This window comes from Urocitellus parryii, unplaced genomic scaffold (assembly GCF_045843805.1).
Source record: "Urocitellus parryii isolate mUroPar1 unplaced genomic scaffold, mUroPar1.hap1 Scaffold_62, whole genome shotgun sequence".
In the NCBI taxonomy this organism is placed as follows: Eukaryota; Metazoa; Chordata; class Mammalia; order Rodentia; family Sciuridae; genus Urocitellus; species Urocitellus parryii.
This window is the reverse complement of record NW_027554113.1, coordinates 931,850-1,076,028: the sequence shown is the minus strand read 5'-3', so window position 1 is coordinate 1,076,028 and position 144,179 is coordinate 931,850. Positions and strand designations below refer to the sequence as shown.

The following is a 144,179-nucleotide window of genomic DNA, read 5'->3' as shown; positions in this document are numbered from 1 at the left end:
GCATCCCAAATGACTCCCTCTTCAGAATAAACAGATTCAGACTTTCCTTTGCAGCTCCTGCAACTTCTAATAAATGTTTTAAAGCACTTGGTTTTTTTCAGTAACTAATTAAAGGTTATGTTTTAGAATATGGTTTGAAAATCTGGATGGATAATATTATCCAGAATATTTAGAGAAACTTTGCAGAATCCTTTCTTGTATTCACCACTCTTATCTTTCAAGTTGCTTTATTCTCTCTCTCTCTCTCTCTCTCTCTCTCTCTCTCTCTCTGGTATGTGTGTGTGTGTGGGGGGTTCTTTCTTTCTTTGGCAGAAAATATACTTTTCAAAACTTCCTGATCAAAGAAGTAATATTTCCTGTAATTTTAAGGCATTAAGAATGGCCCCTCCCCCTTTATTTTGTTTCCTCTTCTCCTTTCTTTTCTGGTAGGCTTATCCCTTCTTTCTGCTTCAACATCACAACTTCACAGAGTTGTCAACATCTAAATAAGTTAATAAAATGGGTCAAGTACAAGATTAACATTAACTTGTTGAGTCCCATCCCCAGTACCACAAAAACAAAACAAACTGCTGTGCCGCAGCGCTAAAATCCAGTTTGGTTGTTTGTTTTGGGATTCCTCTTGGCATTGACCTGTTCTTTTATAATACAAGGTAGGGCATCTCTAGTCTGGAGTTGGCCTGACATCGAAAAGGTCAGGCAGCCCTTGGGAGCCCCCTCTTTTTCTTTCTGAGCTGTACAGTGGGAGACTTCACCAGTGTCCATGTGTGTAATTGGATGTAAATTTTATTAAGGGAAAAATTAGCTTAAGTAACCAAACTAAAATTTATTATGAATAAAGAAAACAAACAAAAAAAACTAGTAACTTGAAAAATAATCTTCCTAGTCTAAGATATTTTTAAGTAATGGACAGGGAATGAATATTGTGTATACATGTAGGTATATGTATGTATAGAAATTTTAGTATGTAAATTTGTATATAGAAATTTCTGTGTGAATCTACTTATAACTTCAAATACTCCGCCAGATTGGAGATATTTTTGACATATATTAATTTATTGACTTCTTTTTTAAAAATTATTTTTAAAGTAAGAGCATCATTTTGATCTGATTATGTGTAGATCTGTATTATAAATTTATTCCATTATTTTTGCTTAGATTTTAACCAATATTTTCACATAATGAATAGTCCAGTTAATCATCACAATTTGATTTAAATAAACCAACTGTTCATTTCTATAAAGGCTTATGTAGACACTCCATAAAACAAATTAAAGATTAGGTAGTCAAGGATATCAGAGAACAATTATTGTTTTTCCTCTATTAATACTTTAATTCAATGATAGAATATTGATAATAGCCACTGGGGTATGGACAAAGTAAATAAAACAGAAACATTCTTGATGAAAAAATAGAAACATATCATTTACTTCTTATTTCACATAGACTAATTATAGTTCATGAAAAATAAATTATGAATCCACAAACATATAGATAGTTAAAAACAGAACCAGGGTTAAAGTCAGTTCTTTGCCTTCATATCTCATGTACTACTTCAATTTTAATAATTCTGTACTTCAGTCTTTTGAATCTCTTGTGTCATAATCCCAAAGATCCCAATTCAATATTCATGATACATGTTTGTACTCTTTAGGCTTTTTTGGTGCCAAAAATAAATATTGGTTTTGTTCCTGCTTAAAACATCCTGAAATATGTCCTACTCATAAAAATTAAGTACACAATTACTTTGGAGTTATTTTAACAAATGCAAGTGTGTATTTAAAAATATTAATTTAAAACTCATTTGTTTTCATTCAAATCATTATTTAAAAATTATCATTTCTGTAGTTCCTAGTTTCCTGAAACTTCAAGCCACAGATATAAGTTCCATTTTTTTTTTCAATTTTCATGATAGTCAAAAATGCTCATTTTTACTTCCTATTGGAAATCTTGTTTTATGATATAAAAATATTTTTACAAGTATTAATTTTGTAAAAATTAAAATGTAAAAATTAAAATGGATTTGTGGCTCAGTAGTAGGGCATTGTACCACATATAAATAAATAAATAAAGGTTCATCAACATCTAAAAAATAGTTTTAAAAAATTGTAGGCTAATCAAAGGACTACTTTATTGTACATATTTGGTAAATATCTACTAAAATATCTCTTATGTAGACAAATATTTATCATAATAAACTCTGTTATTGAGAGTATAACAAAGTTAAATACATGTGAGATGTAATGGAAATTCCATTGTATCCCAAACAATATAAGCATGCATTGCTGCTATCATTCAACTATTTGGAGTGAATTTAGATAATGTATAATACAGCAGAAAACATGAGAGTTAACTATTAAGAAAGAGAGGAAAAATATTAATTATTTGTAAGTGATATGATAACCTCAAAATTCAAAGAAAGTCAATGAACAAAGGATTCAAATTAATAGAATAATTCATCAAAGTACATAGATTCAAGCTCAATATACCCATGAATACTTTTACTTCATACCAACAATAGCCAGCTAAAAATAATAGAAAAATAATCTCACCTAAAATAGCAATATTAAAATACTTCTAGGGGCTGGGGTTGTGGCTCAGTGGTAGAGTTCTCACCCAGCACGTGTGAAGCACTGCGTCCAATCCTCAGCACCACATAAAAATAAATAAATAAAGGTATTTTGTCCAACTACAACTAAAAAAAAAATTAAAAAACCCAAACACTTCTAATGAGAAATGCACAAAAAAACAGTTTCTAAACCAGGAATAGTACTGGAAAACTATTATTTATCTGTAATAACAACATAGACTAACTGCCAATAAATGATGGATACTTGTTCCAAAAATATTGCTTTAAAATGCAAATTTCAAAATTAAATCATATTTTCCCTTTGACTTTAGGTGAAATATGTGATGAGGTTTCTGTATTAAAATATTCTTTTCCAGCATATTTGCTATTAAAATATTTCTCCCAATTAAAAGAAAACCCTGACAATAAAAATTGCAATGTTCCTTGTTAGTCTTGGACCATCCCAAGGTTTATTTACAAGAAGTGATTACAGCACAATCTATGTATGTTAGGTATGCATACAAATGACCTGTTTGTGTCTATATATGTATGTGTGCATATCACAATATTGTGTGTATTTCAACCAAAGAGAGAAAACTCGTATCAATATTAACTCATTATATCAGATGTGTTGTAAAGGTAAAATTTCTAAGCTGATTCTAAGCTGCAGAGCCTGAGTTAAAGTGTAAAAGACCAGGCATCCTAAAGTTTCCAAAGTGCAGAGATTGGGTTAAAAAGTAAAAGACTAGGTATTGTTAGAGTCCCTCTGCTACCCCCAAAACCTGTAATCCCTGTAGCTTTTAGGACAATGCTGGAACTGCCCGGTAAATATTTCCACTGACTTTCTGGTTGTTTAATAGCTAAGGGTTCTGAGTTGCTTGGCAAGTAGGCATTGCAGGACCTAAACCAATCAGTTTGAATGTGTACCCCACTTAGGAGCACCAATCACCCCTGTCCAATCTGTTCCCGCCAATGTATGAACTAATCCTAACTCAGGGTTGTTGTTCAATTTTCCCGCGCCTCATGATGATTTGTTCTGATGTATGCAAAGCCCCCCCCCTCTCCAAAAATGTGTATTTAAGCTCCGCTTGAACTCTGCTCTGGGCTCTGGGCTGCTCTCCCTTCTTGAGTGAGCACAGAGTCCCAGCGCGCTGGAATGGATCCTCAATAAATCCCCTTTTGCCAATTGCATGGAGTCAGTCTCTTGGGCGGTCTCTCCCTCCGACGTTTCGCCAGACCCCCCCTTTACAGTGTCACCAATATTTACTTAAATTAAATAGGAGCTAGGCATTCAATACATAGTGAATATTTGATCAGTACAACATTTGGTCAAAAATTATGACCTTGACACTGAAGGCTAAGCAGGAAAGATATTGTACCACCTTTGGAGAATTCCTAACTGTCCAGTTTCTTTTGGATCTTTCTGAGGAAGCATGTGAAGAGGGGTAATTTATAGCCTTTGAATAAGTCACAGTTGACAGTCATGGTCAATTTGAATGTTACTATGGAGGCTTTTATTCACTACTTTATTTATCCAATCTAAATGTAAGTACTTCCTTCCATATTTTGGTGCATTGATGAAGTTGTGAGTAATACAGCCCAATGTAAAACTGAAAAAATGCAGTTTATTTGCATGTGGTATTGAAATGTAGTAAGACTTTTTGTTGTATTTTTATTGCTTCTTTGTTGATTTGCTTAAGTGTGAACTTTCGTTTCTTCAGAATCATACAGTACAAACGACAGAAATAAAAATCTTCTTGTAGAACATTTTGATTTTTTAGAACACAATTTAAAGGTTAAAAACAAAAAGAAAGAAACAGGATAACAGACAGGTGGACCTCTCTCTCTCTCTCTCTCTCTCTCTCTCTCTCTCTCTCTCTCTCTCACACACACACACACACACACACACACACACACACACACACAAACACACACACACTACATATCTGGATAGCTGTTCCCAATGCAAAACTTGTTTCCATATTTCTAGTCTATTGCAATGGCAAATAATTTCTAATTTTTAAAACCAAAATAAATCTTGGACAATCAATATCATCATTTAATATCCTGATGTTGAGGGCCACAGCCTAGTCGGAATGACACCTGGCATTTTGCCAGAGGGAATGGTTGAAAGGTGCTGCCAGTGAGCCATTGAGATGATGATGGTTAGTTAAGCTGTGTATTCAGTTGTATATTAGACCTTTGCTGTCCGGCAATAGGGCAGCTCTTGCTGCCTCAGGCACCCACTACTTTGGAGTTGAGTTGTCATGGGGTTCCCAGAGAGTTGGGGCAGAGCCCGGTGGAGAGCTGGAAGAGTAAGCGGGGAGTGTGCCTGGAGTGCTGGTGGTGTTTGGGCAATAAAGCTTCCTCTTTGATATACAAGTGCTTTGTGGCAGCTCGGTGATTTGTGCCCAGCCAGACTGGGGCATCCTGACTTCACATTTTTTTGGGAAAAAGTTCACTCATATATGCTTTTTTTGCTAGAGTATGATAGACTTGAAAAAGAAAGAAAACTAAATGAAAAATAGTGTAACATTTTCCATCATTCTTTTTTTGCCATTATTAATAGCACCAGTAACTAAGCATATGTGATTCTTAAAATCATTTTGCATATATTCTTTTATTCTAATTTTCAATTACGGTGGAAATATCCCATTTAAGACAAACTGGAAATACTTAAAAGACACAGCCTTTTAAATAATTGGGTTTATTAAAAATCTAATTATTTAAAAAAACTAATGAGTTATATGATTCTATAAATAACTTGATTATGAAATTATTCTAAAATTAAATCTCAAATGGATGAACGACATTAGAAATTCACAGGTAGTATTTAAGTATAATATTCACTTTTCTTTGGTATAAATTGATTATGTTATGGCCTATTCATTTAAATTGAGGCATCACTTAGGAATTGAACAGTATAAATATTCAACATTTTAAATTTTCTGAAAAGTAAGAAAAAGTTGTACAGAATATTTGAGAACATACTACTAACAAAATATTTAGTATTCTTTTATTGTCTGATTTAAATTCTATGTGTATTTAGAAACACATACTGTGGTTTACTTAATCTGTACTATTAAATAAGGCCTTTCAATTTTCTTATATATCTGCAATGTTAATTGAAGAAAAGAAACTTTAAAATGTTTGTTTTTTATCTTCCAAAGTAAAGCTAATTTAACTCTGAATCATGGAGAATACATATAATATTTCTATCAAACTTCAATAAGCTTTTGATGGAAATTTAATTATATTGAATCTTCTTAACTAATAACTTAAATTATTTTAGTTGCTTGGATTTAAACTAATTCCCTCTAAATTGGGATATATGCTTTCTGAATTTAATCTCCAATAATTCAAAGCAAGAAAAAATGGTTTTTAAAAAGTCTTAAGTGTGATAGTCAGCAAACAGAGCAGATTTTAGAAATAGCTAATATTACGTACTAAATGTCATAGACAAAGGCACATATTAGATGACATAAGACTTATCATCAAACTTGTATAATTTGAAACATCCAAGAATTTAGATCATAGAACAAGATAAAGTTATACATTTAAGTCATAAGTTAGGACAAAAGTAAAGAATGAATAACAGTACAATCCTTCAGGGGGCTCTCTTATTTTAGTTGGCTTTTTAAAGAAATCAATGAGGTGCCTTCAGGATAAAGGGAATTATACTGAGGTGGACTATTCTATTAATATTTTAGAATGGAGTAAAGATTTTTTAAAAATAGTCAATTATCTGAAGATTAGTACAAGAGTTCCACCTTGACAAACAGAATGTCTTAAAATCAATACTGGGGGTGTAGTAAAACTCATTAGAAAATGCATGGAAAAAAATTTCCTGTTTCACTTGACAGCTCACTCTAATGCATTAGCAGCGTCCTCCTGGGTGTTGGAATTAATTCTGCCACAAATATATTTAGTATGTTTCAGGTCCCCTCCCCAGTAGGTTCCATGCTTCATTCTTCAAGATATTGCTGCTATTCTGCATCTCATGCTGTAGAGAGAACTGACAAGATATTGAAGGAAAACGGATTACTTTGGATAGTAGACATAATCTGTTCAATTGTTTTTGGTACAGTTGCTTCTTTTCCCCAAGGAATTTTTCAGAGAGTTTCTTGCCTTTGTTAACCTTGCTCTAGGAAGCAAATTTGTATAAACTCTTATGCATTCTGTTTCCAGTGTGAAATGCAGTAGGACTAATATTGTTGTTGCCACTCATGTTCCAAAGAGTATTTATTTCATACAAATAAGAATTATATTTCTAAAATGTTCTTTAATGATCAATATTGGAACAAAAACCATTTTTAAAATGTGTGAATTACATGATTTTCACATAGACCTGTTTTTTACAATTTTGGTCAAGAATGTTCCAGGGTTCTATTTTCCCTTCTGTGGTTATGTAATTTTTTCCTTGATAGGATTTTTAACTTATGCTTAATGAAGACAAAATGTTATGTATACAAAATAACAAAGTAGGCTTTCAGATGTTTTATCTTGAACTATAATTTGTAGAGGCTAAAGAGACTTATTTATTTCAGTTGGTGATCATGCCATTTTTTCTTAATATTCCCTCCTTTTTGTCTATTTTTTTAATAAAGTGAAAAATATCTGTTTTTTTTTTTTTTGAGAATGCCTTTCTTTCCATTTTAAACACTTTGGAGAAATAATAATTTTTAGGGAGTATTTAGAAAATGACTGTGATATATTCAATTACTTGTTGCTTATACTAGACCACATTGAAACAGCTGTATCATTTCTCTCTGCTGGATGACTGAATAATGGATTGCTGCTTTCCTAGCAAAATGGAATGCAAGTTCTGCTCATTTAATTAAGATGATCTTTCGGGGATGCAGTTATGGCTCAGTATTAGAGTACTTACATAGCATGTGTGAGGCGCTGGGTTTGATTCTCAGCACAACATATAAATAAATTAATAAAATAAAGGTCCATCATATCTAAAAAAGTATTTTTTAAAAAAGATTGTCTTTAAAAAATTTAACAGGATGTGTACAGAACATTTTCTTTTTGCCAGTGTGCCTCCCGTGTTGCACATTACTAACCAAATACATCTTCAGCAGTGTAATCTTCTGTGCACAGTATCTTACACAAGACATATGGAACACATTAAAAATGAGATTTGGAAATTATCCTTATCACTACATAAAACAAGCTTTTTAATTAAATTGCATCACACAACATAAGTTGCCAAATTCCTTTTTTTTTTATAAACAATACTAAATTTTTCATTGCTTCATGAATTAGTAAACTTTTATTTATCATAAAAATAAAGAGGACAATGCAAGTTCTAATTTCAAGTAACTTTCTCTGATATTTTCTTAATATGATTAGTGTCTAATTTAGATATTTTAAATTTATTTCATAAAGATCTATTGAACAGAATCAAGTTGACTCCATGTTAAATTTCAAAAAATACTATAATGCTAGCCTACAATGAGTTATTCTGCTTCATTTTAAAATTTAGTTAGTTGATATTTTACTTTCAACTTAAAATTACTTTAATTGGATCTTGATAATCAATGTCTAACTCCTATTAATTAACTGTTTCTCTCTTTTGTAATAATTTTTCTTTCTGCTGCCTAGATTTCTTATTTATAAAATAAATATATTAAATAGAATATCTTAAATGCACCTTCATACTATAAACTTTGATTTATAACTGAGATTATAAACTGTACTAAGCTCATAATTAGCATTTATTCTCTTTGCTCTCTCAAAGATGATTTCAAAATTTTTGAAGATTTATACAAGACTATTTCTTTTCTAGTCTGCAGAATCCAAAATTTCTAAATGCTGATTGACTTAAAAACTAATTTTGTATACATAAAATCACACACTAATATTAGTTGTTGATAGACCCTTTTATTTATTTATATATATTCAGTGCTGTGAATTGAATCCAGTGCCTCACATATGCCAGGCAAATGCTTTACCATTGAGCAACAGCCCTAAAAGTTGATTTTGAAGCTGTTCTGTCACTCATCCCTTCATACAGCAGATATGTATAATAAATTCTGGCCATCTTCATAAAGGAATTTTTGCAGAGAAATCAACTTTAGTTGTGTGCTCTACAGGATGGGACCCAGAACTTTGGCATATACACACACACACACACACACACACACACACAATTGACATATCATCCTTTTACTTAAACTATAGCAACACTTTTTCAGTACCCATTCCAGTGCCATGCAGTGTTCTGGGGGTAGGTAAATAAGCATTGAAAGGTCAGCCATGTTTTACTCTCTTTCAGATTTCTTGGAAGTATGTATACGTGGATGAAGGTGGGAGTGGGACTAGACACTCAACAAGTAATTGAGCAACTAAGCAGGGGAAATGCAACAATTAAGGGGGGGTGAACAACTTAAGAGACAGGGTAATTGTCAGAGTACTTTGCATCTGGTAGTCTGTGTAGGAAACTCTGAAAATGTGGTCTTGATCATACTTGTTGAAAACTGGAAATGTCACTGCTCCTGAAACACAGATGGTACAGTTATCAAGAAAAGACCATATCAGAAACATCTTGGCTTTCTATTGCTGTTGACTTGCATAAGTTCCTCCCCAATGTGACTAACCTTAGAAATCATAGGTGGGTCAGAACCACAGGTAGGGATGATGGAACAATGGACTATGTACTTTAAAAAATTTCAGAAAATGACTTGATAGGCAATCATATTTGGACATCCCATCAGTTGTTGAATGATGTTTGACTTTGTAACATGGCACTACCTGTCATCCTAATCTACTGTGTACAGTAATCCTACATGTGCTCCTGCACAAAAACACACACTAGTGATGCAAACATACACTACCCACATATCTCACAGGCAGTAGAATGCTCTTTTGACTGTCATCTCAACAAAAATATTCTTCTCATTTTTCTTTTCTTCCCCTGTTGTTCGCTCTCCCTTCTACTACCTCACTATTACCCTGGTTGAATCTCATTGTCTGTTCCAAGTTCAGATAACTTTAATCCTCTTGTCATATCTTACATAGTGACACAGGAGTTCAAATTCCTTTATGCTCCTGTAGCATTATTTGTATGTTTTAATTGCAATATTTCTCTTCTATTATTTTAATTCTAGCTTTTGTTTAAAATAAGATTTAGTAACTCTAATTAAACAGTCAAGTTAATGAAATTAGAGAACATAGAAGTGGATCACAGATATTTTCGCCGGGTATGCAGTGAGAATACCAAACTGAAAGATTGAAAATAATTGAAAAAAATTCTAGAATAACATGATTATTTATTATACTCACTTAAACTTATGTTAGACCTCAGTCATAACTACATTTAATGTTTTCTAAATTGTTTTCACCCATCAGTTTTATTAATGGCCCTGAGTAAACAACAATAGCACTACTACTAAATGTTCTAAAAAGGAAAATGGTGAATATAAATATGATGTATTTGTTGATTTGTTTTAATTCACTTTTTCATATCATCTTTTTTTTAATTGAACAGAGTGTCTCCTTGATATTTTATTTAAATCTAAGAAGCTTCATGGGATCCCTAAAGTCACTTATTCACCCTACATTAAATTGCAGAATATTGTTCACAACTATAATAGTAGCTACTTTCTATTATTTATCTTCAGGGTAACAGGCCTATAATTTACACAGTCCTATCACTAGAATTTTGCTGCAATAGTTCATCGTAAAGTTGTTGCAGTGCCTTCAGAAAACCAACCTCTCAAAAAGTTCAATGTTACATCTAGGTTTTTTATCACAACCCAGTTAAGCTGAATTGCCTATATTGGTTTATTGATTATTAAAGCTATTGATACTGTTTTTAAGGTAAGTAAGCAAATACTCTGGAAATTTCTTTAATTAGTTTGACCTAGTGATATATTTTTGCATAATATGTCGTTCATCCTATGACATCAAATACTTGTCTCTTCTGTGTCATGTTTTCTCTCATTTCTTTGAGATATTGCAGTATTATAGGAAAATATTATTTCTTTCTCATAGGTTTTCATTAGTACTATTTGTATATTTAAGATGAAGTATTAACCATTTGATATAATTAGTATGTAAGAAAGCTCAAGAACCATTTTTTAGATGTTGTTTACATCTTTTAATTAGAATGCAAGGTTACATATATTCTTAAATTTTGTTCTCTGATGGCATTTATGTGGTTGAATTTTCTCCTAAGAGCAGTGTATACCTGAATGTTTAGTGTAGTAATTTAAAAAAATTTTTAGTTGTAGATGGACACAATACCTTTATTTTTTTTATTTTTATGTGGTGCCAGGGATCAAACCCAATGCCTCATGCATGCTAGGCAAGCACTCTACCACTGAGCCATAACCCCAGTCCACTATAATAAATATTTTTTAAAAGTGCCACAGCTTTTAGGAAAGTGGAAAGTTTTACTGGTGTTAACTGAAACTGTTTAGAATTAATGTCTATCTAATTTAATGTGTGAATGTGTATGTATTCGTTAGTTTTCTGAGAGATGTGTTCTAAAGTCACACTTTCCAATCATTGGCTTTGATTTTAATGTGAATTATTAGAATCCTACTTCAGTTTTATTATGCTAGCTTTGATAGGAACTTTTATTTCATGTCTTCTTGGAAGTTTGTAGAATACATTCATAAGTTTCTGCTTTCATGAAGAACATGTAAAGAGAAGGAGTCCCTGAATGGTTTTTCTCAGAGAAATGGTAATAGTGTGACATCTTGCAGCAGGAGGGGCCATTTTAATTTCTTTTAGGAAGCTATTGTTACCTATACAGAAGCAACATTACTACCTAATCACCAGAGAATCTTTCTTTTGTTTTCCTTCTGCAAATATGTCAATCAATCTCCTTTTGAATTTTCTATCACTTTCAGGTGTTTGTATCAATAGATTATTTTTTACCTAGGGAAACCATCTTCTCTCTTGTGGACTGCATTATTCTCCATTGCCTTTTATTTTTGAAGTATGTATTTACATGATTTCTTTCTAAAAAAATTAGTTACTATAATTTTCATTAAAGTTAGAAGTAAATAAGGTATACATGGGCCATCTCTGGGCATAAATCAATGTAATATTCATGATCAGGGACTATTTATTTAGTCATTTTACCACTAAATATTTTCTTGAGGATTATATATATTCTTTTTCTTTTCATTTTTCATTTTCCTTTCCTTTTTTTCTTTTTCTGAGGAGTGGAATTGGAAGTGGGAGAGTTAATTCAGATTGGTGTGTTTCCAAAGTAAATCACTGAAGCTCAAGGAAAAATGACATTTTATTTGCTTTTAAAAATAAAATTTTAATTAGATTTTTTTAAAGAGAGAGAGAGAGAGAGAGAGATTTTTTAATATTTATTTTTTTAGTTTTCAGTGGATACAACATCTTTGTTTGTATGTGGTGCTGAGGATCGAACCCTGGCCGCACGCATGCCACGCGGTCGAGCTACCACTTGAGCCACATCCCCAGCCCCTTAATTAGATTTTTAAGAATTATATTAATGGCTATATATTGAGTGTGTGTGTGTGTGTGTGTGTGTGTGTGTGTGTTATGGTTTGAATCTGGGGCACTTAACCACTGAACCACATCCCAGCCCTATTTTGTATTTTATTTAGAAACACGGTTTCACTTAATTGCTTTGTGCCTCACTGTTGCTGAGGCTGGCTTTGAACTCACTATCTTCCTGCCTCAGCTTCCCAAAAAGGGATTACAGGCTTGTGCCACTGTTCCCAACTCAATTATAATATTGTTTTTTATTTCAGTTTAACTGGTGAAATCTTAGTAAAATATCTACTTATACATTGACTGAAATAAGTCTACTTATACACTGACTACCTAAAAATAGGTTAATATTTATTAACCTGTCCATTAATCCCAACTTTCATCTATTTATTCTGTCTCCATCCAAGGCTCAGGAAATGCACACAACTGAAGTTGGAGGCACTGGGAGAGGACCACAAAATGGTATCCTCCAGAACACAAACCTGGGACATTATAAGGTATAGGAACTGTCCATGTCACTTGGAGGGTTCCATATGTTGGGTTAGACCTGGAGGCTGAATTTTAACAGGGAAAGAAAAGTAAGAATTCAGAACTCTAAGGAAATACAATATAATTCCAATGGAACATTTAGTCAAAAAACACATTGACAATAATATTCCTCAAATGTTTCTAAAGATACTGAATGATCTCTTCATCTTATTTATAATCTCTTGTACACACATCCTGATATAATGGTTCAGGAACCATTTGTTCAAAATCTCATTTTATAATTACAAGTATTTAAAATGTTTGGCCAACACCTAGAAGTTACAGGATACATACTTCAAATAAGTGGTGTTTTTTTGTTTGTTTGTTTGTTTGTTTTGTTTTTGAGTTTCTTTGGTTAGCTGGACTTATTTTTTTTTGTAACCAGCATTTGTTGAAAGATCTCTTCATATGGAGACAGACATTAACTTAGAATACCATATCATTTTCTGAAAATTTTTCTATGGTAATAAATTAGTCACTTTCATGTAAGCTGGACTCAAGCCAGTGATTTGGAGTAATAGAATCTTTGTCTCATCAGTCTCATCAACCATTTAGTCCTCATTCCAAGAGCAGTTTTAAGTCTATTTCTAAATGTGTATTCTATTTTTATATTATACCAATCAAATATGCTCTCAATAAAAAGCTGAGTGAAGGGTTCAATTATGGCCATTGATGTCTTTCCCCTCTATTTCAGGACCAGTGCTTCTAAATTACTGTGGGCAAAACCTGAATATTCCCTGGGGTGGGGGGAGAAATAATGGAAGAGGGAAAAAAAGAGATTTGATACTCTAGATTTAGAGTTCAGTATTTTAGTTTTAATCCTTATTCCCTTGACTACATATATGGAATCATTGTATTATTTATTCATGACTTACCTACAATTTTAGGACAATGTAATTTTTTGTGCATCAAAAAATTTGTTTCTTCTAAAAACGTAACTTTTTTTGTTAAAAATCTCACACACTTTTGCAGAATATACATCATGTAATTATAAAAAACAATACATTAAATAACAATAATCAACATGAAATTTTTGTGCAAGAGATGGCAACCTTTTAAGCATGAGTTAAATATAAGGTGTTTTCTCTTTTTGCTGTTTTAAGCTTTCTACTAAGCATAAAATATTTCCTTTGATAATAATTTTTATGAAAGAACTAGAAAATAAATCCTGAATTAAAATGTCTAATTGTCATAGCTATTTACAATTTTCACTCTGTATGTTTCATCTACAGATAGGAGCTATACAAAGGAAGTAGATATCAATGATACTTCTCACAAAATCCTCCTCTGTAAAAGCCAGGAAGTAAAACTGTACATGAGTGTGTGACCTACATACCATTTTTTCTTAATGATCAGACATGACACAACCATTAGCACTGTTTTATGTTTTTGACTGTGAGCACGTGCAAATCAGTTGATGTGATTCTTCTGAACCTGATGATGGCTGCTGTAACCTGAGCTGTGGGTTGCTATTTCTTCCCAGGAGTTTGGTTTTATCATATGTATTTTCCACAAATTTAACAGTTTCATACTTTTTGAAAACAGTATTGTCATGCCTTCACATTCCAGTGTTTTCCCTTTAAACTTCTAAAAATTATTGCATTTCCATTTTTGCAATAAACAATTTTTCTAAAAGTATTTTATAGACATAAATGTTCACAAAATATTAAATAGTGACATTTTAGCTATCTTTTAAATTATGCATCCTATATTATTTCATCAACTGGTTCTCTTTTCCCTCCTCTCCCCACTAAACAATGCATTTATTTAGAAATGTGGTGATTATGTGATCTAAAATGATTGATTTTTCAACATAAGCGTAAAAGCTTGAATTTGAAATGTGAACAAACTAGAGAAAATCAGTGTGAAATTCTCTTGGATTCATTCAACACAACTTCCAAAATGTGTAGCATGGCTGTACTTCAAATCAAATTGTTCTCATGGAAATATCAAATTCAATTCCTCTAGGTTGTCTAGGACCTTTCCTTAAAATATCATTAAATGGAAAATTTAGTTTTATTTCTTATCTTCTAAACACTCTACCATAAGAAAAAGCAAAGTTTAGATTACTATTTTAAGAGCATCAGTTTTCAAATAAAAAGTTACTTCTATGCCACCAAAAAAAAAAAATCTTTACTTTTTCTCATTCTATTTTGAGCTATAAAATGAAGCAAAATTAAGGGGAAAAAATACAGGAAGTATACTGTTCCCTCTAATGGATACTAAATGCCCAAGATAAATATTCCCAAAGTGTGGTTTATAAAGAAAATATAATTTAATTCATAAAGTTTTAAATAGGTTTATAAATCACAGCATGAGATATGGTTTTAAAAACAGATTGTATTAGATTGTTCTCAGATTCCTAGATGGAATGAGCATGAACCTGACTTAATATAAAAATCTTACTTACTAATTAACACTTTCATATTTTTTTCATTATCAGTTTTCAGGAGAAAAAGTTTTTTTTTTTGTTTTGTTTTTGGATGCCTTTTACAATTTGTGATAGAATCGTAGCATGATAATTACATGGATTGGAGTCATGGTATATTGGGGTCTAATCTTCACCCTCTGCTTAACAAGTTACTTAAGATCTCTGTGTCTCAGTGATGAGTGTAAAATAGAGACAATGTTAGTATCATCCTCATAAAGTTTTTATTTAAAAAAAATATTTTAAGGCACTTAAAATGTATTGAAGGGTCAGTAGCATAAACTCCCTAAAAGAAATGTTATATAATTAACACTTAAAAAATACTTTTTAAAAGCTTTTGGTGATGAAAATTATTCATTATGTATTAATATAATTTAAAAAAATAAAATATTATATCAGAATGAGAAAAGAAGAAGGAAAGGAAGGGATGGAGGTAAGAAATAAGAGAAATAAAATTGGAAAGAGAAAAATTCAGAAAAGATATTTGTATTAGGACAAGGTCTTATAAAATGTAGTTATAGGCATGTGATTTTGTTTGTGTCAAAAAATTCTTTTAAATTAATTTTATATATGATAAAAGGATAGAAAACTCTAATAATAAATTACCTACCAGTAGTGCCCTCAATCTTTATCCTTCAATATTGGGAAATCTGTGCTCCATTCTTTTGTCTTAATAACTATGACCTCAAGGATCCATCATAATATTTTCCATGAATTATCTTATAGATAGTTCTGAGTTTATTTCTTTGTGGTAAATCCAAAATCATGGACTCATGAGATTTTGAGGTCTTTGAATAATGGTGTTATGTACTATAAGAAGGAAGAGTGATTAATTTTTCCCAAACAAATAACAGAAATTTTGAAGCAAAGCACTTAGAATATCATAAGTTTAACTGAAAATAAAAGCAATAGAATTGAACTTGCTTTGTTAGGTGCTGTGTATGATTGTTGTGAAAGCTGTTAATATCTAATCATTTTTGTGGGTAAGGCATTTTTAATTAGAAACCATTGACCTGTCAGTAAGATTACTATTTGTTTTTTTAAAATCATTATATCAAAGAACAATGAATTATATTTTCTTTTATATAATAACATGCATATAAATTAAATGAAATAATATGATAGTAATAAAGTTAAATTTCTTAGCATCAACTTCAAAGAAAAACATGTCAGAATTTATAAGAAGTAAACTTTACCCAAATTTGGTAATCTTTTAATTTTTGGTGATGATTTTTGAATAGTCAAATTAATGATTATGAAAAATATCTGTTCTTAAAAATTATGAAAAAATGGTGTAAATGTAAATCTACCTTTATACAACTATAATATTTTCCCTAGAGCACTGAACAATTTATAACTCCAAAATGACATATCTTTGAAAGATTAATCTATTTTGTGTCCTTTAGTGGGCTAATAGCTTCCACTTATTAAATATTCCCTGATGAGAAGTTACTGCTTTTACCATCCCATCTCGTATTTTAAAAACCCTACTTCACAGGTATTAGGAGAGATCTAAGTGAAAAATAAGCTCAGTGAATGGCTGTTCAATTAGGGTGTAAAACCTTTTTAAGTACCATTTCAAAAAGTCAGACTATGTACTTGATATAACTTAGAGGAGGTCATGTGCCAAAGAATTACTCATAATTATTTAATTCATTCATTATATAGTTTATAGTTTCTGCTCTTCTATTGATGCACTGTGAATTTATGTGTTTAACTCCCATTAATGCTAATGGTAGCTTTGCACATAAAGCAGAAATATCTTTAAAAGAAATAGTGTCTTTTCCAATCTGTTAATTATCTACTCCCTTTACTTTCCATACCTATGTACAATTTTGGATTGAAATAAAAAATTTAAAAATTGTACAATAAGGACATTTGAATTAATGATAGATTTACTTTAGAGGGATATCTTTAACATTTAAAATCTTCTAAGTGTGATTGACTTACAAACTCAGAAAAGTATTTCTTTTCTGAATGTCATTATTTAGAATCAATTTTACATGTTTCTTAATGAATCAGCATAGAACATTCATACAAATCCTATTTGTATAAATAGTGTTAAGCTTAATATCTTGACAGCCCCTCTCAATGTACATGCTGAATTTTACCCAAAGATACTTGATACATATTTAGATTTCCTAAAATTCATACTTGAAAAAGTTTCACATGTCCAATGTATCGCAAACTTTAGTTTTAAAATTTTTGGAATAACTGAATTTACTACTAAAATAATGCCCTCTAGTACCTGTATCCAAAATGACAAAAGTGTTCTGTTAAAAAATTAAAATTTCTTTAACAATCAATTTTTTGAATTCTTATCCAGTATTTCCTCCACTTCACTGAATTTATGAGTTGTGAGAGTTTTGAACTTTTGGAGGCATTTTATTGTGTTGCTATTTTCCTATTGTTTTCCGTGTTGAAATTTGCCCTTCTATTGTGAAGGATATCTCTATCACAGTTAAGTGAATGCCTTTTTGGTGAACTACTTTCTCTTTATTATGTGTCATGAGCTAGGAGTGCATCTCAGCATCAAATACCAGCTCAACATAATGACAATGCTATGATCAGTCTGTAACCCTCTTAGAAGGAGATAGTAATTGGCAACTTCAGAAAAAAGTCATAAAACTATACAGCTATACAAACCATAAAATTTTATATAAAATATTCTTCATGAATCCACTAGTCTAAAAATGGAAAAGGAGAGCAATAATCTGGAATAGTCTGACAAAAAAGATATTAAAGAGTGTCAATTTATATTGAAAGCTTATAGGACATAGAAATAAACAAACTAAAAACTAACCAACCAATAAACAAATAAATCAAAGAAGGGGAAAGACTGAGGTAGGTAATACAAGGAAAGAGGGGGGAAAAAGACAAAAGTGTAGAAAGTATAAAAAGAAGCATGAATAAAAAAGTTAGAAAATATAAATCTGTTAACCCATTCAAAATCAAAAGAAATACATAAAATTGGATGAAAGTATACATTATCAAATAATAGTGGGGATGTATCAAATCAACAAAAAAGAATACCAATGAAATTTAAAAAAATAACAACTAAAAGTAGAGAGAATTATATTATTCCTTGCTAAACTCTATGATGTGGAGAAATTCTTTTCTTTTGGGGGCTTCCAGATTTGGATTCCATCAGGATTTTGGAGGCATTAGTTTTTGGGAGATAAATGCACATGTCTCCAACCCAGCCCCACATGACTACAACTATCATCCAGTTTGTTCATCAACATAGGATTGACTTCTTAGGTTATATCTCTTATAACATTATTAGATTTTAACCTTGTTAGGTTATAGCTCTAATCATTTCACCTCCAGCTTTAACACAGGAGCCTTGGGGGAACACCTCATATGCAAATTATAATATTCTATCCCTGTTCCCCAAAACCCCATTGCTGTCTCATAATGAGAAATGCATTCAGTCTATCTCCAAGAGTCCCCCTAGTCTTAAAACAGTATTGCCCCAAAATCCAAGTCCACCATCTCCTTTGAGAATTAAAGTAAATTCTTTATTTTAATTAATAGCAGGCTACATATATTCAATATGTAGTAGCACAGGATAAAATTTTCCTTTTCAAAATGGAGAGATAGAGTCAAAGAAAGAAGGGATAGGCCCAAAGAAAGATATGAACCTAACCAGGCAAAAATTTCCTATACCTCCACTCCCAGCATCTGGGCACAGGGTAATGAGATGTTCTCTCCAAAGGGCTTGGACAGTCCCATTCTTTGGACCTACTGGAGAGATTATTCATGGCCTCTTTCTTGTTAGCATATCTGTCTCCACAGCCAGCGGCTTACATGGGCAGATAGTACACATTAGTGGCATCTCTTAATTCCCAGTGTCTCCACTCCAGGTTTAGTTCCACCTTCACATCTTCACACATCAGCAATTCAGGGAAAGCCCACAGGGATTCTGACCTTGCTACTCTTCACTTAGCCCTCCAGACCTTCCTTTAAATCTTGGTGGAAGCCTCCATGACCCTGTATCACCAGCATCTTGCATTACTAAAGAACAAGCACCTTGTGCACAATGTCAGGGTCTTCTGCCAGCTTAAGCAGTAGCTACTTACCCTGGTACCAGAGCTGCAGTGGCCTCTGATCTGCCTGGGTGACTGCATATGGTGAACCAACTTCTGGGCAAACAACTTCTGGAGCATGGTTTCTTCTAAAAGGAACTGTTACTATTACATCCTTGAACCTGAGATGAATTCTTTAGTGGATGTAATCTTTTCAACAACCACACCTTCCTTGGCTATATTTTCATATGCACTTTTCTAGCCAAACTGCAAATTTTTAAAATCCTTTAACTTTTTTTTCCTGCTCCCAATTATCACAGCAAATATGGCTAAAACCTAATAGCAATATCCATGCTACAGCCTGAATGCTGAGTTATCTTGAAATTTCCTCTTCCAGATTAATTATTCCATCACCTGTTTTCATGTAAAGTCTCAAGTGGTGGGTGAATATATATACACATTTTTTCCAGAATATATAACACAAATGTCCTTTAGTCCAATTCCCAACATAATTCTCATTTCCTGATATAACCTCATGAGCACAGTCTTTGGTATCTGTAATCCTATCACCATCCTGCTCTTCTGAGTTCCCACAGAATCACCTATTTCTCTCCGCTTACAATATATTCTCATGTTTCTCCAGTCTGCATCTCCAAACTTTTGCAAAGTGCTCCCACAAACCACTTTTGAATGTATCTGACGTTATGGTTAGATTAATCACAGTGACAACCCCACTTCTCAGTACCAAAGCTGTATTAGCCAGCTTTTCATTGTTGTGATCAAAAGACTTGACAAAAACCACCTAGAGAATGAAATTTTTATTTTGGCACACAGTTTTGGAGGTTCAGTTCATGGGTTGTGTCCACCGCACAAGAGCAGAGCAAGAATGCTACTGTCTGCAAGCTAGGAAGAGATTCATCACCAGAATCCAACCATACTAGCACCTTGGTCTTGGACTTTCACCTCCAGATTATGAGAAAATCAATTTCTGTTGTTTAAGCTACCTAGTATATGATATTTTGTTATGGCTTCCTGAATTGAATTGATATTTTGATACTAAGAAATATGGTACTACTGTAACAAATTCCTCAATATGTATAAGTGACTTTAGAACTGGGTAATGGGCAGAGGCTAGAAGGGTTTTTAGGTGAAAGTCCAGAAATATGGACATTCAAAGCAATTCTGGTGATATCTTAGAAGAAATTAAGGAACATGTTATTGGAAACCAGAAGAAAACTGATTCTTGTTATAGAGTAGAAAAGAATTTGACTGAACTGTGTTTAGCATTTTATGAAAGGTAAAATTTGACACTGTGAAATTGGACATTTAGCTGAGAATATTTCTAAACAAGGTATTGATGGAGTAGCTCATTTCCTCCTGCTTTATAGTGAAACGTAAAAGAGAAGAGATGAATTCAAGAAGGATTTCCTAAGCAAAAACTGAAGCAGAACCAGAATTTGAAGATTTGGAAAATTCTCAGCCTATCTGTATTGTCAAAAATGAGAAAACTTATTCTGAAAAGAACTCCAAAGACGTGACTGAACAGCCTTTTGAGATAATATGTCCAACTCATGGACTTGACTTGATCAACTATCAGCAGAATTCAGGAATAGAAGTGGATTTATTCCACAAAGGCATTGCCAGTTTGTACTAATGGAGGCAAAACAAAACAAAATGAAGGAGGATGTTAGACTGCTTGGATTCTGCAGGACTGTACCATAAAACTACATAGCTGCAAGATACTGCCTTCAAAAAAAAAAGATCAACCCCTCAAGTGGGTTTATTTTCATATGTTTCTGCACTGTCTGTTGTGATGTTTTAATTAAAGCATATGAGGAAAATCTAGGCTTGATCAGGTATGGAGTTGAAAAGGGGGAGAATATTTTAATACATGTTTCAGAAAATTGTGGATATTCTTTTTTTAGGTACTACATTAAAACTCGCTTAAGGGTGCTTTCTGAAATTGTAGTTTAATATGGAATTTGAACATTGTATTCTCTGTTAAAATCTGTTCATTTTTTTTTTTAAAGAGAGAGTGAGAGAGGAGAGAGAAAGAGAGAGAGAGAGAGAATTTTATTTATTTTTTAGTTCTCGGCGGACACAACATCTTCGTTGGTATGTGGTGCTGAGGATCGAACCCCGGGTCGCACGCATGCCAGGCGAGCACGCTACCACTTGAGCCACATCCCCAGCCCATTTTGAATGGATCTTTTTCCCATAGTTTTAAAATATTACATGTGTTATTTGGAAAATCCTTGTTCTCTGTGTTATGCTTATTTTAAATGTTAAAACATTTTATTGCATAACATAAGAAAAATCACATTTGTTAATATCACTACTAAATCTTACAAAATAGTCTTTAGTATTATGAAATTACCAAACTCACATTTGGAGATACAGATTTCTCAAGATTTTAACGTTACTTGAAAAATTTTATCTTTTGCAGCCAATACTGTTAGTTTTCTTCCTTGAGGTTGACATCCTCACTTTTTCATTTTTAAGAAAATGTCTTTTAGGTACCAATTTGAATAATCACCAATTTGTCTTCTTGTGGATTTTTCAAGTAAAAGTATTATATGACAAAAGTGACCAGTTCAACTTACAAAATAATTGATTTTATTGGAGCTAACAGTCATAGCTGATATAATGATTAAAACGTTGCCTTGGGTCTCCAGCACTGAAAAGAGAAGGTTGGGGAGGGGAAGGAAGGAAATAAATTTGCCAGTGGGAATGCTTCTCAGTGTTAAGAGTACTTGTGTAGCAGGCATGAGGCCCTGGGTTCATAGCAATGTGGAGGTCACCCTGCCTGGCAGGGAAAGGCACCATTTGATTTCTGATTCCCTATGTCATTTTGGCCAGGATATAGAGGTATGGGTAGCAAGGAAAGGAGATCAGTTAGAAGAAAATTATAATGATCCTGGGGAGGGATAATAAGTCTATGATGAAGTCAGTGACATCAGCAATGAAGAAGTCTTCAACAGCAGAAAATAAAATGGGCAGGAATTTCTGGCTACCCAAAGGAGAAAAATTATATTTTATAGTATCACACAGGCCTAAATTTGAGCACTAGTCATGTCACTTACTAAGCTTGGACACATGGTCCTTTGGTGGTCTCCCATCTATAGAATGGAGAAAATAATATAAGAGATGGTCCTGCTAGGCTATGTAATGCTCCATCATAATGTTCCAATGACTGTGAGCTTCTTGAAGGCAGGCACTGGGCTTGACTATTCCTTGTATTGCCAGAACCCAGCACTGAGCCTGGAGCACATATGTGCTCAATGCTGTGCCTTTGAATGAACACTAGATGGTTAAGGTTGAGGAAGGGGAAGAATCGAGGATGAGCTCAGGCTCTGTCTTTGGCTGACTGATTTACTATTCACCAAAACCACAAGTATGGGAGGAAGGGGGCACATTTGAGGGGGCAAGATCTGCAGCTTTGTTTTAAACAGAGATAAATAACAGCAATCACTGGATGAGAGAGTTCAGGGAATTGCTGTAGGAGTGAGTGGGTGATTGTGGGTGATTAAGGAAGTGAGGGAAACTTTGACATGTTGGAAAAGTTGTCCACACAAATGTTAAACAGACTTTTTTTTTTTTACTACTGAGTTACATCCCCAATCCAGTTTAATTTTTATTTTGAGAATGGATCACAGTTGTTTAGGGTATTGCTAACTGGTTGAGGCTGGCCTCAAACTTGTGATCTTCTTGGGTCAGTCTTCCTGTCCCTGGGATTAGAGGTGGGCATCACTGTGCCTGGCTAGAAGCTGAACTTTTTGAAATCAGACATTCCTTTCTCACCTGGACCTGTGATTTTCTTTCTAATAACCTCTTTGACTTGCTGCCTCCAATTCAGCCTCTATACTGCTGCCCAATAGATCCTGAAAAACAGAAGTCAGATCATGCCAGATTCATGTGGACTCTACAAGGCACTGAAGAGCAAGAAAAATACAATACTATTTTGTATAAAAACGGCAGTGTGTGTTGTGGATTGAATTGTGTCCCTCAAAAAAGATACGTTCAAGTCCTTATTTGGAGATAGAGTTCTTGTAGATATAATAAAGTTAAGATGAGGTCATGCTGGACTAGAATGGGCCCTGAATCCAATTATTTATAATTCCTTATAAGAAGAGGAAAATTTAGACACAGAAACTATGTCAAAGCCATGGAATGATGGAGGCAGAGATTGGGATAATTGAGTTACACCAAGATGGTTTCCAGCAACCACCAGAAACTAGGAAAAGGCAAGCAACGATTCTTCCTGGAGCCTTCATAGAGAATGTGGTGTGTCAACACCTACCAATTCTGGACTTCAAGCCTCCAGAACAGTGAAAGAATAAATTTCTGTTTTTTCAAGCCAATTTGTTTGTGATACTTCATTACCACTACCCTAGGAATATAATAGACAGGGAAATAGGAATACATACATAGGATTGCTTATGTTCTAAATACTAACAACAGAAGGAACAACTAGATGATGGGTGATCTCGGTTAGTCTTGCTGGAATGACTGGCGGGGGTTACTCAGCTCTGTTCCACATCAATCTATTGAAGATTAGGTTTGCTCAGGTGTTTTCTCAGGTATAAGTGAATACATAGAAGTGGCCAAGAAACTTGGATGTCTGAACTTGGAGCAGGCACATTATCAATTTTGTTTCATTATATTAACCAAAGCTCTGCACAAGCCCAGCCCAGACTCAAGAGGTGGTAAAACAAAATGAACTTTTTAAGTGAGAGACTGAAAAAGACATATGGAATACAGTTGTAGAAAAGAGTGAAGAATTAAAGCCACTAATGCAGTCTCCCACACTAATGTGTGTATCTATGTATACATGTGTAGGTGTGCACATATACAAACACATACACACGTGTGTACACACATGTATATTTAATAGAATAAAGCACACAAGTCATTATATTCATGTTTCTAAGATCTAAAATTTTCAGGATAAGAGACAAGACATGGGAATCAAACAAGATACAAATATTAAAACCAAAGGAGTAAAAATTATTTTTTTCCTTTTTGGTATTCCTGGGAAAAAAACCCAGGACCTCACTTGTGCTATGCAAGTACTCTATCACTGAGCTACACCCCAATTCCAAAATGCAAACTCTGTCCTATTTATTTGGAGTTGGAAATAACAGTATGAACTCAGAATCTATATTTTTCTTTCTAAGAAATATGTATTCCTCATTTCTGATTACTGAAAGATCCAGAAGTGGTGACGAGTTGGTAGCTACAAAAACTGCTACTGTTAACATTGTATTTTCAAACACCCAGGGCTGTTCCTAGAAATGGTTTATTCCAGGTGGAACTGGAAATGTTCCAGAAAATCTGGGTCTTCTTTTCCTGTCTAAAATCAAGCTCTTGAAGCCTTTGAGGTAATGTCAAAAGCACACAGCAAGCTGGGCAAGGTGGTGCATGCTTCAAATCCCAGAGGCTCAGGAGGCTGAGACAGGAGTATCCTGAGTTCAGCGCCAGCCTCAGCAACTGGGCAAGACCCTAAGGAACACAGGAAGGCCCTGTCTCTAAATAAAATATTAAAAAGGGCTAGGGATGTGGCTGAGTGGTTAAGTGCCCCCGGATTCAACCCCTAGTACCAAAAAACAAAAAAAAAAAATGACATAGCAATCAACTTGGTGGGGCTCCAACAAACCAAAGATGGGAAATAGGAGCATAAAAAACAATGACAGCAATGAAGTAAAATGTCAAAAATATAAACTCTAAGAGTACAATAGATTCTATTTATGAAAAGCTATAATTTGTTACTTTTGGAGGTTACTGGGATACCAACTCACTTTTGAATAAAAATAAAATTCAATGAAGTTTTTATCTTGTTCCCAATGATATTCCTTTTCCTTCCTTCCTGACTTACCCCGAGTACAGGTAAGTGGGCTTCACATTGAGGAAATGGACCTTTGGCAGCATGATGCTAACCTTTGACCTGTAGAAATGAATGCCCAGAGGAATGGAGACACATCAGCAGTGTGTACTACATAAACCAGCATTCCAGGTCTAATGGCTGGTTTACAGTACCATGAGAATACAATTAGACAAATTCATAATGTGAGAAATAATATAGGATAAAGGACTAAGTCTCTTCTACAAGTTAGTTGCTTTAGGGAATAACTGGGGGAGGGGAGTGTTATAGATTAAAAAAGACTTAAGAGATGCAGGTGGACCAAGGGCAATGTGTGAACTTTGCATATCCATTTAAATATAAGAACTGTATTTTTATAAACCAGGAAAAAAAAACTGAACATGGACTGAATATTAGGCAATATGAAGAAATTGTCTATGTAGTTGGCTGTGATTGTGATATTCAAGCAATACTATTTTTAAAAAATCCTTGTTTATCAGAGAATTTACAAAATAGATGAAAAGTATGGCAGTAACAGTTGTCAAATTGAGATGATGGGTGTGGGGATTCATTATGCTATTCTTTCTGTTTAAATCCTTATAAAAGTGAAGAACAAAAAAGGAGAGAATGAGAAGAGGTGAAGGAGGGGGAGGGGAAGGGGAGGAGGGGGAGGGGATGAGGAGGAGGGGTAGGGAATGAGGAGGAAGGGGAGGGGGAGGAGAGGAGGAAGGATAGAGGAGGGTACACATCAGACAACCTGGGTTTGAATACTGACTATCACTTTCTAAACAAGATGAGCAAGTTACTTAAACTCTGTGTGCCTCAGTTTCTTTAATCTGCAAATTAGGCTAATAATGGTGGCTAATTCATGATTGTGACAGTGAGTTAATATCAGTAAATTGTCAGAACACTGCTCTGTAAATATTAGAGCTTCTTATTCCAAGCGTGAATTCCAATTTGTAACAGCAGGCAGGGGGGGCGGGGGGGGGGCAATCAGGGACTGCTGCCTTCTGGTCCCTTAGCAGGTGGCAGTGGGGGAGGTGATTATGCAAAAACCTTGCATCTGCATTTGGTGGGAAAGTAGAGAGATGCTGGGGGAAGGAAGCACCAAGGGAAGGAGAGTATTAATGGACAGCTAGTTGATTTGGAGAGGAGGTGTGGCTTTCTGGGTTTTTGCTTCAGGGACAGAAAGAGGTGACATTTAACTGCCAACAGTGGTGAGGCCACAGGAGGCAAAGTGGGAGGGGAGCTGAAGGAAAGCCCAAAGGTTTAGCAAGTGCTGGGAGACCTGGGGCTGTGAGTGCTGCTGCTCGGTTCGCTCCCCCAGCCAAGGGGCCCCAGGCTCTGGTAGAGGAATCCTCAGGGGCAGCGCATACCCATTAATTACTACCCACAAATAATTCCCTGGCAATGGCTGGACGTCATAAACGTGCGTGGGAGTGGCTGGCCACTCATCTAATGGTTCTCACCCTGGAAGATAAGTAGTGTGCAAATTTCAAAGAGCTCATGGGACCCAAGTTATATCTTCCTACCTCAACGCAAACCTCTGAAACTAAAGGAAGCATTAATGCCCCACCCTGGAAAAGAGGTTTCTCCTTATAGTTTCTTTCCAGCAGCCTCAGGACACTTAGCCAAAGCGAGGATGAGCAGTGTTGGCGGAATTGCTTGAGAGTAGTCCGGGTTCCTCTCCCTCCCAGTCAGCTCCTGACAGGGTGAAATGCCTCTGAGTTCACCCCTGCGGAGTTCTGGATGGAATTTGGGGTTTGCTAGATTCAAGAGAAAACCTGTTAACACATCCTAAATAGCCTTGATGGGCCTGGGGAGAATTCTCAGGGCCCAGAAGCTATTCTTCCTCTGCTGATTTTGCATCTTTCCACCCTCCACTCAAAGGGACCATTTTGCCAATGGCGGATTTGAGAGCTCTTTGGGTGAGGACCAGCTATAATTATAATTATTCCTAAGAGCTTGGAAATGAGAAGAGCCAGAGCAGCTTGGTGCAATGGAAAGATGTTGGAATTTGCAATTGGAAGAACTGGTTTCCAATTCCAGAATTGCCACCTGCTTGTTTGTTTGTTTAATCTTGGACCAATCAGTTAACCTGTCTGGTCCTTATTTGTAAAGTGAGAGTAATAATCATATATTGACTATCCAGGGTATTTGTGAGATCATGTGACATAAGGGGAGAACAGAACAACTTTTTCCAAAATCCAATTTTATGCAGAACTTCAATGTCTAAAACAGATTAAAATGATGCTTATAAGGATAAACACATTTTATAAGTTAAAATTTCTAATATTAACAACTTAATAACTGTAATAATCAGGAGGTTGCTTTCATAAATACAAAGTTTGAAATTGAGATGGTGATTGATAATTGCAACCCCATGTATCCTTTTTATTAATTTTATTTTGGTTACCCAGAACAAAAATTCTGATTCCACAAATAAATAGTTGTAAATCATAGCCATATTATAAACCTTGTAATTAGAGGATCCTTTTTAATTATCTATCTTAATTTCAGAAGTTTCATATAATAGTGGAGATTTTCCTCTGAAACAAAATCAATAACAATATTCAACAACAGCTGACATTCTTTATTTTGATACAAAATAAATCTTGTTCCACTCACATTAAGTTAACCATCTAGAAGACAATATTAGCCCAATGCCTCATTTGTTAACTTGTTATACACTGGCAATTATTTCATGAAAAAAATGGGCTTCAAATAGATATGCTTCAAGCCTCCCAGGGTCAGGGTGAAAATTTATAAACACTCCATGTACAGCACCTAATGCTGAACGGCCAAGAATTGCTAACTACCTTTGAATGTAATCTGCCCTAGAATACAAATCCTTCTAAACATGCTCATAGATTCTGGGAGTTGGAGAGGGGGAAAGTGTAAGGAAGAATTTAAGTAGCAGGTACTCAATCACTATACTGTGGATGTTGAATGTCCCCCAAAGGTCTATATTTAAAAGCTTGGAGAGCTGGAAATATAGCTCAGTTGGCAGAGTGCTTGCCTCGGATGCACAAGGCCCTGGACTCAATCCCCAGCACCACACACACAAAAATTTTGGTCCCCAGGATAGTGCTGTTCAGGGGTGGGGCCTATGGAAAGTCCTTAGGTTGTGCCTTTTAAAGTGACTGTGGGACCTCACATGTCCCTTCTCTCTCTCTCAGCTCCTATCAGACATGTGATCCTTTTACTCCAGCATTCATTCACCACCATTGCCATCCTTGCCATGAGATGGATGAAGTCCAAGAGCACCTCTGATCAAGACTCTGCTAGGCTCTTTGGACCTTGAATCTCCCAAACTGTGGGCAAAATAAATCTTTTTCTTTATAAAATTAATTGCCTCAGGCATTTCTCTTGGTAACACAAAGCTGACAGATACAATAGTCCATAGTAGCCACTATTAGTTCACTTTCAAGAACATAGTAACTGCTCAATGGATCCACAGAGGTGTGAGAAATCATAAATGCTTGTTTTAAGCCACTGAGTTTGGGAGTGATTTGTTGTGCAGTAAGTGTGATATAAAATGTAATTTCCATTATCTTTCATCTTTGCCTCCCTTGCATCCCTTTTCCTTTTATGCTTAAAGTATCACATTTTCCTCCATCATTTTCAGTCCATGTGACTCGGTTTCAGAGGTGGGTGTGAATCAGACCTGGTCAATCTATTGGAGACATCATTGATAGGCAAGCAACTCCCCTTCCCAACCCTTTCTCCTTAATCCACTTAAAGTGGCTTCATGATCCACTGTTGGCCAGGAGGTTATAAACAGAAGTCTGTCAAGTATCTCTGGAAAGTACCAAAGAAAATTCATGGCAGTGCTTCCTCCTTCTTCTTACTACACTTGAACGTGACAATGATTTTTGGAGCTGCTTCAACAGTTACTTATTAAGTATGAGACAAAAACCAAAAGCATTTTCAACATGTTGATTTGTTCCCAATCCATTAAATCATCATCAGCAGCTGCCTACCTATAGCCTTTCTATTACATAAGTAAAACAAATCTATATTTTAAAAATACCTTTTATCTTTGTGTTGGTGATCAAGTTGTATTTCAACTGAAAACATTCCTAACAGTATCTATCTTTAATAATTATTAAAAGTATAAAGAAGAAAATAGAAATCACTACAGATTACAAGTGATTTTTATATACTTCTTTGTGACTTTCAGTATTTTAAAAATGCCTTTCAGTAAGCATGCTTTACCTGGAAACCAGGGGGAAATGAAGATTGAAAAATTGAATAGTAACAAACTAAACTTTCAAAACCCAAAAGATAGAAGTTGCTGTAGTTTGAGTTAAATGTCCTCCAGAGACACACGTGTTACTGTTAAAGGACTGGTGGTCAGCAAGATAATATGGGAAGCAGTGGAGCCTTTAGGAGGTGGGGACTGAGGGGAGGTTTTTAGGTCACTGGGAAAATGCCCTCAAAAGGGATAGTGGGAACCTGGCCCCTTCCTCTTTCTTTCTCTTTTTCTTCCCATCCATAAGGTGTATAGGTTTGTTCTGCCATGCACTTCTACCATGATGTACTTCCTCACCACAGCCACAAAACTATAGAGAGCCACTATAGAATTAAACCTTCAAAATAAACATTCTTTCTTTATAACTTAATTATCTCAGGTATTTTACTACAGTAATAGAAAGGTGACTAACATAGAAGCAGACTAATTCACCGTTAGGAGCCAGACTCAGGCATGACTTCCAAGCATGACTTCCAGGCATGATTTTTGTTGTTGGATTGAACCCAGGGGGCACTTAACCACTGAGCAACATTCCCAGCTCATTTTATTTATTTATTTTTAGTTTGAGTCAGGTTCTCACTAAGTTGCCTAGGGCCTAAATAATTTGCTGTGGCTGGCTTTGAACCTGTGATGCTCCTGCCTCAGCCTCCTAAGTTCCTGTGATTACAGGAGTGCCCCCCCATGCCCGACCAGGCATGACATTTTTTAAAAAATTGTCAATGGGCCTTTATTTTATTTATTACATGTGGTGCTGAGAATTGAACCAAGTGCCTTGCACATGCTAGGCAAGTGCTCTATTACTGAACCATGACCCCAGCCATTACTTGTGTGTGTGTGTGTGTGTGTGTGTGTGTGTGTGTGTGTGTTGCTGGGGATTGAGCCCAGGGCCTTGTGAACTTGAGGCAAGCACTCTAACAACTGAGCTATCTCCCCAGCCCCCAGACATAACTTTTTGGTGTTCAATTTTCTTGTCTCATGCCCCTGGTTTCAATCCCTGGTTTAAAAAAAATACTTATCTCTAAAGTGGAGGTCCTATTACCTAATTCTCTACTTACTATGGACAGTGTTAGAATTAAATAAGCCTAGTATTTGTGAATGTTCCTGGTGCTAATTTTTTTTCTTCCTAATAAAGTAGGACTTCAGATAGAAGTGGCTGTGGTTAGTTAATAGATACAGGTAAGAAAGGTTAGGGGTGAGGACTGCAGTGCCCCCCATTTGCAGTGCCTAGTGCTTCCCATTTTGTGGGGCCTCTGTCCTCTCTGTGCGAGGACAGTGCAGCCCAGGCCACTCCCTGTGCCTCTTTGTACAGGGATATCCCCAGCTGGGCTCCGCCTCTCTTCCTACTTACTCCTCTCTGGGCCCAGATCCTTCTGTAACTGTTCACCACTAGTCTTCCTCACCTTCATGAACCATGTGGATCCTTGAGGTTATTTTACAGAATTTGGGGAGTAACTCCCTTTCCCCGTTGCCTCAGCAGCATTTTTCTGGCCTTCTACAGCTCTGGGTCTGTGTTTTATTCTCTCCTCCCTCCTCTCTAGAGACTAATTAGCACTCACAGACAGACATGGTATTCAGGGTCAAGTCCACCACGTTAAAAGATGTGAATGGTAAGTGAGGTTTCCAATCTGAAGTTTCTACTTTGAAGTCTTTTAACAGGTCACCAGGGATTGATAGAGGCATAACAATGGGAGCCCAAGAACTATTTTTGCTGTAAGGGGTGAGTACTGCTGCCAGACAACCCCTGAGGAACCCACTCTGATAGATCTGCCCACACTTATCTGGAGACCTCTACAATAAGACTGAACATTTTAAGCTGTTTGGGTTTTTTGTTTTTTGAGACCGGTGTCACTAACTGGACTTGAATGCCTGGGCTCAAGCCATCCTCCTGCCTTGGCCTCTTGAATAGTTGGGCCAGAGAACACACCACCACATGCTTGAAATGCAGACTTCTTAGCCCACAGAGAAAACACAGCCCCACGGACCTCTATCTGCACACAGCCGCTTGTCACACACGCATTCTCCCAAGTCAGACCTTCCTTCCCTCACACATGTACATGAGGAATCTCCTACTCATAGATAGGCCTGTGTTCAGTTCACTAAACAGAAAAACATGACAATAGTTATTTAATGTGTGCCTATTACCTATGAAGAGACAACGCAGGGGGAAAGTATGACTCTGGGCGATATGAATTGTAGGGTAGGCTGTTAGGATCCTCTCTGACCCTTAGTCTCTATATCACTGCTCTCTTCTCCCTTCACATTGCTTCCTCTGCCTGGGGAGCAGCTCTATCAATGTGAGACAACTGCCCTTCCACCCTCTAGCCTCCACCCCTGCACCACTTTGACTTCTCAGGGATAGGAGGTGAGCTGGGATCTGAGGTATCAGGTGGAAACAAGCTATTACTCAGACAAAGACTTGGTAGGAGCCCAGCCCAGAAGGCCCTGGAAATTGGGGTACAGAGAAAGAGTCACTTGCTGAATGGATATCCCGGGTGCCTTGATCTTTGGAGACATAAAGTCCTAGTCTGGTTTTTACAAGGCTCAAATTTGCAGCCATCCCTAAGATCCAGCCAGCTAAGTACTGAGCACCAGGGTCTGGGTCCAGATGCTTAATAGATATGTATTATCAGAAGAATGGTATCATATCAAAGAAAATTGTGTGCTGACACTCACTCTGGATCACTAGTTTTGCCATTCTTTTCCATCTCTTCTCCTGGGTCAGGACTCTCTCTTCTCCTCCATTTCCACTGGCCTGTCAACTAAGATGTAGGTGTTATTTTTAATGTACCCAAGAACAAAGCACTTCCCCTACCCTCTACCCATCCTCCCTTCCATTTGTTCTAGAGGATAAAGGAGACTAAGTATATGGAATTGCTTTGACAATGACCAAATATTTTGCAAATGTTGAACACATACCTAGACTTGTATAAAGCCTTTTCTATGAGGAGTTTCAGGAAATCAATGAGCTCTCTTTGCCTTCCCTGCCAGAGGTAGATTGGAGACCTCCCATGAGAAGGCCTACCTCACCTGGGCCTCTGATCTGCCCAGCACCTACTCCAGGCTCTATAATGTCAACCATTCAAAATAAGGTACTCCCCAGTCTCCTGGCCTGGATAAGCACATCATTGCAAACCCAGGTTTTATTGCTACACAGAAAACTTCTGCTTCCTTTGTGAAGGATTAACTGCTATGACAATTGACTTAATGCTAAAAAAAACCTAGAAAAAGAGACTAAATATATAAAATAAATATTGTAAGACCCTGGGTAACAGTGCAGGTCAACTGCAAAAAGAGTTTGACTGCATCTTTTGTTTTTGACTGCTAACAACCTTTAATCCCCATTCATTCTCTCTCCATTTTTGATCCATCTAAGCAAACTCAAAAGGACACATGCTTCCTTCCTTGGGACCAGCAGGGGCAGTTCAAAACATGGCTCAGTCTGGGGACATAGCTCAATGGAAAAGTGCTTTCTTAGTATGTGGGAGGCCCTGGGTTTGATCTCCACTTGAAAAACAAAACATGGTTTATGTGAAGGATTCTTTACCCTGGTTCCAACCACATTAAATACCAAGATCATTCACTCCTCCTCTTGCTCAAGTTATCCCAAGAGCTTTAGCACTAGCCTGCTGTACTCATCCCCAGAAAGTTTTATTGTGTGAGCAATAAATGTTTTCATACCCTCTAGGTCCATGAGTTGCGTCATTCACTTTGACATCCAAATCCACTTGGGATGGGGACTGAATATGCCCCAGTGGGGTAACTACAGAGCAATAGAGAGCCCAGAAAGAAAAGAAACAAATGGAGTAAGACCTGTGATTGCATTCCCGGACAGTGTTTCAGGGTACAGTGGAGAAGAAACCCAAAGAAAGCTCAGCAATCTCACAAAATTGAGGACTCCAAGATCAGTAGGACCACCCCTACCTAGGAGCTAGAGAACCAACAATATGCAAAGGTGACACCAGGCTGTGTGCCATTCAACTTCTTTCCAGACAGCCATGCACAGGCCTAATTTTAAAAGTATGGCTAAATAAGTCCTGGAATAAAGGCTTCTAACGGACCCCAATAAAATACTCTTCTAAGGATGAAACTAACCCACCGTAACTTAACTATCTACCAGTAACAAACAAACAGTTTTTAAAGGAGTACAACAAAATGCAGCAAGCCAGCAAAGTCCAAAACAAGGCAGAAAATTCACTATGACAGCAACCAATCAAGATTGGTTGATTGGTTGATTTTGCCCAAAAATGAAAATCGGTCCATAAAAATAAATCCCCATAAATGGGCATGGTGGTGCACGCCTGTCATCCCAGTGACTCCAGGGCCCAAAGCAGGAGGATCACAAGTTTGAGGCCCACCTTGACACTTCAGAAAGCCCCTACCTCTAAATATAAAGGGCTGGGGATATAACAGTGATGCAGTGCCCTTCGGTTTGATCTCCAAAACTGCAGGGAAAATATAGACCCTCAAATGACAAAAATAATGTATATAGCAGTCACAAATATTATAATAGCTATCATAAATATGTTTCCTTTGCTTAATTAGGTCAAGAAGAACATAAAGATGAGAGAAAGAAAAGTATAAAAAATTCAAATGGAACTTTTAGAAATGAAAACTATAATAGCTGAGTTGACAAGTACATTGGATAGGAAGAGCAACAGGTTAGACACTACAGAAAAAAATCAGAAGCAAAGAGACAAAAAAGACTGAAAAAAATAATGGTAATGCACCTTATTGACCTAAGGAACAATAACAAGTTGTCTAGTTTTATGTATAAATGGACATGTGTAATATGTGCAAGGTGTACCAATAAAGTCCCAGAAGTATAGGAAGGAAGAGGGAGAAAATAGTTGATAATTTTCCAAATTTGACAAAAACTATAACCCTAATTATCCAAGAAGCTCAAAAAAATCCTAAGCAAATCTTAAAAATCCTATACCTCCAGACATGGTGGTGCATGCTTGAAATCCCAGTGGCTCAGGAAGCTGAGGCAAGAGGATAACTAGTTCAAAGCCAGCCTCAGCAATTTAGTGAGGCCCTAACCCACTCATCAAGACCTTTTTTCAAAATAAAAAGATAAAAAGGGCTGGAGATGTAGCTCCATGGTTAAGCGACTCCTGGGTTCAATCCCTGGTGATAAAAAAAAAATTCCATACTAAGACAAATAATAACCAAACACTGAAAACTAGTAACAAAGAAAAAAATTTAAAAAGCAACCAGAGATAAAAAGACACTACAGAGGGATTAAGATAACAAAGATAAGTATGACAGCAATACATCATAAAAACCATGTAAGTCAGAACACACTATTACAACACCTTTATAGTACAGAAAGAAATTAGACAAAGAAAACCTGTCAAGAATTTTTCACCTACATTTTCAATTCTGAATATATGTTTCAGAAATGCAGGCAAAATAAAAGGCTTTTTCAGACAAATGAAAGCTAAGAGAACTCATTTTGAGCAGAATTACAAAAAACATTTTTTAAAAAAACATATTAAACAGAAAAGAAATCGTGTTAATGGAAATCTGCACGTATACCAAGGAATAAAGAGCTCCAGAAATAGCAGATACAGAGAGGAACACAAATACCTAGACGAAAGAAACCCGACTGAACTCTTGTAAGGTTCTCACAGATACTTAAAGGGGTATGCAATTATGAAAAGGTAAACTACAATAAGTTAAAGAAATATATGTTGGGGCTGGGAGGATACACAGTGGTAGAGTGCTTTGTCTAGCATGCATGAGGCCCTGCATTCAACCTCTGCACTGCAAGAAAAAACAAACACACAAAAAATATATGGAGGGGCTGAGGATGTGTCTCAAGTGGTAGCATGCTCGCCTGGCATGCGTGTGGCCTGGGGTCGATCCTCAGCACCACATACAAACAAAGATGTAGTGTCCGCTGAAAACTAAAAAATAAATATTAAAAATCTCTCTCTCTCTCTCTCTCTCTCTCTCTCTCAAAAAAAAATTATAAAATATATATGGAAAACCTGGGTTCGATCCTCAGCACCATATAAAAAATAAAATAAAGGTATTGTGTCCATCTACAACTAAAAAATAAATGTTTTGGGGAGCTGGGGATGTGGCTCAAGTGGTAGCACGCTCACCTGGCATGTGTGCAACCCTGGTTCGATCCTCAGCACCACATACAAACAAAGATGTCGTGTCTGCTGAAAAATAAGAAGTGTGTATAAATATTAAAATTCTCTCTCTCTCTCTCTCTCTCTATCTCTCTCTCTCTCTCTCTTAAAAAAGTAAATAAATATTTTCATAAAAGAATAATATGTTAGACTTAAATTTAACCATATCAATAATTACCTTAAATGAAAATGCTGTAAATATTCTAAATAAAAGGAAGAAACTGTCAGATCAAATTGAGGGGGGCAGGAAGGCAAGATCCAGCTGTATGTTCTTTACAAGAAATATGCTTCAAATCTGAAGACTCAATTACAAAGAAGGTAAAATAGCTATATTATTATCACACAAAGTAGACTAAAACAGAAAATATAACCTCATAGGATAAAAAGGGAAAAATAGGCAAACCTACAAGTATAATTGGAGATATCAACAATCCTTTCTCAGTAATTGTTGAAATGGACCTCCCTTACATATAAAAGCAGTTAAGACATAAAAGACTTGAGCAATCCTACAAACCAACTATTTAATTGAATTTTTACACAATAGAAAATTTTTCATATTTCTCAAGTGAATACTAAACATTTACCAAACAGACCATATTGGAAAGATTTACCACAGACTTATTGGAAAATAACTCCCTACATATATGAAGTAATTAAAACCATGTAGAGTATTCTTTGTCTAGAATATAATTAAACTCAATAACAGAAATCTAAGTGGAAAATCCCCAAGTATTTGGAAATGAAGCAACATGCTTCTTGATGACATATGAGCCAAGGAATCCATCAAGAGAGAAATTAGAAAATATTTTAATTGGATAATAATAAATTATAACATATCAAAATCTATAGGAAGCAGCTAAGCTTTAAATTAAAGTAAAAGCATTATATATATATATATATATATATATATATATATATATACAGTAAAAAAAAAAGAATAAAAATCTCAAATTGGTATTCTAAAATTTTACCTTAAGAAACTAGAAAACAAAAGACAAAATACATCCAATATAAGGTAAAAAAAAAGCAAAAATAAAGGTGAACAAAATAAACTAGTTAGAAAAGACAGAAATTAGGGAAATCAATTACTGAAAAGCTAATTATCTGAGAAGACAATATTGGAAAAACTTGTGGCTAGAATGAATGTGAAAAAAGATAAAAGATTCATTTAGGAACATCAGGAATGGAAGAGGGAGCATCACTACAGTTTGTACAGATATTCAAGAAATAATAAGGGCATATTCTAAATAAATTGATGCCAACAAATTCAATGCCTCAATGAAATGGAAAAATAATAAATTTGAAAGACTGATGACTAATCAAGAAGAAATAGCTTGAATATTCATTATAATTATTGAAGAATTTTAATTTGTGGTTAGTAATGAAACCACAAAGGAAACTCTAAGCCAGATGACTTCATTAGTGAGTAATAATCATTAAAATTGGAGCAACAAAATAATATAAACTCTACCTAAAAAGTAGAAGAGTGAATACTTTTCAGTTCATTCTATGAGGCCAGCATTACCCTGTTTTCAAAATAAAGAGAAAGATATTATAAGTAAAGAAAACTTCAGAACAATATCATTCATGAACACAGATTTTTAGAAATCCTTAACCAAATATTAGCAAATTTTAGCAAATCAAATTCAACAATATATTAAGGAACTACATTATGCTCAAATGGGATCTATTCTAGGAATGCTGCACGATTAATTTAACATTCAAGAATAAACATTATTAATTTACCATATTACTTACCAGAAAAAAAGAAAATCATATGATCATCTCAAGAGATGTAGAAAATTCCATGATAAAAATCAACACCTATTCATGATAAAATTTCTCAGCAAACTCAGAATAGAAAGGAACTTCTTCAATCTGATAAAGAATACTTAAGAAAATCTACAATTAATGTCATATTGAACAGTAAAGGCTGAATGTTTCCTCCAATATCAGGAATAAGAGCAATATGTCTGTAGTTACAACTTCTAGTAATTATTGTATCAGAGGGCCCAATCCATGAAGTGAGGCAGGACAAATAAATAAAAATCTTCCATAATAGAAAGTAAGAAGTAAAATTATCTTTATTCACAAACAACATGCTCATTTATGTGGAAAATCCAAATGAATCTTTTTTAAAGCTACTAGAAGTAAAAAGCGTATTTAAAAAGGTCACAGGATAAAAAGTCAGTATAGAAATATCAATTGTGTATCATTACTACTGCCACCAATCAACTAAAAGCAGAAATTTAAAACACTGTATCAGCCATTTTATTATTAAAAAAACATAAAATATGTAGAGATAAATTTGCCAAAATATATTTGAAAGACCTAAACCTGAATATTCAAAATTACAAAATATTGCTTAAAAATTTTTAAGAAAACCTAAGTAAATGCAGAGACATTCCATGTTCATAGACCAGAAGTTTCAATACTTTCCCTACATTAAAATTTAATTTAATGCAAGCCACGTTAAGATCTCAACAAGTTTTTTTTTTTTTTTTTTTTTTTTTTTTTTTTTTTTTTTAGGAAATTAATGAGCTAATTCTAAAACTGGCATAAAAGACAAAAAGCCTAGAATAGTCAAAACAATGTTAAAAGAAAACAAAATTAGAGGATGTGAGTACTCACCATAAAGTCACCGTAATAAAGACAGTATGATATTGATGTAAGGATAGACATAAATCCAAGGACCAGAAAATTATAAGATTCCAGAAGTATTGTTTGTGTATGTTAAGAATTCAGAGGCAGTTTAGATCTGTGGTTCTGGTTCAGGATCACCTGAGGTTGCAGTCAAGATGTTGGTTGAGACTAAGCATTTGAATTCTTAACTGCAGTTCGAGGAGCTACTCCCAAAATGGCTCACCTACCTGTCTGGTAGGTAGATGTGGGCTACAGGAGGCTTCGTTTCCCTGCAAAAAAAAAAAAAAAAAAAAAATTCTCCATAGAGTAGTTTGAGTATCCAACTGGTTTCCCCCAGAGAAAGTGATCCAAGAGGGCAAGGTAGAAGCTAATGTTTTTATGATTTAGCACTGTAAATCTTACTCCACCATTTCTGCAAAATTATACACTAATGATTGCAATACAACCAATGTTGTGGGAGATTACACAGGGGCCTGAATATAGGTGTTCATTAGATGCCATCTTAAGATCTAGCTGCCAAGGTGCTAAGGTTATTCAAAAAAATGAAATGATGCTGTAGCAATGGGGCATCCACGTAGGAAAAAAAATGGTCCTCAACCTGTACCTAACATCATATATTAAATTTACCTAGAAATAAATCATAGACTTAAAGATATGAGCTAAAACTATAAAAATTATAAGAAAAAGAAGAAAAATCTGCACAACTTCATTTAAGGCAAAAGATTTCTTAGCTAAGGGCTGTGGCTCTAGCTCAGTGGTAGAGCACTTACCTAGCACATGTGAGGCACTGGGTTCAATTCTCAGCACCACATAAAAATAAATAAATAAATAGATAAATAAACAAATAAATAAAGTCATTAAAAAAAGATTTCTCTGGTAAAATCCAAACATCACAAACCATAATGGTAAATTATCATCAATGGGCTTCATAAGAATTAAAACTTTACTCTTTCTAATGCAGAGTTGAGTTATTGAGGCTGCAGCAGGAGACTTGCAAATCTGAGGCTAAACTTGGCAAGTTAGTGAGACCTTCTCTCAGAATAAAAAATAGTGGTGATGAGCCCCAATTCTAGCGACTGGGGAGACTAAGGCAGAAGGATCGAGATTATAAAGCCAGCCTCAGCAACTTAGTGAGGCCCTAAGCAACTCAGTGAGACCCTGTCTCTAAATAAAATATAAACAGAGCTGGGGATGTGGCTCAGGAGTTAAGCCCCTCTAGGTTCATTCCCTGGTACCAAAAAATAAAAATAAATAAATAAAAAGAAGCTAGAAATGTGGTTCCTTGGTGGAGAGCCCCCTGTATCCAGTACCAAGAAAAATGAAAGAATAAAAGACAAGTCACAAACTTAAGAAAATACATAAAAAACATAGACTTACTTATATCCTAAATATACAAAGAACTTTTCCATTCAATAATATAAAGCAAATGACCTTATAAAAGCAAATGAATATTTGAACAGACATCGCACTAAAAGAGATATATGAATTGTTAAAATAAGCAGATAAAAAGAAACCCCACATAGAGACTTGAAATTAAAAAAAAATAGTAAGATACCACAAGACACCTATTAGAATAACTAAAATACAAAAGTTGGTGAATGTGTGAAAATGATCAAAACTTCATATACTACAGGTGGGAGGGTAAAATTCTCCAACCACTTCAGAAAAATAGTTGAACAGTTTCTTATAAAATTGAATGCATTTTCTGATATGACCTAGCAATCCCATCCCTAGATAACCATTCAAGAAAATGAAGTTTTATTCCCCACAGACTCACTTGAATATTCATAACATCTAAATTTAAATAAACAAAACTGTGGGGAAAGCCCAAATATCTATAGACAAGGAAAAGTATAAACTTGCTATACAACCAGACAATGCAATATTAGCAATAAAAAGGAGTAAATTAATGACTTACAACAAAAGGGATTATTCTCAACAACATTATGCTAAGTGAACGATATTAGGCACAGTTAAATATAAATATGTATCTATAGTGTTCAGAAAGCAGTCCATTGATTGCTTGGAACCCAGATGCATGGATGGGTTGGAGTGGGGGCTGAGAATAGTTTGGGATACCACACAGATAACTTTGTGTGTGTGTGTGTGTGTGTGTTACTGAGCATACATGACAACTTTTAAGGAGATGTATGTGGTATAAAAATAATCATGTCAGTGGTATGTAAATGTGTCAAAACTCATCTAAATATTCACTTAAAATGGGTGCATTTTATTGCATGCAATCTGTACTTCGATGAAGTTCAGTTTAAAAAAAGAAAAGAAAAGAAAAGAAAAGAAAAGAAAAGAAAAGAAAAGAAAAGAAAAGAAAAAGGAGGAAGCTTTGCACTGAGCTTCAACCTGGATAGGCAATATTCTGGCACTTTTGTATCTTCATTTTCACCTACAGAGCCCCAGGTTTTCTCCTCGGAGACTGTCGGGGTGCCACAGAGCCCAACATCAAGAGGAACTCTAGTTAATACCTTCAGCCCGGTTGGACTCCCGACAGTGGAGCAGGCCAAGGTGGCGCGGGCTGAGTCCAGCGAACAGGCCGGGAAGGGCTGGAAATAGGATGTGGAGCTCCCTCGTCGCCCCCGCGGGGTTGGGCGCTCGGAGCACCAACCGATCCCACAACTAGGGGCCGCTGATTGTTCGTAGGCTGGAGGTCCAGAACACCCAACCAATATGCGTGCCCTTGACTATGCACAGAGGCCGGATGGCCCTGGAGGTCGTGGATCCGCCCTTGGGTCCCCAATGCCTCAGCCTCGCACCCGCTCCTGCACCGAGCACCACCGCGTGCCACTTCTGGAGGACTGGGGCGATGGACCACCCAGTAATGGGAGCGGGCAGGACCTGTCCGGCCAGAGCAGCCTACCAGACGGGAAAGGAGAAGCCTCCGCCTCCTCTCAGAAGGCGGTCACCCGCCCAGATGCGCCCGGATCTGCCCTCCTGCAAAGCGAGCTCGCTCAGGACGTGCCGGGTGGCTCTGGCTCCTCCACTAGCCTCCTGTGCCCCATTGTAGCCCAGAGGTGCATCAGTGGACATCCCCTGGAAGACGCCGCCGATCCCAGATCTGCGGGCTCCGCAGCTCCCCGAGGGGCACTGACAGAGCCTAGCCGGATGCGGTCCGGTCCGACGGTCCTCGGTTGGTGCTGCTTCATTGATCCGAGGCATCTGCCCACCTCTAAGTAAAATAGAATTCCTGGGAGTCACTGTCCAACCAGAAGGGGATGGGGGCGACAGGGAAGCAGAATCTGTCTTGGAAGAGCTGTCGCCCTGCTTAACCCAGAGACAACCCTCCCTCCCCCCATCTTGTACATATCCTTCACCCACTCCCCACCTCCACCTTTCCAGCCCCCCACCTTCCCCTTGGACGTCTAATTGACTAATGTCTATGATTGCAATCAATTGTTTCTATGCAAACTTAATTAAAAGATTATTTTTCTGGAAGATTATTGTTTTGCAATCAGCTTACCAGCAGCTTAATCTTTAACAATCAGCAACTAAAAGCAAAGGATGTTTGCATGTCCCCTGGCATGTGTTGGACAACACAGAAAAGGGGAACGAGCTGGTGGAGAACAGCAAGGAAAAACCCCCTCAGGTGGGAAAAAGGGAACTATCCTTGACCTTCCAGCTTTGAAGACTTTCCCAGATATCACTCTTGAGGAGAAAACAAAAAAACAAAAACACTTTCTAGTCCTCTCAGCTGAATGCCTTGGGCTCAGTCCTACACAAGAGCTTAGGGACTGTGCAGGGTGAGACTTGGATACTGAGCTGCTCACACTGCTCCTGTTTTTGACTGGTCATTGATAGGTCTTGCAAGTCTGAATGGGCCTCATTTTCCACATCTGTCACTCCTTTCTTGTGGAAAAATGCATCAGAGGAAATGTTCTATCATGTGCCTCTCCAGCTCTATCCAGGCTCTGGATGGCATGTAGCAATCTTGTTCTGGGAATCCTTGTGCCTTAAGAGAAGTTAAAGAGAAACATGATGCTGTGTCAGAATGAGAGGGAAAAGACAAAGCTCAAAATTCCTAGAAGCCAAAGGGCAAAAATTATTTGTGTTCAAGGAATCCCCTTCCCGCCCCAGCAGTCCATCCTTCCTGGGCAGAGTGGCCTCTTTTCTTTCTTGGGAATTCCTGGACATCTAGTCCTCCAGAATGGCCATACCATCAAAACTTTTGCATTTCAGTCTTTTTTCACAGTTGGTTCAGATTCAAATGGTAGCCCTTAAAGATGTCATTAAACAGAGTACCACTATGTTTGCTTGTTATGAATACAGCTGTAAAAATAAATAAATAAATAAAAATAACTCAAATGAAGGGATTATAGGCTCTGAAGAAGGCAGCACATTGGAATACTGAGCCTTCAGTATGTAAGCAGTCAGTCATCTGCCTAGTAGATGGAATTAGGGCTGCCACTCATCAATTGGGAAGAGAAAACACACACACACACACACACACACACACACACACACACACAACAAGCATTGACTAGAGAATAGAAAGAGCCTGGAGATGGAAAACATCTTCATCTTCCTCTCCCCTATCTCTGCACCCCCAGGCCAACTCTTGTTTTAAGAACTTATCATTTCTTACCTATTTATTGTCAAAATTTCCTATCTTTCCTGTGCAGTTTCACCCCTCATCTGGACTTAGCAGCTCTGTCTTCGATGTGCTAATCTACTTTGGCTTTTGCTCCTGAGTTCTTGTGTGGCTTTCCATTGTCTTTAGTGTAGAATTCAAACTACACAGTATCCAGCTTCTTCCAAGCTCACTCTGGCCAACTGTCAGCTCCTGCAGTGGCATTTATTACTCATCCTATCCCTAGGACTTCTCATCTTCCCTAAGCATTTCTTGTGGAGTGTTTGGACTGTGGGGAATTGGGTCCCCAAGGATATGACCAGGAAACAGCCCACATGTTATAAAATGCTACAAACTCTAGAGTCGGGCAATCCTGGGTAAATCCTAGTTCTTCTGCTTGTGGGCTCTATGATCTTGAGCAAATTAGTTAGACTCTGGGTCTTAGATTCCTTGTCTATAAAATGAGAATATTAATAGCTACCTTATGGAATTGTTCTGAGGATTAATGAGACAACTCACATTGCCTGATCCTCCCCCACCAATTCTCACTTTCCATATGTATTTTCCTGGTCTCTCTCCCAGTTAGTATGAAAGCTATCGAAGGCCCAAAGGCTTTTTTATCCCTCTCTGCATCTGTAAACTGGTGTTAATAGCACTTACCTCATAAGTCTTGAGCAGATTAAATGTTTCAAGGTACATGTAATCAGTTCACTGAAAAATTTTTCCAGTTCGCTGAAGTATAATGACTTGGGTTGGGAGGCTCAAGCAGGAAATAGTTTCATTATTTACCACACCTTTGTCTTTAATCCCAACATTTTCTTTTTAAAGAGAGAGTGAGAGAGGAGAGAGAGAGAGAGAGAGAGAGAGAGAGAGAGAGAGAGAGAGAGAGAGAATTTTTAATATTTATTTTTTAGTTCTCGGCAGACACAACATCTTTGTTGGTATGTGGTGCTGAGGATCGAACCTGGGTCGCATGCATGCCAGGCGAGCGCGCTACCTCTTGAGCCATATCCCCAGCCCAAATCCCAACATTTTTGTGGTTCTGGATGAATCTCAGGCAGCTTCTGTATATATTTCTGGTTGCTTTCAGATAATAAATTGCCCTGATCGATTTCATGAGTTTCAGGGAAGAAAATAAATTTTAGTATTTATGTTAACATATTGTATTAACATAATCAATTATGTTATAATTGTATGATTATGGTCATAATAATATTCATATTAATGTAAGGAAAACATTTTTAACTATTGCAGTTCTCTTTTTTATAGCTAGTTATGTGGTCATAGTTGGTGTTTTTAACTTCATTCTCTATTATTCAATGTATATTCACTTTGCTTCCAGCACACTAAATGTCATCACTGAAAGATGTCTGTATTATTGGGCTGGGATTGTGGCTCAGCGGTAGAGTGCTCACCTAGCATGGGAGGGACCTGGGTTCAATTCTCAGCACCACATAAAAATAAAGGCATTTTGTTGGGTCCATCTACAAAAAAGATATTCTCTCTCTCTCTCTCTCTCTCTCTCTCTCTCTCTCTCTCTCTTAAAAAAAGAAAGATATATGTATTACATGTTTTACTTACATGCCATTAACCTAGGCAGTTATATATTTTTTTTCTAAACCTGAAAATAACAAAGTTGTGGGGCTAGAATGCAAAAAATTTCCCTGATGGATCACTAAGAATGACAATGAGAGGAATCATTCTCATTTCAACCTCTTGATTTTCAGACCATGAATCCTGACTATGGGGGAAAAAGGCACTACATATTGATCATTGCTTCAAGACATACACAGCTTCCTGAAGTACATTGCTTCAGCTCTGTCCAATGTGAGTATTCAACTGGCATTGAAACTGTGTCACCAAGTGACCATTCCACCATTCTATTAGGCCATTTACTTCAGAGTGACCAGGTACATTATAAGACCTCTGAATTCTATGATCACGAGTACTTTGCCATATTTTATTTGCTGTTAAAGGATCCTTGATCAGAAGCCATGTTTAGTGAAATATTTTATTAATAAGATATTCTGTAAGTTGGTGTTATAGTTAGCAGTATGTAGACAAGGAAGGAAAAATCCATATTCAGATTAAGTGTCCCCTAGTGAGGAGAGGCTTGCCCCTTCATGATAGAAGTGTTCCAATGTAATCAGCCTGCTACCATGTGACTGGATATTTACCCTGGAGAATGGCACCACATTGAAGGTTCAGTGTTGGTCTAAGCTGTTGGCAAGTTAGCCTCTCAGCAGTGATTGTAGACAGATCAGACTTCATGAATAGAAGCCCATATTACTAAGCCATGCACAATTTCTGTCCCTGAACTTATATAATGGAACTATGAGACACTGGACAAAGATAGAGATGGCTGATAAAGACAGTTGGGGAAAGAAATTTGCTATCTTAGTGCCGTGATTATGAAGATCATCCTCCACTAAGATTTCACTTCAGTGGACATTCAGGAAGAGACAAATATTTTCACTTTTTCTCAGCTCATCATGGTTCATTCACATATCTCTTCCCCAGATTTCCTTATTACCGATTTTCCCTCTAATACTATGAGTATCAAGTCAAATTTTCAGCCACAGTACACACACCCACACAAAAACTTTTTTTAAGTATATATTTTTATCACTGGCTATCTGGCCTTCCAGGAAAAATGAGCAACTATGTGTATTGCTCAAAACTTCTGAACAAAGGGAGGATTTTCCAGCTATATTTCTGGGTCCCCTCTGAGTGGGAGAGTAGTACTCCAAATATTTTCCTTTAGGTCAACTGGGTCAGAGAGAATTTCTCATAGGGTCACATGACAGGGAAGAGGCAGTTTAGCAGGGTTAGGAGCCAAGGGAATCTGGGGCACTTGTTTATGCGATTTTTTTTCACCTTTAAGGCCTGCTCAAGTTCTAACACATATGCATACCACTTCCACTTGATAGTAGAATATTGCTGTAAATAATATCCAGCTCATGATAGGCAGCTCAGGTCACATGGTAACTTGGTAATCCACATCAAACATTGAGTTTCTAGTAGCCCCTCCCCAATGAAGCCAAAAAGGGAAAGTATTATCTGAAGAGAATGGCATAGTTCGGTCCAAAATCCTAAAGGTTTGTTCTGTGATTCATCTTTAGCATCTGCTGAAGTTTCCATACACTTATTCATAGTCCTACACAGTACCAGAAACTTGAAGCGCCATTGAACCTGAAAGCTTGGTTCAAGGAGCAGATAAGTTTGCACATTCTGGGTCCTACTCAAAACTGCCAGACATTTGAATTATTTGATATATTAAAGCTGCATGAACAAAGGAATTGAATGTTACTTTCCAAATCTAAGGAAGCTCACTAAACACTGCACCCCTTTCTTAGTGTAGAGAAGTGAGAGGTAGCAATTTTTCTTTCACCTTAGATGTAATACTTTAATGTACCTCAAATCTCTGGGCCTCAATAAATTTTACCCAAATGTCTATGGTAGTTATTTCCAACCATCTGGATGCATGTGTCTTACCAAAGCCTCTGAGGTACTTGCTACTTGCTACCTACCTGGTCCATTCAGCATCATCTCATTCCTGTAGTAGATAAAGCCCTGAGGAAGGAAGATGAAGGCATATTGCTGGCTTTACCAGTTGGCAGTAAGCTTAGTCTGGTGATCTTTCCTAACAGGCATAAAGAATAAGCATTTTTCCAGGTCAACACCTGCAAACCAGATGCCATAAGAGGTCTTAGATCCACAGGCTGGAAATCTAAGAGCACAGCCAGCAGCTGCTCAGTTTCTGTGAGGGCAGTGTGGCAGGGAATATGGGTGTGTGCAGAAGAGGCAAAACCCACTCCTATGAGAAAGGCATTAACAACCAAATCTCCTTTTAGAGGTCCCACCACCCATCACTTCAAATTACAACATGAGCTTTGAAGGGAATAAACCATAATCAAGGAGTAGCCATGATTTTTGGATACACTGGGGGAATAAGGTTTGCATAGAGAAATTGTAGGAACAGAGAAAGCCATTCAAACTTTTTGAGCTCAGGCAGGCCAGCTACTAGAGAAGGATCCTAGAGAAGTCAATGGAAGTCTGATGTCTCTGCCTCTGATATATGGACTGGGATTTCTGTGGGTCAAAAGGGCTGGAAGTTGCTACTACTTCTGGTAGTGGCATGGGGCAGAATAAGTACAACCTGGAACATGCTGGAAGTAATTGCTGCTTCTGCTGAATTTCTCTGCCTTCCACATAATTTAAAAATATATCTTTTTAACTAACCCTAACCATGAAAAGAAGATGATTCTGGAAAATATAGTTCTAGCTTACCCAAATTGACCCTATACAAAACCACCATACACCATTTATTAGCTTCTTGATATTGAGCAAATTATTTAATATCTATGAATCTTTCTCTTTCTATCACAGTTTGGCATTGTCTCGAGGGACATTGTACTGGGTTTCTGGATGATGCCCTATTGCAGAGGATCTCTTACTTATAGGTATAAGTAAGAGGTTCTCTGCAATAGATATGGGCAATACTCCTCCAACTTGCCACTTAAAACCATTTGGCCATGTGGCTTCTGTAGGTCTTTCCCTAGTTAGGGTCACCTCTCTTTTTCAGGCCCTCCAGGGCAGTCTACATCTGGCCCATGGAAAATGCAAACATCTGCTCTACTAAGCTCTCAGGGGTGCACTTACCCTGAAGGCAGTCATCTGGACTCACTATCAGAGCAGCAATCCTGTCACAGCCACTTGCCTTTAGATTATCTTTAGGCCTGAGTCCCTTTACCCCCAAACATATATCAATGATTCCAGTCAAAACTCTTTTCCCTCTGGAATACCCACCTTAAGTGTTATAGTAAAAAAGAATCAACACCCTTGGCTGGAGGGGGAAGAAAGTGACATCTCTCTGCAGACAGCTCTTCAAGTGCACCATTTAGCCTCAACTCTTAGCCTTCTGTCATTCCATGAGGAGGCGGGTAATGAGCTGTTGACCACCCACTTTACAAGTCTGAACAAATAGTCTTGCATCTTGATTTAGAATGTTGGGTTGATTGAGAATAATTCATACCCCATTTTCTTTTTCCAACCTTTAATCCCTCTCTCAAAATTTTAGGATGGGAGGAGTTCCATTTGTCAACAAAAAATAACAACTCTGCTCTAAGGAATAAGAAAAAGATTTATTCAGAACCAAACATGAGTAACCATGGGCTGGGAACAGATTCAAGCTCCCTGGAATGACATGGTTCTCCTGTGGAAGAAGTTGAATGGGCTTTTATAGTCACAGAAGAAAGTAGATGGGGACTACAAAGAGATGGAGAAATCTCTTCTAGAAGACTCAGGTGTTGTCTTTCATAAATTGAGGAAATCTTTTATAAGATTCAGATGTTATCACATTTTTACCAAGCTTAGTATTCATTCCAAGAGTTTTATTTCATAGTCACAAGAATGTTAGGTCTGATACACAGGTCAATAATAAAAATCTATTAAAAGAGATTAAAGATAGCCCAAGATAACTTGGCTCTTGATCTGCAACATTCCATCTCTCCACTCAAGATATGTTAGATGTCCAAGATCCAACAGTCTTCAAGCTCTTTGGAGATCTTTAGTTCACATGTTTAATATATGGCTACCTCGCATGGTACTTGATACATGGTAGACAGTCATTAATAGCAGTGATGATGGTATATTGCCAATCACCCAGCATGTAGGTCAATCCAACTTTTGAAAATGCATAATCGTTTTCAAAAGTTGAACCTCCCCTTCCAGAGTTAGTACCCTCATTAATGGTTTATAAAGCAGTCCACTGGGTTGTCTTTTACCTATTCTACAAGGCTATTCCAAATACATGAATAGCCATCTGGGTCCAGTAGCTGCTGTGCCCATGTACACCACAGAACCACACTGAGTGACAAACCACAAGCTTAAGGATATCAGGACCCAGTTTAGCTACTTGCCCTGGGGGAAGAGAGAAATGAGTCCTCTCTTCCCTGTAATGAAGTCCCATCTTAGCCCCAGCAGGTGGAGGAGGAATGTACAATAATGTGCTGGACTGTGTGCAGCCAGTGTGCCCTGGTCTAGCCATCTGTCTTGATTAATCATCTCTGTGCTGAACTTGTTTGATGATACAAGTGTCATCCTTGCTTGTAGGTATGGAAATACAAAAATCCACAGATACCCCAAACACCAGCAGCATACAGGCATGTACAATTATATCATTACCCCAAGGTACATATGCAGTTTATTCTTTTTTATTAAAGTATTTTTATAGTTGTAGGTGGACACAATATCTTTATTTATTTATTTTTATGTGGTGCTGAGGATCAAACTCAGTGCCTCACACTTACGAGGCAGGCTCTCTACCACTGAGCTACAGTCCCAGCCCCTCCAGTTATATTCTTTAAGTTTAAAAGTAGAAACAACCTGAACTTGGAAAGCATGAACTGAACTGATATATGGAGAGACAAAACCTTAGGGAAGGCTCTATCTGCTCCAAGTCTTCTCTTGGCATCTCTCTTAGTCTTTATTTCTTTCTTTTTTAATTCATTTATTTGTATGTAGTGCTGAGAATCAACCCAGTGCCTCACACATGTTAGGCAAGTGCTCTATCCACTGGGCCATAGCCTCAGCCCCTCTCTCTTAGTCTTGATGTCTTGAATTCTTTTCAGGTATCACAAGTGACAATGGAAGGGAATAAAGGGGACACAGGCACACTCAGTGTCAAACAAACAGGCCCCCCAAAGCAGGAATAAAATGCAGTCTCATTTTTCAGATTGTGAAGTGTGCATATTGAGAAAGCTTAAAAAAACACTTTAGCAGGGATTGGCAAAATTGTTCTATAAAGACTCAGATAATTATTTAGGTTTTTATGGGGGAGGGGGGACATATGGTCTCTTTTAAAAAATTCAACTCTGAGGCTAGGGATGTGGCTCAAGTGGTAGCGCGCTCGCCTGGCTTGGGTGCAGCCTGGGGTTCGAGCCTCAGCACCACCTACAAGCAAAGATGTTGTGTCCGCCGAAAAACTAAAAAAAAATAAATATTAAAAGAATTCTCTCTCTCTCTCTCTCTCTCTCTCTCTCTCTCTCTCACTCTCTCTGTCTCTCTCTCTCTCTCTCTCCTCTCTCTCTTTAAAAAAAATTCAACTCTGCTATTATAGCACAAAAGTAGCCAATAGTAAGTAGGCAATAATAGACAAATAAACATGGTTCTGTTGCAACAAAACTTTATTAACAAGGAAAGGTGACCAAGGAGTTTCATTTACAGACTCCTGTAGCAGACTGTAAGAAACTAGAAGCCATCAGGGCTGGCTTCACAGCTTTCAGCGGTTAACAGGGGCTCCATTCCATTTCCTCCAGAAAAGGCAAAAATCAATTCTTTTTGTAATGGCATTAGTTTTGTTTTATTGGGTCCTGTGCTCTGGTGTTTTGATGTTGTGGTGAAGTGATACAGTACTGGGCTTGAACCCAGTGGCACTTGACCACTGTTATATCCACACCCCTTTTTATTTTTTATTTTGAGACAGAATCTTGCTAAATTGCCTGGGCTGACCTCAAATTTGTGATCCTCCCGATTCAGCTTCTCCAGTCACTGGGATTACATGTGTGCCCACTGCACCTGGCTGCTTCTTCCCTCTTTCTGTGTGTATATCTCTAAATGTTTCCATTTTTCTTCTGCCCTCTTGCACTCAAGCCATGAAAGTGTCCAGGCTCTTTCGCGTTAATAGTTCTCCTCCTCTTTCTTTCTCTTCTTCATCCCTCTCTCCTCCTCCTCCTCTTTTTCTTCCTTTGTGCTGGAGATTAAACCCAGAGGTGCTTAACCACTGAGCGACATCCCCAGCATATTTTATAGTTTATTCAAAGACAGGGTCTCAGGAAGTTGCTTAGGGTTTTGCTAAATGTTGAGGCTGGCTTTGAACTTAGATTTTCCTGCCTCAGCCTCTTGAGCTGCTGGGATTACAGGTGTGCACCACAGCACCTAGCTTCACATTCATTCTTGCTAACTACTTTCCAGGTCCCTCATCAGTTCTGGGGTAAAAAGTGATGAGCAGTAATGAAAAGATCACATGTCTGGGTGGGTCCCTGGGCAGAACAAGCAAGTAGTCTGCTGCGTACCTTTGGGAAAATTATCTAAGCTCTCCAAGCCACCCTTTCCTTATCTAATAAATGAGCGAGTTAACTAACTGGCCTGAAATCCCTTCCAGCTGTGAGCTTGTGATTTTAGGAAGCTACAGCATCAACTCTGTGCAACTGTCTAGGGTCATTAATTAAGATGTTACTCACAGACCTTAAGGAAACTGCCAGGAGACAACAGAAATCCATTACGTGATCTGTAACTAGCAACCTTCCTAAGGCCTTCACAGCTGAGGGGCAGAGGGTGCCTGTGAACTCAGAGGATGTGAGACCCAGCACACTAAGGGGAGATGAGGAAGACAATCCATGGAAACCATTCTAGGCTCTCTTTGTACAGCTACAAAATGCACACAAATATTGACTTAGTTGGAAACAAGATCCCAGGTAACTACTATTGGAAAGTGGGACAACTTCTCCATCAGATCCTCTCATGTGGGACTTTTCTGGCCATGCAAAGGATACCCTTCAAAGCCCTTCAGATAAATATATGAATAGGTTTGGAGGAAATGTGTCTTTGAGGAGCTAATAAAATAAACTACCAGATCCCAGCATGTGTCAAAGGAAAGCAGTCTCCTCTGAGCTTTTATTGCCTGACTCTGCTAAAGTTGTCTCACTTGTAGTCTAAATAATTAACTTACCCATCCCTAAAGGAGCATTCAGAGAAAAACAAAACCCACCCCTGCCCTCAAGTTCAGGTTTCCATGGCACCCAGGGCAGGCCAGGAGGCTGGGAAGCTATCCCAAGCTGCAAACATGGCCTGACTTCAGAGGTTCACTGGGGTTAGTGACCTTCTGAAAAAGGCCAAGAGTTGCTTTTTGTATTTGAGCTAAAGTTTTTTTGCAATTTTGAAAGTTTTTTTAAATCAAATGACACAAACAGCAAAAACAAAGAATGTGCAACAAACTGTCCTCAATCTGATAGAGAAGGTGTCCCACTTTGTGGTCTGCAAAGCCTAAAATATTTACTCTCCAACTCTTTCCAGGAATAGTATGTCAACCTTTACTCCCCTCCTCCAGGTCCTTTCCCTGCCTTGAAGGAGGCAAGAATGGCTCTGATCAGCTCACTGACAACCCCACCTGAGAGCCCACTCTATGCAGAGATTATAGTTGTCAGAGCACTGATATTTCCAGTCCAGCAAGAAGCTGGCACCATTGTTCACCCCATTAACAAAAAAAGAAAGAAAAAGAAAAAAATACACTAGGGTGGGGTGAGGGAGACATCAGTCTTGATTCTACTGTATAAAGAGGTAGACAGAAAGGGAGGAACTGAAACTAGTCCCAAATCATCTAATTTGCCAACTTGAGTATCAGAAAGTGGCATCATCCCAGTTGGTTTCTGATGACACCCTACCCCTAAAGCCCTGGTGATCCCCACCATCACAGAGGCTGCATCTAAGCTATCATATGGTGCCAGCTGATCCTCAGCCCTAGACAAAGGCTCCAGCCTACCACCTCAGCAGGTGAATTTAAAGTGACAGGACTTTGTCCAGCCCTACACTCCTCCCAGACTTTCTCCTAGAACCAGAACCTCTGAGAGCGTCACAGGCTAAAGACCACAAAAGAGACGGGTCAAAGCAGGCAATGGGGATGCCAACTGAGCACCCCCACTGCAAGTGGGCTGAGTGACCTCTGTGTTATCATGGAGCCTATTTGGAATTTGGGGGGCTTAGGGCTGAGTGGAGACAGAGTGACTCTACATCCTGGTGTGTAAAGATTCTGGTTTATTGCAGATAGGAGAACAGTAAACTTGGTCAAAGTGTCTAGCATGTTCCAAGAAATATGTTGCTACTCTCCAGCCAATGCTTTACAGGGTCAGGTGTAATAAGGAAGGTCTAGGTTGGAATTCCAATGTCCACACTAGTGAAAGTCTGCAGTCTTAGAGATTTGAGAGACCAGGCTGTGAGCTCATGGGATAATCATCTCAACCTCAGCACTCTGGGGCTCAGTTTCTTCTCTCTCTCTCTCTCTCTCTCTCTCTCTCTCTCTCTCTCTCGGTAATGCTGGGGATCAAACCCAGACCTCTCAAGTATGCTAGGCAAGTACTCTACTATTGAGTTACACCCACAGCTCTTTTTATTTTGAGGCAAGGACTTGCTAAATTTTCCAGGCTGTCCTCAAACTTGTGATCCTCCTGCCTCAGTCCCAGAGTTGCTGGGATTAGGTGCACGCCACCACATCCAGCTTTCTTATCTGTTACAATAAACAAATGAACAGAGACCTGAGGTGCTTGGATGAGGCTGATTCTAAGGACCTGTGCATTCCATACCCAACAACACAGCTCAAACATGCTGTGACTCCACAGACGCTTAATTGCTTTCCTTCCCCAAGTCAATCCAATCCCATCCAAATGAGAGATTACTGGCCTGGCATAAGGAAGAAAGCTTTCCTTCAGCTTGTTAGCAGTTTACCATGGAATCAGGGTGGATGTAAAGGTGCTGATTGTGAATTCTCAACTCTGTTCCTTGTGACCAGGGAGTAGCCAAAGAGCTTTTGAAAATTTCATCCCCAAACTCCTATCATGCCCTCAGCAGGTGGTTCAGAAGTCATGGTTCCATAGACTCTCAATGACCTAAATTATGTCTTCAATTCCCCAGCCCAACTAGATATTCCTTAAGGGAAGGACTTGTGTCTTGAACTTCTTTATCTCTAGCAGAGCACAGTCTTCAAGATATGTGGTTGGAGATCCATCCATATCTGCTTAGAGACTTGATTAAAATCAAGAGAGTTGAAGCATGAGTCCAGGTAAGTGAGTTGAAGCATGAGTCCAGGTAAGTGAATCTCTAAATTTGCTGGGTGATGACTGGATGCCATTCTTCAGTCCAAGGCTCAATCAAGCTTCTCCTGTCCAGGCTGTGATCCCTAAGAGCTATCGTGTTACCTAAACAGCAAACAATAGAAGACAAGGTGGTTCCATTCCATTGTGCCAGAGACTCTACAGGATACGCAGGTCACATTGCTGCTGGTCCCTTGCTTCTGAAGCAGTCCAGGCTGCAAAAGTGGCCCAGCTGGACCATGAAAACATAAATCAGGCACGCTTTACCCACTATTTGCTTCCAGGTCACTGTACAAATTGCAAGCACATTGTAGGCTTTATGGGCTACAAACCTAAACATATAATGTGGTGACAAATGTCACAAGCTCTGTGGTGGGTCTCACTCTCATCTAGGCTTAGGTATATTCAGAATGGCTGTCTCCTTTCTCTGCCTACAGATAAGATGCTCTACATCTAGTCAAACTCCCTGCTCCATTTGTTCTGTGCTCTGGGAAAATTGTGGCCTTCTTCAAAACTGTTGAGGCTGCCTTTCTTTCTCTTCTTTTTTGTTTGCCTGTTTGATGTGTGTGGTGATGGGCACGGAATGTAGAAGGCAGTGCCTTGGCTTGCCCCACATTGTCACTCATCTGTACAAATGGTGATGACAAAGAGATGCAACTAATTGACCATGACACACATGGAATTGCTAACAACTTTAATAAAATTTTAATTACCCCTTGTTTCATGGGATAGGCAACAACCCATGAAAATAATAATCCTCTTGGGTGCTGTCACAGCAGACAGAACAATTTGACTAGGGGAAGGGAGGTATGAACTGTTTGGAGTTTAGAATTGTGGGAATGGGGGGACAGTCCATGGAGAAGTGTTGGGCAGAGTGACTACTATACCTGGAATTCAGGTAGGCGGATAGACTCCTCCCTGAATTATCTAGATAGCTTCCCCAATTCCCCACTTTGTTTGTATAGACTTGATGTTTTCCAGAAGCAAACTCACTATAGGCAAAGAAGAGAAAACAAGGCATATGGACCATCAAAAAATCTGTCAGAAAGACACTCCTGGATTTCTGATCCAGAGCCCTAACACCAGTCCTCAGAGTCTGACTGTACATGGAAAGACCACCTGGGGATGCAGTGAGTATCTCACTGCTCACAGATACCAACTTGGGTCATGCCATCCTGGATCCCCAGGGCTCCTGTGCCCCCTTGGATGCCCCAGGTGAAAGAGGAAGAAGAGGAGTAGAATGAGGTGTCCACCTGGATACCTTAGTGGGTTTTGACTTTGTGTCCACTGCTGCAGCTCCATCCCAACAGGTCTGTGAGCACCATACACTCCTCCCCTGGCAGGCAGGGCTCCATCTGACACCACCATCTCTGCAGGATGATAGAGGCTATTGGGGCAGGAGGCAGGAGTGCATCTCTAAGCTCTCTGTAAGCACAGCCAGCAGTCAAGAGGGGGGGTGGGTCTGTGAATGAGGTACACATTTCCACACACCCCTGGCATGGAGTCCAGTGTTTCCCTTGTCTTCTGCCTACTCTGGGATGCCCAGAGAGGAAGAAATGTTGAGGACTGGGGACATAGCCCTACCAACTTTAATCCTACAAGTCCCAGCATCTCACCAAAAACATTGAGGGGGAAAGGAGGCCGGTAAAGTTGTCTCTGAGGCAATCATATCATTGGCACAGAGGTACCAATCTTCAGCTTGGTGTGTGTGAGCTACTATGCACCATGTGCAGAGGTCCACAGACCAGGAGGGCACAAGCTGCCATGCATGTGATCACACTGGGCATGGTTACTCAGATGCCACTTAATCGTGAGAACAGAAGCCAGAGTGGGTAGGTGGGAAAGGGTGATGTGAAGGAACACAAGTGTTCATGTAAAGGCAGGGTTGAGTGTAGAGCATGTGGAAGAGGCTAGTGAGAGAGCAGTAGGTGAAGAGCCCATGTCTGAAAGGCTGTGTGTGGCAGAAAACCTAAAGTATGAGGGAATTTGTCTGTCGGTGTGGGCTGGGCAGTGAGGGACAGCACACAACAAGAGCTTTCCTTATCTATAACACAGAGATAGTCATATCTGCCCTCCTGTCCCCCAGAGGGTGCCTCGTCATTTGAGACTCTGATCATGAAAGCCCTGAGATGGGTATGAAATTGGATCCCCAGAAGATGAAAAGGCCCAACCAGACCTCCTTATCTCTCTGCTCAGAGTCTCACTGACCAGGGCCTAGCTTCTCACTCACCATCCTCACAGGAGGGCTTTGCCCACATAGTGCCAGCCACCTGGCTGGAAAAGCAGGAGCATTTTACAGTCTGGGAGTGCTCCTCAATGTGGTTCCTGTGGCAGCAGCAGTGAGCAGCGATCACCTCACAGGTGCCCTGATTTACAAAGACTGATGGGGCCAGCCACATCAGATCAGGTCCCCAGTCCAGGCCTCCAGCCCTGCTCCCCTCCCACCCACCTGTTGGTCCTTGAGCCTCTTCTACCTGCTAGGGAGAAGGCCTTTCCTTCCTTCCTTTCTTGTTTGTGTGTGTTGGGCGGAACTACTAGGGATTGAACCCAGAAGCCTTCTACCACTGAGCCACACCCCCCAGCCCTTTATATTTTATTGGGAGACGGGGTCTCTCTCAGTTGCTGAGGCTGGCTTCAACCTGCCTCAGCCTCGGAAGTCACTGGGATTACAGGTGTGCACCACTACACCTGGCTGGGGGAAGGTTATTTAAGAGATTTCCAGGGATTTGGTTTTAGCTCATTGATGGGCCACATGCCCAGCAGCATCAAGTCCTGGGTTTGATCCCCAGCATCACACACAGAAAAAATCCAATGGCATGGGAGAAAGAAGCAGATGAAATCTTCCTGTTCCTCCCCAGTGAAGCCGCACTCATCACCCTTTGGCAGACCCTGGGTCTGAGCAGAAGAAAGCTGAAGTCTGGCAGCAGGTCCCGCCCCCACCTCCCTGCTTTCTCAGGGTGAGGGCAAGGGCCCCAGGGCTTGCAGTGCGTGGGGAGGATCATCCACTTATATAGGCTTCAGCCATCCCAGAAGGAAAACCCCAGAATTAGGCCAGGAGGCTAGACTTAAGCCTCCACCCGAGGGCCTGTCTCCCTGCAGAACACCTTCTGGCTTGGAAGGGACAGAGAACAGTGGGTCTGCCCAGGCATCCTCCTGGCGGGGATAGCAGAAGGGAGCAGTTGCCTGGGTGATGAACAAAGGAGGAGTCAGAACCCTGAAATCTATGGATTGTACTTTACCTCCACGATCTGCTCGCTGTGTGGAACAGGGTGGGGTGTTATCCAGTTTTCCAGGTGTGCTGGAAAACCTCCTTCCCAGTCCCTGCTGCCTCCCCTTAACCTGTGGCAGTTGGAGGCTGCAAGGAAGCAGAGGCCAGGAGGGTCCACAGCCACATCAAGCACAGTGCCAGTAGCCATTGGCCTGAGTTCCAGTTCTGCACGTCCCTTTCACTCATCCTGTGGAGAGAAGGGCACACCTTGCATAGCTCCAGACAGGAGGGGCTCTCCTAGTGCCCAGCCCTAGTTGCTTCTCTGTGCTATGCCTTCTGGGAGGCAAGGGTGGGTAAGATGCCCACCTTGTCCCCAAGCAGCTCAAAGCCTGGCACAAAGTCACTGTAGGAAGCGATGGATGCCACAGAGAACAGGGGAGCAGGAAGGGAAGACCTGAGGAGGAAGTGACATTTAAAAGGGGTCTTAGAGCTGGGCACAGTGGCACACTTCTAATTCCAGCTGCTTGCGAGTCTGAGGCAAGAGCATCCAGAGTTCAGAGCCAGCCTCAGCAAAACGCGAGGTGCTAAGCAACTCAGTGAGACCCTGTCTCTAAATAAAGTACTAAATAGGTCTGGGGATGTGGCTCAGTGGTTGAGTGCCCCTGAGTTCAATCCCTGGTATCCCCCAAAAATTTTAAAAATGGGCTGTGGTATGGGAGGAACAATCATGCTAACTCCCATTTTTTTTTCAGTTCTTAACCCAGGCATGCTCTTGAATCCTTCATGACTATTCCAAAAAGTAGGATAGTTATTACCTATTTTATAGATGAGAAAATGGAAACTCAAAAAGTATGGACACAACCCAAACAGCCACCAGTGAAGGACTGGCTAAATGCTTTGAAGAGAATCTGGGCAGTCTCTTCCAAACAGCTGTGGAAACACAATGGAAAATGCTTTATTTAATGATGCATGCAGTGATTTCCAATGATAATCCACTGTTAAGAGGGAGCAGCAACATGTGGGATGATGTGTATAAAATGTGTAAAAGAGAGGGATTATTTATGCTGCCTGAATAGGCATAAACTAGCTCTGGAGCCACATGTGGTGGTCTGTACCTGTAAATCTCAGCAACTCTGGAGGCTGAGGCAGGATTGCAAGTAGGAGGTCAGCCAGGGCAACTTAGTGAGAGCTTGTCTCAAAATACAATAAAAAGGGCATGCACTTCGGAGGCCAGATAAGTCTGGCTGAAGATTCCTTAAATGGTGTGTCCTGCAGTGTCCTGTTAGTAGGTTCTATACCAGGCTCCGATGTCATCGGTGTAGGATCCATATTTTAATACTGTTCCTAAAATTTCATTTAATACCAAGATGTCTTTGACTTGATTTTATTCTTTGTAATTCTAGAAACGAGATTGTAGTTTAGCCATTACTGATATTTTTAAAACAGGGATATGATTTCTTGCACAGCACTTGAAAAGAGAAACAAGCTTCGGTTCTCAATGCTGACCTTTCTTTTTCAGGTACAAGTTTTCTAGCTCAGACAACTGAGAAAAACTATAGACCATTCTTGAAGCATTGGTTACACATTGATTTTCTATATTGCAGGCAAATTGGGCTGTGATGGGTGGTGTGCAGGCAGTTTCAGGATCTGACAACCTGGGAGGTTCTGTACTAAAATGTTACTTTGTATCAGTTTTAGTACAACAAAATAAAGGACAATTTCAGAAAAAAAATAATTAAAAATAAAAAGGGCTAAGGAAGTAGCTGGCAATAGAGAAGCCCTGAGTTCAATCACTAATATTGCAAGCGCGCACACACGCGCGCACACACACACACACACACACAGCACCAAACCAAACCAAAGGATTGTGACAAGTATTTAAAAGGTTGAGTTATGTAGTTCCTAGAATATACAAGTCAATAAAATGTTGATAGGTTTCCTCCTTCTTTGTCCACTTTCTCAGTCATTTTTACAAGAAAGATCTACATGTAGGTAAATACGTTATGTAACACATCAGACGGGGGCTAAGCGTCACTAAGGACACAATAATACAATAGGAGTGGGAACTGTATTCCTGGTTGGGGATCCAGAAGCACTTCCAAGAGTAGTACCTACCCTTGGAGAAGTAAGTAGGAATTGGACTCAGAAATTCCAGGCAGTGGAAGGAAGGGAATATGAGGCAGAACGGTGGTCTGGGTCTGCAGGTCCCAGAAGGTCCGCAAGGATTCTAGTGGCAGAGAGTGGTCTTCTGCACACACCATGTCCGACTCCATCGCCCGCGCTGGCACCCGGGTTTCCCAGTCCTCCCGCGAGCGCCCAGGTGGGGCAGGAGCGGTTGCTGTTTGGCCGCGGGAGGGCAGCAGCGGCCCTTCCTGACGCCACCCTGAGCGCCTCTCAACTTTCTCAACTTTCTCTACGCCCATCTGCCCCTAGGGGCTGGAAGGCGGGGAGAGGCCGAGTCCTCCGGGGTCCCACCCGCTCCGGTCACTGCCCACTCCTCTGCAGTCCTGGCATCTCGCAGCGACTCTCCTTCCAGCCTCTCACCCAGCCCGGGGCAGGCGCCCCAAATCCTCGAGCCTCAGTGGAGGCGACCCTTGGCCGTCTGGGGCTGGGCCAGAGGCCGGCGGAGCCAAGGGCTGAAGGAGGGCAGGGGCGGGGCCCGGCCCCTAGGGTCAGTCTCAGCCTTCTGCAACGGCCACACAACTCGAGGCAACGGAGCGGAAGGTACAGGGGTCGGGGCAGGGGGAGAAGGGCGTCCCAGTTCCCGGGAGAACACTTTCCTCCTCTCCACTCGCTGGGAGCTCGGGCGGGTCCAGCGAGGGGTTTTGGCACGTTCCCTCCCCTTGGACGCTGCGTCCGGGCTGCGCTGGGGTCCAGCCTGCTCGGCTCCTCCCCGGACTGCAGGGAGGAGCCCCAGGAGCGGCCTGGCAGGGGCTCTCTCCTGCTGAGGCCCTGATCGGAGCCCTTTCCCTTCCCTCAGGGTTTCCCCTAGCCTCCCCCGCCAAACAAGGGAGCGGCCTTGATCTCCCTAGGCGAGGGAACCCAGCCCAGACGCCCTGGCTAGCCCCAAGCTAGACGGCCCAGCAGGGACCTGGCCTGGAGTGCTGGGGATGCGCTGGGAGTTCTCCCAGGCCCGGAAGGTGGAATGGAACGAATAATGACCCTTGGGGGCTGCCATTGTTCTGCGGAGGTTGGACACTGCCCTCGAAAGTCCTTGGAAACTGCCTGGGGCATGGGGTAGGGGAGACCGGGAAGGATCCAGCCCGTTTGTGTTCGTGTGATCGTTAATACGAGTGTGTGAAGGAATCTACCCTCCACACTCCCTAGCTAGGCTAAAGATTTATTTTAGGGGTGTTGGTTGGGGAGCCCAGGGCACAGAGTTCTCTCAGTTCTGGCTTTAAAGTTGAGGAAGAGGTGTCAACTGAAGAGTGAGTCTTTCCCAAACTTCAGGGGAAGTGAGCCAGGTAGTAGGCCCACTGGATCTGCGGGAAAATCAAGAGAATGAGCTAGGTATCCCACATATCTTGTCTCAGGGGAGGTGCCAGAAGTTTCAGGCCCCGTTCCAGCTCCACTTCAGTGTCTGCGTGGGGTTTGGTTGCCCCTTTTAGGGTCAGTGGGGCAGTTCCTCTGGGGTTTTCTCTCACAGGGAACTATTGTTCATGCCATCTTGACCTTGGGCCTTGTGTCCTGGCTTGGCATGGGCTGCTTGCTCTTCTGGCCCAACCAGAGCCTGGAGGGAAAGTCTTCTGAGCTGGGGGTTCCAGGTCACTTAATTCATGTCCTTGTCCTGAAGTTCTGGCCTCTGCCTCCCACCATCTGGTGCCAGTTGCCTTGAAGGGGGATGGCAGTGGCGCACTCTTGCCTAAGTGACTGGTAGATCAGTAGTGATTGTTCTCTATCCGCACTGCCTGGGTTGGAGTTACCCCAGCCCATGTTTACACAGCTGCATGAGTTGAACTAATGGGAGTAGGTGGGGAAGTTGGAAGAAATCCTAGTGTCAGTCACCTGGGTAGACTTCAATGAACCCCTGTTTGGAAAGGGATGTGCTGGCAGGGCACATCTTCCCTGTCATTTGGGGTATCAGCAAGAGCCCCTCTGTGATCCGGAGAGTGGTTCCGATAAATTCTCAGTGACTCATGTCCTCTTCCCCCACATCCCAGATTTCTGAAGGTGTAAGTGGAGGAGAGGGAGGGGCCACCTAGCATCTCACTGTTGAAGAGAAACAGCCTGGGGCTGGAGTATTCTGCTTCCTAAAAAGCAGACCCAGGCTATATAATGTGAGGTGGTGGAATGCAGGGACTAGAAGAGCTCAGCCCAGCATCCAGCATAACAGGATGTGGGACTGAGGAAAATCTAGGTTTGAGGCAGAGATCAGGTTACCTACCATACCCTGTGCTCCCTGCCTAGTTGGTGGAGGGACTGGTCCTCATTTGTCATTTCTTTTGGGGCTCCTCCCAGCCCAGGCTCTAGCTCCTTCCCTTTTCCCAACAGCCTAGATTTCATTTCAGCTCCAGAGCACACCCTCTCTTTCTCCCTGACTGCAGGGCTGGGAATCTAGCTGGGTGGAGTTTGGCTCCCCTCCCTGGGGAAGGAGGAAGTGAGGGGAGCTGTGAAGGTGTGATGAACTGCAGGTGTGATGAACTGCTCCTTTATCTGTGTTTGTGATGAGGGACACATGTTAGCCCTGGGAAGCTGACTCCTTGCCCTGAGTCACAGGGAGGGGTGGGCAGGGCATAAAAGTGAGCTGGACAGAGGGAGGAAGGGGCTGTTCCAGAGTGGGTGGAGGTGATTCCCTAGTGGATTATTCTGTCCCTCTGCTGTGATGGATGCGTGACTCCCTAGAGTGTAGTCATTGTCCCCTACTGGGGGCTGAGTAGCCTAGTGTTGCCACCAGGCCCAAGAGGAAGAGGGGAGGAAGGCAGGCTGTCCGAATGTGCGCTGTGGGCACTGCCTGGACTGAGCCTCCTTTGTGTGACCCGGGGTTTGGGGACAGGGTGGGGTGGGTCAGAGAAGCTGCTGACTACTGCCTCTGTCCTCTGTCTGGGTTTTCCTCCTCCTGTTCTCCTTTCCACCTCTGAGGTGACATGTAGAAAGGCAGAGACTCTGCAGGCATACATCCCTGCTTTGAGTGCTGTCCTTGACACTCTGATTATCTAACCCTCAGAGAGTTTCCTTGTTGGCCAAAATGGGAAGTGCACCATTCACCTAACAAGCCACTGGAAACTGAGGTAAATATTTTTTGTCAAAATACCCAACAAAGAGTAGGCACTTTGGGGCTTTATAAATATTCCTTCTCTTACGTATCAGCCACCCATTAAGTGGTTATGCTAGTATCTGGTTTTGTAGAGGGACTCCTTGTGTTTGACTAGGCAGGCGTGACTCAAGCTGAGGGACAATCTGTTCTAGATTACACCTTAGCAATTATCAAACCTTAAATGTATCAAATCTTGTTACAAATGAAATCTGTCTCATGACTCCAATATGCAAATCAGATAAAAGCTGGCTTTTCTGGAGGTATCCCTGAACACCTTGCTGAATGTTTCCCCTCAATTGAGTGGATAACGTTGAAAGTCATGTTTTCTGGTTCCCACGTGGGTTCTTCCACCTCCCACTGCTATATTTTAACCCATTGGAGAAGACCTGTCCCTGTCCCAGAAATTAGGAATCTTAAACTCTGTTTCCTACAGGATTGGTGCTTGGCAAGAATGTGCCGAAGCAAGCCCCCTTTTCTGTTTTCTCTTCCAGGTTTGTGGAGAGGTTTTGGAGGCCACAGAGCAGTTTTTGGACTACCATTTTTCCCCAAATCCCTACTGTCTCTTGTTTGCCAGCCCCAGCCATGGCTGCAATCAGAAAGAAGCTGGTGATTGTGGGGGATGGTGCCTGTGGAAAGACCTGCCTCCTCATTGTCTTCAGCAAGGATCAGTTTCCAGAGACTACTTCCCTACTGTCTTTGGGAACTATATTACAGACATTGAGGTGGATAGCAAGCAGGTAAGGCCAAGAGCCCTTTCCTATCCTGCCTTGGAACCCTGTTCCTGGTCACGTAGTATGTCCTTCCTTACCACTCACTCACATTTTTGTTTTATTTTCCTGTGGGAACAAGTAAAAGTTGAGAAATGAAACTGCACTTTTAGAAAACATATGGTGGTACATGCCCATCATGCCAGCTACTCAGGAGGCTGAAGCAGGAAGATTGATCACAAGTTTGAGGTCAGTGTGGGCAACTTATCCAGACCCTCTCTAAAATAAAAAGGGTTGGAGTGTGGCTTATTGGTAGAGTACTTGCCCAGCATGCGTGAGGCTCTGAGTTAATCCCCAGTATCCCAAAGAAAACCTGGATATATCCTCTGGTTCTACCACATACTCGCTGTGTAATCAGGGCCAAGTCCCTTTGCTTCTGGGTTTAAACTCCCCACCACCACAAAATGGTGATGATGGTATGATTTACCCTAAAGGAGTGTGAGAATTAAAGTGGTATTCACGATAGCAATTCATTTGAGATCACAAAAATCAAACACATTTTAGTGATTTTTGTGGGAGAGGGGTTACTAAGGGTTGAACCCAGTAGCACTTTGCCACTGAACTATATCCCTAGCCCTTTTTACTTTTTTAAACAAATTGAGACAGCGTCTTGTTAAGTTCCCCAGGATGGCCTTGAACTTGGCGATTCTTCTGCCTCAGCCTCCCACATTGCTGGTTTATAGGTATGCAGCAGTACACCCAGTTTACATCTTAGAACTTTAAAGAAAAACTCAATTGAGTTTGTTATGACTGTGATTAATATGGTGCCTTGCACACAGCAGGACTAGTGGTTTGAGAGGACCTCTGGATAGTAGGTTGGGGCCCTTGGGGTCAGCTATATATTGCCCGTTTGTCAGGTGGAGCTGGCTTTGTGGGACACAGCCGGGCAAGAAGACTATGAATGTCTTCGGCCTCTCTCCTATCTGGACACAGATGTCATCCTCATGTGCTTCTCCATTGACAGCCACAACAGCCTGGGTGAGGACTTTGGAGAGAGGGGGTAGAGATGATTTGGAGTCAGCCATCTTCAGAGGCTGTGGGGATGGAGTCACAGGGCCCACACAGGCTCTGCTGGCTCCTTTGTTGTGGCATCTCCAGTGTTTGGAAGGGCTTGGGGGAGGATATGCTACAAGGGACGGGGTTTTGAGGTATGAAGGAGACCATCAGCCTCAGACTGCTATGGGAAGGAAGACCAGTGCTCACATGCTTAAACTGAGGTACCTGTTGGGACATGTCTGTGCAGAAAACATTCCTGAGAAGTGGACACCGGAGGTGAAGCACTTCTGCCCCAATGTGCCCATCATCCTAGTGGGGAATAAGAATGAAGTGAGGCAAGATGAGAATATCAGGAGAGAGCTGGCCAAGATGAAGCAGGTGGGTGGGGCTGCCTGATGGGGAACCCTGGGGAGGAAGGTGCCCTCTGAGGGGTTGCAGTATGGGGCAGAAAGGAGCTCTCTCTTCAGCCAACTGTCCTGTGTTAAGCAGTCATAGTGATATTTACCTCCTCCACTCCCATGTGTGTGCCCTGCTAAGAACCAGAAGGAACCTCAGTATCAAATCAGATGATCATAGAATGAAGTGACTTGTCCAAGGTCACTTGGCATTTTAATTTATTCCAGTTTATTATTCTGTCTTTGGAATTGGGGCTACTAAGATGAATAAGGAAGTCCTTGTCCATGGGGAGACAGCTTATGTTTCACTTAGGGTATGCAGACTGTGCCATCAGTGTACCTGGGGAGGAAGGGCATCATCAATGGCTGAAGAAAGGCTTAGAGGGTGAGGGAGCTGGCTAATTCAGGGTCTCACTAAGTGGCCCACTGACCAGAGGAAGGGTTTATTACATGAAGCTGCCAGGGTATAGAATAGAGACTATCTTGAGAGGATAATTATATAAGGCAAGGTTTTAAACTGGGGACAGCAGGCAGAGGATGGGTTGGGGGGATGATGGAGAAGGTAGTCATTTAGGAGGTAGCCAACACACATTCAGGCAAAACATATGTGGACCATAGGGTCTGCAACTAGGTGGGCGAGGAGGGGCTAGTCTGGGGACAACTTTGAATGTAAACATGAGGTTTAGATCCCTGCCTGGGGCAGCCGGGGCCTGGATGCTTTGTAAGCTCAAGGCTGGAGGAGGTATTTGTTATGGGTGAGGTGGTGAGAGGTGCACTTAGCCAACAGCTTCCTCTGCCTTATCTTCTGTCTTCTCAGGACCCTGTCGGATCTGAGGAAGGCCGGGATATGGCAAGTCATATCAGTGCCTTGAGTGCTCTGCCAAAACCTATGAGGGATTGCGGGAGGTTTTCGAGATGGCCACTCAAGCTGGCCTCCAGATCCACAAGAATAAGCGCCAGAGGGGCTGTCCCATTCTCTGAGATCCCCACGGCTCCTGATGCCCTTTTCCTTCACAGGGGCTTAGGGATCACCCACCTGCCCTTGAGCTCCACCCTTTGGACTCCATGCTGAAGGCTCCTTTTTCCAGTTCCCTCATGCCCAGGATTGCTTCGTTTCCCTAGCCCCCAGAGTGGTGGCAGGCATGCCCTCCCTCCCTGTCCTCTGGGAGCTGGGCCTGTGGCCTGCCCTTCTTGAGCAGTCCCTCTCCCTGCTGCCTTGGTCCAGGGGTAGGGCTCTTGCTCCCTTTGGCCCTCCCCAGAGGATGGTCACACACCAGCACTTCATATACTTGTGGCTCAGAGGAGCATTTCTAGGGTAGGTGGATTAGGGTTTCTCCTTTGGGCAGGGGCCTTGCCTCTGACTGCACTTGTTGGGGGGCATGAATAAAGGCCACAGGTTCCAACACGTGTGTGGCAGCTTCTTATTTTCTTTGTCTGGTTCCTATCTTGGCTACAAGCCCAGAGTCCCATCTCTCTCTTCATTTCCAAGTTGCTTGCCAGACTGGCCCCCTGTTGGCAAAGGCAGGACTAGGGTGGAAGGGTGGAGTCTTAGAGCAGAGATGAGGTCATGCCTGGCTTAGCCTGGGTGGCGGGTGAGGGGCATGGTCTCTAGCCTGGACTAAATTTAGAAACTGGTGGGTGGCTTCCCACTGAGTTTCCTCCCCTGGACATGGAGTCTGTGAGGAGATGTGGCCCTGGACAGGGTGTGACAGTCTCACACTCTTGCAGGTCAGCCTGGGGACACAGGAATCTGGGGCCAAGATGAGGAGACACGATCAAGAGGCTTTTGCATAGAACAAGATTTTTTGCTTTCAGAGTTTTTCTTCCTTCCCCTTCCCCCATAACAATGCTAACAAGCAGCTTGATGTGTCATTCTCCCAGCAGTGGAAGGGTGGAATGGCTTGGTTGTAAACACCCTTCCCCAGCCTTCCTGTCCCTTAGAGGGGCAGCTCAGCTGGGTTCTGGTTCAGGGTTGGGTGCAGCGGGCTAAGGCTTGGCTTGGTGTGAGAAGGCAGGCAGCTGTGTCTTCAGAGCTCATTCCTCCACTCGGGCTCCGCTTGCAGGGACAGGCCCCTTTTACTCTCCCACTCCTGGGGGAGGTAGTCATGACCATGGGGCCCTAGAAAGAAAGGAGGTATGCTTTGTCTTCTTTACCTTCTCTTCCACCACTGGCCCACCCTGGCCCAGCCATACATAAGGTAGAGGGGCTGAGCTTGCTCAGATCTTGAAGTAAGTTCTGTCCATTCTGTAGGTCCAGTTTGGCAAGAAAGGGACACCCTGTATACCCTCCGTTTTGTGGGGTACAGAGGTGTTGGCACACAGAGCTGTGTAGGCCTGGATGAGGAGTATGAGCGCAGGCTGGAGGCCAGGCCTGGGTCCTGCCACATCTGAGCCTTGGTTGCTCAAGCTCTAAATGTCAGCTCACTTACAAATAAGATGGAGGTTTTATGAAGATTAACTGATCCTGAGGATTGAGCCATAAGCAGGTACTAATGAAGATACAGCTGCCTAAGCTGGGGCTTGTGGCCACCATGAGGGATTACAGGGCAGGAATGCTCATGCTTTCCAGTCGGGGTCATGGCCCAAGAGAATGGGGTTGCCCACTATGATGAGCAAAGCTTTGGCCCAGGTCACAGCCACGTTGAACCTCTGGAAGGAAGAAGTGGTGGGGTCATGGGAAGGAAGGGCCAGAGGAAGGAAGAATTCCTGCCACACCCACCAGCCCTCCAACCTTGGGGTTCTTAAGGAAACCCAGGTTAAAGTGCAGATCCAGCTGCACAAAGCTCTGTCTGCTTCACACAGTAGAGATGAAGACCACGCTGCATTCTTGGCCTTGGAATTCTTCCACAGAGCCCACCTAGAATAGATAGAGGCAGGGTGTGAGAATAGGTGGGTTCAAGGGGAACTTAAGGGATGTCTGCCCCATGGCTCTTGAGCTGCAAGGAGGGTACACTGGGCAATTGTCAATCAGTGGGTGAGTGCTGCCACAGGGGACAGGAGGCATGCTCTGCAAGCACAAGCCTCAAGAGTGAAGCTAGCTCTGGGATTCAGGCCTGTAAAGCCATCAGAACAAAGCAAACAGTGTTGCAAAGAACACAGTAACTACAAACAGTGTTTCTGAAACTTTCCTGGAGATAATCAGCAAGTACTTGTTTAGACTATAGAACCTGGGGCCCTAACCCAGACCTCCTGATCAGAATTTTCCAAGGCAGATATCTCCAAATCTCAAAAGAGTAGGTTTCAGGCTTGTAACTGAGGAGCTGTAAAAAATACTAGTGCCCTGGCTCTGCCCCCAGATATCAGTGTTAATTGGCTGGTAGGGGCCCTAGTAGTATTAAAAGCCCTCCAGGTGACTTTTCTCTGTACTAAGAGCTTGGAATCACCATCTCAGAGCAAGTGTTAAGCTATTGAGGGTGGAATTGAGGTGACAATATCACATGACAGATGGGGGTAGGCTATGGCATTTGGACTTCATTCTTAGGGCAAAGACCTGAAACCTGCCCAATAACAGTGACCTGGGAGGTTGTTAAACATGCAGGCTTCCTGATCCCATGCCAGAACTATAAACTGGAGCTTTGAGGAGCAAGAAGATGGGAAAAAACCCAGTTCTGTCCAAGGCAGTGGAGGTGGGACAGGGACATGGGCCAGACTGAAGCAGTGACATAGGAGCTGAGGTCTCTGATTTGGGAAAAAGAAGGGTACAAAGAAGGTGAGAGTGAATGTGAAGTAGTGTGTCACCTTCAAGTCCTTCCAGTCTCTGAAGCTCCCTGTCAAGTTTGGCGATGCAATAACGGATTTTTTCGACCTGGAGTGAAGGGAAAGGCATATTTCTCTTATGCAGTCACCTCAATTCAAGAGGAACTAGGCAGGAAGGAGGCCAGAGAGCTGGGGAGCAAAGAGGGAGGAGGCAGCTGACCTCTGCACTCTTCTGAGATATAGGGCCAGCAGAGGCCAGGGCTGTTCTAGAGGTATCACCTGGGGGAGGACCCATCCTTGCTGGGAACTGAGGGTCTGACCTGCTTCCAGTATGGCGAGATGACTCCAACGCTTCATGGGCTCAAGAGGGCTTTCCCCTTCTTAGAGGAAGTGGCCAGGAGCAGCTCAGGTAGGAGGTCACCATGGCAGACTCTTAAGGGTTGAAGAAGGATAGGCTATTTCACTCATGCTCATCTTTGCCCATCACACCATGAAAGATGATGGGAAATCCCTGGTCACAGGGCTAGAAGAAACCCTCAGCTGGACTTCCCTGCTTCCTTTCCCTCCCACTCCAAAACCCTTGCAGGCAATAAGGAAGCTTAGTCCAAGGGGACAACTGGAGGGACCCCTGGTGTCCAGTCAAGCCTTTTCCTACCTTCAGTAAACAATCAAGATATGGGGGTGGGGGCCTGAGTCCTGCTCTGTCCAGCCTCACCTGTTGAGGCAGACCCTCTTAGCAGCAGAAGCACTCTTGATCCACCACATCTGCACAGGCCTGCAGCTCTCCAACGTAATACAGTTGGTTGGGAATGTCCAGTATGGTGGGATGGGACCTGAGAGGCAGGAGGGAGGGAGAGCTAGACCAAGGCCTGGATTACTTTTATCCTGCCCTGGGGGGACAGGCTTTAGGCCCACACATGAGCGTCTTGCTTCCTGCTTCCTGCATAGCAGGACACATTCACCTGCAAGCTCTCTTGCCAGGCATTGCACACCACATAAAGCAGAACTTGTGGGTCCATAGGGATCCAGTGACCAGTGAAATTATTATTATTTTTTTTTCAAATTACTTTTAAAAACTAAGATTTGCCAGGCATGGTGGTGCATGCCTGCAATCGCAGTGGCTTTGGAGGCAGAGGCAGGAGGATGACCAGTTTAAAGCCAGCCTCAGCAAAAAGCAAGGCATTTAAGCAACTCAGTAAGACCCTGTATCTAAAAAATGCAAAATAGGCCTGGAGATATGGCTCAGTGGACATGTGCCCAGTTCAATCCCTGGCACACCCCATCCCTCAAAAAAAAAAAAAAAAGAAAAAGAAAAAAAAACTAAGAAATTAGGGACTCAGCTTTCAATTTTGCCAAGGAAGGGCAGTGCAAAAACAATGTATCACTTCCCATTACCCTTATTTGAGATAATATGTTAAATCCAAAAATAAAAGTAGTAACGACACAATAACATTTCCTTTTTGCAACTGTCCTATATGGTACTCATCCAAGCATTTTTACTGTCTAAACTTATTCAGTAAAAGAACCATATAAATAGGGTGTGGTTCTATGTGCTTGTAGGTCCAGCTAGCTATTCAGGAGGCTGAGGTAGGAGGACTGCCTGAGGACAGCCTGGGGAACAAAGAGACTCTTAAAGAAACAAAACAAAACAGAGCTGTCTATGTAACTCAGTGGTAGAATTTTTGCCTAGCATGTGTGAGAGCCTGGGTTCAATCCCCACCACTGCAAAACAAACAACCCTGCCTAGCCCTCTAATTTGATAATATGTTTATGAAAAACTATTCATTTTCTCATTTCTCCTTGGATTGCCTGGAAATGCCATCTGAGACAGACATCAGACACATCCTGGTGTCTGACCACCCCCATATCTAGATAATCTCACTAGTCCAGAATGAAACCACTAGCTAAAGGAGGCCTCTGACCTTCCAGTCTATAGTCCTTTCTGCATCACAGAGGCGCCGAGCAACAGGAATGCAGACCAGAGCCTCCTGCTGGGGCGCAGTGGGTGCGAAGGCATGGGCTTGCAGTGGTGGGAGATGAGGGTGTGGGCATACCAGTAGTTTCATAGCAGCTTGGTTATGAACTGAGGTGATGAGCTTGGTCATAGCCATCAGGGCCCTTCTTGTACAGGGCATTGTAGGTGAGCAGCCGTTCCAGCAGCGAGTACCCCAGCCCATATTTCTGTGTCAGTGGGGACCACAGCACAGGTTCCAGCTGTCGAGGGTCTCCAGCCAGCACCAGTTGCCCTCCTGGATTGCCTGTTTCCTTAACTTCCATCAGTCCTAGAAGGCAAGGGTGGTATGAGGAGAAAGGTAAGTGATGGGATCTCCCCATGCAGGGTGGCACACCTGCAGCCCATGCTGAGCCGCTCACCTGCTATGGCCACCAGACTCTCAGGTTCCATGCAGTGACCAGCATCATCGATGAAGATGTGTGTGAAGTAATCAATGGGAAACTGGGCTGATACCAACCTGGGAGGTGTCAGGCCAGGCAGGGTCATCCCCAGGCACCCAACTACCAAACCCGAATGCTCACCCAATCTGGTCCCTCACTCACCCACTGAGAACCCTTCCCCATCTTCCCAGCCCACTACACTTTTATTTACACACACACTCCCCACCTGCTGGCCATGATGACAGTGGTAATTAAGATTTGGTATTCCTGCAGTTCCTTCTTGGAAGGAAACACATACTCCCCCTTTTTCACATCCCTGTTACAGTAGGGCTGTGGATTGTGAAGCAACATGAGACATCAGCTTGGCTCTACCCATGCCCACCCTCACTCTGGCAATGGGCCACTTTATAGACAAGGAAACTGAGGCCCAGGGAGGGTTCTCACCCACCCAAGGGTGAGGATCCAAGTCTCCCTACTTTTCTGGTTTATCCTTAGAGTCTCCCAGAAATCTGCCATCCCTTGACCCTCTGCACTTCCCTTACCTTAATGGCCTCAGGTACCATGTGGATGTCCCTGCTGGGGGCCAGGAGGCAGTAGATGGAGCTGGGCAGGTGGACCCAGAGCCGCTGACAGAGAAGATCAGCACCCGAGTTGGACAGAGCGCAGGCTAGGATGTGAGCTTTGGGCAAGTGCTTCACCACCTGAGATGCAGACAGGTAGAGTGTGGGAAGCAGTTTCCCAAACTCTGGTGACTCACACTGGGGCAGTGCAGCATCTGCCTCCCACAGCCAAGGGAGGCAGTGATATAAATGACAAGTTCTATCCTGGAGCCCTGCTAGTTCAATTAGCACTTTGACGTGGGACAACAACTGCAATAAAACACACAAGTCTATGAATACCAAAATGCAAAAAGTCACTCCAAGAGCCACACAGTGCCCAACCTACCCAACAGTGCTCAACAGACACACTGACTCTAGCTCCCCACTTTAAAAAAAAAAATTGTAGTTGTAGATGGACAGGATGCTTTTATTTTATCTGTTTATTTTTATGTGATGCTAAGGATTGAACCCAGTGCCTCACCCATGCTAGGCAAGTGCTCTGCCACTGAGCTACAGCCCCAGCCCTCCCCACCTCCTTTTGATGGCTGCTGAGAAACAAGAACTTTCAGGAAGATGAAGGAAATCAGAATTTGGGGAAAACCGCTCCATCTGGGGGAGTCAAGGATATAGGTCCCAGGTTTATCCTCAAGCCTCACCTGCTTAATGGCCTCCACTAATGTGACAGTCTTACAGTGCCTGGAGGCCCAAAGATGATGTAGGGGGCTGGATGTGTGGTGTCCATAACAATGTGCTTTATGGCCTGCAGCTGCTCTGGGTTTGACTCCAGACTCCGGTCATACAGCCTGGCAGGGACGCTGGGAATCTGAACTTCAACTTATCCAGCATCCCAGAGGCCTCTCGGACTCCATCCCCAAGCCCCACACTCCAAACAGCCCTGGAGTCCCCTGCCCTCAGTCTCACTTGAGCTCCACATCTGAGGGCAGCAGCGGGAGCCCATGGGAGGGCACAGGAAAAAGCATGGACCACAGCAGCCAGCGCCCTGTCAGTTCCAGGGCCCGATGCTGGACCCACAAGGGCTGATGGTTGAAGGTGAAGGTCACCTTGAAGGTCAGCCCATCCACAAATCGGCTCAGGAGGGTTTAGATAGGGAGAAAGGTAGAGTAGCTCCAGTTAGGTGGGGCAGACAGTAAAAAGCCAGGACCTCCTTCCACCTCCCTCTGCTCTACTCCCTCTTTCCAAGACTTCCATAAAAGCTCCCTAGGAGTGGCAGCTGCTGAGGTAGCTCAGAGTTCCCTGGAAGAAAAGTGCCTGCCCTGTGCTTGGGATCCACTCATCTTAGGAGAAAGCCTCTTATCTCCCCTGGCCTGAGGGAGAAGACTGAAGAAGGGTTCCCCCAACATCCACCTCATGGAAAAGCTCAGTTTGACATGGTCCAGTTCCACCTTGTGCATGAAGCCCTTGTAGGTGATGGGGTCCTCCTGGTGTGTCTCAGAGGACAGAAGGGAAAACAGGTGGTCCCTCTGCAGCACTGAGGGGTGGCTCTCGGTCACACCAGGAACCTACAGGGTGTGAACGTAAGCAAGCTTCTGTCCCAAGCATGGTCACTGAAAGACCCAACCCCCAGGCTCTCTAGACCCCTGAGGGATGAAAACTGAGTCTCTGGCCTTCTATCCCAAGACTCAGAGAGCTGCGTTTTCCCTGTTTCCCTTCCTCTCCCACCAGACAGGAGTTTTGGGGAGAGGAAGACTACAACCTTCCCAAGCTGCTCACAGGTGCAGAACTCCAGGGTGCTAGTTTAAGGCCTGGCAGCCGCTTCCCACTCTACTCAGCTGCCCTCTCACCAGCTCAGTTCTACTCTGCCTTTAAAATATTGTTAAAACTCATCTCCTGTAGTCATCTTGCCCTTATCATCCTTGTTCTCTCTTCCCACCTGCATTTGTGTGGAGAAATTCATTCTCGTGGGTAATTCTGGTCTAAGGTACACAAAATCTGTGTGCTAGAAAGGGGCCTATGAATTATCCAGTCCAGCTCTATGCTTTTTTGATAAGGAACCTATGGCTCAGAGAAAGCAAGGATCTTGCCCAAGATCACACAGCCAGTAGTAGCAAAGTCTAGATTAAAACCCCAATGTCCTGCTCTGACACCATTTTGGGCAAAGGATGCCCACCCTACCCCTTGCTGACCCCTCTGGGACAGGAACCATTTCATCCTTCTTCTAGGTTTGCCCTGTGTTTAGAAATGGCCTATAGAGGTTGGCTGACTTGAGCCTGCCCTCCCTGCACTGATCTGAGCCCCAACCTCCAGAGTGAGCAGCCTGGGGTTCTGGTCCACGGAGTCCCAGGTCATGGGCACCGATTCCAGGTCATAGTGCCGGATGTCGTGCTCCATCTGCAGCTCCTCCAGGTGCAGCAGCAATCAGAGTTTCACCTCATAGTTCCTCCACATCAGGGCTTTCTCCAGCTGGGCCCTGGCAGTGATGGTTGGGGGGTCAAGTGGGAAGGGCAGGAAAGGGACAGGTCAAGCATCCCCATGACCAGGAGCATCTACCTCTCCCATTTGCAACTAGGAACACACCAGGAATCAGAGAAGACCAGAAGGACAGAGAAATGGATTGGGTCAGAGGCCTTGAAGAAGGGAGCCCCAACTCTGGCTTCCTCCGATGTCCTTGACCCAACCTCAGACCTGACTTGAGTATCCGTGGTAGAACTTATGGTGGAAACATTCTCCCCCAGATCTTCCTTCCATGACTCACACCCTAACCTCATTCAAATGTCATTCTCTGTTCAAATGTCACGTCCTCAAAGAGGCCAGGACTGACTGCTCTCTGTAAAATATCACCAATTCATCCCCTTGTCCTGCTTTGGTTTTACTTTAGCATTACTTGAGCTCTTCAAAGCACTCACCAGAATATGGAATGTACAAGATAAAATAAAAGAAATAATCAGTGCTCACTGTTCCCCACCAGAATGGGCAAGGCCCATTTGGAACAGCACCTGGCAAGTGGGCATGCTCAGCAAGGGTGAACGAATAGAGACTGGGAGGCTGGACAGACATCCAAAGCAACAGGCAGAGGCCAGCAGGGAGAGAGAAGACAGGAGTGGGGTATCGAGGGGAGGCACTTACTTGATCTCAGCAATCTCCTTTGAGGCAGTGTAGATACTTGTTCCCTGAAGACGGATGGGGAGCAGCTGCCTGAGGCGTGGGGGTGGGTAGTAGGTCCCCAGTTCCATACTTAGCTTCAAGTCATAGCCTTTAGCACTGCAGAAGTGGGGGGAAAAGCTTTCATAAACATTGAACCTGTCACCTTCAAGACTCTGGGAATGCCCCTCCGTGGAGGATGCACAAGGACCCCTGTGATGCCATTGCCAAAGGGTGGTCGGCAGCCTCTGCCCAAGGACATGGAGCTCACTAGCTCATGTGGCTGCTCGGTCCATGGCTGGACCAATTTGGGAAAGCCCAATAGTTGGAATATTTAAAAAATATTATTTATAATACATTTTCATTATTAAAAAAGAATCTGGCAAAAAATTATAATAACATTTTTACCATTCTGAGACAGTCAATGTTAATTTTGGGGGGTATTAAGACTTCCAGGTTAATTTATATTATATATATATATATATATATATATATATATATATATATATATATATATAGTTTTTGTTTTGGGGTACCAGAAATTGAACCCGGGGCACTTTACCACTCAGCCACATCCCCAGCCAGCCCTTTTTAATTTTGGTTTTGAGACAGGGTCTCAGTAAGTTGTGTAGGGCCTCACAAAGTTGCTGAAGCTGGCTTCAAACTTGTAATTCTTCTGCCTCAGCCTCCTAAGTTACTGGGATTATAGGCATGTGCTACTGCACCTGGCACCTATATATTGTTAACAAAAAGTGAACAATTATCTAACTGTGAAGGTCCTACAGTATTTTGTAACTAGCTAGCTATGTCGAAAAGATGTTTACACATGAGTCCACTCGCATGACATGTCCAGCATAGGGAAATTTATGGAGACAGAGATAAAGTGAGTGGCTGCTAAGCACTGAACAGGTGGGTGAGTGATAAAAGGGTGGTAACTGAAGGGTACTGGGTCGCTCTTCTTTGGCATAATAAAATGTTCTAAAACTGACTGTAATGATGGTTGCACATATCTTTGAACATACTAAAAAAAATCACTGACCTGTATGATATATGAATTATTTCAGTAAAGTTGTTTTTAAAAAGAGAGAGATCTGCGTGTGGTGGTGCATGCCAATAATCCCAGCACCTCAGGAGGCTGAGACAGAAGGATCAAAAGTTCAAGGCCAGTCTCAACAACTTAGCAAGACCCTGTCTCAAAACAAAAAGGACTGGGGCTAAAGTTCAGTGGTAAAGTGTCCCTGATTTCAATTCCCAGTACTACCATTTTTTTTCTAATTTAAAAAGAGAAGAGAGTGGGCTGGGTAGAACATGGGTTTAGCATGCATGGTTTTGATCCCCAATGCTATGAGAGAGAGACAGAGAGAGAGAGAGAGAGAGAGAGAGAGAGAGAGAGAGAGAGAGAGAGAGAGAGAGAGAGGTGTCAAACAATAATGGGTTGCCTGATAATTCATTACACAGTTAAAACACTTCTTAAAAAATGTTTTCATACTGTCCTTGTTCCTGCTACTCTCCTACAATTTGCTTCCCAGGCAGAAAATTTTTTCTGAGCCCAGAGGAGGGAATAAAGGGGCCCCTGGTTCCCAGCTCTGGGCTTTTCCCAAGGGCCCACACTGTTGTGATAAGGACATGCCAAGCCCTGTCAGGTCTGGAGGGAGGGCTTACAGGTCAGGTCTTTCTCCTTCCTCTATCCAGTTGGTCAACACAGGGTTTCCAGTGATCCAGGTGTGCTTGAAGGGAGTCATGGGCTTCAATTGTGCAGCCAAAGGGCTGTGGGCGATGGAAGCCAAGAAACGGGAAATGTAGAAAGTGCCATCTCCTTCTGAACCCAACTCCCCAGGTCCCAGCAGCTCCCAGAGCACCGTGATTGAGAAGTAGCCCACAAAGCTGGTCTTACGTTGCACATGCAACTCATAGCATTCACCTGCAGGAAGAAGGCTGAGTGAATGGGAGGGGGGAGGGAAGGCAGGGACCCTCCCACCAACATGCTGAACCTGACACTCCCCCAACCGGATCCATCCCAAGAGGAAACCACTGGACAGCCACAGTGTGTGCTCCAAAGCTGCAGCCTTGCTAGGACAAGCCCTGCCCACCAGAGTTTTTCCCTTTGGAAAGCTACTGATTGGGGCCCAGTGGGCAGGACAGCTCCTAGTCAACATAGTAGAAGGCAAACTGGGGTTTCTGGCAGAGTGTGAAGAGGTGACTGAGGGTAGCATGTTTGTTTCCTCTGTTCCGGAGCCTCAGGGTCAGCACCACCTTGTGGTTCAAACCCAGGCAGATAAGGAGTTGCTCATCTTGTGCTTCATGGGGCCCCTGGACTTCTACGTCCACCCCATGCTTCCTGTGAAGATACTCAGCCCTGAGGAGAGTGGGAGTCAAGGGTGGGGGCCAGGGCAGGAGCAGCCTGGGCTGCGGGATGCCCTGGGGAGAGTGCCAGCCATGCTCCCACCCGCAGTCAAGCCCCCCACCTGCTTCCGCCATTCCTTAAGGAAGAGGCCTCCCCACAACCTGAGCAAACTACTCTTCTTGGTTAGACAGCCCCTTCCCCCATGCCCTGAGCACCCCTCACAAGCAAGGGTGTGTTCACGAACAAACACACATGGACACACACCTATTATAAAAGATCTTGGCTAGCAGTGACTTGTGGTGCTTGCTGATATCTGAGCTCAGTTTCATTCTCCTCTTTTCTGGGAGCTGCAAGTCAGTCCAGTGGTCCACTTTGAAGAACCTGACCCGAGTCTTGGTGACGTAGGCCAGATTTGCCTTGAGAAGCACTCAGACTGAACCCAGAGATTTCAGTGTGTGACCGCAGTGCAGCCTCTGAGGCTCCCAGGGCAGCCTAGGGGAAGGGACTGGTCTCCCAAAGATGAATGGGCACTACCCAGGCAAAAGAGGAAGGGCACAGTGTTTCAAGGTGAGGGGTGTGATCTCGCTACCTGGGCCATTACTGAACCTCTGGGAGCCTCCCTTCCCTCCATTATGAAATGGGAATGGCAAGGCTTGCCTCTTAAAGATTGCTGTGAGCCTCACCCAAGATAGTAGTAGCATTGCGGCAAGCCACTTAGCCCAGCACCTGGCACATAGGAGACCTCAGTAATAGTGAGTGGTGATTAGTATCACATACAGTTTGGTTGCACTAAATTGAGAAGTGTGAGGGGAGTGGCAGGAGGCAGCAGAGGTACATAGGGCCCATGATTCGGCCGGGTGCATAGGCCCCTACCTGATCTTGAAGTCGCTGTTATAAATGGTTCGCAGCTGCTCTAGATTTGTCTCCATGTCCAGTCCCCGAACGAATAGGAAACACTGGCGGTCTCCTGGAGCTGCCGGAAGCTGAACATACTGGGCATCTCAGCAGCAGCTGCAGCCCAGGCAGGAGGGTCTGTGGAAATGAAACTGAAAGTCGCCGCCGTGGCTGGAAGTTGGCGGCCCTGCAATGTGGGTGCAGAGGGGGAAGCCCCCTACCTCTGACGCCCTGCTCCTGCAAGCTCCCTTTCCCCCACCAGATGTCCCTCTGCAGTTCTTTCCCTACCTGAGCCTTCCCTTCGGTGGGTCTCTTCATCTTATCCCCTCCCTCTCTTCGCATTAACTCTTTCCTAAGGAGTCTGACCCCTCCCTCAGGGCCCTCCCCTTACCCCAAGCTCCCTCCCCTGGCTTCCAGCCAGTATCTGAATGTGGCCATCGCCAAGGGCCCCCAAAAGAGCCCAGGAGGACCTCTGAGCCTCTGCTAGGGATACTCCCTAGCACTGGAGGCTACTCCCACCCTCCAGAGCCTCAGGATTTATTGAAAAGCAGAAGAGCAAAGAGCAGGGATTGGGACCTGGGTCAGCTGCAGCTGGACTGGGGCAGCTCATCCAGCACCTCCCCCAGACTGGCAGAGACATAAACCAGCAGGCCAGCCAAGCAGGCGTCACACCCCCCTCCCCCATATTCCCTGCTCAGGCTCAGATGCTACAAGGATGGAGAAGATTAAGCAGGGGAAAACGTTATGTTTAGAAATTGATTATGCAAAGTAGAGGAAAAAAATAGGAGCACAGGCAAAGATTTTACCCTTTTTTTTCCCTCCCCCAACTACCCGATGAAGCCCCAGAGGAGTACAGATAGTGAACAAAATATTGCTGTTGCTTACCCCATCTCAAAAACCTAACCTACCATCTACCATACCCAAACCCAAGGTTTTGCTCAATTCTGACCAGCAAATCTAAGTCCCCATTATTTTTGAACACATAACCTTCTTTCTCTGGGCAAACCTATCTTCGGGATGTCCTTAAAACAATTGTCATGTAGTTAAAATGGGTAAAAATTTTGTTACTATGTGGCTTTGTTATAGTGGAAATTTTTAAAAATCAATTTCATCTGGAAAGTCTACTTCAGGTGGAATTGTAATTGTTATTTTCACACAGGGGGCTCTAGATGTCTAGAATGGTTTTTGTTAGAGCACAGATCACTCTACTTCAGGTGAAGGAAAACCCTACCCACAAACTAAGTGGCCTCCTTCAGGGTCACATATTCCCTTCTTAAAACTAAATCTGGGAGCTGGGTTGTGGCTCAGTGGTAGAGCACTTTGCCTAGCATGTTTGAGGCACTGGGTTTCATCTCTGGCACTTCACAGGCTTCATTCATTAAAGGCTGGTGATTCTTACTCTTGAGCCACATATTTGGGCATTAAATACACATAAAAATAAAATAAAGGTATTGTGTCCATCTACAACTAAAAAAAAAAACAAACTAAAACTGGGTGTCACCAGATTAAAGGACTTTTTCAATTTTGGAGCATGCACAGAGCACTGAGGGCACTATCATTTGGAGGATCCCAGGTTCATTGTAATATCATTTACATTGCATAAGCCAATGATAGAGAAACCTCAATAACTGCCACAAATACATAATACTGAGGTGGGAGGTTTTCAGATCAATATAAAACCCCACCACATGGAAAAACCCAGACTGCTTCTTTCATTACGTTTTCACCTTTCACATCCAGCTTTTGCAGAGCCTTCCTTAAATCTATTCGCACTTCAAAGTAGTTAAAGTTTGTTTTAGTGAGTCCAAACAGCACTGAAGACAGTTTGAAAGTTAACTTTGGCGAACATTACTAATGGAGTAAATCTCTCAATAACACTACTTTGCAGGTAGAAGCTTTGTTTTTTCATTACTCAAACTATTAGTTGGGTTGTATAATTCAGAATTTGAATGTTCTCCAATCTTGTTCAAACTATACTCCCTAAGGCAACTAGAAATAGCTGTTAAACCTAAAATACTGAAATTGGTCAGTCTACCATAGACCAAAGGAGAAGCTGCAACAGTTGAGCCTCATTGTTCCAGGATCCTGTATTTACAAATTCATGTATTTAGTAAAGTTTATGTGGAACCCAGCCTGGCTCACATCATCTTGAAATGGTCTTCTGGTCCTTCATGGACAAGTAGAGAAGTGGAAAGTTGGCAAGTTCCCAGTACACACGTTCCCAACTCAGGCACAGCACTCTGATGTTCTGCCTAGTTTTAGCCCTCATATTATTAAAAAGTTGTTCTTTTCATGGACCACTTGGTGCTCTTTTGCTACTTTGTGCTTTTTGCTGCTTAAAATGGCCCCAAATGATAGTGCTGAGTGTTCCTAAGCACAGGAAGGTTTTCCAGTGAAAATTCCTCAGATTGGCTTTATTCAGGCACAAGTCTGCTGAGAGCCATTGACAAGTAGGAATGACGCATCGTAATCCTTGCCAGCGTACCCCATGTTAAATGGACTTGCCTTGGAAATTTGCTGCGACCTTGCTTGTGTGTTTGAGAAAGGTGACCCTGCTCAATCACCAGGGTGGATCCAGGATTAGGGTGTATCTTACAGGAAGTATCCTGTCCTTGGGTTTAGGGCATGACAATAGGAGTTTTAGGGAAGTTGGAGGATGAAGATTATTCCTGCTGGGAGTAGGGTGTGCCTGCTGCCTGAGTTCCCGCTGAGTTCTCGTGGAGAGAAAGTATTTAGGACGTGAATTGTGCAGGGGGGGGGAGGAAATTGCCCCTGAGCCTGTGTGGAGGCTGGTGTGAGATTGGAATAAAGAATTGCTGTTTGAACCTACAAAGCTGTGTGGTGGCTTGTGATCTTGTGCCCAGCCAAGACATTGGCATCTGGCACAAGTCATAGTATTCACCCATTCCATGTCCACAGACATTGTAAAATATAACTACTCTGAATAATGAGAATCACCTGTATATCCATATACATAACAGAATACTTTTATCTTTGGTAATGTGGATTGAACCCAAGGGAGTTTTACTAGTGAGCTACATACATAGTTCTTTTTTTTTTTTTTTTTTTTTTTGGACAGGTTCTTACTAAATTGCTGAGATTTCAGGCATGTACCACTGTGCCCAACAACAGAATGCTTTTTTAAATTTTTTTTTTAGTTGTAGGTTTACATAATGTCTTTATTTTTATGTGGTGCTGAGGATCAAATTCAGAGTCTCACATGTGCTAGGTGATCACTCTACTGCTAAGTCACAAACCCAGCCCCCCAAACTTTCTTTGACTTTTCTCAGGGTAGGTTGTGAAACAACTTGAAGGTGGTTATGAGTGTCTGATTCACTTGGTAGTTCTTTTTTCTTTTTTGGTCCCAGGGATTGAACTCAGGGCCACTCTACCACTGAGCCACATTCCCAGTCATATTTTGTATTTTGTTTAGAGACAGGGTCTCACTCAGCCTCCCTTTTGCTGAACTCACTTTTGGCTTTGAACTCTCTATCCTCCTGAGCTGCTGGGATTACAGGCATGCACCACCATGCTTGGCTTCAACTTGGTAGTTCTATATAGAACTTTAAATTAATAAATTGGCATTCAGATGTATAAATTGGTCTTTTCTGAATTTAGAATGTGTCAAGGTTTGCCAAATTATCTCATGAACTTAGATAAGTGTAGCATCTAGAGCTTTGGTTGATTATAAAACAGAACTGGCACTAGAACTAGGCAAACAATAGAGACAAACACAAAGGCTCAGATGAAACAAATAGCCTTCAGCAGTGTCATTTCAAACCCAGATATAGAGGTGAGGCCTCATAGGAAACTCCTTTATGGGAAGCCTTTGGCCCAGGATACCATAGGGTGAATTCATCAGTGTGTGCTGAAACAGGCACAATTTAAGCAATTATTCTGCTGAAGAAGGTTAAGAAATTCAGGTGGTCTCTGCAGGAGTTGGCAAGGGAGTTTGATTTCCTAGCATTTACACAAGCAACCAAGGGTTTTAGATAGCTTGAGATTTCAACTTTTAAAGTCTTTCTGGAATAAGAAAATCAATAAGATAGTTTGGGATAGGCTGACAAGGTTTATCAAGTTAAATGTAAGAATGTTTGAAACTGTTCGCATTACAAGAATGAAATACATTAAACGTCCCTCAAAAACGTGGGAATTTGAACTGACCTTAGGTGGAAGGTGAAGAAACTCCCTCTGGTTCTCTCTTGGGAAACAGGATAAAAAGCCTTTCCCACAGGTCATCAGTAGCTAAGCCAGACTTGGAGGGGAGGAAAGCAGCATTTAAAGTTAAGGCAATGTGAAATATTACCCAAATTCCAGGTGCAGGAATTCTTTAATTTCTACTTCCTGCCTAGTGACTCCCATCCATAATGGGTAGAGAAGATAACTTTTTCTTTTGGGCATTAATATAAATCAACAAAACCTTTGACTTGCTGGTAGCTTTTGGGTGGAGAGTGGTCCCTACTTTGCTAATACACACACAACAACAACAAAAGCTGTCTTTCTAAGCTTTGATATTTGCTGCATTCATAATAGTTGGAAGTAGGGCTCTTCCTGCAAGCAGCCTGAAGTGATCTGTAAGAATGATTCCTTACTCAGCTGATCTAGAAAACCCTACAAAATCATTTAAGAGATTGAAATCTGCATATTCACTTTAAGAATACCATTAAACTGCTCAAACCATCAAGGACATTACTATCCAAAAAGCCATCAAGCATCTGAAAATTGTCACTTTAAAGATATTCTGGTATTACAGTGGAGTTGGTAGGTGTGCTCAGGCCAAACAGTGGGGCTAGACACAAGGTTGGTGGCCTAAACAGAATGAACTTTTGTTGATAGGCTCAGAGATGAAGAAAGTAGCTGGTCCAATGGTGCACACCTGTAATCCCAGCAGCTTGGGAGGCTGAGTCAGGAGCATCACTGAGTTCAAAGCCAGCCTCAACAATTTAATGAAGCACTAAGCAACTCAGTGAGGCCCTGTCTCTAAATAAAATACAAATATGGCTGGGGATGTGGCTCAGTGGTTGAGTGCTCCTGAATTCAATCCCTGGCACCCCCCACTAACCTCCCCAAAATGCAGAAAGTAATGCTGAACTTTAGGTGAAGATTCTTGGATCACTGAACAGATCCAGGTAAACAAAGCACCCAACATGTACTGTTGCACACCAGAGTTCATGGTCAGATTAACCTAATCATAAACTTCACTACAGAGATGAAAAGGAACAAACTATTCATAATCAAAAGAGGAAGTTGGACAGACGAAAAACATATCCAAGAAGAAACTAATAGAAAGTTAAAACAAGATCAAATACATTGAATTTCTTACCTTGAGAAGAAAGGTTGAAGAGATGCATCAAAAAGGAGAGAGGCTCAGATACTTTTAGAACAAAATGGGTATACGTCTATTGAAATACCTGATACAGAAGATAGTGTTGTATGGATGGGTAGTATGAATGACAAATAATACAAATATATTTTATTTGAAATAGACAAAAAATGCCTACACAGCATTCACTTGGAAACAAACTCTTGCTTGACTGTATTACTGAGCAAAGACAAAGCTGAAGCACAAATACCCTTCTTTTTTGACATGTATTTAGAGACAGGTAGGAAGACACTACTTGGTTTTAAAAAACTAACCTTCCCTTAAGGCCTGTTCATAGAAGTGTAAACAATGTAAATAAATCCACCATTACCAGTTGTCCTATCATATCTATGTCACCTGTGTATTCTGAGATCATACACATACCTGCCAATATAACTGGGAAGGGTTGCTATATCACAGTTACACTTTATTTCTTGGCAGGCAGGACTGAGGAAAAGTAATTTGGAACAAGTTTTATACCCTACTTAGAAAACACTAGTATTCCCTTAAATAACAGGTTACAGTAGAAGGATACTGCCTGGAAGTTACCTTTTCACTTTGGTTCATCTTAAGTTTTTGTGATTTACAGAGTTGATTCATTTGCTTATAGTACAATCCTGCCACAAAATGTTAAAGCACAAGATATGTATTCCTTCAGTCTGCATTTTCAAGTTTTATACTTTACTACATCCACAGTATGTCCGTAGTTCTTGGATACTTAAAAAAATAATACATGAATAAAACTCTTCTAAAAATGCAGATGTCTATAACTACAATGGTACTAAGTGGGAAGAAGACAATGAGGGAATGAAGAAAGCAAACATACTCCATGTGCAGAGAATATGGTTCAAGGCTTTGGATTAAAAATGAGTGCCCCCCAGAGAAGCTGGATGTCATGGAATTTCCAGAAAACTTCCTTTCCCCCCAAATAATAGACCTGAAAAGCCTCAATCCAAACTTTTGAAAAACGATAGTTATGAGATGCTATAAATGATGATCAAAGCAGTCAGACGGAGAAGGATGTATGTGTCTTCCATTTAGCTACAATTTGTAGCAGAGCCTCCTCAGCTATTGGTGGGTCAGTCAAAAACACTGAAGTACCAGAAGTGCTTTGGAGCACAGGGTAAAAGTACTAAGCATATTATCTGTCTAAATCAGTAACAGGACTTCATGGCTAGGAAAATTTTCTAAAGAGTAAAATGACCCCAGTATAGATGGATCTTTCTTTAACACTAATTGTAGCAGAATTAACAAAAAGGACAAAAAAAAAGATTTACAAGTAGATATAGTGATAACAGAAAAATACAAGGCAGAAAACACAAAAAGATGAAGTCAATGCTATAGGTTCAACAGTATTTCATGAGGCTAAAAAAATCTGTTAACTTTGAAAGCCCTAGCAAAATATCACTCTTGTTTAAAAATCACTTATTTATCATATGACCACATTTATCATATGAATCCTTTTCTTTCTACATACTGAAGAATCCTACACTCAGCCTTTAAGCATTCTGTATTTCTTTGCCAAACTTTTAGCTGAGTATCTTGTTCTAGTCAATTTTTGTACTGGTAACTGGACGCTGCCTGCGCAAGGCCTTGAATGTGGTGTCTGACATTGTTTGGTAGTTTTCACTAATTGCAGTCTGCAACAGATAATTGAAGGCTAGTTACTTGAACAGAAATGGGTTGGTTGTAAATAGGAAAGTAACTCATTAGTCAAAGGGCATGCTTACATTACAAGAGTTAGACAGGATATATTATATTATTTCTAGTGAGTTCCTCTTCAATTTCTGAAGTGAGCCAAGAAGATCATATATATCCTTTAAACTAGAGCTATGGTCTCTTCCAAACTTAAAACTTTAATTTCAAGCAGAATGCCAGATTAAAGGGTCTGACTCAACAGTATAGGCATTCAAGATAAAAGAGAGAAAGGCCAAACAAATATATTAACAGAAAAATATGGCACTAGGATTTAGAAAAATTAGTTCCAAGTCTTTTTACCTGATATTCATTTTCTGCACTCTCTATGATTTGAATAAAATCCTTGGCAGTTTGGACTTCATTCTAATGGAGAAAGAGGAAGAAAAAAATGAATGAATTATTTGGTTCCTTGTTTATTGGTTGAGTACAGCAAAAGGGGTGCTCTGCCACTGAGCACAGCCCTTTTTCTAAATTTTTAGACATGGTTTCACTAAGTTATCAAGGCTGGCCTTGAGCTTGCAATTCTCCTGCCTCTAGATTCTGGATTTGCTGGGATTATAGTGAAAGGTTAATAAAATAGGTACTTGTCACTCCGTTTTTCTATATGCTTAACAAAACACTGTTGAAATCCTGAGAACTGTTTTGCTAATCTTGTTCCCAGAATGTGCTGTCTCCAACTGCCAAACTACAGAATGCACTCCCTCACTCTGTTGCAGGCAAACTGCCCACTCACTCTATCTCTCTTTGCTAAAGTGAACTCTGAGCCCCAGTATGCTGGCCTCCAAATAAAACCCTCCTGTTGTTGCATAAGACAGTCTCTTGTGGTCTCTTCTTCCGACGTTTCGCCCGACCCTAACAATAGGTGTGTGCCACTGAAGCAAGCAGTGCTTATATATTTAAAATTCATTTGTGCTGGATACAGTGACAACTCCAGAGGCTAAGGCAAAAGGATCAGAACTACAAGGCCAGCATTGGCAACTTAGCAAAACCCTGCCTCAAAATAAAAATTTTGAAAATAAATACAAGGGGCTGGAGATAAAAGTTCAATGATAGAGCAAATCCCTGGGCTCAGTCTCTAGTACCACAACAAACAAGCACGCACTAAGTAAAAAGATGCTGAAAAGTTGATCCATATTAACTAACTGTGGTATGATAATTCCTAGATTACCAAGCGTTCCAATGCATATTACCTCCTTTGATTCTTAGAATTATCCTGTGAAATGAATAGTTTTTTATCATCACATTCATTCTGCAGTCAAAAATAGAATCCTCTAAAATGATATGACCAAAATTATACAGCTTTTGAATGATAAAAATAGAATCTGAATCCAGGTCTTCACCAAAACTAAAAACCAGACAAACAAACCCCATGTACTTTCCAGTCTATCACAGTATGGTCTGAAGAGATCATTACTGTGTCTTTAAATCTTAATGCCCTGAAAAAATTATTTTTGCTTTAAGATGAAATGAACAGGGGTGGGGTTGTAGCTCAGCAGCAGAAAGTTCAACTCATATGTGCAAGACCCTGGGTTTGATCCTCAGCACCACATAAAAATAAATAAGTGGAATAAATGTGTTTTGTCCAATTACAACTAAAATAAATATTTCAAAAAAGATGAAATGAACAATGCCCTCAGGGCCGCACCCCAGGACCTTTGCTTGCTAAGCAAGTGCTCTGCCACTGAGTTACATTCCAGCTGGATGTCTGCCTTTTCCACTCTTTTTTTAAAATATTATTTTTAGTTGTAGATGGACACAATACCTTTATTTTATTTGTTTATTGTATGCAGTGCCAGGGATCAAACCTGGTGCCTCACACATTCTAGGCAAACGCTCTACCACTGAGCCACAGCCCCAGCCCTGCCTTTTCCACTCTTACTCTCATGCTTCTACAATACAGTTTCATAGAAACTTCATGATGTGCAGTGACTTTACCACCGTGAGGGTTAGAGACTGTATGAAGCTGATAAGGGAATCCAGCTGTCTTTTATTAAGGAAGATATTACACAATTTGTGAAGACATAAATTAATGTTATTCTTTTTACTTTTTTTTCTTTTGCTTTGGAAAGTTAGTTATCACCCACAAAAAATGTTTCTATGTTGCTAGATGTGGTGGTGCATGCCTATGATCCCAGCAACCTGGAAGGCAGAGGCAGAAGGATCACAAGTTTGAGGCCAGACTCAGCAAGGCCCTAAGCAATTTATCAAGATGGTGTCTCAAAAAAGGGGGTGTGGATGGGGATATGATTCAGTGGTTAAGTGCTCCTCCTGGGTTCAGTCCCTAGTGGGAGAAAAGGTATACTCATACAATGCTGTTGGGACTGCAAATTGGTACAACCACTCTAGAAAGCAGTATGGAGATTCCTCAGAAAACTTGGAATGGAACCATCATTTGACCCAGTTATACCACCCCTCAGCAATGTTACAGAGGACTTAAAATCAGCATACTGGAGTGACATGGCCACATCAATGTTCATGGCAGCTCAATTCACAATAACTAAGCTATGGCCAACCTAGGTGCATTTCAACAAATGAATGGATAAAGAAAACACAGTACATATACATAATGGAATAATACTCAGCCATAAAGAAGAATGAAATTATGGTATTTTCCAGTAAATGGCTGGAACTGGAGACTATCATGCTAAGTGAAATAAGCCAATACCAAAAAATGAAAGGCCAAGTGTTTTGATATGTGGATGCTGACACAACTGGAGGGGCGGGCAGCAGAGGTTCACTGAATTGGAGGAGGGAGTAGGCTGGGAATAGGGGGAAGGGAGGAGAGTTAAGAATGGGAAAGATAGTAGAATAAATTGGACATAACTTTCCTATGTGCATATATGAATACATGACCAGTGTAACTCCACATCATGTACAACCACAAGAATGGGAAGTTATACTCCAGGTACGTATAAGTCAAAATACATTCTATTGTCATACATAACTAACCAAACAAGCAAAACAAAAACAAATAATGGATGGATTACACTCCAGGTCAAAACAAAATATTTTAAAGTAAAAAAGACAAAAGTGAAAAAAACTTTAAATATTGTATACTTACCGAAACAGTTACTAAACCTTGTACATGTTTATGACTAACCAACTGAACATTGCCATCTTCATAATAGTGAACCTGTGTGATGAAGTATTTGATAAAGTTTTTGTTTATGTTTAGTTCATATAGAATCCTATTACTTAATGCACAGATTCATGCTTTAAGCTATCCTTTAAGTTGACAATCCATGTTTAGCAATTCTGAATAATTAACACAATCAATGATAATACATAGTGGTATTAAAAGAAAATTCACAGAATATTTAAGTTTAAGAATTCTTTTTTTAATATTTATTTTTTAGTTGTAGTTGGACAAAATATCTTTATTTTATTTATTTTTATATGGTGCTGGGGATCGAACCCTTGGCCTCACACATGCTAGGTGACTGCTCTACTGCTGAGTCACAACCCCAGCCCAGTTTAAGAATTCTTTGGGCTTGATGGTGCATGCCTGTAATCCCAGTGACTTGAGAGGGTAATGCAAGAGGATGGAAAATTTGAGGCCAGTATTAGCAATTTAATGAAACCTTGTCTCAAAAAATAAAAAGGGCTGGATATAGTTCATTGGTAAAGTGAACCTGAGTTCAATCTTGTACAAAAGAAAAAAGTAACAAAACCTCTTTCCTTACAAGATAAAATTTAAATTCAAAAAACATTTGTATGGGGCTGTGGCTCAGTGGCATCATGCTCACCTAGCATGCATGAGGCACTGGGTTCAATCCTCAGCACCACATAAAAATAAAGAAAATAAAGTCCATGAACAACTAAAAAATATTTAAAAACAAACAAAAACAAAAACAACAAAAAACATTTGTGTTTTTGATTCCAGGCACTGGGACAGATATTATGACTACAAAGATAAATAAGATCCCACTTTAGAAATACTAAAAAATAATAAAAATCATGGAAAATTAGTTTCTTTTTGAAAACCAAGGAGTTTTAATGGATCCTTAATATGTGAGACAAGGCCATACAAATATCATCAATATGCAGGAGGTTCATAGATGTGACTGGCATGAAAAACCTAATTGGGAGTTAAAAGAAAATCACTAAAAACCAAATATTTGATGGAAAATTACACTCTAAAAATAAGTGTGACATAGGCCAGATGCAGTGGCACATGCTTGTAATCCCAGGAACTCTGAAATGTGAGGCAGAAGGATCTTGAGTTCAAACTCAGACTCAGCAATTTAGCAAGGCCCTAAGAATTTCAGCAAGACCCTGTCTCTAATAAAATAAATCACTGAATTTCTTAGAGCCTTCATTTTGCTGAGGCTGGCATTGAACTCTAGATCCTCCTACCTCAGTCTCCAGAGCCACTGGGATTACAGGTATGTGCCACTGTGTCTTGCTAGGCCTAAATATCTTAATGTCTCTTTCAAATAATTTTCACTGTGACTTTTAAAAGATAATAAAAATGAAGTAAGCCTTCTCCCAAAGTGTGACCAGACATTCTATATTAAAAAGTATATATGTATAGGGCTGGGGATATAGCTTAGTTGGTAGAGTGCTTGCCTTGCATGTATAAGACCCTGGGTTCAATCCCCAGCACCCTGCCTCTGAACACACACACAAGTATAAAACAGGGCTGGGGTTGTGGCTCAGCAATAGACAGCTTACCTCCGCTCCTCATCACCACATAAAAAAAAAATAACCAGCAAACAGTATTCTCTACATAATTATCTTTATCAACCCAAAATAGATCTCTGTTTAACTACCTCCCCAGGAAGGCTTTTATTTCTTCTCATTTCCATCCACCTCTCTTTGCATCTGCATATAATTTAGTACTTATTTTAATTCTACAACAAAGACCAACTTGCATGTTTATTTTAAAATGTGAAGTTTTATTTATTTAGGCAGTGCTGGAGATTGAACCCAGAGTCTTATGCATATTAGGTAAGCACTGAGTCATACTCCCAAACCAAAAATGTAAACTTTTTTACCATGATCAATGAATATGTTGGAATCTTACCTGAATCCTGAGTACTCCAACCACCTGGGCTGTAGGTGGTGTAATAGTGAACTTCCACTCTGATCTCCAACGACCATTCCTATTAAAACATACACATACAGTGCTGCAGAATTAGCAGTAGGCACAAGAAAGACGTGATTTACCACTGAGGCCAAAAAGTTGAAAAAAATTTTTGAGGGGTTGGGGAGGAGAGGACCAGTCATTTCCAATTTGATAAACCCAAGGCATATTCAAACATAAGTCTGGAACCAAGTGGCCTGACCATAAACATTTTCTAAATTATCTGGATTTCCACTTTTCCTTAGTTTGCTTTGAAGTGAACCATTCCCATTCTGTTCATGGTAGGCTCCTCTGAAAATGGACAGGCTGCTGAGTTACATAATCAACTCAAATATTACTAACCCTTACCCAAGTAAAACTCAATAATTTCAACTGGGCACTTTATATTAATCATTTGTTCTCACTCAATATACAAGTAGTTTTTAAAAAGATATGGCTATAGAATCTTAGAATTGGAGCTGGGTATGTTGACACATTCCTGTAATCTCAGTGACTCACAAGACTAAGACAGAAGGACTGCAAGTTCAAGACCAGCCTCGGCATCTTTGTGAGACCCTGTCTCAAAATAAAAAAAAATAAAATAAAAAAATAACAAGAACTAGGGATGTAGCTCAGTGGTAAAGCACCCCTCGGTTCAATCTCACATATTGGGGAGAAAACAAAACAATAAAACCAAAAAACCCAAAAGAAATTAGAATTGGAAGGAATATGAATAATGTCTAAATTCATTGATGGAGAACTGAAATCTTTTTTTTTTTAAAGAGAGAGTGAGAGAGGGGAGAGAGAGAGAGAGAGAGAGAGAGAGAGAGAGAGGGAGAATTTTTAATATTTATTTTTTAGTTCTCGGCGGACACAACATCTTTGTTGGTATGTGGTGCTGAGGATCGAACCCGGGCCGCACGCATGCCAGGCGAGCGCGCTACCGCTTGAGCCACATCCCCAGCCCCAGAACTGAAATCTTGTAAGTAAAAAAAAAATTACCCTGCTGAAGCAGGAGGATCAAAAGTTCAAGGCTAGCCTCAGGAATTTAGCAAGACCCTCAGCAACCTAGTGAAATCCTGTCTCAAAAATAAAAAGGACTAGGATGTATGTAAAATAATAAATGTTAGGAGCAGCGAATGAATTATATAATTCTTGACCTGTCCCTCCTGGAACGCTCTGTGCAAAGGCCTAGATTTGAAACTGACCAGCTGCTGTGGTGATGCCCTGTTAAAAGGGAAATTCCATGCTAGCCAGGGACTTATCAGTTCTTAACCTTGGGTTCTAATGACAGTTGGCCACAGGTGGAGAATTATGGGCACAAGCTGATAGTTCTAATTGGGCTGTTTATACCCTCCACTTTGGTTCTGTTTATCTTTAAGAAACTTTCTTACAATGAATCCTTTTGAGGTTAAAACCTGTATCATAAACATGCTGAACTGGCTCTGGGTTGTCCATCCCTCATCAGGGGATGGAGAACCATGGGGGCCCAGCTTTTTCTCTATTTGTCTTGTGTCCATCTCCTTATCACCTGGTCTGGTATCTGAATTAACTGCTGTGCAGTTTGCAGCAAAAAAATTCTCAAAATAGATAAAAATTGCTGGTTTCTCTACAAAATAATTAGACGCAAACAAAACAGAATATCTATTTCTTACCAGAAGTTTTTAGGCTGAAACTGATGGCTTTCAATACATGCCATAATAGTCTGTTGCCCATCTATAGTTTTAGCATAAACCTATTAGGGAAAAATCAAACTAGAAAAACACAATCTAAATGACAGACAATGCACATAAGTAGTGTGTTAAATCCTTGAGACAGAATAAAAACATAGCACTCACAACCAGATCCTGTTAAATTCTTTATATATATATATATATATATATATATATATATATATATATATATAGTTGTAGGTGGACACAATACCCATATTTTATTTTTTTTATGTGGTGCTGAAGATCCAACCCAGTGCCCTGTGCATGCTAGGCAAGCAGTCTACCTCTGAGCCACAACCCCAGCCCTAGATTCTGTTAAATTCTAACAGAGTCAGAGGTACAATGAATAGAGGAAAATATTGCTCCTGGCTTAGAGTTTAATGGAAGTGTCATTTAAGCTGAGCTTCACAAAGCAGATAAGATTCTGATAAGCAGAGACTGAGAATAAAGACCAGCAAACAGTTCAGGCATGAAATCAAGGATTTGTTAAGTGAATGTCAATTAGGTCATCAGGTTAGAGGGTATGTGTAAAGTAGACTAGTGGGAGACAGAATGGTAGATTTAGATCATACAGTAGTAGATATAAGTAAAAACTTTAGATTTCATTCTACAGGAAGCAGAAAGAGAGTAAAACAACATGACCAAAACAGTTATTTCGGGAGAATATGACCAGCACTATTATTTTTGGAGAATGACCAATACTGCTATACAGGAAAAAAAGGGAAGAAAAGCTGGATGATGGTTAGAAGACCAAAATTAATTTAGGTCATAATCTAGGGTAGTATCAAATGGTAATGAAAAGGAAGGGTTGCAGACAGAATGCATAAGTTTAGCAATATATTGTAACTGAAGGTTTAAACAAACAGACAAACAAAAAAAGGAAGGGCCAAAGTATTTGTACATCTGAATGACTAGGATGATGGTGGTATCAGTAACAAACTGGGAAATCTAGATGGAAATGTCTAGCCAGTAGTTACAGAAACACCAACTGTTCCTTACAGTAGAAATAAATGGAAACAATTACTAGGGAATGCAAAGAAGCCATTGAATTTTAGAGTTCACATAATATGTTTTCCCATATTATTTTCTATTTGCTCTACTAAAACTGGCAAAACTACAACAAAATAAAAGAAAAGGCATGTTTATCATCCACAAAAGGTAAAGCTGAAGTTAGTTCATAGGTGTTTCTTGTGAAGATAAAACCCAAACATATTGTTTTTCTAACACTAAGTCTGTGTTACTTTCCCTATATTTAGTGGGCTATGAACTTTCAAGAGTATTTTAAAAGTTTTGGGATATTAGAAAATTAGAGACAAAGAAAAAAGAATTAATAGGTATTGATAATAGCACTCTAAGCAAAAGATCATTTCTATTTTCTGGGCTCAGTATGAAACAGCAAAAGAAGTCAAGGACCACAAAAATGTTCACTGGATCAAGTGATTCAGGAACTATTAATACTCACAGAGAGCACTTTCTATAGGATGGAGACTAAAGTAAAACTCAAAGGCTCATAAGTGGATGAGTAAAGAGGACATAGCACTAGTAGGTGAAGAAGGCCCAATGATTTGGAGGGTAAGGAAGAAAACAGAGGAGAAAGAGCAAGATGAACAGAAACAACTCGGAAGAATTATCATGATTAAAGTTTTATCTCCATTAAGTACAGGAAAAATAAGAACATTTCTAAGTAATGAGAACTATATAAGAAGGAAAAACAAAGTCATATGAAATTGTCTTAAAGTACACAGGATAGTATGAAACCAAGAGTAAGAACCTTTCTTTCTCAAATTCAAGTGTAATGGAAAAGTTTTTCAGTGTGGAGGGAAGAGAAAAAGATTTTATGTCAGACTCACACCTAATAAAATGTTGGGGATTAGATGCTCATCTAGGACAAATAAGAATTTTCTGGAAAATGCCACATAGAAAATGTGATAGGTAATAATGAGTTGAAATTACTAAAATAGATTACTAAGCAAGACAGCTAAGAATATAGAAAACTAGTGTACAGTAGACACCATTAGAAAAATTCCAGCACTGTGTTGCTCATTTGATAGCTAAGAGAAGTGAAAAAAAGGCCCCTGAGGTTATTTGCCATTGAAACTCTCCAAATTAAGAATGGGGAATGACAAACTTTGAATAGGTAACAAATGACAAATTGAAAGTGTATTTAGGATCGAAAAGCCAATTTCTAAAAGGAAGTGTATCAAGTCTCCCACTGCAATACTGGGTTCCAAAAAGGAATTCTGTACTGGTATCCACCAAGATGGGTTTTCTCCTTTATGAAATAAACAAACAAATAAATAAATGAATGAATGAATGAATGAATAAATAAATAAATAAATAAATAAATAAATGAATAATGTTATCTATCATTTAGGCAGGGCTTACCTTGTGCCACTGTTTTAATCACTGTAAATGCATCATTAACTCATTTAATCTTCACATCAATACTATGTGGTAAGAACTATTTCCATTTCAAATGAGAAAACAGACATATAACCATTAAGTCATTTACCTAAGGTCACACAGCTAGTTAGGTGGCAGGGCTAACTAACTCAAACCAGTTATTAAAGTTTAAATGTAAGTGCTTTTAACTAACTTTCTATATTGCCATTTAACTCATCATCATCACATATTTAAAATACTCTAGTTAATGTATTGTTTTTGAGAATTTCTTAGAGATTAGATTTTCAGCATTCTCATTAAATAATAAATCTGTTAGGTAATACATGTTAATTAGCTCAATTTAGCCATTCCACAGTGTATACCTATTTCAAAACATCATGATTTTATTAATTGATATAAGTTTAAAATACAATAATAAAAAATTATTAAACATTCTGAGGCTGGTGTTACAGCTCAGCTGCTAGAGTTCTTGTTTCACATGCACAAAACCCTAGGTTCAATTCACAGCACCACCAAAACAAACAAACAAACAAATTAAAAATTAAAAATTCTACACATATTTTTCTTGTCACAATATTATAAAGAGGAAATCATGTTAGAGCCAAATTTATCCGTTAGAGCCCAAGAGATAGTAAAAAATAAAAATAAAATTACTCTGGGTTTCTAAAAGTGTTTATTTCAAAACAGTTTTGATTATCTAGTGAAAAATATCTTAACTATGCAGAAGTAGTTTTGTTTTTTTTTTATAAATGCCTATGCCAAAATGACACAAATGTGGACAATAGATCTCCCAACAATTTTAACATTTTTCCTAAGTCTAAGTTAAAGTATTTAAAAACTTAATTTTTGAAGTAAGGCAATATATTTTCATAAGTAAATAAAATAATTATGAAATAGAACATATAGAAATTCAAAATTATTATGCATTGTGATTTTTTAAGAAATTTTTCATGTATTTATACTCCTTTTAAAAATGGTTTAGGGGGCTGGGGTTGTGGCTCAGTGGTAGAACGCTTGCCTAGTATGTGTGAGGCACTGGGTTCAATTCTCAGCAACACATATAAATAAATAAATAAAGGCCCACTGACAACTAAAGAATATTTAAAAAAAAAGATTTAGGGAATAAAATACAGAGACCATAACTAAGAAAGAAGTGATGTTTGGTTGGCCAAAGTTCCCAAGTGATAAGGTAAATGTAAGAAATACACACTCTGATAATGGAATAGGCAGACAGTTACTTAACAGTACAGAAGCTGTTGGAATAATGATCTTTCACATAGGCTCTTAAAGCATTGTCACAGGATTCTCTCCAAGACTTCAAACCTCCATCTACTTCCTCTGGTTGAGGGTCACTTGCTTCTTTCCATGAGTGATCAAACTTAAAGGGAATTTTGTTTCTTGGATCTAAAAATCAGCTATTACCCAGGTCACCATGCTCTGTAATTAAGACCTTCCAAAGAAGACTTAAAATTATGAATAACTATAAAAATAGATTATCAACATTTTGCAAAACAAGTAAATAAAATTGAGGAAAGCAATTTTTCATTAAGTAAAATTTCTCTTTCATATTGATTTTTCCAAGTCTCATTTTTATTCTTATGAAAATATTATATTTATGGTAAGTCAACTTTATCCTATAAATTGCCCCCCCCCTCCTAAAAACTCATCATTTCTTGGTTGGTCTAATATTTATGTAAGTACTTTTGAACACTTTGGTATTCTTTTTTCTATACTTTATGAAAAGTTTTCAGAGTCATTATACTGAACATTTAAAAATATATAAAGGTAAAATTCTCTTATTTCTCAAATAGCAAATTCCTAAAGGAACTTAAAGTAGCCTACATTTCAGTATGAATGCTTTTATTTCCCCATTAAATAAAAATGTCTCCTGTTATTCTTACCAAAAAGAATTAGAGACAGCTGGAAAACTTTTAAGATCTTTTGTTTTTCTCTCTTCATATTAGGGGCATCTCTCTCTCTCTCTCTCTCTCTCTCGTCAAAGATAACAACTAGTATCAGCAGAAAGACAAAAGAATTTCCTAATGTGTAGAATATTTTTAAAAACTTTGAAAATCAAGACATAAATTTATTCAGCACTTAATTCATACATCTGCTTTGGTTTCTATCATCTCAACTACCTGTCAGGTATAGTCTATCTAATGGGTGTATTTTTTTCATATATTTTTTGGATCTTTTGAAAATATGTGAAAAGGGCATTTGTTGGGCATGTAAGCTGGAAATCAGCCTACTTGCTTTGTGATGGCTCATAGGGCTCAACACACTGGTCTGGATATTTGTGGTTTGGAACACCAACAACCACCAGCCCCATCACCATAGTAACCTGGCCACCCTCATGTGCACATTGTGTTCCTTTTCTTTCTGCTTTTTTCCAGTGAACTTTCAGCCCATTGGATGCCACTTGTAAGTGTGTTGCTTGCTCACTGGATTATTATGGCCCTCAGCTAAATTTACTAGCTAACAGACTATGCATAAAAGGCTTCCCTATGCAATAATAATGTGTAACAAGTTCTGTGAAACTGGCCACCAGAGGCTTCTTTTTGACTTTGTCACCACAATCTCCTCAGCTCTTCAGTGGGCTTTGGCTGGTCCGAGTGAGTCCACAGCCATTGAGTACTCTTCTTCCTAAAACCAAAAAGTGTGTGTGTGTGTGTGTGTGTGTGTGTGTATGTGTGTGTGTGTGTGTCTGTGTGTGTGTATTTGTGTACAATTTTAAAAAAATCATGGATACTTTGAAGCCAATTAATACTGCCATCAGGTAAAAAATCCCAGCAATAAAGGTGCCTCTGAAAAAAACATACTACTACACAAATCATACAGATGCCTTTTTAAGTAGGTACTACTCAAGTTTTATAATGTTATATGTTGCTCACTGTCATCATATAACTATGCTGAACCCTTTTCTGGATATAAGAAATACCATAAGTAACATTGCCAATTATATATTAGGTGTTTTATCAGTACTTGTTAACTGAATGCAAGTATTGTCTTAAACTTTTTATGGCATGGTATTAAAAGGATATCAGTACCAATGATCAAGAAATAAACAAAAAAATCCCTGAAATCTTTAACAATCTCATACTTATTTTTACAATCCAGTTGGTAATTAAATTCAGCCTACAAAGAAAAAGCATGAAGTTGACTCTTTCATTTAAATTCTCAAAATTTAGCACAACATTCTCCCTCATATCTGGATCATGTACCTACTATGAAACCAACGAATACCAATTAATGAATGGCTTATGATTTAGGATTTACCGTTTCCTGAGTGGGCTTTCCTTGAAAAAATCAGTGCAAAAACATTTAACATTAACAAAGCATTATAGCCTATTATATAATAAATAAGTCTTAAAAGTTTACCTCAATATTTTATCAATCTTATTAATTTTCCCAAGAATCACCTCTTGATTTCATTTATATCAATTGTATGTTTCATTTATTTCTGCTTCATTTTTATTATTTCTTCTGTTTTTCTGTTTTTTTTTGCTAACTTGCTGTTCTTTTGCTAACTTGCTGAGATAAATACTTAACTCATTATTGTTTAACCATTCTTCTTTAATATGAGCATTTTCTCAAACAGCTACTTTTGTTAAAATCAACAGATTTTATATTTTTAGTTGTAGAATTTGTAAGAAAGAAAGTAATTTGTAGTTAATTTCATTGTGCCTTGTGATAGCTGATTTTAGGTACCTAGATATTTGGTTATATATTGTGTCTGAGTATCTGAGGGTTATTCTAGATAAAATAAACATTTAAATTGGCAAAATTAGTACAGCAATATGCCCTCTCCAATGTGGGTGGCCTCATCTAATCTACTAGAGACCTAAATAGAATTAAATACTGAGTAATAAAGAAATCTTTCTCTGTTTGATTGTATTTGAAGTGAGATGTCAGTCTTTTGCATTTGGATTATGACTCTCACTGGAACTCAGACCATGAGCTCTCAGGAGAGAGTCTCAGTCTGGCCCTACAGACTCAGACTGGAACTATATAATTATAGGTCTCCAACTTGTTAAATACAGATTTTGGACGTGTTAGCCCCCATAACTGCATGAACCAATTCCCTTATACTAAATGTATTTTTAAATGTCTCTATTTCTGTGTGTTTACTATTTGTTTAGCTTCTCTAGAGACACCAGATTAATACTCCCATACAAGATGGACCTTTTATACAGATAAATTATTTGAATTCATGAAAAGTAAACTTTCATTTTTATGTACCAGCTACAAAGCTAAGACATAAAATTTTCAAATAATAGCTCTTATTATAGAATAAAATATCATGTACTTTGGATTAATAATATAAACTAAGAAGACCCCTCAGGAGAAAATTATACTATTAGGAGAAATTGAAGTTCTAAGAACAAGATACTATTTTTGTGATTATCAGATTTAATATTTTCTGAAGGGGTATGTTAATTCCCCATAAGAAGTTAGCAAAATTACAATCAAATCAAGCAACCTCTGTTGACAAGATAATTTTTAAAATAACATAGAAAATTCAAAAGGTTAAGAAAATCAGTAACATAATCGTTAAAGAAGCACAAGTATTTGCTCCTCTAGTTGTTATAGTTTACTACAAACCTGCAGCAATTAATGATATTGGCATAAGGATAGAGAAATAGATCGATGGAACAGATGAGATTGTTCAGAATCAAGATCACTTATACCCTTGTCTTAGAACAAGTGACATTAGAGTATGGGAGAGTGTACACAGTGGAGAATTGCTGCAAAGTGGGTGAATGATACTGAACAATTAAGACACCTATATGGAAAAAAAATCAACCTCAATTCCTACTTCATATTCAACAAAAAGATCAATACTTGCAGGCTTTCATACTTATTAACTAAACATATTTATTAAAGTTCTGATAATGTAAACATATATCTTTAAGACCTTAGGTAGAAAAAAGACTTCTTAAATAGAACACATAAGTTACTAATCATACAGGGAAGGGATAACACACTTTAACTACAATTAACTCAGATTCATCAAAAGCCACCTCAAAGAAGAAAAAAAAATAAGTTGCAGAAGTGGAGATGGATGTGACACATATAACAAAATGATTCATATCCAGAATATACGAAGGACGCCTAAACCTTCAATAGGAAAAAAAAGTATCAAAACCCTAATAGAAGAAGATGGGGGTATGCATAGGGGATACAGCTCAGTAGTAGAGTGTTTGCCTAGCATGAGCAAGGCCTGGGTTTGATCTATGTCCTACAAAATAAAGAACAAAACACAAGCACTTCACAACAGATGGCATTTAAATAGCCAATATACATGCAAAGGTGCTCTAACTCTTTAGGAAATAAGGAAATGCAACTCAGACAATATTGAAAACTATTACCCACTCACCAGTCAGCAAAATTAATATCAAATGTTGATGATTATTTGGAGAAATAGGAACTTTCTTACTCTGCTCTTGGAGCATTAAATGGCTGAAATTCACTATTTCATACATACATGAGACATATGAGATTCTAATCAGCAAGAGATCACATATATGACAGTGATCCCATAAAATTATAATGGAGCTAGCCAGGTGCAGTGGTGCACACCTACAATTCCAGCTAATAGGAGGACTGAAGTTTTGAAACCAGCCTAGGCAGCTTAGCAAGACAATGTTTTAATTTTTTTTAAGTAATAATAATAAAAGGTTGTACATGTAGCTTGGTGGTAGAGAACCCTTGGCTTTAATCCCTAGTACCACCAAAAAGATTATAATCTAACTGAAAATAATCCTTAATACGTAATGAAGTGGAGCTGTCTTGACATCAACATGATACTCATGTGTTTGTAGTGATGTTAGTATAAACAAACTTACAGTTCTTCCAGTCATATCAAAGTATAGCACATACAATTCTGAAAAGTGAATAACATTTGATAACTATAATGAGCATCTATGTTATTCATTTGTATATTTGCTATCCCATACATTTTTTTTTATTATGGAGTCTTGCTACTTATTTTTAAAGTGCATATCCAGGTGTGGTGTTATCCACATATAGTCACAGTATTTTGGAAACTGAGGAAGGAGGATTGCTAAGGCAAGAAGATTGCCTTAATCCAGGGGATTGGTTACAGTCAAAGCAGGACCCCATCTCTTAAAAACCAAAAATGGCAAGTTTACTATAAAATAATATGCAATAACAGGCCACAGTGGGCCACAGTAAGTGATTATCTAATATATCTAGGTTTGTGTATGCATTCTTTATGATGTTCAAACAAGGACAAAATCACCTAACAATTAACCTGTCAGAATGTGTCCCATCATGAACATATACATATATATTCTTTACAATTAAGCATTTAATACAGTAGACATTGGTCAAATATGGATAATGCACATCTACAGTGTAGCTCCACTGCATCCACAGAGGCTCTAAAGAGTATAAAACACAGGCCAGAGTTAAAATATTTAGTATAAAAATAGCAAATATCTTAATTTTTTTAATCTATCATGTGTTGCAATGATTATATATATTTATTAGGCTGAATAAAATATATCATTAAGTCAGCTTTATCTCTGTCTACTTACATTTAAATGTAGCTTGGAAAAAAAATTTAAATTATATATATACATTTCACATTATATTCTATTACATATCACTATTTCAGAGACATTACTCATATGTATACCTGAAGACTTGCACCAGGAGGATTGTAAGTAGCATCATTAGTTATAATTCCCAAACTGGAAATTATTACTAGAGTAATAATTTATAGTAATATTGTGGCATATTCATACAACATGTAGCAAAAAATAACAGTATAATAAAAGCATGGATCTATCTTCAAAATAATATTAACATAATGAAGCCAGATTAAAAAAAAATAAAAACACATATGATTGAATTCATTCTATTCTATTTAAAAAGTTCAAGATCAGACAAAACTATCAGATTAGATGAGAAAATTATTTAAAATCAGTGACTACCATAAAAATGGGGTACCTTTTAAAGAGATATGATGAGCAAAGTGCTGACAGTGTGTTAACTTCAACAAACAATATGCTCAGTGATGGTTAAATACTGGTGTTCTGTAAATTGTATATATTTTTATTTATATGCATTTTCTGATTGGGTTACAATTCACCATAAAGAGGACTTTCAAAAGAATCATCAGGCAAAGAAAAAATAAGGGTAAAGTTATCAATAAAATAAGTCTAAATGGTCATTTTAGTACCCAGTTCAAAGAAAAAATGACAGTTTCCAAATTCTGTAAGGGTATTGCAGAATACACCTGTAACACCAGGTTCTCATAAGAAGAGTGAGGTAGGAGAATCAAAATTCAAGGTCAGAATCAGAAACTCAATGAGACTCTGTCTCAAAATTTTTAGAAAAAGAAAAAATTAACAAAGAGTTTGGGATACAGCTCAAGGGCACAGTGCTCCTGAATTAAACACACACACACACACACACACACACACACACAAATACACAAACACAAACACAAACACTGTCAGAGCTTCAGAAACAGAGAACCTTCTCCAAGACTGGGGGTTAGAGAGGAAGAAAGAGTGGATGATATACAAGTAGCAGTGAGATTATTCCAGACTTTAATAGTAATACTAAAAGCTAAACAACACTAATTTCCAAAACAGAATTCAACATTCAAACAAATTTTCAATGACGTGTCAGAGTAATATACTCCTATATATACCAAAGTAAAAAAATCTTATCTCCCATATATTCTTTCTCATTAGGCTTCTGTGAGTTCTGCTATTGTAAAATGAATATAAATATCAATAAAAGAAAAATCTTGAATATAAAAAATGAAGGAACCATCATGGAAGAATGACCAAAGGAATGCCCAGAATGAAATGAAGGGAAATTACAGGATGAGAACTACTTAATAAACAAAAATATCACCAGTCCACATTTAGGTCAGAAAAACAGAAATATCACCAGTCCACATTCAGGTCAGAAGGCCCTGGGAGAAACTGTCTCAAGAAAATAAAATTGATACCACGACTGAGGGAACTAAAAATCTTGAGAGAATATTTGGAAAACTGATAGAGAGTTTGAGAATCAAAACACAGAAAACTATACAAATAAGAAAACAAGGTAATTTTCTAATCAAAAACTTCCTCCACAGCCAATCTTGAACAACTTAAGAGCTATAATGCCTGCAACTCTTAGCAGGCACTACAAATGTGCATGTGACAATGTCCCAAATAGCGTAAAACTGAATATAATCTAAAGTAGTTCACCAAAAATTTCCCAAGGTATTTAAAATGTTTCTGTGGGAATGTACATTAATTCTATTAAAATTGTTAATAAATTAATAGAAATTGTTTTTATACTTCACTAAAATGGTCAAATTTTCTTACACATATTTTATAAGCAAAGGGTATACCACAAATGTTGAGTTCAACAATATAACATTTGCCAAGCACCTAGAAAACAAGCACAACATATGAATGCTACCTAATAGGACTAAAGAAAAGGACAAGGATGAGATACTAGTTCTGGTTTTGCTCTAACATATCCTGCAAAAAAAAAAAAAAAAAAAAAAAACAAATATAGGCTTGAACATGAAGATGATTTGTCAATACCACCTACACTTAAATACTATTGGCTAACACAAAGTAGTAATGGGCATATACTTGCTTTATGCTGCCAACAACATAGACCTACCTGGTAACTGAACTCACACTTCATGATAGAAGTACTATCTAAGAATTTCCCCCTTTGCCTTTAATTCAGGTCAGAGTTCATTACCACCACTCAGCACACTTCCACATTGTTTCTGTCTCCTTACAGAATTGGACTACACATGTCAGAAGATCAGTTTAATACTTTAGAACCTGGTGCACCAATGAGATGAAATTCACTCCACCCAGTGTTTTAAAAAGCATGACTTGAAATTTTCCTTAAGGGAGCCAATGTGCACTATTAAGAATCAGGACATTAGAAAAATCTGAAATTCGGAATGCCTGAGAAAACATTTTTTACCTTTAAAACACACTACTGCCTTCCTTTTCTAGGAATTTAATGTTTGAAGAATTATATTCCAGGTGCAGTCTTTTTCTCTCCTGGATCTCTCCTGGGGACAACAGATGGATCACAGTAGAGTTTGAGAAAGGACTGCGACTTGAATCCAGTTTTATGACCACAACCAACCCTTCCTTCCAGGACCCACCAAAAAATCAAAACAAAACAAAACAAAACATATCAAATCGAGAAAATGCCCTCCAGGACCAACAGACAGAAAAGTCCCTGCCGCTGGCCACGGGGACATGGCTGGGCCTTGGCTGAGAGCGGGGAAGACCCTGCTTCCTGTAGGACTTCAGGGATGGACAGGCACCCTGCCCTGTGTGGGCCAGCCAGGTCCCTCCCCCAGGTCTCTGGTGGCCGCTGGGCCAGCACTGACCTTCTGGAGGCCCAGGACCAGCAACCCCCGCCATTTCTGATGGTTCTCATTGCTGAAGATTTCTGACCGCCGCTGCACCAGCTGCGTGGATAAGGTACCCACAGTGGAGCTGGGGCAGCCCATGGGCCAAGCTGGGCCACGATGGTGGCCAAGCCGTGGCAGGCCAGTGGCCCCACAATCAGAGCACAGGCCACATGTGTCGCAGGCCACCGCCTACAGCCCGGGCCATGACTGTTGCCAAGGAGCTCAGGGCTTCTTCCTGCCCCCAACTGGCCTTCGCCTCGCACAGTGCCCGCTAAGGAAGCGCCGGAACCCTGAACTACAGCCACCTGCAGGGCCCTCTATTCCTCGGAGCCCGCTCCTCTGTGGCTCCTGCTTTTTCTGGGCCCCCAGCCCCACCAGTGTCCCACCGCCTTCGCCTCCTTTCTGATTCCAGTCCAGGCCAAGACTGGCTGTGGGCAGAGGCAGCAGCTCCTCTGCTCCTAGCCCTCTCCCTGCCCTCCAGATAGGCAATGGCCCACCTGCATCACCTCTAGAGGGCCAATGCCACAGACTGAACGCGCAGAGGGCAGGAGCATGCCACTGGGCCATGCACTGCATGAGCCGCCCTTGGGCAGCCACGCAGAGCTCTGGGGGAAAGCCGAGCTCCAGGGCACAGACACAGAGACTCAGCACGCACTGCCTGGAGAGGCCGCACATGAAGCATACCTGCAACAGAGCGGACCAGGCTGTCGCCAGACTGAGTGTGGCCATGGATTCGGCCTCTGGGGAACTTTTCAGGGACTGTTTCAGACTCACGGAGGATAAGTGCTCTGGGCCCGTGGCCCGTTCTGCTGTGGTGTGAACTGGTCAAAATAATCAATGTCATAGGCATAGGTTATAGACTATAGGAATAAGATAAGATGATATAGAGAAGCAACGGTAAGACATAAGTTCATAGACAAGTTCACAGGAGTAAGCCTTAGTAGAGAAATCATGTAACTATAATACATAGCATTTAAACCACAGGAAATTCTCCAGCAAGAGAGGCTTAATTTAAGACTTATGTTTCAAGTCCAAGATCTGGTGGCCCCTTGGTTTGGGCCTCTGTGATAGGTGGCACATTATTAAGGGAGAAAATATTGGAGGGATTTCTCCCACCTCAAGTCAAAGGAGAATATAGAAGGGAGGGAGGAGGGAAAGGTAGAGGAGGAGATGATGATGATGATGATGATGATGATGATGATGATGGTGATGATGGACGAAGAGATTGGTATTTCCCCATCTATTTTTCAAACCATGCTTCCAAACACCTCAGGACTTTTTACTAGGCCTCATCTCCTGAAGATTTGTTACAATTCCCTCTACCACCCTTGGACCAAGCTTTTGTATTATATAGAACTTTTGGGAGCACTTATCCAAATTTTAACAGTCAAGATTACTAACTCTTGAGTAAAAAATAATTATGATATTTCTAAAGTTTGAAGCTAACACAGAGCCAGATGCTGGATCAAGTAGAAAGATTATTACATAGAAATGTACAGATCATGCATATAAATGTTAAAAGCTTATATTTATTAATTTAAGCATCTGTGAACAATCTCTGAAGAGTAGTAGTTTTTCTACTCAACAAATATAAATCTCAAGGAAAATTTCTTTTTCAGACTCTTCATTTGGAGAAACAATATAGGTATGAATATATGTCCTGAGGGCCATTGCAAGTGAGTAATCTGTGCATTTCTGTTTTGGTGATGGAGTGCTCTGGGTACTTTGCCAGTAGAATGTCTAACACCATGAATCCCACCTCCATTTCCTCAGATCCTAATCTTTTTGTACAACCAATTCTTTAGTGAATGCTCAAAAAGGGCATATATTATTAAAGCCTGCATCCAAAGATCACTGTGAGAAGTGAAATAGGTAAGTGCTCTGGATATGACTTGGGATAATAGTAAATAGAAACACAGTGTATTTTTCACAGTTAGGATGGTGATTGTGATAATCATGATTTATGAAATTTTTCTGTATAATGATGATAACAGATTATTGTTTGGCTGCATAAGAATAACATCTTATTTTGGAGCACATTGTGATTGTTTTGTTACACAATTCTGTACAAGTATTATTCAGAGCTTTATCCAATTTTGAATTTTATGAGTAGCTGAGACTAATATTTATATACCAATCCTTTTGGGCTGATCAAGTGGCCAAACTCTGATCCAGTCTCCTAGCTTCCTTCCCAGGAGACAATCAGAGGAATAGGAAACACTAGGAAGTTTAGAGTGGAAAGGAGGAGGTTAGAAGCAGCCCTGCACAGGGGCTATATCCAGTCTCCGGGGCCACTGTATGGGAAAGGGACATGCCTAAAGACAGAAGTCATATTCAATAATGGGCAAGAACAAAAGTAAAGAGTGTATGGTAAGTTGGTGGTAGGGAGTAAGGAAAATAAGACCTAAAAACATACTGGAGCTACATCATGAAAGGTCCTGAATGCCTGCTGGAAAGTGTGTTCTTTAGACAAGGTGTCTCATTGAAGGTCCATGAGCCAGGGAGGATTAGAGAAAGATTGTTTCAGGAGGAAAGTTTAAGGGAACTTGCGAGTGGACAGGACTAGTGATGGGAAGAATTACATCAAACCTAAAATTTTCTGCATGTGGCTTTTCTGGTGATGAAGCCCCACAACAACCACTGCTGAGTTTCTAGTTCCTGGACTTGAAGAGGTATTCTGATGTCATTGACCTGTGGTGTGGAGAAGTGAAACTAAAGTATATAGATAGTTGTGGCTTCATGGGAAAAGTACCCGGACAAGGATTGGAGAGACCTGGCTGGGAGTGTCCCGAGTTGGAAGATTTCCCTCTCCTAGGTTTTGTTTTCCATCTGGTAAAACAAAGCAAGCGAGATGTATTAGTTGAGCATTTTACTCCAAGCTAGGAGCACTAGGAAAGACTTAAAATACAGCTTCAAGGGGTCTGTAAATGCCTGAAGTTGCATTAAAAATTGGTCTATAGCTTTCCCAGTTTCTCTTGCTCCACTGAAATGCCCTCTGCTGGAGGTGAGTCTTCTTCCTCGATTTTCCATGAATTTTATGTGCTCTTCCCATAGCACAGATCACACCCAGTATTGATGTTTCTTAACTCCTCAGAGCCCATAATCCCTTCTCAGTAGGTGTACCTGTTTGCCCCCACTTATGACTCTAGAGCTCATATATACATGTGTGTGAATGTGTAAATTTAGGGATGGAATTGAGTTCTGCCTAGGTAGGTGCTATGAGCATCCCTTTCTCTTTCCATTTGTTCCCTTTTAGCTCTTTTTGTGGTTTGCTGTATACAAATGAATGTTTCTCTGTAGTTCTGGAATAATGAAGTAATTGAACTTTGCAGGCCAAGCAGGAACTGTTTAAGGACGTCTTGCTAGTTGATTTTAAATTGCATTCTCATTTATCACTCTATTTGATTAAGTGGTAGTTCATTCTCAGGACCCTCATCCTAAGAATCTTCCTCAATATCATATTTCTTTCACTCTTGAATCTCCTAACATTTGGAGAAATAAAATGTTATTATTGTTTCCTAAAAAGTAAACTTAGGGCCTTTGTGTCTGCTGCTGCCCTTTGGAGCCACTTAGTGGTCATACATTTCCATGCAGTTTGCCTTCAGCTGCTGTAATTAAGCTGGAAAGGCCTTCAGTTTTTTTATGCTTCATCACTAGATGGAGTCAAAAGATGAACATGTTTGAAAACACGCAATCTCACAGGTTGTCACTCAGCTCTTCTGAAGTCATTATTTCTTTCCTCTTTTCAACTATCATGCCTTCCATGGGCAAGTCCTTCAGAGCTGAATAGGATATGGCCCTTCCCTTGAGGAAGTTAGAGTCTAGCATGAAGAAAGATAAGTAATTAAAATATTTTAGATAAAAGTTCTTGTAGGTATGCAGAAATAATTAAACTCCTTGTTATTATGCAGGTAAAATTATAAATCCCTCCATGGTGTGTCTGGCAATTTGTGTGCCTTAGGTTTAGTAAGTTAGCCAGGAACTTTTCTTCACTGAAAAGGGAGTGGTGTGGCACTGACTTAGCAACTATGAAATGATGAATCCTCAAGTAGAAGGATGCCCTTGGGGAGCACAATGGAGTCACTGATTCATGCTGCATTGGCAAAGAGGCTTAGGTAGGAGCCTCCATTGAAAACATATCTACCTGAGAGGAACCTGTTGTCATGAGTAATTTAGAACCTTGGTCCTGCAAGTCTCTGCCTAGTGTGTAAAACCCTCTTACATCCAGAAGTCACAAAGAATTAGAGACAAACCCTTTAAAACTCTTGTATGAGTATCAAAACTACCATACTCTTAACTGCATCACAGGCACTGTGCTAAATTGTTTACTTACGCTCTCATTTAACCCATGTGATAACTCTAGATTTCTAGTATTTTTATCCCTCATTTCACAGATGAGGAAATTAAAACTCATAACAATCAGATAAATTGCCTTCTACATGTACAGCCCTTAAGTGTTATCACCAGAACTAAACTACAGGTCTGTCTGCTATCCTCCTGATGAATGGGAGATTACAAATAAATCTATTACCAAGAGGTGTATATAATCTCACTTTAATGATAGAAAAAAATGCCCAGGTGAAAGAGAGAGAGCACAAGCCTTTAGCCACACAATGAGTTATTTGCTGATCTTTTCAGAAATGTAGCTAGGTGTCTACCTCTTAGTCATTTCTTCTGCTGCCTACAGACTTTCATGGTTTTAGCAGGAATCTGGATCATTTTTCCCCTGGTAATTGTTTCATTGTGTTCCCAGGAGGTAAGTTCACCACTTTTAGATGGAATAAGTGCCACAGTGCCCCTGAGTGCAGCCCAGAGGGAGATCTAGTGCCTGTCTACACTGCAGCTACTACAAAATGTCCTGCAGATTCCTGGAAATGAGTCAGAAATGGCCAAGGTCTTTGCCTTGCTTGATTTTTGAACTCAATAGTTCTCAATTTATCTTGTTCAATGTGAGTGTGGAGAGTGAATGTGAGAACTCTTGGTGAAATCCTTTTTTATATTTCATTTAGAGACAGGGTCTCACTGAAGTGCTTTACGAAATGAAGCATTACCCTATTTCACTCTGGAAATTTATAGTGTCTGGTGAATTGGGCACAATTCCAAGTCTATTGTTTGATGTCTTTCACCATTCTCAGCTTTCTATTTTTATTTTCCTTCCAGCAATCGTCAATTCCCTTCTGCTGGGGAACAGAAGATTTCACAGACATACTCCTTCTCATCCCTAAGGGTACATCTACAGAAGTGATTTGCTGTATCTGGAGTACCTAATTTGTTTCTTTCTCACAAATGTTGCTGGCAGCTGGAAGTTGCCCCTTTGGCTGTGGCTCTCAACATCTCACCCTCTCTGTTTAAACAACAAGCATGTGGCTTAGGGATCGTGCCTGGCTTAGGTTGTCCAATACTACATATGGTCCTTACCCATCTTCGGATGAGCTGACCTCAGGGCATCAGCCTCCTGTCTTAGGTTGGTACCATTGTAATTGGATCTTACCCGTCATTGACTACTGGTCCAGTATACAGCCATACCTATGGAGAGGTCTTTGTACCAGCAGGGGGGGAGGTGAGGTTCTTTGCCTCACCTCTGTTGGCCCCCAAATTTTAGCTGAATGATCATGACAAGCAGAATGGAGGAAGATACACCAAGCCAATTGACAGCTCTTGTTGGAAAAATTGTACCACTGATGACATCATCAGCAAAAATACCCCAACACTACCACAAGTCGCTGCACCAACAGATAGTTCACAATGCATACAAGTGAGTTCACAATGCATACAATGACACATAGTTTAGGCAAGTTCTGTAAGCGGTTCAGTGATGGCTATTGCAGAAACTGTAGATTAGTTTTATCTTTGTCCTCACCAGCACAGGTATGAAGATAGGAATTCTCGAAATAATGGCTAAAGAAAAAATTATGTAACATTCCAGAAGGCACTAAAAGAAAACAATTTTCTTAACAATTTTCATTATCTTGAAGAGAATTATTAAATATAATGAAAAGGAAAAGTGAAAGTAAACAAATAGATCTGTTAACCTCCTTTTTTGTTTACATATTAAAACAATTCTTAACAGTTATTTACCCAATTTAAATTAAACCATTTAAATCATGTGAATAAAAAAAATATTTGGATCCATTTTTTCATGAGCGCTCGTCATATATGATATATGGACATACGTATATAACACAAAACACAAGTGTGCACACATAATATAATACATACAACACATACCATAATAGTAAAGGCCTTATAACTTTTTACAGGTGAAATCTCCATTGCAATGTTTAAAAACTCTATAGTCAAAAAAAAATAGAACTGATCAGCAAAACATTAACCTAGGTCTGTATGAGCTCAAAAAACAAAATAGAACTTCATGATATGGGAAATGGCAATAATAAAATAGATATTGAAAAAAGCATCCTGGTTCTGTCGCAGATGTAAGGATAGCCAAATTGGAGTTTTGGATATCAGCTCTTATGGATTTGAGCTAAATCATCTTCTTTTTGGTCTGTAGAAATCGCTTTAGTTAATCTCTCTGGAATCCAAATCGGCTGCTGTTCTCCCTGTGGAAACACACAAACAGACCCCCGACTCCAGACAATCACTGGGTCAGGATTTTAGTTAATCTCTCCGGAATCCAAATCGCCTGTTGTTCTTCCTGTGGAAACACACAAACAGACCCCCGACTCCAGACAATTACTGGGTCAGGACATTTCCATTGTCCTGTTAGAATATCTTTCCAAAGTACCTTGGGCTTATGTACATTTTTTGGACACATATGCCTTTCTGCAGCACTAAGTCCTGATGAATCCAAATTTAAAAAGGTTAGAGTAAAAAGGGTTATTTTAAGTTTATCTTTGGGGAATATATACCCCTTCCCAATTCCGTCTTTTTGCTTTAATAAGTACATTTTTAATAGTTTGATGAGCTCTTTCAACTATGCCTTGTCCCTGTGGATTGTATGGGATTCCTGTTATATGAGTGATGCCAAATGATGAGCAAAATTGTTTAAAAGAGGTAGAAGTATAACCAGGGGCATTATCTGTTTTTAACTGTTTTGGAATGCGCACAGTGGCAAAATTTTGTAAGCAATGAGCTATAACATCTTTAGTTTTATCTCCGGCATGAAGGGAGCCCATCAAAAATCCAGAAGAAGTATCAACTGTAACATGCAAATATTTTAATTTTTCAAATTTTGGCAAGTGTGTGATGTCCATCTGCCAAATATGGTTAGGTATCAATCCTCTAGGATTGACTCCAAGATTAACTTGTGGTAAAAAGGTCACACAATTTTGACATTGTTTTATTATTTGTCTAGCTTGTTCCTTAGTTATTTTAAAATGCTTTTGTAAAGTATTAGCATTGACATGGAACCTTTTATGAAAATTTATAGCTTCTTCTAGTGTAGAGAAAATATGTATATCATGTGTAGTTTTATCTGCTAAATAATTGCCCAAACTAAGGGCTCCAGGCAATCCTGTATGTGCCCTGATATGTCCTATAAAGAATGGATCTTTTCTGTCCCAGATTAAACTTTGTATAGTGGAAAACAAAGAGAAAACAGTAGAAGAAGGGGAAATCCTACCAGCATCTTCAAGGGATACTATAGCATTAACTATATATTGACTATCAGAAAATAAATTAAATACAGAATCTTTAAACATCACAAAAGCTTGGAATACTGCATTAAGCTCTACCTTTTGAGCTGATTGTTTGGGTACTAAAAATGTAAAAGTTTGATCAGGTGTAACTATTGCTGCTGTACCATTATTTGACCCATCAGTGAATATATTTGGAGCATTCAAGATAGGTGTTTTTCTTGTCATTTTTGGAAAAATTAGAGGATGCAATGACCAAAAAGACAATAAAGGATTAGATGGTAAGTGGTTATCAAATGAAACATTAGATTTGCACATGATTATTGCCCAAGTATTTAACTCATTAGGTAATTCATCAATTTGATTCATAGTATATGGAGTAATAATTTTATTGGGAGAAATTCCAAACACTGCCTTTGCTGTTTTTATTCATTTGAGTATTAATTGTCCTACAGCCTCAGGATACCTAGTAAGAATAGTGTTAGGAGAATAAGATAAATGTATCCATAATAATGGACCATCTTGCCAAAATACTCCTGTAGGAATATTTTTTGTTGGTAGTACAATAAATAATAAAGGCAAACTTATATCAATTCTATCCAAATGCATATTTTACATATATGTTTCAATTATTTTTAATGCCTTTCTTGCTTCAGGTGTTAACATTCGGGGTGAATTTGGATCTGATGGACCTTTTAGGATATCAAATAAAGGTCCCAATTCTCCTGTTGGAATACCTAGATAAGGCCTTATCCAATTTATGTCTCCTAATAACTTTTGAAAGTTGTTAAGTGATTTGAGTTGATCTACTCGTATTTGAATTTTTGGTGGACGGACCATGGTTGAGGATATTAGAACTCCTAAATAATTAATTGGAAAATTTAATTGTACTTTATCTATTGCTATCTCTAGATTATAATTTTTTAATAAGTTTGTAAGTGTGGCATAACATTCTAGCAATGTGTTTTTAGCTTTGTGTGCTAATAATATATCATCCATATAGTGAAATATTTGTAGCTCAGGATTTTGATTTCTAAGTGGCTGGATTACTTTGTTAACATAAATTTGACACATAGTTGGGCTGTTATCCATCCCTTGAGGGAGTACTTTCCATTCATATCTCTGATCAGGACCTTCATGATTTAGTGCAGGGATAGTAAATGCAAAACGTGGACTATCCTCAGGATGAATTGGAATTGAAAAAAAAAACAATCTTTAATATCTATAACTGAAACATACCAAGTTTTTGGCAAAGCAGACAATTGAGGAAGCCCCGATTGAGCAGGTCCCATAATGACCATTTCAGTATTAATGGCTCTTAAATCTTGCAATAATTTCCATTTACCACATTTCTTTTTGATGACAAAAATGGGAGTATTATGGGGAGATACAGAAGGTTGTATATGTCCTTCCGCTAATTGTTGTTTGACCAGATCATGGGCTACTTGTATCTTTTCTTTAGTCAAGGGCCACTGAGGAACCCATACTGGTCTTTCTGATTTCCATGTAATTTTTATTGTCTCAGTGGCCCTTTGTGAAAATCCAACCCATGTCTGTCTGTTCCTTGATCTATTTGTATTGGTGCTGCTATACCTTGTTCTTGTTTTTCTAATCTTTTTCCTTTCCTAAAACCTTGTCTAGCCATAATAGTGGGTGCATTTTGATTGATATTATTTGTTAATGTCAAACCTAATTGATCTAAGACATCTCGTCCCCATAAATTTACAGGAAGATGATCCAATACATATGGCTGTATAGTTCCTTCACATCCTTCAGGATCCTTCCAATCTAATACCATTGCACTTCTATTGGGATTAGTCGCCACTCCTAGGCCTCGAAGCGTTTGAGTGGCTTGTTGTAATGGCCAATGTTTTGGCCATTCTTGATGAGAGATGATGCTAAGGTCTGCACCTGTATCCAGTAGCCCATTAAATTCATGTCCTTGAATATTTAGTTTTAGCATGGGGCGAGAATCTAAATTTAAAGAAAGCATAGCCCAATCTACACCTGTGGAGCCTAATCCCTTGGAACCTCTTTCTACAGCATGACTGGAAAATTTATCATGTAGGCTTGGTATTATTAGTAACTGTGCTATTCTATCTCCTGGTGAAATTACTGATATACCCTTTGGAGAACTGGCTATAATTTTTATTTCACCTTCATAATCGGGATCAATTACCCCAGGACTTATCAAAAGTCCTTTTAGAGTAGAAGAGCTGCATCCCAATAATAAGCCTACTGTTCCTTTGGGAAGAGGTCCTTTCACCCCTGTGGGAATGATTTGAACTCCCATCTCTGGAGTTAGTACTGATCTGGGGGAGGCGCAGATGTCCAACCCTGCGCTCACTCTGATTTGTCTGATGAGGGATCTGATGTCCTGGGCACTACCCTGATGGGGTTGCTGGGGTTGCTGGGTTCCTCCAGTGCTCCATATATTTGTGGTTTGGGGCCCTGGAGCATTGGGGCCCCCTGTCCATTTTTTGGCAACTGAGCCCGATGCCTTTGTCCACGATATTGTGGATAAACACCTTGTCCTTGTTCGGTTTTTGATAATGGAGTACCCTCTATGGTGGTTTGAGAATGGCATTCATTAGCCCAATGTAATGGAGTACCCTCTATGGTGGTTTGAGAATGGCATTCATTATCCCAATGTCTCCCTCTACGGCATCATGGGCAAATACCCGGTATTCTACTCCTTTGATACCTAGTTTTGTTAAACCCTCCTCCTATGGGGCAATTCCTTTTAAAATGTCCTGTTTGTTGACAATTGTAGCATGTTCTTGGCCTGGCATATAAAGCCTGTTTTACTGTAGCTGTCACAATTTGCCCTTGTTCATTAATGTCTCTGGCATCTAAAGCCTGTTTTACTGCAGCTGCCATGACTTGCTCTTGTTCATTAATGTCTCTACATAATTTAATATATGTGTTTAAATTTTCCTGTTTCCATGGTCTAATGATATCTCTGCACCAACGATTCGCTTGGTCATAAGCCAGTTGTTTTATTAATGGCATTGCTTGTTCTGTATTCCCAAAAACTCTGGTAGCTGTTTGAATAAGCCTATCTACAAATTCAGCGTAAGGTTCATTAGCTCCTTGTATTATCTTAGATAATTGACCTTGTAAACCTCCATGTCCTTGTAAAGTCTTCCATGCCTTAACTGCATCTACAGCAATTTGTAAATATACACCAGGATCATATGCAATTTGTTGCTGCCGATCCTCATAAGGTCCCTTTCCTAATAACATATCTAGATTTCTCTGAGGATAACCAGCTGCTGCATTTCACCTAGCTGTCTCCTTGCAAAATTCCTCATTGGCAACCTTCCATAACAGGTATTGACTTCCATTTAGCACAGCTTTACACATACTAGCTTTACACATACTGTAACTAGGTTGTTACAGCCTCTTTTAGCTCCTTCACTGATTTGAAATTTAATCCCTGGTAAATTCGCTGCCCTCCTACCTCAAATACAGGGCATACTTGAGATCCTGTCTCAGGATCCCAACTATCAACTGCGGGGGTTGGGAGTCTCCTAGCATATGGAGGCGGTGCTGTTGATTGGACACTTATGCCCTCTGGTGATAGAATGCTGTTAGTAGCAGTCTCCTATAGAGGTGTTGCTGTTTGTTGGACACTTTCCCTCTCTGATAGAAAGGTGTTATTAGCAGTCTCCAGTTGTAACTTTTCCCCTGATGGCTTTTTCTGCTCTAAACTTCCTTCCTCTACCATTGCCTGAACTGAAGGCTTTGGACTAAGCAAACCAGATACGAACATCCACAATGGCAATGTGCCAACTGGCAGAGTCCCTGGGTTGTTCTTTTCTATTCTTTTTAAATCTTCACCATGATGGTTCCATTGTGATATATCTAACAACTCCTCCTTAAAAAGCCATGGGCTATATTTTTGTATTGTATCAACGTATGCCCTGACTGTTCTTGATTTTACTGAGATGCCTCCTTCCTCTAACAATTTACTTAACACTCTTTCGGTTTGTTTTTTACTAATTGCTGATCCCATATTTCTACTATAATACAACCCAACAAGATAACACCAAACCAAACCGAGACAGAATCCAATAAAAATGGAACAACAAAAATTTATTATAGCCTTTCTATCCTCCTGACATGTGCATCCGTCCTTTCTACCTATCTGTTCCTCAGACGCAAATAGTTTTTCCTCAGATGTGAGCGGTTTTTCTTCCCTCTCACTCATCTCCAGGGATAGGCAAGTTAAAACAAAAATGAAGCAAAACAAAAGAGGAAACTTAGAATGGCTACCCATCCTCTCGCCCTGCCCTCAGGGCCAAGCAGTTTACTTACCCTCAGTCGCTCCCTGTGCGAGCCACGAAATGCCACAGTCTGGCTGGGCACAATTCAGGAGCCACTTGTCAAAAGAAACTAACTTTATTTTTAGAACTACAAATGCCAAGCAAAACAGCTCCTCAGGGAAAAAAACCCTCAGAGCCCAACTGCCACCACTGGCTTCCACAAGCCTCTCACCCACACAAGCCTCACCACCTCCCACACCTCCTGCTCTTGAGGCCAATTGGCTGGGTCGTGTGGGCGGAGCCAAAAAGTCCCCCAATGAGCAGCTCCGTGGTCTGAAAGGGCAGGGAAACAGCCCAATGAGCAGCTCTGTGGAGGAGCCAATCAGCTAGATTTTGCTGGGGCCACTGTGAGCCAATCATCAGCTGGCAGTCTGAAGGGCAGGGAAACAGCCCAATGAACATCACCACAGAGGAGCCAATCAGCTAGATGTTGCTGGGGCCACTGTGAGCCAATCATCAGCTGGCAGTCTGAAGTTTGCTGGCAGCTGGAAGTTTGCTGGGGCCCCCTTGGCTGTGGCTCTCAACAGCCCACCATCTAATAACATTCCTCAAATATTACTATTAAGTACCAAAAAGGCATTCAAATATTTCTTCAACATTATATGTTATTTCTCTATCATTTATTCCACAAATATTATTCAGTGCTAAATATGTGCAAGTAATTATGCTTGGCACTAAATGTCAATATATAGTTCATAATGGAATTATGATGGAAGCCAGGAATGGTGGCATATAACCTGTAATCCTAGCAGTTCAGTAGCCTGACACAGGAGGATCACAAACTCAAAGCCAGCCTCAGCAAAGTGAGGCACTAAACAATTCAGTGAGACACAGTCTCTAAATAAAATAAAAATATGGCTTAGGGGATGTGGCTTAGAGGTTGAGTGCCCCTGAGTTCAATCCTGCCTCATTTCCAAGTATCCCCAGGACAGAAACTTCAAAATACCCTTTTTAGTGAAGCACTATAACTTTCTTTATTCCTGTTAAGTGTCTTGTCAGAGTGATACTGTTGGTGCCAATGGATCCTGGCTTTGATTTTTTCTTCCTCTTCCCCTTAATCAGATTTCCCTGTTCTCTCATAAATGGCATATATTTCTTAAGTACCTACCTCATGCTGTATCCCATTTGAGGTACCAGAAAAGATACAACAATGAAGAGAAAATGAAGAGATCTTGCTCTAATATACTTTAAATTGGGAGCAGACAGTGATAAATACATACATAACAGATTGGAAGGTGATAAATGCCCTGTTGGGGTAAGGGGGATGTGTAATACTTGAGAGGGGAAGAAAGCTTTTACTGATAAGATGCCATTTGAGTTAAAACCTGAAAACGTAATAACCTGAAGTGAAGCTGTGTAAGCAGGGGAAGCAGCCAGGAGAAGGGGGAATGCTTGGAATGTTTGGGGAATAACAAAGAGGCAGATGTGGCAAGAGTAGAGAAAGATAATGGAAGAAATAATGTCATAGAAGTACTGAGTCTTGCCTATTATACCTCAGCAAGATGGGCAATCATTGTAATGTTTTAATCAGAGAGCAGAGGTAATGGATGTCTTTAAAAAGATCCCTTTGCCAAAATGAGAATAGATGTGAAAGGGTAGAAGAAGCAGGAAGACTAGTTTGGAAGCTGAGTTAATTCAGGCTAGAAATGAGTGAGGGTGGCAGAGATATATGAATGTATTTTTTGTTATGTCATTAAAGTATAATGGATTCTGAACAGCTTTGAAGATAGAACCAGCAAGATGTACTAGGCGTTGGATGTAAAATTTGAGAAAAGGGGGAGTCAAAAATGATTGAAATATCTTTTGATGAAGTGGCTTCATAAAACTGTGGAGAAGACTTTCTAAGCATTTAAGTGGAAAAATTAAGCACTTAAAATGATGTTTATTTTTCTTATTATGATAATATATAAAATATTGTGAAAGGCACAGTGGTATAGATCTTTGTTTAATTCCATGCTCTACAATTTACTGTTGTATATCATGCCTTTAATACATATTTGCCAAAATGACCTTCCAGAGCCTTGATTTCTTGTGTGTAAAGTGAGGATAATTAATTGCCTTGTGAGACTTAAATGAGTTATTTTAAAGTATCTGGTACAGGTGTGGTACATAACACAAATAAGTGCTAAATAAATAAATAGCAGCAAATGCACTGTGTTAAGTTTTACTCTATTTCTTTTATCCTCAGAGAAATGTATGATCTTCAGTCATGAATTCTTTCAAAGCTAGAGTTATGTATGTGCCATCCTGGGTCCATGCAGTCTAGTATTCTGGTTCTGACCCTTGCACTAAGGACATTTTAATAGGAATGATGATCTTGAGTATCTGCTTCAAAATAGTTATATACTTTGAAAGTACTTGCTCTCTTTGATAACCCCCAGGCATTTGCTATCTTGGAATTCTTATGAGCTCTTCTGAATATAATTATCTAAAGTTTGCATTATACCTTGGGTAACATTGTACACACTTACTACTCTATGCAACTAATCCTCAATTCAATTGGTCCTTTAACTTACTCCTTTATTTTGGGAACAGGTAAACCCCATGATGGTATGGTATAATTTTGTGAGCAGGTTAATTTTTCATTCTATTCATAGCCTTGATAATTTCACAAGCTTTAATTATGAGGTTTTACTCTTTTAAAACATATCTTGTTATTTGTTATTTAAGTTTTAACATTTCTCAAACCTTGCTGAAGTCTTAGAATAATGTGTGGAACTTTAAAAGTTACCTATTCCCTGGGCTCCACCCCAGACCAATCAATAATATTTATCAGAATCTTTGGAAATATGGTCCCTGGCATTACTGGATTTTGTTGTTGTTGTTTGTTCATTTTTTAAAGCTACCTTATAGTTATAATATGCAAGGTTTAAGAACAAGTGCTTTAGTTATTGTTTTTTGTTTTTACATATACAAAACACACAGTATATATTAAAAAAAGTTTGGCAGTTTCAACACTTGTGTTGGTTTTTCATATATGGATAGCTTTATAGAATTTGGGATATGATTTCTTTTTTTATTTCCATTGTTCTTTCTGATGATAGCTAGCATTTTGTTTTTAGGCAGTAGAATATTATAATTTGAATCACCTCCCACTGACGAAGTATATAATGACAGTGTAATCTTTGAGCTGGAACTAGCTTTGAAAATAACCCTTACTTTAGGTATAGGTAAAGTGAGGCCAGAGAGAGAGATTAAATGATCAAGAATGAAATAGTTTTCTATAAGCTCTGTCACTTAAGTTTCCAGATGACTTTTTTTCTTTTGGGTATTGGGGATTGAACCTATGGGTGCTTAACCACTGAGCCACATCCCTAGCCCCACCACCCTCTTTTTAATGTTTTATTTAGAGACAGGGCCTCACTGAGTTGCTTATGACCTTGCTAAGTTGATGAGGCTGGTTTTGACTCCAGATCCTCCTGCTTCAGCCTCCAGAGCTGTTGAAATTACAGGTGTGTACCATCATGCCCAGATCCAGCTACTCTTTTAAAAAGCCTTTTCAGATACTACTTCTTTTTTTTTTAAGAATTTCTTCTTTAGGTGTAGATGGACACAACCTTTATTTTGTTTATTTTTTAATGTGGTGCTGAGTATTGAACCCAGTGCCTCATGCATGCTAGGTGAGCGCTCTACCACTGAGACACAACCCCAGTCCCACTATCTTTCTTTTTATTGTTTATTTTATTTTATTTATTTTTTGTTTCTGGGGTTCTAACTCAGGCCATTAGACATGCTAAACACACACTTACCTCTAAGGCACACCCTAGCCCTAATATCTCCTTCATTCCTAAAAATTTCAGAAGTAATCAGAGCCACACTAGTGCTACTTTCTATTATTATGATTTTGATTTGTTCTCCTTAGTTGTAGGTGACAGAATGCATTTTACTTATTTTATTTAATATATCAGACACAAATATTTTATTGTGTTTTGCCACTTTCTTATTTTACATTTCATATTTTCTTTGTCTTTAGTGTTTTGTAGTTTTATTGATTTGTCAGAGTATGGATTCCTTTTATTTTGTTTGGGACTTTATTAGGTTTCTTAAATGTTTAGGTTGGCATTTCTTTAATTTTGTCTAATTCTCATAATTTCTTTAAATATGTCTCCGATTGCACTTTCTTCTCTTTTTGAAAAAAAGGCTTTAATTATATGTATATCGTAGGTCCTCTCCTTTTCTCTAGTCTATATTTTCCATCTTTTAATCTCTGAATTTCTTTCTTTCCTATTTTTTTTTTTGAGCCTGGATCTCACTGAGTTTCTAATGATGGCCTCAAACTTGCAATCTTCTCCTCATTCCCCAAGTAGCTGGGGTTACTTGTGTGTGCCACCTTGCATGTCATCTCTGTTTTATTCTTGGTAATTTATTCTCATTTATGTTCTAGTTCATTTTCTCATGTCTTAATTCTAATCCTTTTATCCAGTGAAGTTTTGGTTTTGTTGACATTCACCTTGGTTCTTTTTTTCAATCAAATTTGCTGGGTATTTTTTCTCCCCCTCCAAATAACATTCTGTTTGTAGTAGATATTTTCAGAATGATCTTTTATTCTTTAAACTTAGTAGTTATTTCATAATTACTGTCTCTGTAGTCCTTACACTTGAGATATTAGAGGAGCCTTCGAATGGACTCTTGTTTTCTAGTTCTTGCTCATGATGACTTGACTTATTCTTTTATATTCCTGGTTTATTTTTGTGTTCTACTCACTGTCCTTTAGAAAGTATAAGACTAATATGAGCTCTGAGATAGAGGTTTCTTCTTCAGGAGGGTTTTGTTTTGGCTTCTTGTGGATGTCTGGAGGCATTATCAAAATTCAAAGCTACTTTAAAGTGAATTCATTGCTAAGATTTTTTTGAACACCTAGCTGATATAAATTATGATTACAAATACATCTGAGTGTCACTACACTTATGCCATTTTTGCTTTGAGTTTGTTCTTTAGTGTCTTAGCTTAGTGTGAAGTATGTTACCTCTCAGACTCTTCTATTTTGGATTGTCTGGGTCTTTGATTTTTTTCCCTTGGGTCTTACATGGCTGTCCAAACTAAAGTTCAAGTTTTTTTCTGATTGTTCAATACCCAAAAGGGGAAAAATGGCTTTTATTCCATGTACTTAACTGGATTCCCATGTATTATCAAATTTTGACCATGTCATTCTTTGTTATCTTGTCAGCTTTGTGTTTCTTTTAAGAAGATTGTAAAAATATTTTGTACAGAATTTATAGCTGTTTTCTATAGGAGAGTTGCTGTAGGGCACCATTACTGGAAACTGAATTTTTTATGCTACTTTCCAAGTCTAACAAATAAGAATGATTCTAGTAATTATCTTAGGAACAATACCACTGATGGCAAACAGTTCTTTTTTTCCCAATGGATTTAAATTCCAAGTAGACTTGTAGACTTTCCTTTTGCCACTTAAAAATGTGTCATCATCCCATTGTTTCCTAGATTCCAATAATTCTCATGACAACTCAATAATCATTTTTTAATCATTGTTTTCCTGTATATAATGTGTCTTTTTCCCTCCCTCTGGATGAATTTTGAGCAGTATATCATTATGTCCGTAAATGTGTTTTTCTTTTACATGTATTCTGATAATTCCATCTTTTTATCTCTGAATTTCTTTCTTTCCTATTTTTTTTCACTAAAAGTTGGAATATTTTGACCAATACTTCTTTAAGTGATTTTTTATACCTCTTTTTTTCTCTCTCTTTTTTTAGACTCCAGTTATATATATGATACACCATTGATGCTATCCTACAGGTCACTGAAATTTGTTCATTTCCCCCTCCCCCATTTTCTGTGCTTCTGAAACTCTTTCAATAATTTTACTGACATACCTTGAAGTATATTCACTTGTGTCCAATCTGTGTTGATCCTATTCAATAAATTTGTAATTTCAAATGTACTTTTCAGATCTAGAATTCCCATGCCATTCTTTCAATTTCACATTTTCACCTTGTCTACCATTATATTTACATGCTTATTTAACATATTTATCAGAATATTTTTTTACAGTCCTTGTCTGCTAACTCCAAAATCTGATTGTCTCTCACCCCTTTCATATTGTTGTTATTGACTGCCTCCCCACCCCCCACCCATTACCCTACTCCTGTCTCTGAATGACATTTCCCTGTTATTCATTTGTATAGCATTTTTAAAAATTGTATTTTGAACATTATGGATAATACATTATAGAAACTCTCGATTCTGTTATCTTCCTGTGAAAATATCGCTTGTATTTTTTCAAACAATTAAGTTATTGATGGATCAAATATCTCTTGAAAAGGTTTTGTTATGTTTTATTTTTAAGTTTTGTCAGGGTCATCTATATAGGTTTTGCTATCAATCTTATGGTGGTTTTCTTCTTTCTTTTTTTTAAAATATTTTTAGTTGTAGATGGACACAATACCTTTTTAATTTATTTATATGTGGTGCTAAGGATCAAACCCAATGCCTCATATGTGCTAGGCAAGCACTCTACCACTGAGCCACAACCACAGCCCTATGGTGGTTTTCTTAATCCTGGAAAGTGTTTTTTATTCTAAGTCATTCTCTTTCTGTAGACTCAGTGAAAAACCTGAGATATTTGGCAAGCCTATCTAATTCAGCAGGACATGGGATTCAAATTCTGTCTCACCAACAGTGGATATCTGCAGAAAAATCTCCTTGACGTTTTAAGTCTTCCTGTTGATGTTTTTTTTTTCCTTGAGTATTCTCAGAATCTCATTCCATACAATCACGTTTGAACATGTGCCAAAAATTTGAAGGGAGTCTATAGATTTGGGGTTTCCCCTTCTATGACTCTCTTAATCAAACATAGGTTCTATGCTGTCACCCAAACTCTTTCTTTGAAATTTTTTTGCCTTGGATAGAGCATATTGAAGACTAGCCTTTCCAGAAGTTGAGTGCCATTGCTCTTTTTCATGTGCCAGAAGAGGAGGATTTTGAGATGGCCTAATAATATTGTCAGGTAATAATCATCTTGATAACATACATGAAGTTTTGTCCCCTGGTTTGGACATGGAAAGTGAGGTTCTTTATAGAGGTTCATTGCTTTTCTTATTGCCTATGAGCCTTCAACAGCCACAGGTTCACCCAAGAAAACATTTGAAAGAACTGAGAAGTGCCCTAGGGTGTGGGATGGAGGGAAACTCCTAGTGCTTTACTGTCCAGGACTTGAATTCTAAGTCCAGCTAGCTACTTGAAGTAATTTTCCAGGTAGAAGAGGAATGTACATGGAAAGGAGAGGTATTTGGGTAGATATGTTGATTTTCCCTAACTCTTGATGTTTGGGTCTATCATTTTACTTAGGCTTCTTCTTCCTTTTCTTTTTCTTTTAGTTGTAGATGAACACAATGCCTTTATTTTATGTGGTGCTGAGGATTGAACCCAGTGCCTCACCCATGATAGGCAAATGCTCTACCACTCAGCCCAAACCTCAGTTCTTACTTAGGCTTCTTATGTGCTTCTGAATATAGAGGCCACACTCTGTCTCTGAATATCACCTGTTGTCCAAAACCATTAACTTTTCAGAAGGTATCCTAATACTGCCACTATGAATGAAAGAGTAGGAACCCTACCAAACTTAATATTTTTTAAAAATGGTATTAAACATAATTCATGGAATTAATTTCAGTTTCAAAATAAGGTAAGGACACTGACCATTCAGTGAGGATCAGCCACCCACTTTCTAAAAATTAATTCTGTTTGAGCTGCTTAGATTTAGTATGTGGCAACAGAGCCCTTTGATACCTATATCTATTAATCATACCTTCAGTCACAAGAATCACATGATCGAAATTTATTGCATGTGTGCAAAGGGCATTTTTCTCAGTGAAATTCAAAAGCACGTACTTCCTATGAAACAGTTATTTACTGAGATCCTTGAGCTATTAGTATCAAGGTAAAATAGAGTGGTCAGCAGTATATCTAGTGAATTTTTGATAAGTAAATTAAGCTATTTCCAGGCAGTAAAATTTGTGTCCCTTTTAAAGGTAGATTTGATTTGCCATTCTTGGGGTTTATCCAAGAATAGGCTAATGTTTAGTAACTAAAGGTTTTCAACACATGTGCTCAAATACAAATCTTCCAATTGCTATTATTTTGTGAGCCACTAACAGGAGAATTCAACATAGTATATTTCTTTCTATCTCTAATCATTTATTTATTCAACATTTACCAAGTTCTGCCTGTATTACAATCCAGGCCCTGAGGATAGACAGGGACTCAAGGAATTCACAGGTACACAGAAATCCTTCATTGATCTACTTCTGGGGATCTTGGAAAAGATGCTTTGAAAGTTTCCTCCCACGTTGGGAGTGTAGCTCAGTGGTAAAGCATTTGCCTAGCATACAGGAGGCCCTGAGTTCAATCCCCAGTACCATCAAATTAAAAAAAAAAAAGGTCTCCATGCCCACACTTGAGGACTTAGTAACCTAAAGCCCAAAATAGCCTCATAATATGCAGGTCCTCTTTCAAAAATTGTTAAGAATCCCAAATGGTGGTAGCAAAGCAGTAAACCAACCCCCATCTGACTACATGGATTGCACACCCATACAGTGGGTCACAGTTCTGAAATAACCTCTCTCCATCCCCTGTGAAGGATCCCAGTCTCTGTCTTCCCATCGCTCTGCCCACAGTGGAACATTTTATGAACCACAGTTTAAGGCTTTGAAGCAGCTTCTCTTTGTATATAAAAGAATTAAGTATTATTTTTACCTTTCTTGACAGTAATAAGTTTTGAGCTAATTTTTATTTTTTTTGTTCTACCTCTTCAATGACAACCCTGCTAACCAGTTTAACCTCAAAACTCACATGAATTCTCGAGACCTGAAGACAGCTGTTGAGAAAATTACCCAGAGAGGAGGGCTTTCTAATGTAGGTATGTGACCCCATTTCAGATAATTCTATCTTGTTGCCATGGTTCTCTTTCTATGTGGTTGTCTTCTAACATTCTATATTAAAGGAGGAAAAAAAGAATCCATCAAGAAATGACTCATGTAACATCTGTGTCTTTTCTAAAGTATTATAATGTGTTCAGGTGGCAAGAATTGTCAAAACATGTGTGTCATCTAGTTCCAGCTTGCTTGGTTCCTCGGGATGCCAACATTCTTCAGGACAAGCAGGACTGCTGTTGTGACTATTTCCTGGTTGGACTCCAAGTTGCCAAGATTGAACATTAAATCCCACCACCAATTCCATCAGAAAGCAGTTCAGTGCTCCTTGGGAGTCTTGTTCCAATCGGCTACTGTTGCAGCAATGGCTTTGCAAACAGAGTCTTGTCCTCTATTTCAAGATGAATCTTTTGTGATGTTTGAGCCTTTGGAGGGGGAAACAGAAGTTCAAGATGTAATCCTCAATGGAGCAGGTTCAGAAACTCCATTTTATCATTTCACCCAGAGGTGACGGGGCATTAGGAAACAACAGTTTCACATTTTCACACTAACCATGCTCAGACTGTCAAAGAACCCATGCCAATGTGAAATTAATGTATAAATGTTAGCCTTATTTTGGGGGACACAAGGGGGGCTGATTATATGCTTTTTAGGGAAACTGTTCATACCATCAAAATCCAAAGGACTGGAGATGTGGGCCACATTTGCTTGGCATGGAGAATCTACGTGCAGGTGTAGATCTTATCCTTGAGGGAGTTACAATAAATCTGATTAATTATTTTCCTCCCCAACCCTGAGAGAACATTTTGTAGCCATCAAACATAAGAATCAAGTAAATGCAGAGCCTGTCACTTTTGAACAATGTTAAATAAACACTGACCAAGCTGCTGTTCTCCATGCCCCAAATTCCAAAGCATCTTCATTACCAACATGATAAAGTTTATTTCTGACTTGTTCTCCACTTAATCCTTCCATGAGCAAAATTTTACTGGAGAAAAACTTCAGAAGACAACTAACTTCCCTGAGGAGATCAGAAAGGTGTTTCAACCTAATCAGTATACCTTTTTCAGTGTAGCACAGGTTTGAATTCTGCCTCTGGTTCATGATTTGGGTTCAGAGGACAGAATCCAACCAGCTGGTGCAGGTATAAAGTGATTTGTTTTAGAGCATTAAACATTATGAGAATTATAGAAAGGACTGAAGAAGCAGAATTTGGGAGGTTTTTTTGGCAACAGGGCTTCCAAAGGAACTGCTACCTCTTCCAAGATCTAGAAACAACTTTCTGAATTCTGCCACCATAACCTTTTCAGGAACCTGTTTCAGCAGGAAGCCTACAATTAGGAAGCTTCTTCTACAGCTGCCACTCCAGAACCAAGTCCTCCCTGATCCATTCTTATCCACAAAAGGGCTATTCTGCACCCTCTCTCCTAACACCATCAAAGCTAGCAACCAACACAAACATGTCTGTCAATGGTGCTCCAAGAGAAGTCAAATACTCTACAGATTCTCATCAGCATAAACTGCTGAAAGAAAGGTACAGCCCCTGCCTGCTGTCATCTTCTAAATCTCATGCAAATACATCAATTTGTGAAAGTAAAATCTAGATGCAAGAGAGTATGGACATTGTAGTTTTCAGACATCCAGCATCTGGTTTCAAGACCCACTACAAGCCCTGCACAGTGGTGTATGCCTGTAATCCATCAGCTCTGGAGGCTGAGGCAGGAGGATTGCAAGTTCAAAGCCAGCCTCAGCAATTTAGCAAAGCCCTAAGCAATTCAGTGACAACCTGTCTCTAAATAAAATATTTTTTTTTAAAAAATGGCTCATGATATGACTCATTGGTTAAGTGCCCCTGAGTTCAATCCCTAGTACCAGAAGAAGTAGAAGAAGAGGAGGAGGAGGAGGAGGAGGAGGAGGAGGAGGAGGAGGAGGAGAAGGAAGGAAGGAAGGAAGGAAGGAAGGAAGGAAGGAAGGAAGGAAGGAAGGAAGGAACAACAACAATAAAAATCCACTGCAAGGTGGGTGGAATGTGCATCAAGTTCACTGTGGGCTCAACTAGTCTCAAGATTAGGTGGGGTCAAAGTGATCTTTTGGCCTCCTTATGGTACCTAATATTGAGCCAGAAAGGACTACTGGAAGCTTTGGGACTTGATGGAAATTATCCCTTGGCCATGGAAGCAGTTTTCAGCAGCCAATGTTTTCCCTTAGCAACCAGGTTCAGTGCAGACAGTTCACAGGGGTTCACTAAGACACTTCTCCAGGACTTTAGATGTAACCATTTGATACTTTCATTTGACAGGTAATATTATACTGCCCAAACCAGAGAAGCATTGAGTGTGATAATATTTACTTAAAAAAGGTGGTTGTTAGCTGTTATTAGGGACTCATTTGAGAATCTCCAAAAAGAATATGTATGGCCTTGCTACCCAGATAGTACTCATACACAAGATCCTATGTATAATTTCAGAGGATGCATGGGTATATATCCACATCTCTCTCACACACATATACACACACACTGGTTCCACACAACCCAGCAAGGGAGCCTTGTCATCCCAATTTTCCCAGGGGAACTTGGGCTTTTAGCACTGAGACTGGGAAATTGCTGTGAAAGTAGGATAGTTTGTCATCTAGTTGACTCTGAAAATGTCCTGAGACGCTGCACATGGGAGAAAGGCATCTCAAGGTTTCACAAAGCCTCATGATTGTTGCACTCAGCTGAAGAAGATCATTGGCCTGGAAGTATAGACCCAGAGACCATTAGGGATCACCCAGGGCCACATAGCCAGTGGTTGGCACAGCCAGGGCTAGAACACAGTCTCTCAGTTCCTGGTATAGCTCTTCCCTGGACAGCCAAACTTGGGCCCCTGGCTTGGAACTGGCAGAAAGACCGCTGACCACAGAATACAGCCCTGCAGGCCCAGCAGCTCCCAGGATTTAGGAAGCCCAGAGAAGGCTACTGTCACTCCAGTTCAACTCCCCCGATCCTGTGCTCTAGGACACAACGTGAGGCAGCTTAGAGACTTAGAGTGAGTCTGACCCAAGCAAATAAGAGTCCCTTTATTTCTATGAAAGTCTTTCCCTGCTACTTGCTGGTCCCTATAAATTTTTTCAAGGCAATTAGAAATTAAAGGCTTAAAATGAAACTAAGGGAGTGATGTGACAGCTGCATTGTGAATGTGCCCCAGTGCCACTAAACTGTACACTCACAAATGCTGCTGAATTGTACACCTAAAACTAAAGTGTTTCAAAAAATAGAACAGTCAAACTGGGAGGGAGGGAGTGTGTATTTTTGGACCTTTTTGTGCTGCTGTGATCTGTTTCTGAATTTACCACTGGCATAATCCCTTCAAGCATGAGTCTTTTTCTTCTAGGCTGGGCCATCTCCTTTGTGACCAAGACCTTCTTTTCCAAAGCCAATGGAAACAGAGGTGGTGTTCCCAATGTGGCCATAGTGATGGTAGATGGTTGGCCCACAGACAAAGTGGAGGAGGCTTCAAGGCTTGCAAGAGAATCAGGAATCAACATTTTCTTCATCACTGTAGAAGCTGCTGCGGAAAATGAGAAGCAGTATGTGATGGAGCCTAACTTTGCCAACAAGGTTTGTAATTGCCAGAGACTCACCCACAGTCAAGCTCCCCTGTACTCTGAAAAGCTGAAATTCCAGGAAGATTGTTTTCTTGGGCTTTCAAAAGTGTATGAATCTCACATCTAGGTAGTGGTGTCTCCAATGAAGGAACCTCAAATTATTCTCTCAAAGAAAAGTCTCACACCCACCCAAGGCCAGCAGCTTGGGAACAGAAGGCAGGAGCAGTGTTCCAAAGGTCTCATGTGGAGGCTCTTCCTTGCTCCTCCCACAGCATCAGGGATGTCGACCAGGCAGTCCAGGAAGGCTTCATATAAACACATGAGCATGCACATGTATGTACACACACACACACAACACACACACACACACACACATACACATGTACTTTCACACAAACATGCTACAAATTAATCAATCTGATAAACAAGAGAAGGGAGGTGTTTCGACATTTCAGGCAGGTCATGTTTCCAATGCTATTTCTGTGTTCTGCTGAGATGACGGGCTGGACCTGAGGCAGGACAGATGGGATAGTTGGCTTCCTGTTCCAGTCTAATAAACCACCTTTGGTGTTTTCCAGTGGCTGTCCACGTAAACCTTCCTTCAAAGGCAAAGCTTCAACTGAAGGACAGAGAAAGAGAGAAGAAAGGATGGAGGGAGGGAGGAACAGAGCCAGCAAGCTTAGACAGCTTGTCTTTTATTTTTTATTTTTTATTTTTTTCATACTGGGGTTTGATTCTAGGGGTGCTCTACCAGTGAGCTACATCCTCAGGTATATTTATTTATCTATTTATTTATATTTGAGACAGAATCTTGCTAAGTTGCAGAAGCTGGCCTTGAACTTGGGATCCCTGCCTCTGTCTCCTGAGTTGCTGGGATTGATAAACCCAACCTGATATTTTATTAAAATTGGAAGCCATCTTGCCACAAAGCCATGAAAAGCTAATTTCGGCTTTACTATAAATTACTGCAAACTCTGAACCTGCTTGGAATGCCTGCCCGTGCCTTGAACTCACCCATGCCTGGCTCTCTGACCAGATAGCAACCCTCTCTGAAACTTTAGTGACACCTCATAACTTTTGGCCTTCCCTGGCCAGACAATGACCCTCTCTGAGGCTCTAATGGTCCTCATAAATTCTGATGTTGGGGCCAGCAAAAAATGTAAACTACCATTAGTGTGATGCTTGTCAGAGTTCTGTTATCTGTAACCCCCCCCCTTTGTGTAACTTTCTGGGCTATAAAGCTTGACTGTAGGAAAGGTGGGGCTGCTGTTTTGTTCCCGCCATTTTGGGAGGGAAAGGCAGCCCGGCCCAGTGGTCTTTTCTTGCGTCCTGGTCTAACAGGATCTCAGGCCTGTGCCATCACGCCTGGCAAAATCTTGTCCGTGATGCTCCTCCAACTTTATTATTATGTTTTTGGAGCTAATAAGGCTGGACCTCCTGCAGCATAGCAGGCTGCTGACTTCTTCTTGCTCCATGAAATCCTCTTCATTGGCTTCCTGGCCCTGTGCAGCTGTTATTTCACTTGCTCTTTTCTTCCATTATGTACCCTGAACATGGATCTTTTCAGGACTTAGATCCTGTTCATCCATCTTCCCTCACAATCTTCTCTTCCTCCAATCTTCCCAAGGTCACAGCTTCAGTTCTCCACTCTTGAGCTGTACAGTCTTCTCTGTTCAGATGAAAGACTCTCTCCCAGTACCTCCATACTATGGATTGAGCCCTAGAGTGCTCTACCACTGAGCTATATCCCAGCCCTTTTTATTTTTAGACAGTCTCTTGCTGTTCCTCCTGCCTCAGACTCCAAAGTCATTGTGATTGTAGGCATGTGCCATCACACCTGGTGACCTTTCCCTTTTGGAAGCCCTGTCAGAACCTGAAGTTCTACATGCAGCAAGCCAAGTTCATCATCATCTTTTCCACCCAAAATGTCTCCTTCTCGGGACTTTGCATGAACAGCCCCATCCATCCCAGAATTCCTGATCAGCTCCCAAACTGCATCCCTTTTCTCTCTGTTCTTTCTCTTGCCCAGTGACATCTCCCCACTTCAAGTCAGTATTTAACATCTTACCTGCCTTTCTCCTGGGTCTCCTGTGTAGAGATTTAACAGTGAAGCCCAACTCATGCTTATAAAGAGTTCTTCCAACTTTGGGGCTCTTGCTCCAAACCCTTCACTGTTTCTCTTTGTTCTTGAGGCCTTCTAAAGCATAGTCCCAACCCTGCTTCTGGCCCTGCTGCTGTGACACTACAAAGGCCCTGTGCTCAGGCCAATGGCCACCTGTCCCTGGCTAGCACCACCACTCTCTGCTGCTGGAATCTCACACAGGCTGTCCGATAGGGATACTGCCTCTCCATCCAGAAGATCAGCTTCCTACAAGTAGTCAACCTCTTGTGCCGCCTCCTCCATAGAAAGTTTTGTAACCTGCTTTAGGTTTTTACAAATCAAAGAAAACATGTATTTTTCCTAGAATGTTTAAGCCATTACTAGTTTCAAAATAATTTTTTAATTATACAGATTCATCCGTAGTCATGAGGTCAGACATGCTCTGTGACCCACAAAGGAAGGGATGGGAAGAAATGTTCCACCTAGGGCTGGGGATGTAGCTCAAGTGGTAGTGCGCTTGCCTGGCATGCATGTGGCCCGGGTTCGATCCTCAGCACCACATACCAACAAAGATGTTGGGTCAGCCGAGAACTAGAAAATAAATATTAAAAATTCTCTCTCTCTCTCTCTCTCTCTCTCTCTCTCTCTCTCTCTCCTCTCTCACTCTAAAAAAAAAATGTTCAAATGTTCCACCTTAGGAACACTAGCCCTTTCACTTCCAGGAACACACCAGCAAGTTTGCTCAATGTTTATTTGTAGCTGACTTGAATTTTTTCTGGAACAAGCTTAGGCACAAATAAATAAATATTTGTTTGCCTATTGGCAAGGTTGTCTGGAAGGCAGAGCTTGGGTTTTGAAGGCAGACAGCTAGGCAATCTAGTTTGGGGAACTCAGGCATGTCCCCTTGTAGTGGCCCTCAGTTTGTTCTCTAACAATGGGGGGTCATTGTTCCCCTTATAGGGTGAGGTGAGGATTGAATGAGAGAATCTCTCCAAGAGCACCTAGTACTACCCTGACCCATGTGACTACTCAGCAACTCTAGGGCCCCTTCCCAGTGGGTGCAGCCTGCTCTGGAAACATTCCTCAGTCACTTCTTAGGGGTGCTCTGTTTTTCCCAGGATAACAAAAGCTTTCTTTAATTTTCTCATGCATTGGTGCTCACCAATGCCAGTCATGGCTGGCTGCCAGTACAAATGAATTGAGCTGAAGAGGCATAAATCTGAAGCAGAAATCAGTGACTTACATCTCCCTGTGAGTTTGCCTAGCACAAGGGCTTCCCACTGAGGCATTGTTATCTGTGGAGACAGGAGTGATTTCAGAGATTACTGGAGAGGTCTTTGTCTCAGCAAGTGCCTACATAGGGGAACAGAAAGGGAAAGAGCCATCAACAAGGACTAGCACAGTAAACAGGAGTCTGTTTGCTTCTTCACCCACCTGGAGGCCCAAGGTAAGGGTGCCAGGTTGGGGGACTTGACTGCTGACCTGGTGAGTGTCCCTCCCCTCTGTCCTCCAGGCTGTGTGCAGAACCAATGGTTCAACGTGCAGAGTTGGTTGGGCTGCTCCAAGACCATGCAGCCCCTGGTGAAGAGGGTCTGTGACACCGACCGTCTGGCCTGCAGAATGACCTGCTTAAATTCAGCCGACATTGGCTTTGTCATTGACGGCTCCAGCAGTGTGGGGGCAGGCAACTTCTGCACAGTCCTGCAGTTTATGGCCAACATCAGCAAGGAGTTTGAGATTTCAGACACAGACACACGTATCAGGCCGTGCAGAACCCTACAAGCAGCGGCTGGAGTTTGGGTTTGACAAGTACAGCACCAAGCCTGACATCCTCAACGCCATCAAGAGGGTGGGGGTACTGGAGTGGTGGCACCAGCACTGGCGCCTCCATCCACTATGCCCTGGAGAAGCTCTTCAAGAAGTCCAAACCCAACAAGAGAAAGCTGATGATCCTCATCACCGAACGCAGCAGGACCTACGATGACGTGCGGATACCAGCCATGGCCACCCATCAGAGGGTAGGGGGAATCTGGCTCAGCCAGCTGCTGAGGCTCCTCTCTAGGGCAGGGAGAGGCTGTCCTTGGAGGGCAAGGAAGGCTCTGCTTTTCTGTGTGTTGGTTTTGTCTGTGACTCTCAAAACTGTTCAAAGCCATTAGAGGAGCAAATATTGCAGGTGTCTGAGTAGCAAAGAGGGAAGGATGAAGGGCAGCAGAGACTCCCCCAGTGTCTTTGAAAACAGGGAGCCTTTCCTTGACCTCCTACATCCTGAGGCTTTTCCCACCAGGGCTTGAGACACTAAAAGGGAATTCTATTTTTCACTTTCTATGAAAGAAAAAAAAATCCCTAGCTGTGTTGAAGACACCAATTTGTCCTTAATGCCTTTTAAAGACTAATAGTGTTCTTTAAGGAAGTCATACTATGTTTGTAAATTAGATATTGAGGGTTTGGGGGGAAAACCCTAAGAAATTTTAATTCAGAATATTTAAAAGTGATATTTCCATATAAAAATTTCTAAGTTGTCGAGAGAAGGCTCAAAAACACACAAAAAATGAGGGCTGAGGATGTAGCTCAAGTGATAGTGTACTCGCATGGGGCACTGGGTTCGATCCTCAGCACTACATAAAAAAATGAAATAAAGATATTGTGTCCACCTAAAATGAAGAAATAATGATTTAAAAGAACACAAAAAATGAACAAAGTACTTAAGTGTTTAGAAAATAAATCACATTTATGAATTAATTAATATATATTTTCTCAAAAGTGCCATAAAAGAGCCTGAAAATATAATAGCCTGAAGAAACCCAAAATGATAATAAGAATAGTAATATTAAATGGGCTTCGGTTGTAACTCAGTGGTAGAGAACTTGCCTAACAAGTGTGAAGCATTGGGTTTGATCCTTAGCACCACATAAAAATAAATAAATAAAAGGTATTGTAGCCATCTACAACTAAGAAAAAGAAAAATAGTAACAATAACAATGATAAAACTGAATAAAGTAGTCAGAGGAACTGGAGACCTCTAAGTGCTAGGGTACAAAACTCACACAACACAGTGTTCAATTATTTTTCCCTTTTCTGTGCATACTTTTAATATGGGTTATTTTTTCAGGATTTTTTGTATTCTTGACAGCTGCTTTAAATCCTTCCTAAGACAATTCTTAATGAACAGGTGGTGCTGACTTCCAGAAACCAAAGTATCTAGACAATGCATTCAGGCAAAGTCTTCTCAGGGACTTGCCTTTTGCAGAGTCTGTGGGGCACCTTCACAATGGTGAGATGGTGATGTTCTTTGTGCCAGTTGTCACAAATTCCCTTGGTCTCACATCAGCAGAGTTAGTTCAAGGGTCATAAGCTACCCGCTCCAAATCCCAGAGTGAGTGGCACATGGGCCAGCTCTTGGCTCATCAGCCCAGGGCTTTTTCTAGCACATCTGTCCAAGCTCACATCTGTCCAAGGTTTCTCTAGGAACCTTCTTTGGGCCTCACCCAGGGAGTGAGGGAATGAGAAGACTGTTGGAAGTGGGAGTTCTCAGGGGATCATATTCTGAGAAGCTTTAAAGAACTGGGACCAATAGATACAAATTACATGGAGGCGGGTTCCTGCTCAGCCAAACACTGTGATTCATCTAAAAATGCAATGAGCATTGTGTTCCTAGGATAATCCAAGTCCAGAGTTAACAACCATCTGTCAGAATTGACAGTAGAAGGTTCTGTGCAAGGGTGGTCTCAAGGATCTGAAAAGTTGCATACTGTTCTCTAGTCTTTATAGGGGGATATTCTTTCTTTCTTTCTTTGAGCAGAAACATGGGCTTGCTCAGTCTAAGCTCAGTTCCCATGGCCACTTAACCAGCATTTTAAAACCCAAGGCTAACTTCTCCTAATTGAGACGATATTCAGAGAAAAGAAGCTGGAGAGGTGAGAAAAGGGACTGGCAGTTAATATGCAGCATGATGGTTAACTGAAAGCATATTAGACCAGAGCTATGTGAAGCATTGATAGCTCCTAATAAGCAGGACTGTACACCTAGAAGATGAGATGGGCCACTGGCAGAAAGGGGGCTGCAGGGCAGGTGCCTGGGCAGGAAGACCACCTCAGGTTCTGCCCTCTGTTTCCTGGCCATCCTGTGCATCCACCCTGGTTAACCTGAAGGTGGTATAGGAATAGGAGTTTGTAGAGTAAGGTCAAGAACCTGATATCCAACTGCCCCCAACCAAATCAAGAACTATCACAGCAGGCAGTCTCTCCATTTTCCCCACTGAAGATTGTTACCTCCTCTCTGAAGTGGATGCTCAAAAGTATTTCTTGAATGAATGGATGAATGAATGGCCATACCTGGTCTTAATTCTAGAACCCAGAGTTCCATGGGAGTTTTTTTCTTTTGCTTGACATATTTCTGATTTGGGATTGGGTTGTGTTGACAGGGCAGCAAAACGGCAAAGATTCATCAACAACACTTTTTCTTAGGGGCATTTGTTTCATCTGATCTTTGTCCCCATAGGAGTGATCACCTGTTCAATAAGGGTTGCATGGCTTCCACAGGACAAGCTGGAGGTCATTGCCACTCACTCTGCCAGAGACCACTCCTTCTTTGTGGATGAGTTTGACAACCTGTACAAATACAACCCCAGGATCATCCAGAACATTTGTACAGAGTTCAATGCAAAACAGCAGAACTGAATTCAGAGCAGCAAAGCATAGCAAATGCTGCCTTACTTACTGGCTCTTTGGACCATCCCTGTGCTTTCTGGGGAACCCACAGGGTGGGTGAGTCTTGGGGAGGACTTGGGCAAACAAGATGCATTTCTATTCTTTGCTATTGCAGTTCTCATATGTCAAAATTTGGCACTAGAAATATGATCATCGACTTATAGATTGAATCAAAATGATAAGTCATTTTTAGGGTGCTGAGGATTTACATTTTGACAGTTTTTTTCAAAATCCATGTTCAGAAGAGAGTGCAGCACTTATAATAGGCTTAAATGGAGCTTTTGTGAGAATTTTTTATTTTTATTTCTCATTAAACTCTGTAACACTCAACAAGTTTCATTTCGTCATGACAGTGTAGGAGTTGCTTAATTAAATGTTTAAAAGGATCAAGTGCACTCTTTCTCACTGTGTCACGTGTCATGAGGTGGGAGTTCTGTGATGTGGGCCACTCTCCACTCTTTCAGCCCAAGATAACAACATACCCACTGGTACGGAGAACGTGGTAGGGTCCCTGTTGTTCGTATTGTCTGAATCACTGAATGCCTGCATCACGCTGCTTTTGGAACACTGGTCCTTAAGGAACAGGTAGATCTTGCTTGAAAGTGGTGCTACCCAAATCCTGATTCTCAGGTTCCATCTTAATACCAGTGAAATCTGAGTCTCTAGGAAGAACTGGAATCCAAAACAAGTATTGGCATGTTTTAAGAGCTCCCCAGTGATGCTTAGAGGTTGCTAGGATTGAGAACCACTGTACTACCTCAGAGGGATCAGTGTTACAGTCATTTCCTACAAGTTTCCATGCCTCTTGTCCTAAGGGATCCATCTAGTTTAGCATTTGTCCTGGATTTTTCAATGATAGCTAGGTTTCTTATTTATTTAATTAATTATTTATTTGTACCAGGGATTAAACCCAGGGGCACTCAACCATTGAGCAATATCCCCAGCCCTATTTTGTATTTTATTTACAGACAGAGTCACTGAATTGCTTAGTGCCTCAATTTTGCTGAGGCTGGCTTTGAACTCAAGATCCTCCTGCCTCAGCCTCTGGAGCTGCTGGTTATTATAGGCATGTGCCACCAAAGAAGGCTGAGAGCTAGATGTTATTATTGATGTTTTTGCATTACAATAAGCTGGGAGAAATCTGGTTCAACTTTCCTATTTACTTCCATGTTCTGCCAAGAACATATCTGTCAAGATATGAGATACATATATAATGGGGAGACATTCAAAAGAATCCTAAAAAGGGCTCACTCAGTGTCTGGGTATATGTGATGTCTAAAACTCCACTAGACTTGATTTTTCTCAGCAATTAGGGCCTTTGGGGAAAAAAAAAACTTTTTTGTTGTTTGTTTGTTTTTTGCTAAGGTTCAATGTTTGCTTGGGGTATTGGAGACTGAACCCAGGGATCTTTTACCAATAAGTCACATCCCTAGCCCTTTTTATTTTTAAATCACTTAGTTTCCAAAGTTTAAATCACTTAGCTTAAATCACTTAGTTGCCAAAGCTGTCCTGGAACTTGGTGATCCTCCTTCCTCAGCCTCCTGAGTCACTGGGATTACAGGTAGGTGTTTGCCACCATGCCTACAAGTGTCAAAGTTTTGCAATAAGGCTCTGCTAAAAATTTATGGCCAAAATGACAAGGTCCATATATTTCTTGTTTTCTTGGGCTTTTTAATTCCTTTGAACAGCACCTTCATGAGATAACTTTCCAGGCAGCCGCCTCTAGGGCCTGTGTAGGTTTAAAGAAATCTTCTTGTGTCCAAGGATGTTTTAGCCTCAAGGAAGAATTTCCAAAGAACAATGTTTTCTAGTCAAAATACTAAAAGAAGAGCTCCCCTTAGATTACAGTATATAAATATAGTAAACAGGAAACAACCAATGCCTTTGAGGAATTCATAGACTGGCAGGAAACCACATGAAGAATTAAAGTCATATCATTGTCATGGGCTTATACACCAAATGCATGACGGGCAACTGCAATCGACCTCATAAGAAATAAAATTGTAGTTTTGAAGTAAGTATTTGCCACAGGTTGGGCACTGTTCTAAGGTTTCACACGTGCTAACTCACCCCTATAATTTGCTGAGAAACTCTTTTTATTCACATTAATCTAGGCTGCTAGTTGGGTTTTCTCTAGCACTTAAGCATTGACTTTAGCCCTCTGTCTTAAAGATAGTTACATCACATGGTGACATCAAAATTCACCTTCAAAATTACCTAGAGGACTAATTAAAACACAGATTTGGCTCCACCCTCAGAGTTTCTGATTTAGTAGATCTGGAGGGGGCAGGAGAATCTGCATTTTTAGCAAGTACCTATGTGATGTTCTAATCTGAGACCACATTTGAAGAGCCACTGACTTACATCATCTGTGATACAGGTAGAAGGCCAAAATACAGCAAGTAGGCCACTCAAAAGCAAGGACCCAGAACCACAACTCTTTACTCCATGAAAGTATGGATTCTTACATAAGCCCACAAGCTGACAGACAAGTATATATACTGGCATTTTGAATCTCTTCCAAATTTCTTATTAATGGCTGTGTTTTTAGGAATCTCCTGATACGTAAATAAAAACTACCAACATATTTCAGTTCAATCACATGTTTGAGAATACCTATTACCCACTACAGCCCAAAGTGTTGTAAAGAAGAATTTAAGAAAGACAAAATCAAGTTCCTACTCATAACACATTCCAATCTAGTTAGGGTACATGACCAGTCCACAAGAAAAGCTAAGATAGTTCAGTCTTCTAATAAATGATAATTCAAATGATACAGTCAAATATTCATATTCATTCAACTCACAATATTAATCGAGCACCTACTCTGTACTAGGCACAGTTACTGGATTAAAAGACTAACAATAGAAATAAAACAGTATTCACAGTCCAGTAGATGTAACATGTCATATACACCATGAGTACAAATAACATATGATAGATGTACTTACAATAGAAACAGTTACAGGCAAAAGCAGTGAATATAAAAACAAACACAAATAAAATACAATGGGACATCTATTTAATTTTGGAGACAAATATAGAATTGTTGCTCTTTTCAAAAATTTTTGACCTGGTATTTATTCTGTAACTAGCATAAAAAAAATTCCTGTACTATTTACATTTATTTGTCTATCATTCCTTTTCAAAAAAGATTAGGAAGTTTTTAGATGACATATTACCTCTGAAATGCTATAGGAAAGAGTGGTGCATTCTTTCACAAAGCCATCTCCAAATGTCTGATAACAAATACTGGTTTTTCCATACAGAAAACCCTCAACTACCCAAACCACTAAATTAATTATATCCACATCATTGCCTTATTTCAGTATATAAGTAACCACCCAGCAGTAGGTTTCTACAATCTCATAAAGGTTCACTTGGGTTCCCAACCAATCAGTTACCACAGCACATTTTACTCTCTTAAATATTAAATCTTTACAAATGTTCCTGATGTTTGCTCAAGGGGCTAGAAAGTTCACTGAAAAAAACATGAAACCAGATGCATATGATATGCATATCTACACACACACAGATACAGGCACACAAAGAAGTATGAGAAAAGAAGATATCGATCAAGGGAAGTATTCTACAAACATATTCAGTATATCAGACTATGACACTCATGGTTACCCATGCAGAAGATACTTTGTGAAGGCAATGGAGAGGCTAAGGCCTAATTCAAAGACTAAAAATGCTTGAGTTTAGCCTAATGTTTTTAATTTACATCTCAAAGTTCAAAGGCAATTACTAAAAAGTGTTTTTTTTTTTTTTTGGTATAGTTCGAGAAGGGGGATAGCTGGGTCAAAAGGTGGTTCCATTCTCAGCTTTCCAAGGAATCTCCATACTGCCCTCCAAATTGACTGCACCAATTTGCAGTCCCACCAGCAATGTACAAGTGTACCTAAGAGCATACGGCACAATTCACAATAGGTAGATTGTGGAACCAACCTTGATGCCCTTCAACAGATGAATGGATAAAAAAAATGTGGTATTTATACACAATGGAATATTACTCAGCACTAAAAAATAACAAAATCATGGCATTTGCAGGAAAATGGATGGCATTAGAGCAGATTATACTAAGCAAAGTTAGACAATCCCTAAAAAACAAATGCTGAATGTCTTCTCTGATTTAAGGGAGGTGACTCAAAACAGTGTAGGGAGGAAGAGCATGAGAAGAAGATTACCATGAAACAAGGAAAAGAGGTAAAGAGGTGGGAGGGAATGGGAGGGAGAAGGGGAATTTCAAGGAAGATGGAAGGAGACCCTCATGGTTACACAAAATACATATACGAAGGTGTGAGGGGGAAGGGAAGAAAAAAGAGAAATAAGTGTCACAGTAGAATGGGTAGAGAGAGGTGATGGGAGGGGAGGAGCAGGGCGGGGGTGGATAGGAAGGGCAGCAAAATACAACTGACACTAGGATTGCTGTATGTATACACATGGATGTATTACCAATGTGCTCCTGCAGTTTGTACATGTGGAAAAATGAGAATCCATACCCTATTTGAATCAAATGTATGATATGTCGAGATCATTGTATTGTCTTGAGCAACTAATAAAAAATGTTAATTTAAAACCCTGAGTTTCTTTTGTTAAATATTTTTTTAGTTGTAGTTAGACACATTATCTTTATTTTATTTATTTATCTTTATGTGGTGCTGAGGACCAAACCCAGTGCTTGCACATGCTAGGCAAGCACTCTACCAGTGGGCCACAACCCCAGCTCACAAAGTTTCTTCGTAAAGAATGTTTTCCTCATCGCCACCAAAGAAAGCCAAACTGTTAATAAAAATATTGGAAGAAGGGAAAGTGTTAACACTAAGAAAATGATAGCTCTTAACCTGAAAAGGAACAGATTATCAAATTTGGTAATAACTTGTAGCTATGAATGTGAACAAGTCCACCAAATGTTTGAGATTAAAAAAAAAAAACAATCATTGAAATGATTCGCCAAATACTCCAACCTGATCAAAAATAATTCATAAAGTAAAATAAAACATTCACTAAAGTTGAAAAGAATGTTAACATGTAGAATAGTAGTATATACAAGAAACATAAGACTCAATAGAAATACATTCAGGGCAAGTAAAGATTTGCACAAAAATCTTACAATGTTAAAATCTGAGGATTTGAAATGGTCTCAGAAAGCACTCGATGCAAATGGCAAATCTTCTATACTGTATGATGTTTATGGCTCCAAAGGGGTTCTAAACACATTTTAAACCAATAAAATTCTTTTGATATGTACATTCATCCTTAAAGTAGCATTCTTCAGGGGGCCTACTTTTCTATAATTAAAGCATTCATTCTCTATGTATAAGGTGTAAACCTATAAATCTCGGGTGGCATATAAAGTCCAGCCTGTTGAGAGCCACAGCCCAGTCAGAATGACTCCTGGCATTTGCCAGAGGGAATGGTTGAAAGGTGATGCTAGCGAACCATTGAGATGATGATTTGAGTTAAGCTGTATATAATTGCTGTGAGGCTGGATTGATTGAATTGCATATTTGACCTTTACTGTTGGGCAATGGGGCAGCTCTTGCTGCCTCTGGTGCCTGCTACTTTGGAGTTCCTGTGAGTTCTTGGGGCGGGGCAGGATTGGACAGAGCCCAGTGGAGGGAGTGTGTTCCCGTGTGGTGTGTGCAGTGCCGGTGAGAGTTGGGAAATAAAGAGTGGCTGTTTGAATCTACAAAGCTTTGTGATGGCTCAGTTATTTGTGCCCAGCCAGACTTCAGCACCAGCCTCTTCCAAGAAGAATAAGGATATCCACAATCTGTCCCAGACTACTCTTCCTAGCTTCACCTTTCATAATCCCTGCTCACACACTCTGGGCTTCAACTGAAGCAATGAATCTTCAGATAGAACTGAACTTTTCCAGGTCCATGCCTTGCTGTTTGCCTTTCCCTTTTCCTGCTAACCTCCCCAAACACTTTTTCTTTTCATATTCTACCAATATTCAAATTTGAGTCTATTTCATAGAAATCTCTCTGAAACTCAAGCACATTTATTATCATTTAAAAACAAAACAAATCTCTACATGTACATTTTATTTTATGGAACTTTTAGTGTTTAGTCAAAATGGAAGAAAATAAGCATTTCAAAGTATTTACCATGTATTAGGCACTCTGTTAAACACTTTATATAATTAATCTCATTAAGCCAGGATTATTATGTAATTATTTTCTTGCTTTCATTTAATTTTTCAAGTGTTTATGGTTCATCTCATCTCCAACCAGATTATAAATTCCCTATGGGCATAAATCTTCATTTATACTGTAAGAGTAAAAGAAATTGAAATTGAAGTTAAAGTGTAAAAGACCAGATATTGTAAACTTTCTAAGCTGCAAAGCCTGAGTTAAAATGTAAAGGACCAGGTATTGTTAAGTTCCTATGCTACACTACAAAACCTGGAATTCCTGTAGCTGTTAAGACAATTCCCGGGACTGCCCAGTAGATATTCCCCCTGACCACTTAGTAGATAAATAACCTGGACCCTGTGCAATTTGGCACGTAGGCATACAGGGCCCAAACCAATAAATTTGAATGTACCCCCCCTTCTTAGGACTGGCCTATCACTCCTGCCCGATTTGTTCCCACCAATGAATGTACTAATCATGTTTGAGAATTGTTATTTGATTTTCCCGCGCCTCATGATGATTGCTCTGATGTATGCAAAGTTATTAAATGTATAATTAGCCTTCTGATTCTGATCACAGGCTTTTTTCTTTCTTTTTGTAATACATTACCTATCACATTTTTAAGCAAATTTTGTAAAAGAATGTCTTAACATTCAGGAAGATCCTGAGTTCAAAGCTAGCCTCAGCAACAGTGAGGCACTAAGCAACTCAGTGAGACCCTGTCTCTAAATAAAAATTCAAAATAAGGCTAGGGATGTGGCTCAGTGGCCCAGTGGCCCTGGGTTCAATCCCTGGTATTCACCATACCTGCCGCCAACCCGAAAAAAGAATGTCTTAAAATTCTCCTTCTGAAATAATCTATGTTGTTGTATACAAGGCTTAGAATATGACTTATGATGGCAGAATTTTCCAGGCCAACATACTAAAATTCTCAGATCAAGACAGTTGGACTGCGCTGGGGTTTTATCTATGTGGTAGAGTGCTTGCCTAGCATGTATGAGGCACTGATTTTGAAAATCAGCCCCACATTAAAAAAAAAGATATTAGGACTCAGAAAAAGTTGGAGAAGATAAAAATAAAAAAAACAAAAAACAAATTAGTGTGTGTGTGTGTGTGTGTGTGTGTGTGTGTAAGAGAGAGAGAGAGAGAGAGAGAGAGAGAGAGAGAGAAATTTACAGACTGACCAAAGAGAGAGAGAGAAATGGTTATGAAATATTCATTCTTGACAGTAACAAGAGGAATAAAATCAGCATTCTTTAAAACAATCTCATTACCAATAAATAGTTCTCAAAGAAAAGTAAGAAGAAAAAAAATGGAAATAACAGGTCAACGAAAAGCAAAGAGGCTGTGATCATGTATCTGAATGCCATGAGCAAGGCCATGAGTATTTCACCAAACCTGAAGTTATTTTGAATTGTGAAGATTAATTTTTCTCTCAAAAGAACATATCTAGTATAATCAAAAGTTTAAGTAATTAAGGAAAGCTGATTGTAAGAATCTTGGAATTGTGCTGGGGATGTGGCTCAAGCAATAACATGCTCACCTGGCATGCACGGGACACTGGGTTTGATATTCAGTATCACATAAAAATAAATTAAAGAGGTTATGTCCACCGAAAAACTGAAAAAGAAATATTAAAAAATTCACTCTCTCTTTCTCTCTCTCTCTTTAATAAAAAAAAGAATCTGGGAATCATTTGCAACTGAGCTGCTCTCTTAGCCCCAAGAAACCTTTTGAGAGGCAATGCAGGTATAGCCAGTTCAACCTAGTTTAAATCCTTGCCATGTACTGAATGGATAAGAAGCCTTGAGCTCACCTGTTATTTGCTATTTGTATTTATTTTCATAAAGTGGCCTATAATATTTTTCCCAGTGCTGTCAAACTTAAAAGTTATTAAAACTACTACATTGATACTGTTTTTAATATTTTGGAACATACAATTACTTGATTTTTTAATTATTGTCCATCCTGTCACTGTTTTATGGATTCTGATTGAAACTTTTTATGATTTTTCATGTAATCATCCTTTATCTCTTATCTTTTCATAAAGTACTTCTGATAGGTTTGAAGAGAAGATTTCAGGGAATGAACCCACAACCTTAACATGCTAGGCAAGTGTTCTACTACTGAGCCACATGCCCAGGCCTCTCTCTTCCTTATCAATTTCACTAAACTAGATAAACATCTGCCAACTAGATGTAAACTGTATTTGTTTTTGCAAGAAACATTTGAATAAAGCTTTAATTTCCTAAAATAAAACCAAAACTATAAATTTTATTATTTTAAGTATGTGAGTTTACTTTTTTAAAATACAAATAACACATTCTACTGTAATTTTTTTCCAAAGCCACTTTTGCCATTTTCTCAGACCAAATACCTAACATAAATCATACTGAAAATATATTAACAAGAGGCAATGATAACATCTATCTTCTGCACTTCCACAAAGCACTTTCATATAACTATATTATGATTATGAATCTTCACAATAGTGATACAAATTAGAAATCAAATTCCAAAAAAGTCAACTCAACATCTAGTCACTTTAAAGCTTATTTTGCCATTTAATAATGGTAAATTCTTTAACCTTGCTACACATTTCATTTCCTTATTAGTAAAAATGAAATAATGCTCCCAAACTCACAATGTTAATGCAAAGATTAAACTAATTACTATAATGTATACAAAAGGATCTAGTACAGTTTGTTTGTTATTCAAAACATCTGTTTATATTCTACCTATGGGTTTGGGTCATAATCCTGAAAACACAATCTGGAATGACATAATCCTAAATGCTGAGATCCCGAAAGACCCAAACTCCAAAAATATAATTCTGGAAAAAAAACAGTTTAAAATTTTCTTAAAAGGGCAATTACATTTTCATAATGGGATTCAAGAAACACAAAACATATCAGATTACTTAATTTTACAAATTATAATAACCAATAATATATATTTTTTGCAAGCACACTCAAATATACTACCAACAACTGCACAGATAATGAGTTATGAGCATACAAACTATTCAAATAGGTTAACAAGCTAAACGTACAAATGCATATCACTATAACTGGTAATTCTGTGTACCCAGTGTTAGAACAATGGTTCTATGAAATACAAAGATGAATAATCTAAGTTTCTTGATGAAATCAATCAAGACCCACAAGGGGTCATGACCTAAACAATGGAGATACTAAAGATAGATTTAATCTTTCATAAACATAGATGTACAAAAAAGAACACCTCTTCATTTACTGAGGAATTTTTTTACATTTTTACATATTCCACGCTCCCATACAGTCAATGTTGTGAAAATGCACTTGCACAGTTAAATCTGCAAATAATGCATACAACAAATCAGAACTCAGAAAATTCTTTACACAATTTATACCTCCAGTATTAGAAATGATACTAATGAAATACCCACCATAGTAAATTATTTTAAAATGCATTTAATTTAAAAAAAAACTAAAAGGAAAATCTGATATATCAAAAAACATATCACAAGAATAGAAATTGGCAACTGCAAGAAGAGTCTATAAGACCTCACAATCTTTAGTTATATTTTGAAGCCTTACATCATAATATATAGCTTCTTTTTTCTTTTAGGGCACATGGTGTTCCTCAAAAAATCCATTCATGCTCATTTTCTAACTAGTACTGCTCTGTTTAAAAATTCTTCTACAATTCATTTATACATGAAAGGAAGTCCCTATTAAATTGTCCCATCCAGTGTGCTATGCTTCTGGATCTTCTGATTCTAGTCCACTCGAGAATCTCTCACCAATCTACACTGGAAATACTCTCACAGACACACCCAAAATAATGTTTTACTGGGTTTCCAACATTCATTCCATATATCATTATGCAGCTATCTCATATATAACTGTAAAAGCACCAACCCCTTTCCTACTTAGCATCAAATTTGTACTCTTATCATATAATACCCCCTACCCCCGTGTATCCACAATGGAAACTGTGGTTCTGGGAATTTCAACTTTCAGTATTTCAAAATTCAGAAACATAACCTTTGGGGATTGCCATTTGGAGGACTTTAGATGTTCAGAACTGGTATCACTTAACTTAAGGGAGGAGACCTAAAGATAAACCAAACTCCATTAACATACTAATAAAAA

At 39.7% G+C, this 144,179-nt stretch overlaps 4 pseudogenes; 1 reads left to right on the top strand and 3 right to left on the bottom strand.

Moving 5' to 3' along the window:
* Positions 1 to 53,434: 53,434 nt before the first annotated feature.
* On the bottom strand, positions 53,435 to 56,835 carry LOC144252886 (chemokine-like protein TAFA-3; annotated as a pseudogene).
* Positions 56,836 to 62,425: 5,590 nt separating this feature from the next.
* LOC144252885 (rho-related GTP-binding protein RhoC-like) lies at positions 62,426 to 64,982 on the top strand (annotated as a pseudogene).
* A 1,046-nt stretch (positions 64,983 to 66,028) lies between these two features.
* LOC144252884 (helicase MOV-10-like) lies at positions 66,029 to 77,133 on the bottom strand (annotated as a pseudogene).
* Positions 77,134 to 83,888: 6,755 nt separating this feature from the next.
* LOC144252873 (F-actin-capping protein subunit alpha-1-like) lies at positions 83,889 to 102,790 on the bottom strand (annotated as a pseudogene).
* Positions 102,791 to 144,179: the final 41,389 nt, after the last annotated feature.